This window comes from Psittacula echo, assembly GCF_963264785.1.
Source record: "Psittacula echo genome assembly, chromosome: 7".
Lineage (NCBI taxonomy): Eukaryota > Metazoa > Chordata > Aves > Psittaciformes > Psittacidae > Psittacula > Psittacula echo.
Genome location: NC_137740.1, coordinates 44,668,928 through 44,813,106, shown reverse-complemented (window position 1 = coordinate 44,813,106; position 144,179 = coordinate 44,668,928). Strand labels below are relative to the sequence as shown.

Here is a 144,179-nt window from a genome sequence, read left to right as displayed (position 1 = left end):
AAGAAGTTGCAGGGACCATCTATTAGTTGCATTTCATTCTGAACTGGGGTGAAATTCTGGCTGAAATAAACACTACAGGGACTCAAATAATGTACTGTCAAATAATGTATCACAAATTCAATATACACAATACAAATAAACAAACACCAGAATTTCTGACCTGTAGCCATAATATGGCTTTTGTAATATGATGATGCCATACCAAGCTGTTTTATTTCCTCCTGATTCAAAAGCCAAATGCTATTTGCTGAAAGCCGGTTTGGTTTGTCTGAACTTAATAAAATATCCTTCTGCAACAAAGCATAAAAATTTTCTTCTGAAAGAAAATAATAAACATTTGACAATTTAAACAAACTTAACCCTGCTGGAACCCTCTGAGGCTCAAATATATTGCTTTTTTTTTTCTTCCCCCCAATCACAGATTTTAATAAATGACAGAAATAGACTATGTTATGCAAAGAATTGTTATTTAAAAGATTGGGAAAAATACTAAATGGCCAGTGTTTGAATGTTCACTGAAAACTGTTCCATTGCCTTGATTGGTCTCACCTTTATGGTTTTTACTCCCATTTAAAGATACCTGAAACAAATGAGTTCCAAAGAAGACACAACCACTAATATAGTACATCTGTTCCTGTTCAGTGGAAAGCGATTCCATGGTATTCCAAACCATGTGCAAAGCAAGAGCAAGAGATTTTTCTCTAATGGATGCCTTTGGAGCTGGAGAAAACATCTGAGGTGGTGGCAGTCCCACTGCCCACAGCTGCAACAGTTCTCTGCTGGAGGGGTTTGGATCTTCAGCTGATCTTTATCTGAAACTTCTCAGTTCTTGACTTTGCTCCATCTTGTGCTCTCTACCTTCCCCAGAAGATTGAAGAGGAAGTTACTACAAAGACCAAGAGACTATGCCTCCTGTCCTAAGAAATTTGGCAATAAAATTAAGATTATTACATCCTGTTTTTAAAGGAGCCTTTGATAATCCTTGTCCAAGTGAAGACAGAACCACTAACCAAGCACAGGACAATCACTGTTACAAAGTGGTTCCCACCACTGCATCAAAGAAGACTATTAAAGATTTCTTTTTGCCCAGCTCCCTCTCTTTATTAATGTACAGTAAAAAAAAATAAAAAAATAATCACACAGCCTATTGCGTAATTAATTTCAGGAATAATTCTGGATTGTGGGTCTTTCAATAATGCATGCAATGACCAGTTTTTGGAGAACTACAGATCCAGTCACATACAGAATATTCAATTATTCTTTAATTTATTTAAAGGGCAGTAGCATTCTTTACCAGATAACACAACTGTAGATTATTTCCTTGGAGACTTGAGTTCTGTCAGCCTAGAGTTCATAACAAACTGGAAACCTTCAGGGCTGATCTGTAACAGCAAGCACAGCTTCCCCAAGGAGCAATGAAGCACTGCACACATCTGGACCTCCTCCTCCACCACCCCCAACCTCACCAAAAATATCTGGTTAGTGCCAGAGTTTGAAAGTCAGACTCTTTGCAACTTTTCTGCTCCATTTTGCTACTGATGGAGCTGCAATACTTGTCCTACCAAGTAGTGCTGGTTGCACTGACAGAAAGCAATGATATCAGGGTAATACAAAGGGTTTGCCTATATAGAGGCCCAGCGAAGGCAATCTGCCAGCACCTCTTTTCAGAGTCCATCACACCAGGATGCTGATGGGAGAGACTTCTTGGTATATTACAACAGTATTTAAAATGCGATGAGAATATCTGAGTCTATATTTTTCTATAAAGCCCCAAAACCCACAGAAGAGTATCATGCAAAGCAAGCAAACCGAACTATTTCACAACAGATGAGTTTTGACCAAGCTACACATAAGTGCTGAGCTGGTTTTTAATGACAGTGACGGGGCAGCCCTTGATAGAGGTGACACCTGAGTGCAGTCGGGCTACCCAGGACTTACTAAGCATCTGGAAAGACTGCACTTAGAAAAGTGCCTTAGAGAGTTCCTTTTCCCAAAAAGAATGGTACCTCTACAGACTATGAACATTGATTCTCTCCCCAACAAAGGGAAAAATGATTTGTTGTCCAGAACAATGGTGACAGAAATAAATGTTTTCATGTTACTGAGAGGGTTACAAGCAAGAAGAAAAGAAATCAATTTGAGGTTTTACTTAAGAGGCAAAACTCAGCAAGGTCTTTTCCCACTGATATCTACAGCTGTTTGCCAGTGCTTTCAATATCAGCAGGACTGTGCCTCTATTACTTGTAAAGAAAGTCACTCTGTGATGATTACAAGTGGAAAGACTGCATAATATGTGCTGCTGAGAAAGTCCCGTGCCTGGGGAAAATTCCTCACATCTCCTGCTGCTGCTTTCACCATCATCATTTCGGCTATTTGATCTTGCAGTAACACTTGCAGGGCTAGCTGGTGCTGCAGGAGCCAGCTCTCATATTCCCAGCTCCAGGTCCAGCACCTTAACTGGAAAGAGAAGAGCAGGTTAAGACAAACTCATCGGGACAGAGAGCTAAAGGCAGCAGGAGACGGACCCTTGTGGTGAAGGAGTTAATCACAACTTGGCTATTTCCAGATTGCAATTTCCTGCAGACATAAAAGGAAGAATGGGAAAGAACAACTTCTACATGTTTCAATTAAAAATGCTGTCTTGCTTTTATGCCTTTCAAGATGAATAAATAGATCTCAGAGTGTCTGTATCTGAATTCAGGAGTGCATTTCCCTACTAATTTCACAAGACCTCCACAGCTGCAATTAGCTGTTGAGACCGTCTGTCTTTATTTAATTCCACCTAAGCACTCAGTGGCATTTGGTATCAAAACACATTCAGCACCTCACCTTTTCCCCTTCAGGTTCGGGGACAGCATCCCCCTAGATACTGGTGAGAACTGGAGAACTGGAATAGGCTCTGGAAGGGGTCATGAATCTCTGTTAAGCTAATTTCCTTTTCTGCAGCGTTTTCAAATAATCACTGTCTTAGTCACATGATATTTTGCCAAGAGCTCTTTGTAGCACTCCAGAGCACTGAAAGATATCATATGATGAATATTATCAGAAAAATTCACTGAAGTGCCAGAGCCAGCCCCCTAAGTTCCTTTAACAACTGACGGGGAAGGAAAGTACTTGTGAAAATGTGGATGAGTGACTTGACTGGCTGTCAGGGACCAGGGATAAAACCTTAAGCAACCAGGTGCAGGGGAATAAAAGAGAGTACTGAAAATTAAACTTCCTCAACCCACGGGCAAGGATGACCAAAATGTCTTCTTAATTTCAATGCCATTTTCCTAGGCAACTGGTGTTTATATGTTTAGGAAGAGGAGAGACATAAAAGAATTAAAATACTGATTTTTTCTCAACAAGAAAGAGAAGTCTAACCCACAACAGAAACCTTTCTCTATGTTTTCACCAAAATGAAAAAGCGACTCCTCTCTTTTCATTGACAATATTGTATCTGTCAAGCAAGTCAAGTGAACAAATAATAGCTTCGTGAAACATAAGGTCTTAACATACAAGGGCTTGGCTTTCAGTTAATAGAAATAAATAGACCCTCACAGTAGTACTTGACTGTACGCTCCTGGACTAATCCACCTCAGAAACTGCGCAAAGATGGTAACTGGGGTGAGTGGGAATTGAGTATGGCTGTCTGGGGCCAGACCTGGTCCCTGTGGTTTTGCAAGACAGGAGATAGTGCATTCTTACAATTTTATTTGGAATATTTTGCCTGCTCCCCATAAACTTACTTTTGGCTCATTTACACCTGCCCACTAGTAGCATAGTTATCCCTCAACTACAAAATATACAAAGATTTATGTGAAGGTTTGTCACAGAAAGATAAAGGAAGAAAAAAAAAAAAAAAAGAAAAAAACACAAAAAGACCCCAAAACCAGAACAACCAGATAACATGGAAAAGGGAAAAAAAAAAAATTTTTCCATTGCTACATATATCCCATGCTAATGCTTTCTTCCAAAGGCCACTTTCAGGCTTATCAAAATGGGATGAAGATGGTTTTATCAGTCTGCTACTGTTTCCTCAGCGATGCTCTGACCTTGGGCAGGTAATTTATCTGGTCTGTGCATCAGTTTTGCCTTCTGCAGAAAGAGAGAATTGAATTTTACCTTATAGGGACATGCTGTGAAACTGCAGAGTTTTAAGGCTGACAGGAGCAGACCTAATAAAGAGAGAAGATACAAGTCCCTGTGGAAGATACAGCTCTTAGGTGCATTTCTCAGGATTTTGCCCTTACAGTGCATCCTACAAACAAGACCAGAAGGATTTAATTTAAAAAAGAAAAAGGTAAGTCTTGGTAAAAATTACACATGAGTTTTTAAGCTACCTCCCAAAGTCATAAAATTAGATTTAAAACTTCTAAATTATAAGAACTTTCCAATCCAAGCACTACACTGTAGCTCAAATGGAGCAGAACTATGAAAGCATTTATAACCAACTGCCCTCCTGCCAACTACTCCTTCACAGGCTGAGCTCACATTCCAGGTAACAGCTGCAGTGGATGTGATGATTTTTTAAGTTGCAACAAACTCTGCTCAGGAACGTCCCTGCACCTGAGAAGGTCCCTGTGGTATCAGCCCCATGCTGCAGCTGTGCCATCATCCCAGTAGAGCAGCAGTCCCTGCTCAGCGCATGGCATCCCAGACCACTCACATCCTGCAGCAATAGTAACTGACCCTATCAGCACAGAAATAACCAACTTGCCAGGCTGGTCAGCTCATTGGTGGACAAGGGAAAATCAATGCACTCTCAATAGGAGTGGAGAGGGACAGGAAATATGAACTAGGTTTGATTCAGAGAGAACCTTCCTCACTGGCAGATGCTGTTCTGGGCTCGTACCTCCACTGGAGCATGTGCATATGCCCACAGCCCCACTCCACATCCACAGACACAAAAATGTCTGGAATGTGTGTCAAACCTCTGCCCTCCTCAGTGGTTTTCTGGAGGAATTTTTTGATGGGTATTTTGGGGATTGGCTTTTTTTTTTTTTTTTTTAATGATAAAAGTATTTTTTTTATTGTAAAAGTCAGTGTTTTTTCTCTAAGCACTAATACTAGTTCTCAAAAACTACAGTTTAAAAGCATGAGAACCTCAAGATGGGTCCTGCAGGAATGAGGCACATTGCCTGACAAGGGTATAGGGCAGTGAAGGGTGGCTGCACGCCAAATTGCATGTAGCCAGGATACAAAGCAGTTAGTGAGACTATGCAGCTTTGTTGCTGCAGCTAATACAGCTAAGGCTCCCTGAAGGGCCCACTGATAACTGCTGTTATGATGTGCAGAATCATAAATCCATGCTAGTTTCTGCTCTCACCATCTCACTCCTCTTGGCTCTCTGGGTGACCAAGTAGTCCCTCTGAAACATTTTGTCCTAGAACATTCATTTATGGCAGTTCCTCGAACAGAGCTACTTGCCAGATATTAGTTTTGTTAATTAGGCCTTTTGGCTACTTGATATGCCAGAAAAAAAACCATATTTTTCTACTCTTTTTCTCCTGCATTTGAGTTGTTGTATTTACTCAAGATGAAAGCCAGATGTTGCATTAATAAGAGAACTGCCTTTCCTAAAGGGAAACATTCATCAGTGCAGAAGCAGACATTGTAGCTTTGCTGTGAATTATTTAAATTCCTCCCTCTTTTTTTTTTCTTCTGAACAGGAAATCCAAGAAGATGTATTTGAAAGCAATAGCATTGTGACTGCAGAATAAAAGTCATTTACCCTAATCCCTTTAAAAGCTGGTAATACGGATTTAAATGTACTGAAGTCTAAACATGTTTAAATTTGAAGGAGAGACAAACATAAACCAAAAATATTGGGGAAAAAAGAAGAATGTTTGGATAATTTACATAGCAAATACTTTTCAAATGCAACACAGATGATTACTATCTAGCTAGACTTTTTTTTTTAATGCCTGGTGTCAGTGATTTTCCTATTCCTCACTTCTTCTCCCAAAAGCCAGGGCCTTAGCACAAATGAACCTAAATGGCATTTTACTTTATAGTGAAATAAAAACATCCTACAAAATAGCTGCTCTGGTATTGTGCTGGACAGGTATACTATGATTATTTTGGCCTAGGAACAAGTATTCATGCAAAGATAAACTTCCCCATTGGTACAGCCCAGTCAGGTGCTTGGGGGCTCAGAGGGGTATTTATAACACCTGGGTTTGGTGCTTGTGGAGCTGTCCTGGGTCCAGCAGTGGGGGTGTAATATGTTCGGTGGCTGTTCGTTTTTCTTCTTCTCCTTCTCTTATTTCTTTTCACAGTGGCATTAATAAAACCTATAGGAAGAAAAGTTCAGGAAAAAAATGTGCAGTGTTATCTCAATATGAGAGTTTAATAGCAAATAAAAAACTTTTCATGGAAAAAAAGACTTTATAACTGACAGCAGCAATATTTCCCCCATGAGTGGGGGCAGAAGCAGCCTCACACATTGCCCCTCTGCTTGCCCCTGCTGTCATGGATACGCTGCTCACGCTCATTTGCCTGCATCCTTTCCAAGCATGGCTTAAGAATTTAACTTTAGGAGTACCACTTTTTAAGCCTCTCACACATCCAAATTAATACTTTGAAACTTTCCCTCCCATTTATAACATATAATCTTTAATATTTAAATAAATAATGTACATATGAGAGATTTCTAGTATCATATTTTCATTAAAAAATCATATTCCTGGTAACTCACCAGGTTTTGAAAAACTTGCTAAAGCTGTAATGAATTTACCTATTTGTATAGAATTTTACAATGTTATTGTTAAATATTTCCATTATGACATTGCTGAAATATTTTTAGAATCAATATAATCTGTTGTAATATAAAAGAGAATACTAGCATAGCTGTTTTACAAAATATGTTCCAGTTGAATGAGCTAATTAGCTTTTAATAATGAAACCCAGCCAATGGATTTCCAAAGCAAGCTACTGAAGTTTAATGATTTCAAAAGCTATCACATCTACAAGCTAATGTAGCATAAATTATTCATGAGCATCTTACAAATAAGTGTAATAAGTTATTTCCAGGGCTAGGTTTGCCCTAAAATTAGGTTCTTCTGAAAAGTGACTTTAGAAAACAGAGCCTTCTGTGATCCCATATTTACTGTGGTTTTTGCTATTTTCATGTGAAATTGTAGAACTTTGGAAGTAGAAGGTCATTTACCAGCTCACATTTCATAGAATCATAGAATAGTTAGGGTTGGAAAGGACCTTAAGATCATCTAGTTCCAACGCCCCTGCCATGGGCAGGGACACCCCACACTAAACCATGTCACCCAAGGCTCTGTCCAACCTGGCCTTGAACACCACCAGGGATTTTCCTTCAGTCCACATCCCTGCTAAGCCCTGACAATCCCCATGGTTTAGGAGCAAGCAGATGCATCAAAGACTCGTAGTGCACTGTTCAATACTTATGATTCCCTCTCTTAATGGCATATAGTTGGGGCTAGCAAAACGGGAAAAGTTTCCTCTCTACCAGCAGCGATGTTATCTTTGGCTTAGCAGCATTGAAACATGGCATGCATCATGGCATGCAGAATTGAAACGAGCCATCTACAACAGCATGTTGTTACCTTGCCCTTCAGCCTCCCCACGATTCCACCTATACAGAAACCAATTCCAGGGCAACCAACCATCGAACCTAGGAGAGCCTCACAGAGGCATCAGTAATGCCCTTACACTTTGCTACCCATCCCTTTCTTTCGTGGGCAGGTTCTGGCTCATGCAGCAAATTGAACTACTATCACCTGGGTGCAAAGCACTTGTGAAAAGTCAGTAAATGTTATGAACTGAACAAAATCTTCATAACCCAGGCTCTGTCAGTATCTCCCTGGGAGAATGGCTGAGTTTCAGTAGCAAAAGGCAAATCAAGCTTTTAAAATGTAAAACAATTGGGGTAGGAGCTGGTTCAGGAGAAATCCTACAGGTAATAGAGAGTTTTGAACCTAAAGAAGAAACACTGATTTAGAGGGACAGGTCTCCTAGGGTAAGAGGAGGGAAGGATTGGCTTGGGTTTAAGGTGTTTATGTTTCTATATAGCCTTCCTAACATTGCCACTCTTGACCACTCTTGCGTGGAGACCTCATGGCAGCCTTCCAGTATCTGAAGGGGGCCTACAAGGTTGCTGGGGATGGACTATTCATCAGGGACTGTAGTGATAGGACAGGGGGTAACAGGTTCAAACTTAAACAGGGGAAGTTTAGATTGGATATAAGGAAGAAATTCTTTACTGTTACGGTGGTGAGGCACTGGAATGGGTTGCCCAGGGAGGTTGTGAATGCTCCATCCTTGGCAGTGTTCAAGGCCAGGTTGGATGAGGCCTTGGGTGTCATGGTTTAGTGTGAGGTGTCCCTGCCCATGGCAGGGGGGTTGGAACTAGATGATCTTAAGGTCCTTTCCAACCCTAACTATTCTATGATTCTATGATTCTATGACCTGGCTCAAGGAATTCCAATTGTCAACACAAATCAGACTTTGGCCGTGTCGTGGTTTAAGCCTGCAGATGTTCAGATTAGGGCTTCAGTTTGTATCACCTGTGGATGCTTTTCTGCAGTGCTCAGAATAGCTAAACTGGTTCATCAAGAAATTGCTATAATTTGGATAATATTTGAAAGTCAAATCTTGCAGTGTAGAATCACTTCTGTCAAGCATTGCTTTTTATGCAAAGTGTTCTAGCAAAGATTTTTTGTTTCATTTTATATACAGTACATAAATCTACAAGACCTAATTCTAGCTTAAGACCAACAAATAAACACTCGACAAGATTAAGGCAGGAATGCTTTCCCTGTTTAATTGTCTGCCTGAGTTACATCTTGGCAAAGTTCCTGGTGATCAGTTCTGTTATGGGTGGTATTCTAGACATTTTATCCATTTTGTTATTTTGCTTACCAATATGGAATCTTAGATGATTAAGAAACATCAATACTTGTAAAACTGCAGACTTTCAGAAGAAGAAGAAAACCCCCATTCCATTCCTCTGTCAATATTTAAGATTGTTTGGATTTTGTTAAGTTTGCTGGGGTTTTGAAATCACAACAAGCTCTCTTCAGGCCTCATAAGTAACTATGTGGTCCTCCTTGTATTTCTGATTTGAATAATTAGATACAAATGGTATTTTTAAAGAACAGAGGAAACAGTTAATTTCACAACTGCTTAATGAGAGCCAGAGAGTATATAGTATTTTCTCTCAAAAAAGTAACTTGGCAAGATTTATTTATATTATCAGGAAATAGGATGGGGGAAAGACACTTGATGAACCATGTTCCTCTTACTCACTTGGAGTTACATGAAAAATCTGTTCAGTACAAATTTGAATGAACAGATGTTCATTAGATGCATTGATCTCAGTCTTAAAGATTACAAGTGCTTCATTATGAATGTTCATTTGCGCAACAGCAGAAGACAAGATTGAATCAGAGGATTTCTAGCAAAACGTGCCATCTACAGTAGAGATTTTCTTCTTGGGGGTCACCTCAGGAACATAGAGTCATTACTCAAGAGACACTGATTATTACCACCAGGCTTTCCAGCTTCCCATATCCCATCAAGCTGCATTTTAGCCCTGATTTCTTTCAACCATGAGTATGTAGCAATCATGGCAATCTGTGACAGAAAGGCAAATACATAGACATAAATATCTACATGTGCATGACTTGCATGAGCACAGACACACCACAAACATACACAATATTATAAAAGTCCGAAACCTCTTCTGATAGAGAAAGGAAATAAAACCAAACATCATCCCACTATTAATTAGGAAATTCATACTATATTTTTAACAGGGGAAAAAAAGACACATGAATTTGTGAGGTGAAGTCTTCCACTTGGGAATCTTCCCTATGCTCACGTCAAAGTTTCTCATGCAAGAAGTTAAAATCCAGCTTTGCAGACTCTGGTTTTCTGAGCTGTGGTTTTTTCCCCTCCTTTAATTAGAAATTTATTAAACATCTTTAAACCACCTAAGTTTGACAAGCAGTTCCATCAAGATACATCCATCAATGAGCCCATGAGTTTTCAGTCCGGTGAAGAACGAATGAACAATGGCAACAAGGCATTCAGCTAAAAGGAGCCAGGTGGTCCTTGATACAATATTTTCAAGTCATTATGTTGCATTCTTGAGCTAGGTGTGACTTCCTGGGAGCAATGCCAAGGTCAAGCAAATCATTATTTACAATTAATGGTGTTTTGAAGGTGTACACTCTTAAATGTTTTGTCCTTGTTTCTCCTGAACTAGTCTTTGTCTTTTGGTTGTGACTGCAAGCTCTTTAGAACTAGGATCATTGTTTTCAGAGCTTGGAAAACAGACAGAGCCTTGGCAGATCAGCCTTTGTGCCTCCACTCATCAGGAGACAAATGATGACTTCACAAAAATGTAAAATAGTGCTTTTTTTCTCCCCAAGAACAGTTTTGTTGTTCTCAAGCTGTCACCCACCATAAAGTCTCTCATTCAGTCCTACAGCACAACTCAACTCCTAATTGCCTTCTGCTGTTCCTCAGCTATTGCTTTTCAGATTAAACTCCCAGCTGCTTCAGTGATTCTTGGTGTCTCCTCCTCACTACAGGCACAACCTTGCCAAACAGACCCCAAGTCCACCTTCTAACACCTTTCCAAACCTCCCTTACCTGCCTCAGCCTCCATTGCAGCCTGCATGGTCACCTCTGGCAAACAGACCTGGCACCTGAGCACAGTCTCCATCTTTCCAATCCAGGTTCAGAGCATGTCTTCATTTTGCAAATTCCTGCTGCACAATATATGTACAATGTAATTTTCTTATATATTCAGCCATAAAATAAATAAAACAAACAAACATTAAAAAAAAAAAAAAAAAAAAAAAAGAACCAAAACTTCACTAAAAATGTATCTCCCATCTTATGCACTTTTGCCTCACAAACCCAATCTTGTTGCTCATCCCCTTTCAGAAACCTTTTGCGGACTGCCGCATGTCATCCACTTCCCCCCCTTCCCCCGTGGCAAAAACTAGTCACTCCCAACTGCCTCATCATTCACCTATTCTCAGCTCCAGGCAAACACATTGCAGCTTCACAGACAGAAACCTCTGTGATTCTTCCCTATTCAGCTCTTTTGGTTTGACTTAACGTCTTGCAACAGGTATTTTTAAACAGCCTTTTGGGCTGAAAGTCTTCCTGGGTGCCTGCACTATTACCCATTCACTGCATGCACTCCAAGCATCCCAAACCATCAACAGACAAATCAGATTCATTTCCTGCAACCAGGGAAATGAGCTTTGCTGTAAAACCAAAAAAGGTGACAATCTCTTTCTGGAACACAATTTAAAGAACATGTTGAACAAGTAAACACACCAAGTGGATATGCTTGGGTATAATTTCTCTAATGTATCTGTTCAAAGATGGGCTGTTGATAACATGTTTTTCTTATAACAAGCACTACTTGAAAAACATTTTTCTCCTTGTGTTTCTTCCTAAACATCCACAACAGTTGACCATTTTGCAATTATTTTGTTATCTCCTGCATCTGTAGTACATTAAATCTCTCATTAGTTGTTTATCCACTGGGAATTGGAGATGATTATCAGTTTATTACTTTGAATTTATATTTTGATATGATAATTTACCATCTAGATATTATCAATAAGAACAGGAGAAGGCAGCCTGAACACCGTGGCTGTAATCGGATGAAGAACTTGTGGCTTTTCTTGTATCCTTGTCCTTCAACCATCGATTTGGCCATGCAGAGGATTCGCCTAACCCCTCCACGTGGCGCATTGTGGCACATGAGGAGAAGTTGATCATTCCGAAACATTACTTCTAATGCCAGAATGTCTGAAGAGTCACTACAGCCTACATGGGAAGTGATGGTTGTAAAGGACTTGTTTACAGCCCTAAATGCCCACTTCCTTTGAAATTTATTAAGTAGTTAAATGGCACAAATGGTAGTCAGAGTTTGCATTTTATATCCTGTTGTAATTCGGTTGTAACTCCACTAAAAAGGTTGTCAGCAACCTTTGGTAGTTCATAGTGTTTATTTGTTTATTTATTCATTTGTTTATTTATTAAAAGGCTAACGATTGATAGGCCTCCCTGCTAGAAACATGTATCAGAACTGTAGCTGAGCAGATAAGTAGCGCCAGGGAATTCCATTTGCCCAGTCTTTAAGAAAACAGCCGTGCTTATTTCTGCAGGCAACATGAGCAATATTCAGACATTGATCTGAACAAAAAATCAGCCCATGCTGAAGGTCCCAGGACTGTATTAGGAAGAAATGAAGCGCGTGGCATCCCTCCTCACAGCCCAACCCTGAAAGCCCCTTCTTTGGGCTCAGCCTCACATTGAATCTGAACTGCTGCCAGAGGGAAGCCAGGCCCGAGCTAGCATTAGGGTTACAGGGTGAGCTTTCTGGATTCAGTGCAAGCCTAGACTAAAGTAATTAAAGTCTCTTGTCAGCGGCATGTTCACATGTCACTGTCACCAAAGCCAAATTCCTATAGTTTTAAAGTCCCCAAAATAGGCTACCAGACTGCACCTGAGGCAACATTTCAACAACCTTTCCCCAACGTTGGTTAAATAAATTCAGAAGCAAGATGATGACAAACATGAAAATTGGAAGCAACCATAAAATTCTGCCTGTTCGTAATTTTCAAGACAATTCCTGTTTGTAAAAGTTGCGAGTTTCAGGACTCTCAGATCAGCAGCTGCTTGCTCGGTTGCATAGCAACTTTCTCTTCTGCCTCTGCTTGCCAGAATCAAAAGGCCATGTGTTGCATAAAATGATTAAAGTATTTCTTGGTTCAGAAGGACCAAAGTTCAAGCAGGTTGTTTGGCATATTGTTCCTTGCATTGCTGTCTGTCTCCAAACTCTCACCTTGATGACAAGTGATATTTATAACATGGAAATCACAAACCTATTATCTGCCTTTTTTTTTTTCCCCTAAGGGCAAAGTATGATCCTTTCTGTCACTGGCCATCTCCTGCTCTGATGAGATGAAAGATGAAAGAGGCACCTGTACAAGAAGCTAATGATTCAGCATGAAGTGGGACCATCTTGTTAGAAAACCTGGTTTTAGAAGCATCTTGATTAGAAGACTCAAGGCTCTCTTGGTCTTCCCCAGTGCGATATGTGAGGGCTCTTTAATGTTCCGTGAAGTTGAAAGACCTGACGGCGACAACAACTTCCTTTCTGGATGCCAGTCACAAAAGTGAAGGCAATCAACTCTGAGGCCCATGAAGTATACAGTTAGGCACCAGCTTACAGCCCTGGCTTGGCCAGACTAGCATGCCATAGCCAGATGACAGCCCATCCAAATGTTACTGACACAGCTTTTGTAGATTTGGTTGGCCTTAGGACAAGGCCAGTTGTATTTCAGCATGTGGCTGAAGCATGGTGAGTTCTCAGGATGTCTCACCAGCTCCTTGCAGGGCTGTGGTCTGAGAGGTTGGTTGAACACCATTTTGACAGCCTTCCATGTATTTCTGCACACCTATACTTTTCGTCCCAGGGCTGTACCCCAGCAGTGACAGTCTTTCTGGATCAGAGAGATCCAAGCTGTGTCCCTAGTCACTGCTCTGGTTTATGTTTTGTCTGTAAAATTGGTAAAGATAGACCATTACCCCAAGTTCTCCGCAGATCTTGCAAGGTCAGCCATCTTTAGGAGCAGTCCAACTTTCAACAGGGAAAAAAGAAAAATAAATAAAAGATACTTTGTTTTACAGCATCTTTAGGGCAAAAACCTGAGCAAGCATAAAATGATAAAATGACTGCCTTTGATGGAAATATGCAGATGTATCCATGCAAGGACCCAGCCTGCTGTCCTGTATTCCTGTTGTTCCTGGCAAATGGGTCCGTGAATGTAACACAGTCATGGTCTGATTTAATTTGCTTTACAATTAAAACTTCCCCACATATTTTTTGCATCTCATAGTTTACAGAGCACAGTGACAGCAGAAATCACAGTGAACGGTAACTCTATCCCTGAGGAGCAACTTGATGAAATATAACAAGGGAAAGTGTAGAGTCCTGCATCTGGGCAGGAACAACCCCAGGTTCCAATATAGGTTGGGGAACGACCTGTTAGAGAGTAGTGTAGGGGAGAGGGACCTGGGGGTCCTAGTGGATGGCAGGATGACCATGAGCCAACACTGTGCCCTTGTGGCCAAGAAGGCCAATGGCATCCTGGGGTGTATTAGAAGGCGGGTGGTCAGTAGGTCAAGAGAGGTCCTCCTTCCCCTCTACTCTGCCCTGGTGAGACCGCATCTGGAATATTGTGTCCAGTTCTGGGCCCCTCAGTTCAAGAAGGACAGGGAACTGCTGGAGAGAGTCCAGCGCAGGGCGACGAAGATGATTAAGGGAGTGGAGCATCTCCCTTATGAGGAAAGGCTGAGGGAGCTGGGTCTCTATAGTTTGGAGAAGAGGAGACTGCGGGGGGACCTTATTAGTGTATATAAATATATAAAGGGGGAGTGTCATGAGGATGGAGCCAGGCTCTTCTCAATGGCAAACAATGATAGGACAAGGGGTAATGGGTATAAACTGGAACACAAGAGGTTCCACTTAAACTTGAGAAGAAACTTCTTCTCAGTGAGGGTGACAGAACATTGGAACAGGCTGCCCAGGGAGGTTGTGGAGTCTCCTTCTCTGGAGACATTCAAAACCCGCCTGGACACATTCCTGTGTAACCTTATCTAGGTGTTCCTGCTCTGGCAGGAGGATTGGACTAGATGATCTTTTGAGGTCCCTTCCAATCTCTAACATACTGTGATACTGTGAGCCAGTCTAAGTTGCCTGGGCAATCCTGTCTGGTCCTCGTTGTGCTTTTGGGCCAGGTCATCCATCAGCAGTGGCGGTGTTTGCTGCCAAGCAGCAAAGAAAAGCAATGGCCTAGCAAGCAACCATAAGAGCTCACATCAGCCACCATCAATCCTCACTGCTTCGTGCGAGATCAGCTGGCAAATACAGCTTCCTGTGCTGTGGACATGAGCAACACACAGAACCTCTGCTGTTTAGGGAAAGCTTCACAGAGGATCAGCCAAAGTGCCCAGCACGCAGCTTCTGAGCATCCCACTGCTCCATACCAGCCAAGCCAGAACTGCATCTTTTCTTCTCCTTTCCAAAACCCTGCACCTCCCAGTTCTCTCTGAGTCCAAACCCATTGCTCAGATGTTACCCACCAGAGGGCAATCAGCCTTATCCTAGAAGTATCCATATCCCCTGGTGCAGGTACTGTAGCAGCTTGAAAGAAGTTACACTTAATCTACGTCACCTTGAATGAAAGGAGAAAATCAGGCTATTTTCATCATCTATCTCTTTCCCTAGCACATAAAAAGCTTCTTACCTTGCTGGAAATATGCTGAAATCCCAGATTTGAAACACCTAGGAGCTTCTGAAGATGAGTCCAGTGCTGAACCTGATTTGAAATGCACAATGAAAAACAGCAAAAGCTCAGATCTTTCTTCTTAGTGTCTATGCATCACTAAAATACACATTTTTGAAGACTGTTTGCATCAGCTTCATCCTAATTTTGTTGCATTTTTACATGAAAAAGGTATAAAAAAATTATAAAAAAACAATCCTCAGGACCTGCTGCTTACAAACAGCCTCCTCACTATTTTCCTTTAAAGATGATGGAACAGAAAATGAGCAGAGAGCACTAGAAAATTGAATTGTCGATTGTAATTATGTCTGCTTACTTTGAACTTGCATTGTAAGGAACTGTTAGAATTTTACTGTAGACAGAATAAAAAACTAAAATCTATTATCTCACATCAAATTACAAGAAATTTCATGAGAACATTTGATCATAATGAATTCAGAAATCCACTGCACTGCAGGATTTTTCACATCCGTACATATGTAGGGAAAAGGACATCAGCATTGCTCACAGGCACAGGTTCTGCAGGTAGGAGCAGGTGCCTGGTTAGTGGCCAAATGCCCTATTGGCCCTTACTGCTAATATATAGTGAATTCATCATCTCCTTCATAAATGCCTTGAACTCATAGTGCAAAGTGTCTGCTAAAAAAAAGAGAAGGAGGTAATAGAAACAGCAAATGTTACCAATACAGTCCTGATTTTGTGTGCCTGCAGTTCGCACGACCACCCACAGATGTCCCAGGTTTCCTTTCCCGGCATCTCAGTTCAGTTCAGTGCAGGTTGAGGGCTCTAGAAAAAAGACCAGCCGCAGTATAGCAGCGTCAGTCTGTTAACCAAATGTAGTTGGTGCCTCTGAGGAGTATGCACAGATTTTTTTTCTCCCATCGGAAAAGAAGTAAAAAAAAGCCAAAAATCATATGCATGTTGTGTACTTGGTCAACAAATTTGCATTAAAATAGGTAACATTAAGAATATGAATATTTACTGCCCAGCTAAGGAGAAAGGAGAACTTTATGTCATTCCAGACCTTCCTGAACATCTGTTCTGCACTCATCATACTCCACATTGGAGTGCTCCAGTTGGAAAACAAAGCCCCAAGAAGAAGCACCCAGATTTAGCACTAGGCCTTCTGAGGAAGATGTACCAGCTGAAGCCGGGAAACAGGGCCAAGATCTGATTAACATTGAAGAGACAAACAGCTTTTCACTTAAATCAAAAAGAAGGGGTTGAAGCAGTTTCATGCTGGATTGGGTTTTCAGGCATCTCACCCTCTGACACCTAAGATGTGAACATTCAAAGCAGCAAAGCGAGCTATGACCTCCTGCTGCACCATCACAGGCACAGGCACCTTCCTGCTCCTGCCTCTGACCCCCACTCTGGGGTCTCTCAGGCTCACATCTTGAAGGGAATTACATCTTCCAGCATTTTGCTTATTTTGCATTCTTTCTTTTCCAGTCTGTATAACTACGAGCAATCACCAGCTGCTTTCAGGTTTTGTTTTTCCATTTAGCACATAATTCAGGGCTTTATACACTGATGTTTAACTGCACTCAGGTCACTTTCAGCTGGGAAGAGAAAGGGCTTCAGCCCCTACTCCTCTCTGCATAAGAAAAAAGTTGCAGAAATTAGAAATACACAGGGGTAGGTGGAAACTTGAAAGGACAATTGTTCTTTTTGGCTTTTCTGCTACCATTTCCCTTTACACACCAGAACAAATTCCATGGAAAAAAAGTACTCTTGAGCTCCCCAATCCCATAAACATGTCTTCAACCCTGTAAAGATTAAATCTGAAGAGGGAAAGGACACATATAGGTCACCTACCCGTCTTAGAGAAGGGGCAAGCCTCTAACTGAAAAAGCCCAGCTGTGCACAGACCTAGATCCAGCATCTAAGAGTAGCAATTTGGGATACTAATTAATCTGCGGATACTAATTAATCTGCAGATACTTTCTCAGACTCTTTAAATAATGTACGGAGACCAAGGCATATATTTGTGCAGGCATCAATAATATGCATTTTATATGTATGCCTGTGAAGTTAAATACATGTGCTAATTAGCAAGTATTGATTTTAGAGGGAATTAGGTAAACATTTTTTAAAGTCTGGCTTCAGCTGTAAGGTGTGGTAATGCTCTGCCCTGGATATTTAGCAGCGCATAAAGAGGCTGGTTTCTGATTACCCTCAGGACACAGAAACAATTACAGATTATTCCAGAAACAGTTTGTTTCATTAAAAGCCAATATGCTCCAAAATATTCTTTCCACACACATTTCTTCCCAGCTGTCTGACAGCCATAGAGTGTAAGTGCACACACAGAGTGGGCAGGAGGCTGGCTGCAGTTTCTTGAGAGATCAGCATTCAGATGAAACAGTTATAAAATTCTTCAACTCAAAAAAAAAAATAAAGTAAAACCTACAAATATCTTTCTTCTCCCTATAGATTTCCCCATCCAATGAAGGTATTGGTGCCCAAGTGCCAATATGCCTATACTCAGAGCTGCAGTGACCTGCCATCTTCGTATGCTCCCATGCTTTGTGTGCCCTTGAGCTTCCCCCGATTGCAAGATCTATTCAAAGGGATTCAGCCACATTCTGCTCTTGCTCATTGCACTGGGGGATGCAAGTTCCTCCATGCATCATATATTAGCTTGGAAATCACCTACCATCTGATGGGGATTTACACGCAGCCAGGACGTTTCACTTGTATTGCGAATTTGCCTTAAATTCTCCTGTTACTTCATATGAATACTAGCATGATCTAGTCTGAAAGATGTGCTAGAGCTCCTCCTGGTTAGGCCAGCTGTGCCTAAAGTGGCCCACAGCAGACAGAGGTGGGAAGACACTCAGGCTAAAGAAATGGTGAAAGAAGCCTAAACTTTGTCTCTTCAGCTGGGGTTAAAACCACCACTGAGCAATTTGCATGGACCCAATGTACTCAGGTGAGAAAATCCTCTGTGCAAGCAGCACATCTGAGGAATAAAATAAGTCATTATTCTGAGAAAAAGCACTGTATTTTCTTTCTCACCCTCCCCCCAGGCTCATCCTAGAGTAGAGCTCTTGGGTTATGGCTGCTCAGCATCCATAACCATTCGGGTTCTGGGAAGCTAATTGAGATCCATTCCTACTGCTGCCTCCCTGAGGAACCCCCTAAAAACCCTTCAGAGAGCAGCACAGAGCCACCACCCAGCTTTGGCATTCACACACATATAGCAGCTAAATGGGGAGTATCACATTCATGCCGTTCAGGCCACCTAATGCGATGGGGAGTTCAGAAGGCTTCTCTGGAGCTGGCTCCAAGCTCCCACCTTGCATGAAACCACTCTTTAGAAATAAAACGCAGGGTAAGCAATATAATTACCCTCCTTTTTTTTTTTTCTTCTTTAATGACTGCAACCATAACAGCACAGTTATAATAAAAAGTTCCCTCTGGCAAAAGAATCATAAAAGAAGAATATGATAAAAACCCTCTGCCTGCACAGAGCTGCGAATTGGTTCTGGCTTTTTTATTTTTCTGTAATTCCACTCCAAAGTACATAAACTTGGGCCAAAGCTTATGGAAGTTCTTTTACTGAACTGGAACAGAATTTGTTCCTATGAAATGTTCATTGCAGCTCCTCCTACTTCATACTTGTAGTAATAGATGCGAAAACAGCCATATAAAATCAAAGCTTCCTCATGTTTTTGCCCCTCTCATCTCCTTAGGGGCAAGAAATGGTCCTGCTCACCTTCTTTTGATCATCTCTCCACAACAAGTATTAGTTTTAGGCCTTTAGCAACCCAAGACGACCCAAGAACAGGAAAGTTTAGCAGGGGGTCCTTTAATAGTGATACTATGTCTATGGTTCCTGCATAATGTTCAGGGGAGTGCTGTATATCATATTATTCTTCTGAATATTTAAGGAAAAAAAAACAACCAAACAAAAATCACACACAAAAAAACCCCAAAACAAACCAATCAATCCCCACCAGTTTCAAAACTGTCCCCAAAGAGTTTGCAACCCTCTGACCAGCAGAACACAGGAATCAGTCCAGAAACAAAATGGTAACACCGAAGGCTGCTTGACAAGACTGTATTTGGAGAGTGAAATGAAAGCGTTCTGATTTTTGGAGCATTGAAGAATACAGAGGGAGAAAATTAGGGCCATTGAAAACTGTGGGAGATCAGCACTTCTGAGAAACAGCAGGTTTATTGCAGTCAGTTAGGGTTATTACGTTAATATTCAGCCTTAAGGCCTACATTTTGTCAGGCTGTAAATAAATCATGTATGTTAGAAATGCTTTCACCCAGCAGCACCAGAAGCAGGTCTGTGCGCTGAGCTGGTGGTACAGCACCCAGCAACACCGCTGAGGGGAAGTGGCCATAGGCTCAGACCATAAAACCACCACATTGTTTCCAAATAGCTTTTCATTATATAAATTAAAAAAGCCTACTATTTGATTAGCTTTCATAAATGTCAGGCAGGTAGAAGGTTGCAATCTCATTAAGACCAATTGAGAGAGGTACAAGCACACGTCAGTGTCTGACAGAGTTCTGTTTTACAGCTAAGACCACAGCTGGTAGCCTTGCTAGCATCACCTATGCCTACATTTCCACAAGTATGATTAAAAGTACAATTAAATGCTAACAGCCAAATGCTGCCACTCAGGAAAGTGACAGGCGGTAGCAAAAGAGCAACATGCTGTTTGCTTTAGGATAAATCAATATTAAGGCACTCCAGCTATTCTGAAAGCTTAAATGTTTGATAATTCTGTGTTCTGCTTTTGCTTCTCTCAGTTGCTTTAGGTTTCAGTGTATGACAGTTGTAAACTGTACAACTGAATTACAGGATTGTGATTGCTATTTGATAAAATATTCATCAAAGAAAAGCAGTAAAACATCATAGCTTCAGAGATATTCTCCTTGAACAGCCTTGAAAACAAAGGCAGGCAAACCAGAATTATTAATTAACAATAATAGAATTCCAAGCGAATAAAAGCCAGGCTTTTGTTCTGAAACCCTATTTGTTTGGTGACCTATAAACTTAGATTTTAAGAGAAATGTTTTCACAGCAAACTTAAAGTGAATTGTGGTTTACGTTTATGAGGCATAAAAATTAATAGACTTTTTTACAATTGCCTTTGCATGCTCAGTCACAAGTGTTTTTTATCATCTTATTGTAGAAATGGAAACAATTAAATAAAGTTGTGACACACCTAAATACTTACTACAGCTCAATGAGGACAGGGCTGTGGCAGGGGAACTCCCCATCAATCTGACCCTGCATTTGGAGACAGGCAGTGCGAGGTGTACAGAAGGTAAAGGTGGCTTTACCTGCCTATAGTGACAATAATGGAGCAGCTCTGTAAGCTGGTGCTAGAAACTAAGGAATCACCTCTGTTTTCCAAGGGTAGGATCTGAGTCTGCAGCAGTTGTGGTGTTGTTAAGAGAGTGCAGAGCTGGCGCAGGGAAAAAACAAATTATCAGGATGTGTTGCACCTTTTGGGTTAGGAAGTAACAACAAACAGGGCAGAATGCAACCTCTAATTATATAAACCCTAGTAATTGAGTCTTTAGATCCTCATGAAGCTGTAAACTATTCCTATTACCAATATCATGCCCAAGTAGCAAAGAATAAAATGTTAGATGTTAAACAACTCATATCAAGAGGAGTAGGCTGGGAAATACGCATTTTAAACAGCATATGGAACTAATCAAGCATAGTGCTGAGCATTTTCAGTTTTCAGTAAAGATTAAAACTTATAGAAAAGGCTTTTCTATAAGGAGAGAGAGAAAACTCATTTTCTTATCCTTCTTTCCTACAGCAGCAGCATTCCTGTAACAGGCAACTAACGTTGGATTATTTAGTTTGGGGATTTATTTTTTTTTGTTTGGTTGTGTTTGAAATGAAAAGTGTAGTCATTCTGAACTAGGATGGACAGGGATAAACAGGAGAAGTGGAAGTGCAAAGGAAAGATCTCCACATAAATAACTGTGCTAGTAGTGTTCAATTTAGTGTGAGTCCTAATGAAAATCTGATAAAAAGCAGCTTTGTAAAGGTGAAGTAAAATCAGCACACATATATGTAAAACAAAGTTACCAGGTTTAATGGTAATAGTCCACAGCCTCTCCTGACACTGTTTCCAGGAATATTTATAAATTGGCCCCATTCTCTGTCTGTAGGAAGGGGGGAGAAGGTCAGACGTGCTATGATGTGCCTCTTACCACTGCTGGTTTGGAGACAAGAGAACAGCAAGGGAACAGACACTGCAATAACTTTTCTTCCACTTTGAAACACAAAATAGCCATTTTTAGCTTTTTACCTCTCCTTTTCTGAGAAATAATTGCAAAAGCTCATAATTTTTCTGCTAATTTTAAAACATTGACTGTTCTCAACAGAAACAGTGGAAGTGCCCAGTCATCAGTCTCTATTCACAGAAGTATCCCTTGCTTCTTACAAAGTGTTTATTTTCTTCCCAAATAGAACACAATTTTGTTTTCATCATTAATTATCCAGCCTGAATTTTGTTTTCCTTTTTCTGCTCAGCATCAAGTATCTTTAATTTTCCATAATTTGTTGCCTTCCTAGTAGTCTTTCTAATAATACCAGGAGAGTTCCCTCATTAATTGCTTTCACTGTATGGATTTTGATGCCTTTCCAGCAAACTTGTTTGAATTAATCCTGCTCCTGCATCCTCCAGTTAAGCAACAGAAATAAAAAATGTATCAATTATCCCAAGCATGATTTGCCCAGTTTAAACTCTGATTATAGACATAAGCCATCTGAATTCCTTTTGACACCAACCCAGATGCAACCACAGTGAGGGGAGTCTTTGACAAAGGGCAGACTGAAAGACACACAAGATCAGTGTTTTTTCAAGGTTGGGGTCACTGGACAAAAAACCCTCCAAAACCACCACAAACAAACAATCCCAAACAAAACCAAGTCCAGACAAAGAAACAAAAACCCCACACTCTCAATGAGTCCAGACCTCTGCAAGATGGACAGAAACTGTCTTACCCCTCACTTCCAGTGGCCTTAAACCAGGCTCCCCAGAGCTCCCCATAGCACTCCAGCACGCTGTAGTGAGCTCATAGGCACAACTCCTGTTGAGTTCAACTCCACACAGAAAACTCCCAGCTGAACCCTGCTTATGTAACTTTGCAGTGCTTGTCATCACGGGTTTTCACATGGAAACAGTCCCTGCAACCATTTGGGAGATGGACCTTACAAAGCACCTCTAACATGTGCCCACTGTGGTCCTGGCTCTATCACAGGGGCATCATTCCAGAGGATCTTCCATCAGGAGAGATATTTCAGTACTAGAAAAGAGATATCTTATGTCATATTAATCTCTATATGTGACCCAAATACCAGTGCCTTTGTATTTCCCTACATATCACCTACTCACTTAAGTCTCTGCATTATATGGGATTTATCATTCAAAAGACAGGTTGCATCAACCACCCACTGTTATCCTGGTTTTCCCAATGTCAGAAAAAAACTAATGTTTTTTGCTTATCATGCATCTGTCATTTTGAAAAGCAAATCATTGTAATCTACATCTTAGTATTAGGCTAAAAGTTTAGTATAAGTGTTTCTTCAATCATATTTGCTCCACTCCATTAACCCAGTTTTAAGGCAGTGTCAGTAAGTACGCTGCTGTTGTCAGGCACTGCCATCTTAACATGCAGAGTGCAAAACTTAGACAAAATTAGGCTGAGGTCTAAGGCAGCAGGTGGAACAGTCCACTTTAAAATTTGCTGAAACGAGTCATGCTACCGTAAATTATTTCCCTCTGTATTACTTGAATTGCAGTTTTCCAATAATAAATAATAAAATCCTACAAATTTAATATAAGTCCATGCACAAAGTCCCCTTAGAAGTACCCCAACACTGGTTATCTGCTAAGTCAGAGAAGAAATGGTCCCTTCCCCGTTTTTGACATCTCTCAGTTCACTAAGTAAATGAAATACACTGCTACAATCTTCTACTCAGCCATGCTGCATATATATGACATGGCATTTGCTTTTCTTCTTTCCTAATTAAATGTTTAGCTTAATAGGTCATAAAAGAAAAGACATCAAAGATAAATTCATATTGATGGAAAATTCACTGGCATTTCTCAACTTTGGGTGCATTGAACACTGCTCATTGAACACTACATTGAACAACCTAAGGCAGGAAAGTACTGTAAGTGTCCCGAATTTCATATAGGGCACCACATGAAAAAGAAATGTCAGCTATCTTCTCACAATAACTTCTAACTTGTAACTCAGACTGAAGCCTGAGAAGTTACACAAATGCCATAAAGCAGAAGGTACAACATCCAGCATGAGAGCTCCACCCAGGGTGCTGCCCTGGCTGTGCTTGCCCTTTCCAGCTGCTCAGTTCCCATAAACTCTCAGAGCAGGATACTTGGCACTGCTGTATGTCATAGCATATTCAGGTAACTCACCTACCTGCATTTTAACTGCCGAGAGTTAGAGCAGCAGCTCCTTCATGACCCACTTCCAGTGACTGAGATGCTCTGGGAAGCTTGCCAGTGGTCATGACTTCTGGTCCTATTTGGCCATGCCCTGGCCAATTACCCACTAAATGGGCAGGGGGGAAACCTGTTGGGAGGATGGGTGGGAGGGAGGCACATGGCACTGTGTGACACAGCAGTGACACTGTTCAAATCCTTTTGTTCCTCTTCAGCTGCCCTGTTGGCAAAGAGAAGAAGGGATGAAAGTGGGACTCAGCCTCTGTTTTTATAGCTGAAATCAATATGTCACGTTTTTACATATATCCTGCTTGCACTCAGACCCTGCTCTGTAGGTAGAGCTTTTGTGTAATTGGCTGTTCAGGGAAATCCATGTGTGAGCAGCTGTGCTGGCGCTGGGGCTGGGAGTCACTGCCATTGCCTCTGCTCCCAACAGCTGGTGCCACCCTGGCACCTGCCCATGTGCCAAAGATCAAGCCGGGAGGCTCTGAGCACATGGGGAGTATCACAGGGGCTACCAAAGTGGACTGGGGAGCTGAACCCTTTATGAGTCTCCTGTCCCATCACAGAGGATGATTCCTTGCTCTGAGATCTGCGACTTGGGAAGCCAATGAACTCCACGGGAAAAATGATTCATGACAGAAATATTACTCGATGGCTCTTTACTACCTTTGTGAGCTCTGCAGCTGTGGGCAGGCATTCTCATGTGGAGCTGGCCTGGGCAGGCAGGGCAGAATACCAGGAGGAACTGAATCCCTGCTCTAGTCACAGCTCAATGCAAACCCCAGTGAGAGCAGACAACCACTGCCGCTGGCAGGGACGTACCCTACAACTTCGCTGCAGCTCCTCCAGACGCTCCTGGCTGAGGCTGACAGAGAGAGTACGTGTCCAGCCACTGCTGGTATCTATTCCAGGACTGCAAAAGGTACACATTTTTTCTGTAACAGTGATCTTGGCAAGCAGAAGAGGCAGCTCCAGCATGATTTTTTATACATACATATTTTGGACTCCCACTGAGAGTTATTAGTTATTAAAAAGCAATCGAATGAGGCTGGCTTTGGAATACATTTGTTAACCATATGATATCAATTAAGCTCCAGTCTCCTGACTGCAAGGAACTGACATTACCTCATACACAAGCAGAATTAAATTCCTTCTCTCCCTCTCCCCTTCTTTGAAGTTAGTAACACCAGATATCTTCCACATTCCTGGGGAAAGTGTTGCAGTTATCTTGAATATGTGGATGCCTTCAATTTGTAATTAAGAGAGCTACATAGCAAATGCTTTTCCTGGACTATGCCGCAGCAGTGAAGGATTTGCTCAGCCATGCACTGCTAAATGACATGGTTATTAGTCCACTGAACAAAGTGGGTCTGGTCATGTGAGCAGCTGTCCATAGGGTCCCAGGTGAGATGTTATGCCACTTGTTAACAGAGAAAACAAGGGGTTTCTTTACTCAGAAATAATGGGTTGCCACAAATAGCAAACCTTCCTTCTCTCAGTGCTTTGCAAAGCCCAACGCTGTGAGCTCTCCCTCTCATGTTGCGGGCTAAGGCAGCCACCCTACTGTCAGTAACATTATGTATGGAAGCTGACCACCAAGGTGGATCAGAGGCCATAAACAGGACACTGAGGAAGAAAAATGTAGCTGCAGCTTTCACAACAATGAATAAAATCGGTACCATCTGCTAGCTCCTACAGAGCTATGAAATCATTTGAAAGTGCCTACTTTCTCACACTTGGAGAGAAGTTTGTATCTGAAACACCACACTTGACATCAACTGGAAACCCTAACAGAAGGGTTAAGACTTCTATTGACAACATAATGTTATTTCACTACAGATCCATGTGTTTGCTGAACAGGCATGTTCTGGAAATGCTTCTGTGATGCTGAGCATCAAGACATTTCCCTGTGGTACCTCAGAAGTTGTCAAACTGTCTTGTACACACCCAGAAACTGAGTCCAGCAAAGCCATAGAAGAATCTACATATAATATTTGTAGACAAAAGAATTGCTTAAACCAACGCCATATTTCCTTTTCAAGGCAATTTTACCTCTTTGTGGCCTGTTTTTATGAAGTTTGCCCATTTTAATACCAAATGCTGCAATTTAAGACTCAACCAGGGAGAATAATTTTGTCAGCCAAGTTAGCAGAGGGTTTATATCTATAGAGCTATGCAAAATGCATATACACATCTGTTTTATCAGAGTGCAAAATCACATACAATTGCCAAATCAATTGAAACTAATATATTCCAGATTAACAGCTCTCTTACCAATTAGTGAAAAAATACCCATTATCAATTCCAATGGATTAAATTATTTTATCATAGTTATGCCAAACATAAAGAAATCTTTATGAGTGAGAAAACTACCATACAGAAACCTGCTATAAAATATTCCAGTTCAAAATGTGGATTTTCAAGGTTATGAACTGTGGTTTTAAGAACAGACTTGTTAAAAGCAACAAAACACTGTGGAACAGTTTTGTAATTATGTGAAGAAGCTGTACTCTACACATAAAGCTGTGTACCTGAAATGCCCTGTTATAAGGTTTTACACAAACATATATTTTATATGGCTGGGTTTTTTTAATGTGTACTATGCATGTACATATTTATATACAATGCATACTTGTTCAAAATTATTTAGCTTCTGCTCTTCAGTTTAGTTATGGCCTCTTCATTGTTTTGTCCTGTTTCTATGACTTCAGATGATTTATTGCCAAGATAGTGTACTGTAGGGGAACTCCTACAAAATTTTGGACAGATTTACTGCACCGCAGACAAGACCCACCAATAGGTGATGCATTCATTCTTTCCTACAGCTAGGACCAGGGCTCAAGTACTGCATTCGGGATTTGGATTTTAGGTATACTCAGGTTTGCTGTTTCACAGTCACAAAGAAAAGACCTATTTGCAAATCCTACCTTTCTGCCAACTATGAATGGAAGGATTTTCACTTCCCCTTCAGGTCCAGTTCAAGGGTTGCAGTGATATTTATGGCTTTCATAACGTTTCACTCAACTGGATGAAAGCCAAAGATGAGACATTGCTGGCTGAAAGGATGCAGCTGTCAAAGCACAGAGACCAGGCAAACAGTGGGTCTGGCTATTCTTACCTTCTCCTGTAAGACCTTTTGCTTTAAAAAGTCTTTTCCATCATAGCCCATGGGATAATGCTCACCTGCACCTTCTCCACAACGTATTCTCAGGACCAGATCACACCATCCTTAGAACTGGGCACAGCCACAGGCTTCATGATCTTGGCTGTAATTGCTGGTGCATCAAAAGCTGGCACCCCACCATGGAGGATAAAAGTCTCCCCAGTTCCCACTGTCATAGAGATTTTATGAAAGGGTTTTCTTTTGAAGAACAGAAGTGAAGTTCTTTACTGTAAGGGTGGTGAGGCACTGGAATGGGTTGCCCAGGGAAGCTGTGAATGCTCCATCCCTGGCGGTGTTCAAAGCCAGGCTGGACAGAGCCTTGGGTGACATGGTTTAGTGTGGGGTGTCCCTGCCCATGGCAGGGGGGTTGGAACTAGATGATCTTAAGGTCCTTTCCAACCCTAACTGTTCTATGGTTCTATGATTTTATGATGTTCAAACAACACTTAGGTGCTACTAATATCCAGTGGTGCCCAAGGAAGGAGTGAAAAGCACAGTCCTATTGCTGTGTGTCCCACAGCAAACATCAATAACCTCTTGGCCACTCTCCCATGATCCAAACAGAAAGCCCAGACCTCATGTAAGACAGGAAGCATGGTAAACGAGAAAAGCAAGAAGCACAGTGAAAGAAAATCTGTTTGGTTTATTTGATAAGAAAGGTCAGCTTAAGGGGGAGAAGAAAAGGAGGATGTGAGAGGACACAGCAATTGTAGAGGCTGCTGAAACCTGTGTTTGAGCAAGGAAACTGAACAAACTCCACAAGCCCCGCTGCAGAAAACTCGATTGAAGAAACCATGAAGGATACAATAGGCCAAGTAATGATATCAACAGAAAGTAGCTTTCTGCAAAGACATGGACATCTACCCCAGCTCAGCTCAGTAGTACAGTATCTGAATTTTAGGTTTTCCTGTCTCTGACAGAAACCTATTCAAGCCAGGACTACATTTACATTATATTTTTGGCTGGTATTTAAGTATTTCCACCATCAGTTTGGTCTCTTCCAGCCACAACTTGACTCCCTCATTTGTTACCTGCCTTTGGCTGTTACAAATAGGAGCAGGGATTACAGGGACAGCAGGAGTCTTCATGCAAAGCCCTCTAGCATTCCTTGAGTGCTGGATTTCTACACACTCAAGAAGTAGATGTACATAATCAATGTGCTCGCCACTCACTGACAGAAAAAAGCTGAGTTAAAGTAGTTCATATGTTTGACATTTCTGAATTTTGGAGTGTTTGGCTTTCTAAAGTTAATGTAAAAAAACTTGAAGAACAAGAATATTTGTCACCAAGGGGAGGTTTTTAGGAACAATCCACAGGCAGCCTCAGGAGCAAGCATTACCTCAAAACACGCTGCCCATCAGTCTCCAGGTGCTTGTGGCCATATTTCTTCTACTGATGCTTGTTGAACACGAGAAACTGCTACCAAACCACAAGGATTTTAAGTGCTCTGGATGATTTTTAAATGTTTCCACCAGTGCCAATCTGTAGCAGTCTCTCCAGGACCAAGGCAGAGATCTGCTAAGAATGAAAGCACTGCAACTCAGATTGAGTGGTTGGTCCCCATTGCAGACAGTATAGAGCAGAACTTGGAGGCCTATAGGAAGGAAATAAAGATCAGCCGTGATATGCTCAGTTTTCAGTATGAGGCAGACAGAAGCACAACGGCACATATTCAGTTGCATAAATAATGGTAGAACAGGAGGAATAGGGTGATTTTACCCATTATCACTATATCAAAGAGTTGTGCACAGGGGAGCAAACAGATTTTAAACAGCTTTAAAGATTTACTACTGATTTAAAAAAAAAGTTGCACAGCATGTGCATAACCTATTATCTCATTGCCACATGTTACCATTGCATTCAATAGCTTGATACGGTTCACATACAAATCAGGCATGTCCACAGAAAATGAGAACATCAGATGGTCTTGAAGGCAGTAAATAGGTTTAAAAAGATGTAAACACTTGGATTTCAGGGCAGACTCATGAGACTGGCGAAAAAAGTCCTCCAGTGGGCAGGTATAGCATTACAGGACCATCATCTGTAGCCTGGAGCACAAGCCATTTTCAAAGACCTGACTGCACAAAATAAACCACTGCTGTGCCTGGTATGGCAATTCCTGGTTACTGGAGGGACTCATATTACATTTTACTGTGTCTTCTTACATCTGAGAAAAAATAGTATTTGCTGTCCTTGAAGAGCACACAAGAATTTTTGGCTGCTTACCCACACAAATGTAAAGTTGCACAATTTGCCTTGGGTTTTCTACTGGCATTATCCTGCTCGTGCCAGGCGCCTCTGCGCTACTTCCAGACAAGAATTCCTGACAACAATTTCGCAAATTGGCACCACTATGTCAACATTTCTAAAGGCAGCCTTAAGTCTGCAGCCCAGCATTATTGTTCTTCCCTTATCTCTTAGAACACTCCCAATCTAGTGTGTTTTTATGCGCACGCTTTCAGTGAGGCCCACGGACTATCAACCCAAGCACTGAAAATCAGAAGTAGGACTAACCTGATTAAACCTTTCTTCCCACCTCCTTAGCAAAAGTCCTTTGATACTGGCATTCTCACCAGCCTATCCAAAGATGTTTTAGGAAGGAAGCAGTGACAGCTGCAAGGAGCCTTTAACCCTGTCCCTCTGCAGACCCACAGGTCCATCTGACCACAACCTCAGCCAGGGCTTATCTCTCCATCATCTCTTTGTCACTGATGGCATCCAACCTGCCTTAGGCAAGACACTGCAGCAGCAGAATTACTGACTGCTGACAGTCCCAAGGACAGCAGTATTGGTGGGACAAGGGCAGGAGCCAGCTCAGTACTTTTTTGCCTTTGGCTGTTGCAAACACTTCTGGAACGTGCTTGGGCAACCAGGTCTAGCAACCAGGGAAGCATCAAGCAAGATGAAGGTGAGAAGAGAAGAGCAAGGAGAGAAAACAGGGAAGGGAAGGGAAGGGAAGGGAAGGGAAGGGAAGGGAAGGGAAGAGAAGAGAAGAGAAGAGAAGAGAAGAGAAGAGAAGAGAAGAGAAGAGAAGAGAAGAGAAGAGAAGAGAAGAGAAGAGAAGGGAAGAGGGAAGAGGCAGGGGAAGGCGAGGGAAAGGAAAGGAAAGGAAAGGAAAGGAAAGGAAAGGAAAGGAAAGGAAAGGAAAGGAAAGGAAAGGAAAGGAAAGGAAAGGAAAGGAAAGGAAAGGAAAGGAAAGGAAAGGAAAGGAAAAAAGAGAAAAGAGAAAAGAAAAGAGAAAAAAAGAAAAGAAAAGAAAAGAAAAGAAAAGAAAAGAAAAGAAAAGAAAAGAAAAGAAAAGAAAAGAGAAAAGAAAGAAGAAGGAAGGAAGGGAGGGAGGGAGGAAGAGAGAAAGGAAGAGAGAAAGGAAGAGAGAAAGGAAGAGAGAAAGAGAAAGGAAGAGAGAAAGAGAAAGGAAGAGAGAAAGAGAAAGGAAGAGAGAAAGAGAAAGGAAGAGAGAAAGAGAAAGGAAGAGAGAAAGGAAAGGAAGGAAAAGGAAAAGGAAAAGGAAAAGGAAAAGGAAAAGGAAAAGGAAAGAAGAGAGAGAAAGAAAGAAAGAAAGAAAGAAAGAAAGAAAGAAAGAAAGAAAGAAAGAAAGAAAGAAAGAAAGAAAGAAAGAAAGAAAGAAAGAAAGAAAGAGAGAGAGAGGAAGGGTGAAAGAGTGAAAGAGTGAAAGAGTGAAAGAGTGAGAGAGTGAGAGAGTGAGAGAGAAAGAGAGAGAGAAAGAGAGAGAGAAAGAGAGAGAGAAAGAGAGAGAAAGAGAGAGAAAGAGAGAGAGAAAGAGAGAGAGAAAGAGAGAGAGAAAGAGAGAGAGAAAGAGAGAGAGAAAGAGAGAGAGAAAGAGAGAGAGAAAGAGAGAGAGAAAGAGAGAGAGAAAGAGAGAGAGAAAGAGAGAGAAAGAGAGAGAAAGAGAGAGAGAAAGAGAGAGAGAAGAGAGAGAGAAAGAGAGAGAGAGGGGAAGGAAGGAAGGGAGGAAGGGAGGAAGGGAGGAAGGGAGGAAGGGAGGAAGGGAGGAAGGGAGGAAGAGGAAGGAAGGAAGGAAGGAAGGAAGGAAGGAAGGAAGGAAGGAAGGAAGGAAGGAAGGAAGGAAGGAAGGAAGGAAGGAAGGAAGGAAGGAAGGAAGGAAGGAAGGAAGGAAGGAAGGAAGGAAGGAAGGAAGGAGAGAAAGAAAGATTCACCAACATTGGCAAGGAAAAATACTCGACGTGAGGTTTGCTAGAAAGCAATTATATTTTTTAAGCTGGCATGAAGCTTGCCCTTTGCCTCAGTGGATCTATTTGAAAACCAGTTGAAATCCCTTGCGCTTCAGCTTTCATGTAAGTCAATATTTTACATAAGAACTCACAGTACAAAATTACCCAATAGATCTGTTTGCAATAAGTACCTTTCCATAAAATGTTGAGCAAACAGGCCCTTATATTTTTAGGAGCATTTTAAATGTTTACTATAAAATTTTATTGTGTGTTTAACTTAATTACCCACATTAAATTCTCAATTATTGTACCTGTGCATGCTGGTTTAATTTTTGCTTCAGTAATGCCAGGTAGTATTTTTGAATTTTTTTAATTTTTCAGTTATTTCATGTTGGTGGTGAACTAATGATATAACCTGGTTAAGCTTTAGTATTACCGACACAGACTATGCAGGCTATACACTTCCTGTCACGGCTGGCACCGCACACTGTGACTTTTTCTAAAGAAAGGCTGCAGTGATCAGACAAATGGGACTGAGAAGCACTGTCTGAAAGGATCTAATGTTGAATCAAAAGCAGATTTCAATTTCAGAGCCAAATCTTTCTTGAAGCCAGGTTTTCAGAGATGAAAACATTACATCACCTTGGGGGAAAGGGAAAGGATATGATAACAAATTTTGAGGCAAGTAAGTCCTATGGTTTGCCAAGCATATGACTGCTGATGCTTAAATTTATTTATGCATTTATGGAACATCTTTTACATTTTTATATTAAGCATAATGACCTCCTCCCCTGGTGCCCTGAGCCCCCACTTTATTAAACTACTGAAATAGAAAGTTACATTCTTGTTCTTTTGATTGGAAAACCAAGTTCCCTGTTTCTCTAAATGTTGTAACAGGCATATATTTTTTGTAAGCTTAATGATGAGCTCTGCTAGCCATACAAATACTACAAACATAATTTACTGCAAAGATATGCCCCTTTCAGAGACCATTTCATTTATTCTTTGTAGTAGCTGAAAAATCCAGGCATGAAATCATATTTTCCAACTACATTTTTTGTTATATTTATGGTCTCTTTCGTAAAATCAAAGGAATGCACTTCTGTATAATCGGGCATAGTTTGAATGGCACAGTAACCATCACGCCATAAAATTTAGAGTTGGGCTGCTTGATTACAAAAGCATGTCCTCCTTCCACCCTTTGCACAATGCAGCTGTTTAAATCACTGGGAGTTTAAAATTGGAGTCACTTGAGAACTAAAATTGCATATGATGGCAAAATGGTAGAAGATATTAAGTCTGGGCTGCCAATTTCAGAGCGATTTCTAGAAGTCTGAGAGCTTACGGACAAAATTATGGGATACAGAACACACAGAACTCATTAAACTCATTTTCTTTTGCTTACCTCATGAGATTTTCTATCTTGGCACTTCACTGTGGAACTCCCTGAATTTAGAATTGGGCAGCAACAAATGAGAATGGGGCAACGAGATTTTGAGGAATGAAGCCTTTAATTTCTGCTGTTTTTCTCCTGAGATATGCTCTCTGTTACTGCATGTTCATTTATTACTGCATTGGACAAAATCTTGCAACCACATGTTCATTTATTACTGTGTTGGACAAAACCTTGCAATCCTAATTTGGTTTAAAATGTTCATGAGGTAACAATCCCATGTAAATTTCCAAGCAAGTAAAACATGTTAATGCAGTGACTGCCTTCCTTTTCCTTTTAGGTCATGTGCCACAGTATGCATCCCAGAAACCATCAGTCAGGCAAGGGACTGGGGTTTGCAATGTCCGGTACCTCATGTTGACACATGCTATTAACACAAAGAGGTACATACGAGTACCATGCTCTGTGCAGTAGGCACCAAGATAAGGTCTTTCCACAAGCCTCGAACCTATTTTTTTATGCTTACAATTATCTGTACCTTGGCTTAGTTTTGACGGTGGAGCCACCATAGCATTGTCTCTGACAGGTGAATGAGGAGCTGGCCTCCCCCCACCATGTCATTTCCCCCTGAGGGCACATGGCAGAAAGACTTGGCCAGGTGACACCTCATCACACACTACAAGTTGCGATAATTGCATTGCTGTAATAAACTGTGGGAGTTTTTTTTCTGGTATTTTTCATCCTCCTCCACAGAGGCACTCAAACCACGTGAGCTGTCAAGGATGCCCAGATGACATATTGTGGCTCAATAAAACTCAACAAAATCAGGTTTAATAGCACACTTTTGCTGCTTTTCCAAACTATGAATACTGAATAGCTCTACATCTTTTTCTCCTGGTAATTCCCAGATTTCCAAAAGACAGCTAAGACGAGACTCCTCCACACAAATATCAAACACTGAAAATATACTCAATACCTTGAGTTTCATCAGAAATACAAAAGGAAGATGCTGTGACTATCAGTACAGAACTAAAGGTCTAACCACTGTCTCCTCAGGGTGACATGTCAAGAGACCAGGTCTCCTTGTCAAAGCATTGCTTCCCTTCACGCAGGGAGGTTTCTACAGAACAAAAGTCAATTCAATAACTGACCTCCATCATTCCTCAAAGCAGCTCACAGGGTTTCCACAGGAGAGGTGTTTTAAGGATTACCAGACACCATTACAAATCTATTTCTGGTTTTCCTAAACTGGGTAACTATCATCCCTGTTGCCAAAAAAATGTCAGTAAATTTAATGGCTTCCAAAAAAACCTGTGATAACCATGTGACACTTGCAACAGCACAAGGAATAGGGCTTGCAGAGTGGCCCTCCTTCCTTACAACCTCAAAACAGTTTAATTAGGAAATGAGTGGAAAGCCATTGCAGAACCAAAGCATCACAGGGAAATAAGGGTAAAACACTTTCTCCTTTTCAGCTGTTAAATGGTTGTATGAATTTTTTTTTCCACATTTGCAGCTATTGTTTCATCTTTATTAAATCTTGGTCTACACCAGTTCAGATCATTTTGCTTTTCACCTGTGCAAAAGTTACATACATCTTGCATGATCTGACATCACTTACTCCACAAGATTAGAGTTAATTCTCTGTTTTACCTAATTAACTCCACTGGATTGATCACGTTTACTTCTCTCTCATGCTAAGATGCATGCAGCTGCTCATCTAAAGCATACAAATTATCTCATAGCCTAGTTATGCTGCTGACACGAGGTCATGAAAAACGTGCCAACAAAACAATCTCCAGTGCTCCAGCAGACAACAGCGAACCTCATATTTCACTATAACTTGGCAATTAAGTCAGAAGAAATACCTCAGGAGAGGAGCCATTCTCCAGGATTTCAAGCAGAACAAACCACTGCTCATGAATTAGCTGAGACCCACTGCAGTGCACAGACAAAATGTGAACCATGCTGAAACTCTTTGTTCTTAATGCTTCTAATGGCATGAATTGGGATTTCTGTAAGGCACAGGGAATGCAGCGACCTGCTGCAGGAGACCCCATGCTGCCTTATGAAAGCTCAGTACAAACACCTGAAACATGGTCAGCCTGCCGGCACCCTGGCCTGTGGTTCAGCCAACCTGCGAGAGCACCCCACAGCCAGCGATGCCAGGGCTGCCCTGACCCCATCTTCACTCCTTCATGCCTACGGCTGCTGTTCCAGAGACACATGCAACAACAGAATGACCAGTCCTGTTCCATGCCATCATCCTGACATCAAGACTTTAATGACCTAAAGTGGTACAGACGTGGTTCCCCTACTTCACGCACACCAGTGGAGGAGACCTGTAACAAGTCAAATAGTAAATGTCGGGCAATTATTGTTGGTCATCTTTCTGCAAACTGCAGGAAAGAGACTGTGGCCTTTCCCTGTTTGCTCAGCACAGACTAACACATTACCATATAAGCACTTCCACAACACTAGTAGAAAAAGATGTATTTTTCTGACAGGTCACACAGATTTTATCAGAGCATGCTACCTGCAGAAGACACTGTGATGCCCCGGGGAGCAGAGCAGGATTCATTGGAAGTGACAGTGACCTCCTCCTGGGGACACCAAGGACAGGCAAAGCAGGACAGATAAGCCACAGCAGAGGAATGAGTGCAAGGATCACAGAGCTCCTTTCACAGTAGGCCTGGTTCCAGCTCGTCCTGTGCCATTCCTTCTCTACTGAATAGCAAAGACTATCAGAAACAGAGAAGGGAAACATAAATGCCTTTTATTTGTGTGGCCAGAGTTGACTTGAAAATAAAAACACAAAGGAATCCAGCTGGAAACCCCAGAAAGCATCAGGTCTCAAACCTTTCAGGAGAGTGTGGTAGATGTGAGGCATGACCTATTAGTCAAATGCAGTTTCAGATTTCACCTGTTTCAGCACTGGGATAGGTCTGACATCTTTTATGGATATAAAAATATCCCACAGTTGACTATATCATCATTTAAGTTCATTTTTCCTTTCTAGATGAGTTTCCTTTGAAGTTGCACTGTGTATTTCATTATTGCCTTGGGATCTGTAAAAGCTGTTGTTACTTGAAACCACCAGATCTGGAATCCATTAAAGATGAGACTGAGCCAGGGAGCACCGGTGTGGCATAAGCACTCCATCACAATAACTTAACCCAACTGTGCAAGAAAACTTTGATTAATTGTATAATTAATTAATTATATAATTATTATGTCTAAAACTATTTCTACTATCTCTAAATGAGAGGTAGCTAATTTGAAATAGCAATAACTTACTTTTCACATGCACATGACCCATATTAACTTTGAAAAATTAACTCATTTTCCAAGAATGAAATCCACTCCTGCCTGTTATTCTCAGAAAATCTATACTGCCCACAGGAAAACATACCATCCGCATTATGCATTATTCATAGGATTATAATGTTTCCTCTCTTTCTAAGAGCAATACAATTTACAGGAAAATAACAGAGAATGTAACTCAAAACGCAAATCAAAGCATAATAGATATAAGTTATCTAGTACTATCTTCCTACTCTGATGATGGAAATTGGGAAACAAGATGCTCCATTCTGCACAGCCCCTTCATGGCAGGGGGGTTGGAACTAGATGATCTTTTTTAGATGGTCCTTTCCAACCCTAACTATTCCATGTTTCTATGTACTACACCTCATGTTCAGTAATTAAAAGGTACTCCTTTGCCATCAGAGCCGAGCTACTGCTAATCACATATTTCAGTAGGTGTCTTTACCTTGTCCATGTAAGCACACAAAGAAGTCACTGCATTAATGTGAGCAGTTTTCTGCCATTGAGAGAACATTAACAGCCTTTTCACATACACCTTCCATCACAGACATTAAGAAAACCAAAGACCCCCCCAGATACTCCCTCACATTTTTCTAGCAATAACTGGAAATCATGCCTACTGCCTACGTGACCTATTGCTAAAATGTTCCTGTGTCAGGCTCAGGCTTTGTCTCCTTAGGCTGCTAGTAGAGCATTAGGAATATCATACCTGCTCAGTAGATAGGCAGTTACTCCAAATACCTTTAATGGTTCCTCAGTTTGTACATTAGAAACTCACTTTTTCACTTTCAGTTTTTCTGAGTAGTGTTTGCAGCAACCTATACCTCTTGCTGTGATACAGGATTTGAAGCTCCTCTCTCTTGCAGTAGGGTAAATCAGGTGTGTAACTATTTGAAATCAACCAACTGATGGAAAAGGAGAACAGACACAGTGCCACACGAGAAGCCCACCAATCACTGTGCCATCGGCACGCCCCATTAGAATGCAGCAACTTGCTGCTGCTCCATATATCCCATGAAGTCCTGGCACTGGGCAGGAGCCCAACCCACACAAACCCAACTACCTCCAGGCACTGGCCATACCAGAGAATCCCTAACACCATCACCACCATGGAAGCTGAGAACATCATATTTATTCATTCCTTTGAAGACTTTCCTATCATGCAACCATCCTGACAGAAAGCTCTCCAACGCCCTATCCTTACTCCTCAGTCTTCACTGAACTGTTTTTCACTGAACAGTTTGCGGAAGCCCTTTGGAGAACAATTAACTACCCAGGTTTTCACATATCCAGTTCATTCTCAAACATAAAAAAATCTCAGCCTAGCCATCTCCATCATCCCTTAGACACAATACTTGCCTTGCTGTGCCCTTTCACCCCTCCACACAGCTTTAACAGTCTGCAGCTTTCACCCCATTTGCAACACATGATTAGCACGTGCATCATGTCTGTGCTTCCAATATATTTCACAATCCTTTCCAGGGAAGGCAATGCTGAAGACAGGATAACATCTCTCCAACACACAACTATTTTCAGTAAATCACTGCATCTGCTTTAATAGCCCTGATCAAAATTCATTTCAATCCTAACTGAAGAAATTGTCATGGCACAAGAAATTAACATAGCTTAACCTGTGCAACTTAGCTATAAAAATTCAACCCAACAGTCTGACCCAACTTTCTCAAAGCCTCCTGCACCTACCCAGCAACTCCTCTGTCCCAGCCCAGCCTCCTGCAACCACCATGCACCTGGCGCAGCACACAGACTCCCAGTGGCTGCAGTGACAGGGAGACAAACATCTGGCCCACCTGCCCCGCTGGGGTGGGATGGGAGGGACAATCCCCAGCTTTCCTCCAGCCTGGCCCCAGAGCCAGGGTAGTTCTATCATGGAGCAAAAGCCTTGGGGCAAAAGGCAAAAGCAGCCAATGATGATCAGTTGTACAATGAAAGGAATGAAATGTTTTAATGGACTTTAACAAAACAGGAACTTTAAAGAAACACCCTGTATCTGTTCAAAATTATGTTTGAAAAACAGGTAGAATGAATGTCTCTATTTTTATACAAGGATATATTCTCTTATTGTAAACTCTTGGCAGACTGTACACTCCATTCTACAGGAAAACAACCATACAATTAAGTTATCACTTCCCAATTATACACAAATTAATGATTCACTGTCACAGGGAAAAATAAGCCAATTCATACATCATTCTTAGAGCAGCTAATCGGGCATGGAGTGGGCCAGCTCTGGTGGTAAATGGTAAATAATGCATATAGTATATCAAATTTTGCGTGTAGATAGTCAAGTTAATTTGCTTCCAATGAAAGAAAAAAACCTTTTGAGAAGTACCTCATTTATCTCAACAGTAACACGCAAGATTGCCTTCATACATACACCTACCATTACAGATGTTCATCATACAGAAAATACTTATTACCAAGCATCACATTTCAAGATGTGTGTGTACATGTGTATGTATATATATGCATACATATGTGTATACAGACATGCACAGAACCTTACAACTCAAATAAAATCCACTATGAATATAAGGATATTGAAGCCTCAAGGCTTCCACAAATAACATATGTATGTCAAGTCTTAGACTGATACGGGGTTGCCTCTCTATCTTCTCAATCACATGCCATTTATTTGCAGGTTTTAGGAAAATTAGATGCAATTCACTGCCAACATCCAACAGCTTTTTTGTGTAAAAATGAAGCCACTCACTACTGGAAAGTTAGGAAGTGGAACCAGCTGCAGAGACATTTTTGTTTGGTTATGTTTTGGGTGTTCTTTTCTTAAACAAGCAACAACAACAAAAATTAAGCTGTTCTTAGGGGCCTTTTTATTTAAAACATGAAAGACATTACTCTCTGCTTTTCTCTTTCCCCACAGGCAAAATAACACCATAAACATCTAAGCAATCTGCTAAGCTATGTGCTAAACCTGTGTTTGCCCATGTGGTGTGTTGTTCCTGCCATAATACAACTGCTTCTGAGCTACAATCATTCGCTCACAGCTCCATGGAAGACTTGGAGCTTGAAAACTGAACACACTTCCTCTATACAGAATAACACTTGCTTCCTGTTTTCTTAAAGTAGCTAGAAAAATGATGATAATTGCCTTTTCAAAACACCAGTGGTGTTGCACATTGATGTTGAGGTGCAATGACCTAAATGCTTTCTATGGGTTTTTTTCTGCAGTTCTAACAGCACACTTAGATGTTTTACCCTTTTTTCACTCTCCCCTATAAACAGAAGAGGGAAAGAAATCCCTTACGTATTTTCCTGGCTGATGCCAAAGGAACTCATCAAGCCACAGCGGGATTCAGTGAGATCCAAAACTGGTCTCTTTGTAGTTGAAAAGCAAAGTCTTCAGCCAACTGGAAGTGACTTCTGATGGAAACTTTATGATTTTTCTTTTCCAAGAGATTAACTGAAAGAAAAGTTTAACTTGATATTTCATTCTGGTATTTTTTGGCAACTGATAACCAGCGATAACTGATATGGCTCTCAATTTAGGAGTAAAAGCTTTTCTTCCTCGTGCAAATGGCGTCACACATTTGGTATTGATACTGCAGAAGGATTTGGCCTGAACTCCAAATTATCTAAGGATTCAAACTCATGATACTGATTATTTTTCAAATCTCATGTTTTATAAGACAAACTGAAGTTCACATTCCCTTGCATGTTGGAACCCTTAGAAAATAACCAGTTCATGTTTCAAAGGGTCTGATTTTCTAATCTCAAAGACTAGAATTTTTTCCTCTGTATTTTATCATTCAAAATTCTCATGTAATCCACATCCTCCAAATGATGAGGAATTATTGCAGATGCCACAATATTAAAATATCTTGCAAGAACTCCCCAACCCACTGTAAATCAGTGCAAGGTCAGCCCGGGCTGCACACATGGCAGCAACCTTGCATAACAGTCTCTTCAGAGCCCTAATCAGCACCTAGGAACAGATTTCCAAAGGCACATAGGCAACTAGCAAACAGGTAAGCCCTGTGTTCCCAAAAGCATTGATTTCTTTGACACCAAGCCATGAAATACACCAGTCCAAAAACACAGCCGTGTAACCTGCATCCCCATCACTGAGCAAGGGCACCATGGTGCTGCTTACATCAATACATCATGCCCCAAGATGGAACATCACCATAGACAACAACCTGCAGAAAAAGCAGCTTAAAAATCACACTCCCAGATTATTCCTGTTCTGGGTAATGCTATGTGCCTGTGGGCTACAGCAGGGAGAATTGCCATAGCACAGGGCTCTTGCTGTCAGATGTTGCCAGTCATAGACATGACAAGGGGAGCAGCAAGTCACCATTTCGGAATGCAGAGTAAAAGCACACTGTAGCAAAACTTTGCATTTCTGTTTATGTTTTCTCTGTGTTGCTTCCAAGTAAAGCCAGCACCATTCACAGATTTTTCCACTGTCCTTAAAATAAATAAACAAACAAACAAACAAATAAATAACGACAAAACCCCCAACAAAGGTGTTCTATGCATCACCCACACCTTCAGGAGATTTAGGGGGATAGGATCTTTTCAGTAGATCCCAGCCTGCTAGTAGATCCCAGCATGCTAAAGGAAAGAACATGATTAAAAATACAATGATGCCAACATTTCTGTCCAGTTTTGCTCTGGCTGGAACTTGGTGCTTGGTGAGAGGGCAGGCTGTGTCAGTCAGAAGGATCACACCCACCCCCATGGCAGGAACACACCCCACACCTCTATGTATTTGCTGCAGAAGTAGAAATCCCAAACCCAAATCGTCCACCGTAGTCCTCTGTAGGGCAGGCAGGAGGCAACTCCACTCCTGGTATCTTCCTTCTCCCACTCCCACATTTGAGCAGCCCTCAGTTAAGAGCTGGGACATGGTCAAACTCTCTGTTGTCGGCAGGAACCTCTGGCTGAGTGGATGATACAGGAATTTCACATGCTGTTTCACAGCAGCTTTGGTGGCAAAGCATTTGAGCAAGTGAAGCAACACATGATTACAGGTCTGAGCAAAAGTTGAAGGTTTTGCCTGATTTTGCCTTAGGTCAAAAAGACAGATACATACATAGCAGGACTCTGGGTTGTTTTTTTTTTTGTGACCTGCATATAAGCCCATATGTGACCCTCCACTTTCAAATGAGCATTGTGGGAAGAAAAACTGAATCATTTTTAGAGCCATATTTGCAAACACTGGGTCATCCAAAGATTCAGAGAGAAGCAGTTCTGAAAGATGCCGGCCTGGTGTTTCATTCCCCATCCCACCATCTAATGCTGCACCTGAGCCACTCTGCCATTCCTGTAAGCAGGGCAAGATACTGCTCCTACTCAGCAGAGCTCATTCCAACTGGCCAGGTGTGTGCATGGGGTGGCATCTCTGCCACCTCTTGTAAAATAGCAATTATAAATCATGCCCACACACAGCCAAGTTTAAAAAAAATAATCTCACAGTAATAATTTACCTAAATATTTAAAAGAAAATAATTTAAAAAATATTAAAGGTAATTCTCATGGAGACTGATGTCAGACTAAATGGAATAAAGTAACATTTTCATTCCACTAAATGAAATGAACACAGAACCCACACATAAAAACCAAAACCACAGAGTTTGCATTGGAAAGACAGTTTAAAAATCTCAAACTTTAACTCAGGACATTTTCTTTTTTATTAAAGTATGAATGTATTTATGCTGGAGAACCGTTTACATACATTGTAAAGCAACAAGCATATTTTCCAAGATGTGTGGGCCTTCAATATGTTTTCATGCTCAATCTACATGCTTTAACACGGACTCACACATACACTCTCACATACAAACCTACAGACCCACAAAAACACAAACACAGAGCTATCTGCTTTAATTAGCTTTCTCTTAAGGCTTCTGTAAGGTGTCCTAGTGCCCCTAACATTACCATAATTACAAACAAAATCATACAAAGGAGCAGCATTACCTGCAAACTATTGATCTGCTCTTGGCCTTACAAAATATCAAGTGAAACAAGTTTTTCCTTTTATCTGAGTTTTATTAAACATCTGCATTTAAGAAAGGCATGACTGTATATCTGCAAAAAGGAAAGATACGGGAGTCTTAATGTGAGCTTCTCAACCAGAACAAATGTTCAAACCTGACTCCTAAGGGACCATTTCCTTTGATCTCTACAGTAACGCAGCCCTGTATGTGCAGCAAAGCATTACCAGCTCCATTCCACCAGGGCCACTCAACCAGCAATGCAGAGATCGGTAACATGGAGTTGAGTCTACTGTGCTCCTATCACTTCAGACCTGAGGTTGATGAGAAGTCAAAGTTCAAACACTGACAGACCCAAGAGTCCCTCAACTCTTACTAGTGGTCCCACCTCCTGCAGAACACAGCAGGACTGGAAAATCAACAGACAGTGGTGCTGGCTTGCTGCACCCCTACACGTCGTGGAGTATTTTTGCCCACCCCTTTTTGGTATCCTGCAGTATATAGTCTGAAACTGCAACTACTGGTGCTGGGTGAAAGATGTGGCTGCAGGTATATTAAGAAAATAGGTACAATGAATAAAATAAAGGATAGCATATGATATAATGAGTACATAAAAGCATCGACTTTTATCTGTGAAATGTGAATTAACTGTAGAGTGCCAGATCATTAGTCTAAAAGGCTATGTATGGCTGTCTTAGCCTACGTACGGTCAAAGAATTTTTGTGATGCCTCATGGAGAAAGATTCTTCAGGAGCCATTAGGGCTTTCCAGGTCTACTTGCTCTTGTGCACCAGCATCAGACCCCAGCTTATAATGCCAGGGGAGTAACTAATAAAATTGCCTGACCAGCCTCATAAGACAAACAGGAATGACTCCACTTCATGGTATGCACCTGAACTACAGAGATGAGAAAGGGACAGTGATGGGTGGGTGAGAGAAATGGGGGAGGGAGCTTTTTTTCTCACTTTTACAACAGCAGCAGATTTCAATGTAATTACTTTAATGATGCATATCTGTAGGTACTGAATTGCTCTTTTGATTTAAAAAGCTGGTCAGAGAAGTGTTTGGCAGTTCTTTCCTTCCCCAGTTTCAATTGTTACTTATTCATCTCTCAGCTCTCATTCCCTAGGCCATTTCTGCCTTTGCTGAACCATGATTGAGTTCAGTCAGCCATCATCAGACTCAAATTCATGAGACACTTCCTCTGATGAGCTGTTCCTGTGGATCCGGCCATCGCTTTTCATGCTGTTAAAAGTTTTCTTAAAGGCCTCCATCATGGCATGGGCCAGCTTCTTAGCCTCCAGCTTGCTCTCACACTCTACAGCATGGCAGTCCATCTGGTAGGACAAGTCATCGTTGATCTCCCGATAGACCCAAGCAAAGATGTTTGGGCTGATGTTGTGGTCAGCAGTGCAGTAGGCTATACGTGCTACCTGAAAGGTATCCATGTGGACTGTCGCCTCACCTTTGAGGTCCAGATGATGCAGCCAGACTTGAAAAGGGCGAATTTCCAGAAGGGCATTAGCTGGGTAAATATCCTCCCTGGCGAGTGTGTGCTTCTTCCATAATTCAATGACCGGTTTCTCTGTGCAGCCTGACAAAAATTGCATCCCTGTTGTGGAAACCTTACCCAAATATGTAACCTGCAAAGAAGAGCAAAGGCAAGTGAAACACAGAGAGCAGACTCCAGCATTACTTCCTGCCAGCCTGGGGAACTGAACTTTATCTGGAAAAAAGCACCACCTTATCCCACCACCCCAGCAAACTCCCCAGTTTCCTCTATCACCTTCCAGAAAAGTTTTCAAACTGCTTTGCAGGTATTTTCTTTTCCAGATGCTGACTTCATCATTCAAGCCTAGAATTCCAAGGGATTTCACTCTCTCTCATGTAAAGCTCAGCTTTAGAGCCCATAACTGTACCTCTAAGCTCATATTGGGAGTCTAAGGACCAGTGGAACAGGCCCCAGGCAGCTGCAATACTAAGCAGGTTTTTTTCTTTCTACTTTATTCAGATGATTTATTTGTATCTTACTTCAAACATTAATACTAGGGAGACTGAGACATTCTCGGTTTGATAATGCAAGGCTTCAGGGGGTCAGAAAAGCATGACCATGGCAGAGGATTTTAAACTGCTTGAATGTTTTTTTCCAAAATGATCTTGTTTATCCAGCACTTCTGCTGTTTCTACTTAAATATTAAGCCAGGGATAGCTCAAAGCTGCTCAAAACTCTATATTTGAGCAGGACTGAGACATTATTACATCAAATTAAGAAAATATGCTGTTAGAAAAATCTGTTAATAAATCTACCTTAATCATATCATCTCTGCGGTTTTCTGTCTGTTTTGAGCAAATACCCTGTCATCTAACCTGCACAGTAAAGCAATGTGGTTTTAGTGCCCTTACTTTATTTTGTTCACCAAAAATCAAATTCACTAAGAAGTCCATATCAAAATTCTGTATCAAGCCTGTGCGGAAACATTCCCATGAATCTGTGCAGCTGCTAAAGAGGCTTTCTCCCACTTACAGCTGAATGGAAGAATATTTTATCTGGAAAAACAGATTTTCTGTAGAAAAGAGAGATCAATGCCACATAAATACAATTATGCAGATATTGCTTTTATCAGAATGATGCATTTAAGAACAACTATGTGTAAGCAAAATTGCTCCTTATTTGTCTCCTGCAGCAGTAACTGCTTGAGACAGAATCTCATGCTTCTGGCTTGATGTCTTATAACTTCATGTGCATCTTACTGAAGGCACTTGGATTAAAAAAAAAAAAATAGTCACATGCACTTTCCAAACTAATTTCTTCAAAATTCTGTATTGAACATATGGTATCAGCTATTTTTATTTTGCATATGCTTTAATAAATGCAACAAAAAAGGGAATTTCCATATTTAAACACATTTTAAAAAATCATATCCACTAGGAATACAGGATTTGGATTCCATGAAACAAAATTTTTTATAATGAAAATATTTTGCTGCAAGCTTCATAGGTTTTGTTAAACTCAAAGACCAAAATTAAGCATAATTAAGGAAAAAGCTTACAAAACATTATTGAAAGTCTGTGTGGCTTAATTGCGCCTGCCAAAAAACCAGTTTCATAGCACTGACATTTCAATGCGGGCAGTGTTATTCTTTGCCTATAAATATTCACTCTTTGCGCTGGGAATACGCTATACCTTATAAATCTTTATATTTTTTGAACAGTGGGAAGCACAACAGCTAGAACAGTTGTTAACAAGGCAAGACCTACCAGTGTTTCACTTTATTTTATTAGTGATGAGAGTTGAGTTCCCTAAAGTACTGTAGAATAACTTAAAACCTCAGAGCTCATAGGGCCAACTAAATACATACAAACAGCATATACAAGACCAAAGAGGAATGTGTTTTCAGCAGACTGTGCGGTATTTCGACATACACCCACAGTCATATTGATTTGAAAAGATCAAGATCAGTGTGCAAATTTGCACATTCAATATATTCTCCAAAGCTTAGCTCAGCCCCATTTCATATTCACAAGCCAGCTAACAAAAGACTAACATACACTGTAAACTAAATGAGCATTTGGGGTTAGATTTATAGCCTGTTGCAGTAACAGAAGTCCTTCATTGACTTCAAAGAGATCTGCGCAAAGCCTTGAAACCCTGAGGAACAGGGAATTAGCCTTTTGCTCACGCACTTTGTCACTGCCCAGATACAGTTTTCAATACCCAGCCACTGGAAAGATGCTGCCACCCCTGCAACATTTTGTCCCCTCAGCCACTGTTCGGAGAAGACCAGTATTAACTGCAGCATGCAGAAATAAGCACCTCTTGTTAGTACACAACAGTAAATATAAGGAATTGTTTCATTACAGGCTTGTATGCAAGAGGAAGTTGTTGACAGAACGTGAGCTGCCCTGCCATAACAGTGGGAGGAGTGGCAGAAGAGAGGAAAGCAAAGGCAGCTACATCCTACTGAGGAAGCAGTACCATGGGTCTTCCCAGGCAGTTAGCGCTGGTGACTCCGAGTGATGCTCGGGACACCTCTGTCAGCTGAGGGGCAAGCAACACCAGAGCTAGTTGTTCACACAGGAGTGCAAATTGAGTTTAATGTTTCCTCTGTTCCTTCTCTGCCATTAACTGCAACCCCCTGTTGGCCACCAATCTGTGCGTGGCCTGCTAAGTGTGAAGTTTAAAAAAAAGAAAAAAAGTATTTCCTTAAAAATAAAGTATTTGTATTTTATGAAGAAAAGCAGCGAATTGCTCTGAAAGCAGCAAAGGCAAAAGTAACTAATAAGAAAGATGGGACTATGGCTTGTTTACCAAAATGGGATATAATGGTCCAATTCACTGTCCCAGTTCTGTCAAAATATAACTATGTTGGAACCATTGGAAAGTTGCTTCCTTTAACACCACTTTGCAACTCCATTATATAAATTTCATTTTCCTTTGATGATAAGTTCATAAATATTTATAAAATGCTTAGACATTATAAGAAGGAGTTCACAGGAAACAGAAAATACAAAAAACCTTTGGTTTAGAGTCTGTCTTGTACTGTGTCTTATATAGAAACATTAACACCTAGTAATGTTATTTTTGGTTTGTTTTTTTTTTTTAAACAAATGACCTTTTTTTTCCTAGTTGAGATACAAGCATTTCACAAGAGTACCATTACTGAAGCTCTTAGTGATGACAGATGTCTAACAGTTCACTGCTTTATGGTCCCCTGCTAAATACAGAACACAGAAATAGGGGCTGATGAGACACCTCTAATATTTGACACAAAAAAAGGCAGCATCCTGTTAAGAACAAAGTTTTCTTCATGATTAACTATAATCTACATTTTATCCATTACTCAGTAACCCATTGATGCTGGCCAATTTAGTAACTTAGTAACATTTGTGTAATTGCAGAGACAGCACCGGTAAAAGATGGATTTATAGGGCACTTTTCTCTGAGCTCTCAGTTACAAGGTTATTCTTGTAACTGATGCTCCCTGCATTTTGGCTCCTACCTCAACACACTCCACAGCACACCCACCTTTACTTAAATGCCCAGAAACCACTGACCACACACATCATTAGAGTAAAGCTATTATAGTACAACCATCTTCTTTTCCAATTTCCAAGTTTGCCAACCAAAAATCAAAGAACATATTATTCCTTACATTATCAAACAGAGAAGAAAACTATTTTGAGGCAAAAATTCCCACTGGTTGTCTTTTCCATTAAAACTGATGGTATCTCATCAGTGTGAAGCCAGCAGGAAGTATATAGAAAAAAAGTAATTTCATCTTTCATACTCATAAGAACCAGACATGAAGGGCACAGAAAGACATTGTTGATGTTGTTATTATGTGTGTATGTGCAGACACACACTGAAGAACTGCCAGAACAGAATCAGCTGTATATAGCCTTTCTAACTAGAGAGTCATTGACAAGGACTAGTAATAGCTACAGCTCAGCCTATAAGCCTCATCTGTGATAATACAGCCAGATCACCAGCCAAAGTTCATCAGGGCTGAATAATGCTCCCTCTTCATCCAACACTAGACAGATGTCACTTGGCAGCAAATATCAGTCCAAGAAGATAACTTCTTTGTGACCGCATGCATGTCCTATAGCAAGTACCATCCTATACATGCTGAGGACAGCAGCCATGTTCCCTTCCCTCTACCCTCAGTGCAAAACAGGGTGGTTGTAATGTGTAAATTATGATCGAGCTGTCACAGCCTTTACTTGTTTTGGACACAGTATTTGAAATGAGAAAAGGAATGGAAAAGCCAGATTAATGCCACTTTGTTAGCATTAAGCAATAAAGGCATTTCATTTCATATTTTCTTCTAGAGGCAGGAATATATTTCTTTATGGCACTTTCAGTACTTTGTTTTGTATGTTCCATCTTTCCCATGGATTTCTGAAAGACACAACTCACAGCAACTTCTCATGCATGTTAAAAATCATCCACATTCTCTCTGGCCATTCTATGGCAAACCGGCATTTTCCATCTGATCCTTCACTCCCTGGTGAGCCACTGTCATCCAGCATGACATAAAATACACTTGTGGTTTCAGCACTTCTATGCTTGCAAACATTCAAACCATCAGCAAAGGCCAAGATGCTCTGAAGAGCTTCTTATTTCACCCTACAGGCTTGCCAACACCAGTGTCATTTTCTGATAAAATTGTCCTTCACAGAAACATGCTGTGCCTTTGCCCTTTTGTAATGGTTACAGCCATCTGACATGTAGAGATGTCTCATGTCAAAGGACATGAAGATTAATCAATGCCATCTTTCACGCACTGTCCTGAAAACACAAAAACATCTGAGTAGTTTGACTTTGTTTTCAACCCCTTCAGTCCATAATGTAGAGTGAATATATCTATTAATAACTAGGCTCAAGAGCTTACCAACTTTGAAGGGACCAATACAGCTGCTGCCAAAGACATTTTAACTTCTAGCACAGCACAATTTTTCAGAAGTAATAAGGAGTTCTTATTTTTCATATTCAATTATTTTCTTTATCATTGACCTCATACTGTTTACTTGAAATAAAGAACAGCTCAGCTCCTGCATGTGTCAATCTGACTTCAGATCTGACTCCCCTATGGATAAGTCCATAATGCTTATGGGCATTCACGAGTCTCAGTTTGGCATCTGAAGTTAGGCAGCCCAATTTCTTTTTCTCCCTCTGTTCTTTATCCCTTGTCCATAGAATCATAGAATCAACTAGGTTGGAAAAGACCTTTAAGATCAAGTCCAACTGTTATCCTAGGACTGCCAAGATCACTACTAAACTATGTCACTGAGGGCCTCATCTACATGGTTTTAAAACACTTCCAGGGACGGTGATTCCACCACTGCCCTGGGCAGCTGTTCCAATGCCTGAACACCCTCTCCGCGAAGAAATTTTTCCTAATATCCAATCTAAACCTCCCCTGGTGCAGCTTGAGGCCGTTTCCTCTTGTCCTATCACTTGCTACTTGGGAGAAGAGACTGACCCCCACTTCACTACAACCTTCTTTCAGGTATTTGTAGAGAGTGACAAGGTCCCCCCTGAACCTTCTCTTCTCCAGACTAAACAACCTCAGTTCCCTCAGCCATTCCTCATAAGACATTCTCCAGACCCTTCACCAGCTTTGTTGCCCTTTGCTGACTATCATTGCTCCAAGAAAGCTGATCCAAGTTGTAAAGATCCATAATTATTACATTACACAACGACAGATGCTCTCTTGGCACAGGACTCTGGCACAGAAACATGCACACACACAGGTCTCTGAGAGCTCTCATTTTTCTAGACCACGATCAAAGGACCACATGGAAAAATAACTTTAATACAAGTATTTCTTCCACATGAGATAATAAGAGTCTTTGTTAATACAATTTTGTGGATTTTTGTTAATTTACAAAGAAAATGAAAAAATTAAAACAGAGTACTTAACTTGAGCCAGTAGGTATTTACTCTGCATATTTGCAATCACCAGAGGATGCACCAGAGGATCTTAATCTTATGCAAATCTTGGTAACAGCTGACTGTCTCTTTTTTCAATCTGTCTTTTAAAATAAATATTCTTTTAGCCTCAAATCTGGTCTAGTTGCAACTGATTATGTTTGATCCAAGGTGGGAAGATATTTCTCACTTAAAGGCAAGGCAAGCAGAGATAATGAGACATTTTGTTCCGGATATCAGAGGATTTCTCCCATGGAAATTTTATGAAATGTGGTAATGAAAATGCAACTGGAAAGGCCTGTCAGGAAATACAGGCATAGACCTTCCAGTCAGCGAGTACTGGACAGCCTGGCAAGACCACTTGCATGTCTGCTGGTCCTTTGGGGACAGGGGATGCACTGCAGCATTTGGAAAGTCAGTCAGGGTCAAGGTGGCCTGCAAGAAGCTTCACCACAATGGCAGCACGCACAAAGCCCACAATGCCTCCCACGCAGAATGGCCAGGGAGGGTCAGGGCTCACTGAAGCATCGCACAGCTTTAATTTTATTATGCACAGTGGAGGTGGGATATGAGCAGGACAGGCCTGCAGCAGGCTGCCCAGCAGCTCAGTCAGTCATCTTCATTTCAGCAAAGGCAAATTTAGCTGTAGAGACATATGTAATGCCTTTAATTAACACACCCAACTCCTGGCACAGCAGGAGTGCTCCATGCCAACCAGGGTGTCTGTCTCACCGCACCACCACAGCAATCTCGGCTGTCCTCACCCTCAGGCACAGTGACTCTGCCTTAGGCTGGAGGCTTTCAGATTTAGAGACAAAAACTGCTTTTTGGCTCTGGAGGAAAAACAAAAATATCCCAGACATTCCACTGGATCACTGAGCAAATACCATGAACTGCACTCAAGCAACGTTTGCTTAACTGAGACCCAACAAACTGACTCAGTTAAGGAAAAAGGCTGCACAGTTTCCCTTTGCCTGTCACTGCTTCCTCGCCCACGCTGCCCACCATCCAGCCAAAGTCTTTGCAGAACAAACACGAGGGTCTTTGCAGGAATCACGGGGCTCCTCAGCACACAAAAATGCTCAGTAAATGCAGTAATGTGGCTTACACAAATATGTGCAGACCTGTTTTACTTTGAAGACGAAATTCAGAGCAAGAACAGACTGAGCTGGGCAACCGTTTAATGGAAAATAGCCATTGACTCTGACAGTTGCCCTCCCGTTTAGGAAGGATAAAAAAAAAAATAATAAAAAAAACAGTAGTTAATGTCTGATTTATTCTGAGGAATTAAAGAATGGCTCCAGAAAAAGCTGAAACTGTCAGCACCTCTTCAGCAGTTAAGTCAACAGCCAGCATCTGACTCCTTTAGTGGGAACAAAGCTGAACCTAAGTCATAAAACAATGCTAAAATTCCTCCTCAAAAACAAAAATAATAAACAAGCTCAGCAAGAAATGCATTAAAGTCTTTACATCTACAGAACTCCTTTGGAAAAACAACTGCAGGACAGCAGCTGCGCCTTCCCTCCCTTCCTTTGTCCATCCATCTGTTCCTACAGCCATGCTCACAGCAGTCCTTCACAGGTGCCTTTATTTTCCCATGTGTTTCTCAGCTGTGACCAGGCAACAGATCCTGCCTTAACTCCGTCCCAGGAAGGGTTCACCACACAGATAAGGTGTAAAGTGATAGCTTGGGGCAGTAAGTTCAGACATAACTAAATTCTCCAACTAAATTCCTCTAAAGGACACACCACACCTCTGGGGTTTTTAACCCATCATTACTCTTCCAGGTTTTACAGACTCTGTGCTTCCAGGTAGCTGTAGCAGGTGAAGGAGAAGGAAGAGTGGGGTACTGTAAAAAGTCCTTTTCTTGAAAAACTCTCATACCCAGTAAAAAGAAAAACATATTTCCAATTTCACTGCTGCTTCTGAGTTAGCCTGGGAATGCCTGCTAACATGGCAGCAGGCAGAGCAGATGAGTTACTGTGGTTCAGAGTGGGTGTCTCAACATCCAGTCCCACATCTGCCTCAGACATAGGGCTTTTCTGAAGGAGGGCAGAGCTCACCCACAAAGGATCTCTAGTTCCTCAGGCAGTGATCAGAGCAAACACTCCAGAGACTGCACACAACAGACATCAAGCATAGGGCACATCTCTGGGATCCTGTCCCAGCTCGGAGTGAAACACCCAAGAGCACACAGACATCCCAGAGCCCCTCTTCCCGGGCAAATAAACCCCCAGTCCTCCCAGAGCTGAGCTCTGCCGAGCCTTCCACTGACAGCACTTGGGGACGAGAGCAGAAGACAAAAACTGGGGACTGCTGACAAGAGCAGAACCGTCCTTACACCTTGCGACCAGCCCCATCACTGACACCAACCCACACAGCCATGGGGAGTCGGGCAAAAACATTGGCATTTGGTAAGTTTAAGATATAACAAAAAAAAAAAAAAAATCCCCTTGAGAGGTTAATATATAAGCTCTGAGAGAAACAAAAGCAAACAAGAAATAGCCCAATGGCTTCACAGGCCAAATAGCCAGGGCAGGGTAAAGAAGACAGCAAGCAGAGCTAACCTTCAGAAACACAACCCAGAGAAATGCAACAATCCAAGCTTTTCACCTTTCATTACATCAAGCTGCTGCTCAACAAGCCTCTTTATAAACTACCCTGGGTATTAAACTACTGCCTTCACCTAGACCTAAGAGCATCTAACTTATATCCAGCAACCAGGAGTTTCTGCCTAATTGGCAAAACGGTTAACCAAGCCCAAACACAACTGCAGCAAGAGCCAGCTCTGTTCCATGCAACCTCCCATTAGCAACAAAAGAATTGCCTCTTGCATTTCATTATCCACTGGACAGGAAGCTCGTTTTGTGGTTTGGCTTGAGGGGATGAGTCAAATGAAATCAAGTGGAACTGGCAAACTGCAGCTGGCTTGTAGTCAGTGAAACTTTGGTCCTGGTGTGAGTGGAAGATTTATGCTGCACTATTTAAAACTCAAGAAATCAATTTAATTCTAGCAGTGATTTTAAAATGTTGTAGTGCAAGACATAACTGAATGAGCAAATACATTTATCATACACAATCTCCGTGGGGCTGCTGGACACCCTACTATACAAGCTGATGATTACTTCTATTCCCAAGTATTTTCTTTATGTTGCTGTTTAGATCACTTTTCTCCTTTGTCTGCTTTTATTACCTCACATAATGTCCTTTCTTTGTGCCCTGTTACCACTGGGTTAAAATTAATTCTTGGACAAGCCAGACATTTACCATTGTCTTTCAGGAGTCTTCCAGTGTGAGGAGAGATGTGGGGATAGCCAGGTAAATAAGAAAACCAACACACACTGCAGTCACTACTTGCAATTACTTGGAGTTTCCTTCACATAAAGTCCTTCCAAAACCTCTCTTCTGCCACCTCAGAACCCTCATTTTGAGAATCCCTTCTGCCAGAACATGCAATGCTGAAACTGGTTTATGTTTGCATGATGATGGTCTCCCCCCACACAGACATCTACCATGTTTGTGTTCAAATTACACCCAAGCCCTTTTCCCCTATACATTCTTTATTCACATGAGGTTGAAACTGAGCATGGAAATCTGATTAAGCAACTCATCATGTTTGAGAAAGTTTTTTGGTCCTGGACTCCTTACAGCTGTTGTCTTGTAGCAGAGAGAAGGAGCCCATGGGCAGAGGAAGGGAGCAGGCTTTTTACTTGTACTTTGTTCCCCTTTCTTTCCAACCCACAAAAGGCTCACTTTGGCACCAGTCCTACAAAAACTTCAATTGTGGTTAATGGAGCATGCAAAGAGCAAGCACGGGAATGACTGTATAACTTGGGCCACTGTTTCCACAAGAGGCATGTGCATTTTACATACTTTTTAAGAATTTGGACACCAAAGTATGCCCAGAAAGCCATACAGTGCATGTTTTTCAGGATCTTTCATGGCTAAGAGATCTGTTCTCAAGGTTCCCTTCTTTGAGCATTCCCCATGAGATCCTTCTATTTCCCCTTTAGTTCTTCCTTTCAAAAGAAGATGCCAAGTAATAAAACTGAACAAAGCCAGTGTTTCTAAGACATTCAGTTTTGGAGACCAAACATCTCAACTGCAATTGTTTCCTGGCACAAGTTGACAACACCTGAAATTAAGAGCATAAGGGAAGGAAGCCAGCTTCAGGGACCACTAAAGATCACTACAAATTGAGTTTGTATTTCAAGAGAAGTGTCAGGCCTACATCACCGGAAGAACAGATGAAAAATAATGACAACTAAACCATTTAAGTTCTTCCTACCCCTGAGTACTGTAAAACTAGTAACAGCCAAAAAAAGAAAAAAATATGAAACAAACCACAGACACAAGAGACTCCCAGAAATGGCAGAACTTACTCCTGCTATCCACACATGGCAAATGAAACTCATGCCCTGAAGTGAACAGGGGAACAGAAACATCACCCTCCTTATAACATACTCCTATTAACATACTCAGTCATTAGTTTTACATCTCCTTCATGCATCACTATGTGAAATGAGTTCCATGACTTAGCAAAACCCTTAGAGATTTTTCTAGCTCTCCTAGGTTTTAGCATCTCCAGGAAAAGTCTTATTTGAAGACTGGAGAAGAAATACAGTGCCTACACTGGGATGGAGCTCTTACACTGCAGCAATAAAAAACAGACCTTGTATATTTCAACTTAATAAAAAGCACTAAATACATTATTAAAAAGAAAATAAGCATCTCTTTTTATTGCTAAATGAGCCCTTAGATAAATACGCCTGAATTATCATTTCAGTTTGTTTGTGTTACCAAATTCTGCATCAGGGCCATAGCAACACAGGCTTTGCACAGCCAGAAAGAATACAAAGTCACTGCCTCTAAGGTTTATGACACTATATTACAATTTAACCAGAATTTTCCCTCTCAACAATGTGACAGTATGTCAGCAGACTAAACAAAATATTTTAAAAGAATAAATATATCCCATAGAGTATAATGATGGAAGACAATGGTGCCATACGGTTTTTAATTCATTTCCAAAGCCATGATTCTCAGTGCTTCTAAGGCCCTGTTTTCACAGTGGATTTAGTGCTTGCCTGTGACTTCAATACAGTCACTTTCCATTTGGATAATGTCTTTCCAACCAGTAGAGAAAGATCTGAAAGTGATTCTTAGCCTGCATAAGCATCCAGTGAATTGAGTATTCAGGCAGGCTACCTGAGCACAGAGAAGTTGGTCTCCAGGCAATTTCTCCAGAAACTGCAGAGAGATCTTTTTCCAGTGACACAGAGGAAGCCTCCCTCCTTTTCTTGCTAATTTAATCACAACATCACCTTTCTCTTGGCACGTATTTCAGCTCTAAGGTGACAAGCCTACACAGGAGCCAGAAAACAGTCCTTAACCACCTGGAGCAAAACCTGAGACATGGAGACTTCTACAGCGCTAAATTCAGCCAAGATGAAAGGAAGGATCCAAGCCTTGGTTTGGACAGCCTGGAAGACGGCACTCCAGAGTGGAGGACTGTCTGGAGGAAAGAAGGGGAGGGGGGCAAAGATCTTCTTCACTGGGGACAGCTCTGCTTATCACTGCTGCAATTTAGATCATCTACTACAGCAGCTTTTCCCCAGTACAATTCAGATAGCTGCAGGTCAGACACAATCATTATTCATACCAGTTGTACAGCAAACTCCTAGGAGCTCCCTTCATATTCACAGTTCATCTCTCCAGTATTATAGAGGCCATGGCTTTTACAAAGGGCAGAAAATAAATTTTCATAGTTTCTACTGGCCCTGAAGTTAATTTTGCAAAGACAAAATCTATAGTTATAACCCTACTGTTGATCTGCTTAACAAAGGACAAGTTGGTGCAAATTTTAGAGATCAAAGAAAATAAAGAAACTATTTACAATGGAAATATATAAACCCTTCATTGGTTTTTTGCTATACTTATTGTCTTCATGCAACAGTAAATGCCTGCACTTAAAAATATAATATCCAATAACATTATAAAAAGGATGCAGTCTTGCAGTTCTAGACTAGCCAAAACTCCTTTCTGGATTTAAAAAATTGCTCCAATTTATATTTGCAGAGGACTTCTGTATTTTTGTGGATAGTAAGAAAGCAAGAATACGAAGATATAGTAGCAAAACACAATGGTGGGATCAACACTGATTCAGAGCAACTGTTGAACCTCCAGACCACCACATTAATCTACTCTCTACAGCCTATGTTGCTTTAGGAGAAGTTAGAATAAAAGTAATACAACAGCAGCTCCACTCATGCCTATTTTCTGTCTTCCTCTTTGTAGTCTGGCAGTTGCCAAGACTACATGGCCAAGCTGGGAGCAGAAAGCCTACCAGGTGCTTTGCCACTGAAGCTCACACGCCTTTACTCCAGTTACTGCTTGGCCTACCCAGGAACAGAGGGTCAGCTCTGGATAAAGTAACGCTAACTCAGAATTTGCCCTTCAACATAACAGAATACAGCTTCCTAACGCAAAGAACATTACAGGCTGCCTGCGACATTATCTCTAAGCAAAACACCCATCCTATGAAACACAGACCGTAATAATAAGCTCAATGAAGTCTCACGACCCGCAAGTTAACATATTGCAAACTGCAATATATATCTAGTAAAAACCTCAGAAATCTGATGATGGTTTTCTATATTTTCTCAAACATTTTCCATTAACAAGGTGTTTCAGAGCTCTGTAACAAGTCAATACTTTGTCTTAGCCATTTATCATCATCCTACACTTAGAATTTTCCATATAGTTATTAAAATTATTTATTAGAGCAGATCTTTTTAAGAGCTTAATAGTTCTTGATCATACCAAACTAAGAATTCCAACCAACACATAATAAGTTATCCAGCATTTTGTGGTATCAGACTGAAAGGGAAGAATAAAGAAGCAGGGTATGAACTGACAAAGCAATGGCCAAGACTGGAATAAACTGCCCGCGGGGCAAATTTTCTCTTCCCCAAGTAGCAGGAACAAAATATTTCCAGGCATTTCAAGAAAGCCCATGGGTTTAGTTTTTCTCCCTTTGCTTTGAGATATTGACAGAGAGATTTTCAAAAGAGCACAGACAGCAACACGTGTCAAGCATTTTAAGAAAAGCTGACCACTCTTTCAGTATCTAGAAACACAGACAAATTTGGCAAGAGACATCATTGTGTGCATTAACAAATTACTTGTCTTTTAAAATTCTGTAGCTTTCCCCATCTAGGCTGAAGCAAGTTAAAACTTTCTAAGTCTTTCCTAACAGTTTCATTTCCTATCAAAATTGTTATTTTAATTAAATATTTTTAAATAGAAAACAACATATATTTTAGGTTTGATTATGCATGAGCTTAAATTTGACAACACAGTAGAGAGAAAACAGCATTTTGGGTAACAGAATTTACTTTAGAATTATTTCATGCTTAAAATGTAGATATTTCCAGTAAAAACACACACTATCTTATTTGTCCCCTACCATCTCTCTCTAGCCTTCCATTCTTTTCCTCTGCTGCCTCTTCATCAAAAAAAGTTGGTAGCTCTTTCACCAAGTAGAAGATTCTTTAATTGTAGTGCAGACCCACAAACAGCATTAAAGTTCAAGCCATGTTTGCAAAACTCAAATCTGAATAGGCTATTCCTGTGAGGGAATCTCATTTACAGAAAAATATCTTGCTTCTACAAGAAATTTACTTTAAAAAAAAATTTAAAAAAACCCCAAAAACAGGCAAGAAAGAAAGAAAAAAAAGTGTATCTTCAGGCAAGGGCAGCAAGCACATTATATTTCTTTGGAGGATCTTGTTTACCTTTTCTTTCGCAAGGAGAAAAAGAGGTTAGTCCCCATCTGAAAACCGAGTACTATAGCAGGCAATATGGATTATAATTTGTCTTCATGCTTTGTCATTAGCAAGGAAAGATTTTTATTTTCATTTAGAAAACATAAATACAAAACAACTACATTTCCCTTCTCACAAAAGCACCAAAGAGACATTATAAAAATCTCCACATTAAAACAGCCACAGCAAGAACACAGCAGTCCCTCCCATGGCAGCAAAATCACACAATATGCACTAGTGAACTGGAGCACAGCCCTTCTGGGGATGAACTTGCTAACGCCCAGAAATGGCATTAATGCATCATATCGTAATGCCTGTCACAGCCTTAGGGGTCCTAAGATCCCAAATCGTTCATCTGTGTATATAGACAGCTTCCTATCTTCATGCATAAAGTGACACTATGCTAACAGGATATAATATACATATATATGTACTAGAAAATAATTCCATTGAATTATTTATAACACCTTTCTTCTCAAAGAAGCATTTAGCAAGCTGTATCATTAAAACACAAACAGCAGCTGCCTACACATCCCTGAATACCCCAAATCCAGAGTTTGGTAGAAGAGGTGATAAATAGCCACTACCGAGGAAAACTGCAATGGCAATTTATAAGGGAGCAGTGTAACTAATGGAAACAGAAATTGGGCTCTAGCAGCCATTCTTAGAGTGCTACCCTTGTAAAAAGAGACACAGATTTTTAATCATTGCAGTGCTTGAGACGCTGTTCTCAGTCACAGCACAGTGTCATCAGGAGTGGTGTCCCCCAACAGCATGAGGGAGCACTGCCTGTACACCATGACATCTGCTACACTCCCACTCACTTTGCAGAGCAGATCCTGCTCCATAAACACCCAAGGATCAGCAAATGCAAAGGAGAGGTATTCATGAAGCAAGGTAACTTCACTACTTCTTTGCATCTACCTTTTCTCCTGCCTGCAATTTGCTCTGCTTCCTTTCTTCGCTCCCAGGAAAGTGTAACCCTGGCAATGGGCAAGTGCCCCACCAGCACTGTCCACATCAGCTGGGTGATGGAAATAGGTGTGAGTTTCATCTGCTCCAGACAGAGCCCGGAAAGAGTGTGGAAGCTATGAAAACCACAGGAAGTGGGAACATTTTACAGGGAAGACTGGAAATGTGTGAAACAGGGAAAGAGCCATGACACAAGCCTGAGAAAGCTACTGCGGGGTATGCAGCTGTTTCCAGAGCGGATCACCAAATAAAGTATACCCATCACAGGGAAGTGTATGGATGTCCCTGGATGATCCATAAGGATACTCCCCCACTCCCAGAGGGATGGGGAGGAGAATCCAAAGAATGTAACTCCCACGGGTTGAGATAAGAACAGTCCAGTAACTAAGGTATAACACAAATCACTACTGCTACCACAAATAATAATAATGGTAAAGGAAATAACAAGGGAAGAGCATACAACACCTCACGACCTGTCAACCGATACTTTGCCCCCCCCAGCAGCGAACCAGCCCTTCTGGGTAACTCCCAGTTACATCCTGGGCATGACGTGCTGTGGTGTGGAATACCTCTTTGGCTAGTTTGGGTCAGGTGTCCTGTCTCTGCTTCCTCCCAGCTTCCCCTCCTCCTTGGCAGAGCATGAGACTCACAAAGTCCTTGGTCAGGGTAAACATTACTGAGCAGTAACTAAAAACATCGGTGTTATCAGCGCTGTTCCCAAGCTGAAAGTCAAAACCACAGCATTGCACCAGCTACTAAGGAGAAAAAATGACTGCTACTGCTGAACCCAGGACAGCTCCTTATAGCCACTCAAATGGAGTTAATCTGATCATAAACCAATGATCAGAATGAACATTGAAAGGTTTACCCAGACATTTTTAATTTAAGATATTGGATAGAAATTTTAGAAGGTGAACAGAAGAAATTCCATGGAGTGGTCCAAAGAAAGTGGATCTCAGGGGCGGGTCTACACTGTAGAGGATACCATCCAAAAAGGCTAATAAAAACAGAGAAGCTGTGAGATCCCAGCAGAACTGCCACCTGTTTTCTCCTGGAGGTGGTCCAAGAGGATGACGGCACGGTACCACAAGCCAAAGCAAAATCTACTCTCCATTATATAAGGCTGCTGAACTTTGGAAAAATACATAACCAGCACGATTAGGTTTAGCAAGCAAGAACTTGAAAGCAGGCAAAAAACACTTTGGTTACTACTTTTAGATTGGGTTTGGACTTGCATTACAAACTGTCTGGGTGAGATCAAGGAACCAAATATTTATCTTTGATGTAGAGCACAAACTGCTCTGGAGCTTCTTTTTAAAAGGAAAATGGCCTTTTCCTTTTATGCTTTAGGCAAAGGAGGCATAAAGTCCTTCACGCTTTCCAACAAACACTTAAAACTCTCACACAACACACTGTCAGGTATAACCAAGATCTTGATTTGAACTAATTAAATCATGGATGTAATAGCAAGAACAGGTTTCATCTTGCTTGTGTTCTCCAATTCCAGCAAATAAGCTGCCATATTCAGGCATCTACTTTTTTTTGAAAGAAAAATAAACACACACAAACACACCATAAAAGAACAGAAATCTGTATCCAAGGGTGCCCTGCAAGTGTGGGAAATGAGATAAAGCTCTGGGCTTTGCAAGGTGGCAAAATCATCATCTTAGGCCTGGAAAAATTCTGCAAAAATCAACAAAAGACTGACACAAATTCTTTCCCATAGATGGTAAAAGCCACACACAGAAGCTTTCTTAACAATTGAAGACCTTGACATAGGTGTGTGAACAGTCGGCCTCCTTGTTCACTATGTAACCTGTTAGGTAACACAAACTCTTGTAACCCCAGTTTCTTCTACTCCATATTCACTTCTCAGCAGATGACTCTCAGATGAGCAAAGCTCTAATCACACCTGAAGGAAATTATCACATGCATAGCACTGCCAGAAAAATCAAACACCACCTGCTCTGAAGAGCCACTAATTCTTGGTTAAAAAGTTATCATTCTTTTCCAACAGATGGATCAGCTTAAAGTTACTAAAAAGAATTATTTTTTTTTTTTTTTTTTTTTTTTTTTTTTTTAGATTAGAAAAGATAGACTAGTGGTCAGCTCCTTGACAACAAAGCAACAGATTGCAGGAACTCACCAAGGTCACAGAACAAAAATGACCTTGGGCTTTCCAGCGCTGTGTGTCAGCCTAGGCGTATTTACTGGGCGTTTTGGCAGCAGAACATATGAGTTCTCTTCCCCACTCCCCTCAGAGTGACTTCATGCAAAAAAGCAACAGGTGAAAAGAAAATACGATTTTGTCACCCTTGAACAAGAAAAGGTGTAAAAGCTGCTTAGAATACCTGAGCCAGGGAGAAAACCAAGGGCAGAGCTGAGGGCCCTGATAACACACGAGGTAACTCCTGCTAGCAAAACCACAGAGGAAAAACAAACAGTCCTCCGCTCAGCAACAACAGTAGTAATACTTTTCAAAAAACCTTATGATACGGTCTTGTTTGAATTATCATATGCAAGAAATGTTAGCCAGTACAGCAACCTGAAACACTGCAAAGCCCTGGCTCTGGTTCATGGCTTGAATACCAAGTTGTCATAAGGGTGTCTATCTGAAGTATTTCATACTTCCCAAAGTTACTTCTAGTCTTTGCCTAAAAAGAAGGTTGTTTGGACTTTGACCTGCTCTGTGCTCAATCACCAGCGTTTGTGAAATGGAAGAAACAACTATGATTTTAACCTCCAGCACAGAACACAGAAAGCAGAAACGTGGTGTCCAGCAGAGTCTCTTGTGCACTGTCTGTCATTTGAAGCAATCACTATTTTTTAATGATGAAGCCTTTCTGAGGTCTACTCCTTCACCTCTTTCAGCTGCACAGTCCACAGCCACTCATATTTAAGGACTTAGACTGAAATGCAAATCTGAAAAGCTCACAGAGACCTCACAAAAAGACTAAAAAAGGCTTCAGAAACTATGCTTTCAGTGCAGAAATCTGTGTTTAGCGCATATAGTTAGATGCCTGCTACACCAGGTTTATTCACAATATGGTAGTACATCAATGTCACATAGGAAAATGTGGGACTATTACAGCATCTCCCATAACAGATGAGAGCTAAGTCGTGGTGCCATATGGTGAAGAAGAACCGGGAGCCAAGATAAATACACTGTGCTTGTCCCTAATGTAGCGGAGGCACCATTGTAACAGCTGTGTTGCACTAAAACCAAAACAGAAGGGGATCAAAATCCACTCTGCTGGCTTATAAAGTCTTCCGGCATGATCAAGCCTATTAGGAATGAAAGCTCATGATCATATGATGACGACATATTTGCTTGGACAAGCTAGATTAGTGAGTTAAGTGCAGAGAAGTTATTGTGCAAGGCATGTGTGATCTCTCTAGGCTGAAAAAAGAGAAGGAAGGGAAAAGGACATTGTACACTAAGACAGAACAACTAACAGCATCTGGAAGTCCCAAGAGGTCAGATAGAGTGCTTACCTTCACCGTAGCACTGGTACAGCTGTAGCATGAGTAGCCAATCCTTCCCAGCTCCCAGTCATGCCCCACAAAACATTTCTAACCACCATGGGCTGGCCTGCTGGGGAGGATGGTGCAGGTGCGGAGCACTACCCCAGGCAGATATGGCAGCAGAGAGCCTAAACCTGACCATCCTCCCTAGCACTCCACGCTGCTCTCGTCTTCACCCAAACTAAACTGAAGTAAGAGTGGCCCTGTACCTGGAAACCCTGGGTGATGAACAAGGTGCTCACCCAGACACCAAGAGATGGGGTTCAGGCATTGCTGTTCTGTCTTCTACCACCAGCTGGCAGAGCTCCTCAGTCACTGGGACACAGGCTACAGCAGCATCTGCTCCTTCAGAGATGCTACTGGGGTCTGAGCATCTCTACCAGACTGAGACAGGGAATCAGATCTTTTGTTTGCTTGCTTGTTTGTAAATAAATAAATCCAGAGTGATCAAACTATGTAACTGCTCAGCATTTTATAATCCACTTATGTAAATGCTAAAATGTAAATGCATATTCCTGTTGCATAACTATCAGACAACACTGAACAAAACTCATCATAAAGTGAGTGAGTCCACCAGGTTGCATGGATGGAGTACTAACAGTTCCCAAATGTTTGGCTTAAATTCCTGAATGCTTGTTTCAATCCCTAAATCATCACTGGAAATCAAGTTCAAGAACAGAAACTCAACACAAATTAGCCATACATTTCCCCATGACAGTCCATTGCTACTTAGAAAGAAAATATAAAGTGTTTTCTTCATTTGTTAAGATAAAAATGAAGAATGGCTTCCCATCTTAAGCCCTTAAAAGATAAACTAATTCTGCTGCACTGCTGTTAAACCTGTTTTATAGTTCTATTACCCTTCAAAAAGGAACATCACACTTCTAAAATGATTGCAATTATCAGTCATTAAGGATGCAGCTCACAATGCAATACAAATCCCTTACAAAATATTATAACTTCAGCTGATAATGTTTAATTTTAACTCAAGTAATAGTGTCCAGGGCAAAAAGCCTAAAAATTATTCACCTTCTTATCAACTTGAATACAAACCAGAAAGCACAGGAAGTTTTTGTTCTTGAAGTGTTTTCATACCAATCTCTAGAGTATACAATGTCACAAGAAACAGCCCCCATGGGTACATACACAGTACACAGACACTTGTGCGATGAACTCATACAACTTGAAAGGATATTCCTGAAAATATCAAGTAAACAGAAGATACAATTGGTATTTGCAGTCCAAAAAAAAAAAATACTGTAAGAAAAAAAATCTGAAACTCTGAAAGGTTTTGCCAATGAGGTCAATGAAATTGATGTTTTATTTGAATTGTGCTTGATTAAAAAAACGAACCTTGGGCAAACTACCAGGAGGTTCTAGTCCTATAGGCACAATACAATCTCAAAGTTTAAAAATGAATCTTGGAAACCACACTAAAGCTGGATACAAAAAAATAGTACTGCCCAAACTGCAATTGGTTATATCCAGCAATGGATGCAGCATCTTGAACATCTGCCACCAACACTAACATTCTTTGTAACAGCACCTTCTGGGAAACAAACGTTTTAGCAACCCAACTAAATGTAATTTTCAATGGACAGGTTTAAACTTCAATCCATCTTTGGCAACCAGCCATTTTTCACGATTCCTCCTACTATTTTTCTGGAGCAAAAATGATGGAAAGATGTTGGTTTATTTTTGTTGCTCCTTGACAGCTAATCAAATTTGTTATTTATATTGTATTGGGATAATGAAATGTCAAAATGGATATCATAAAAACATTTCTGAAGATAGTAATTTAACCTTCAGCAATTCAATTTGATTCAATAGTGTCTACATACTCGCAAATAATTAGATCCTTGCGACTTGATGGCAGAAATAGACCCTTCCCCTTTTAGATTGCTGGGTCTGGACTGCCACTTGGTGGTCAAATACAAACACTCTTGTAGTAGACACCTATCTAATGGCAGTGAAGCAGTCTCATAGAGTCCACAGTTTTGGATACACTGCATTTGGAAACAATCACTCTGCAGTTGCTTATATGACAGCGTAATACAATAAGAAACATTCTTATTCCTCACCAGGTCATGGGACTCTGGTGACAGACAACTCATCCTCAGTGAATTGTAGAACCTCCAACTCTAAAAGCTGAGTCTCTCACCTCTTGTGCAAAAAAAGAAGCTCCACAGCCAGGCTGTAACAAACGTGTCCTCTGTGCATCGAGCACAGAGAGGGACCTATAACCCATTCTCACCAGTGAGTAACTTTGGATCTTGTAGCACTGGGATTCTTAATTTATTTATTTACTTTAACCTAAATGATCAGTTTCTTCACATAAGCCTACATGCCTATCTTAAACAGAGAAGAAATCAGAAACTAAGATGGGGCAGACAACAGCAGCTTGTAAAGCCGTGAGGATCTCATTATGGTTATCACTTGTATGCTACATCACAAGAGAATAAATTACTACTTATTTATTTGCAGTACCTCATAACTCCAAGCCAGAACTGAACTTGCATCACTCTGATCCAGTCAGTCTCAAGGGCAAAGCACACCATCAGAAAACCTCCGCTTTCCCTCACTCAGCTGCCTCCCAGACACTGAGACACAACAGAGGGTTTTGTGTTCTTGGTTCTTTACAGAAGCAGCAGACACCAGCAGCAGTGCTCACATTCAGCATAGGTATCATACAGCAGGCAGGTGGTAAAGGTAGGGAAAATTAGTTTATGCATGACCCACATATTTGATCCCTCAGAGAATAAGGAAAAATTTCAAGTAACACTATGAAAAATTGATAACTTCCTTACAATCACCAGAGCTAGTTCCACTGTTCCCTTTCCTCTTGAATAGTACAATATATGGGAATGGAGAGTAGAAGTGAGTACCTTGGATGAAGAATTTTAACTATAGAAGTAAGATTTAATTATATCAGTCTCAAACATGTATTATTATCAATATTTTCACTGTGAACTTTCCAAAATGCTGGCCAGCCTCCTGGAGTGTTTATACCTCTTGTTTTCTCTTAAGGGTAAATGGCTCATGGTAACATTTAACAAATCTAATCAGAATGCACTTTTATGATAAGCATTACTATCTGAACAAATCCCAATCAGATCAAATTAGCTGAATATTCAGCCTTCTTCAGTAATCCATTCACATGTTTAAAAGGATTAAAATATACCATCTTATAACAACTTTATATCAGACCATAAACAACTGTCAAATACAACACAAGGCAGGAAAAGACAACGAATTCTTAATTCAACAGGACATTAGCTCATTCTGCATCAATCCCCACCACTGGGTAAGGTTACTGCCCTGACATGACTATTACATGTGCATCAATCTAAAGGAACAAGAAGCTGCATGCAAAGCCAGAAATTGCTGCATGGAAGACTTGTACCCATATGAGAAAACCTCAGAGGCTCAGGACTTACTGGAAGGCATGTTTTACACCACTCACTCCAGTTGAGCCTGGGATGCGGAAATATATACAATGACACAAAGATCACTACAACTGTGCCTAAACTGTGGCAGCACAAATGTCTCTATTTTAAAAAAGAAAGGGGGTGAGGAAGAAGGGGGAAATGGAAGTGGAAAAAGGTAAAGGCATCAGAAAAAAACCACATGACTTTCATAAGAAATCTGGGAGCTTATTCCCTATGATTTCATTGAATGAGGGGCCATGAGAAGCAGCTCTGAAATACAGAAGGCTTTGAAGCATCATTTTCTTCTAACCAGAAAGTTAGAAGCAAACAGTGACGGTATACTGAAACTACATCGTCCTTCCACAGGGGAGGTGGTAGCACAGCCCTGAAAGATGCCAGCATTTCCACCAAATCAGCTACAAAGCCATCATCTGGTTTTGCCCTTGAAGATATCAAAAGCAGTATATTCCAAATACCACCTATGTCCTAATAAAAAATGTGGTCCAACTAGTGAACATCTGCAGGAAGCTGCATCCTTTGTTATTCAGCACTTGAAAATGAAGAAGGAAAAGAACATGATCTGCTGAGAGCAGGTGAGCTACACACCCGAGATGCCACATGTGCCACAACCACATTTCAGGAAGGCTCAGGTTCAACCAGTTTCATTCTTGAGGAGGGCAGTGGTGGGCTAGGACAAGCCCACGAAGCCCACTGCCACGGAGACACAAAGCTGGTCAAGCGCCCAATGAGCAGCAGGAAGCTGAGCTCACCAGCTCCTTACACTTTTCATACAACATCAGTGAGGCGCTTAAGTACAGGAAAGCACAGGAACCTACCACATGCTCGTTGTATAACAGGAAACATTTACTCTTGTGAATCATTACAAACAGAAGGCTCTTGAAAGAGCTTATTCTCCAACAGGACCACTTAAATATTTACATTTTGCAGGGCTTATGAGCAGCAAGGAGTGTTTACTGCCAAGGCTGCTCTGACCATGCTAGATGGAGAGCTTGCATGCAGCACACGGCTGTACTGCATCTCTCACAGCAGAGGCTCAGCTTTGGAAAACAGGATGCCACAGTCCAGGCTTTGCCTAAACTGCCCCTCACGTTCACTTGCAAATAAGCCACCTGTATTTTTATCCTTCAGGACACAGCTCAGCCACCATCTCAAATGCCTTTGAGCAGCCGTGACTTGGGACTAGATGCAACTCTGCCCTCCACATCACAGCCTTCCCAAATCAGCAGAAATAATTCACTGCAACAGATAGATCTTAAGGGTAGGGGGGGTTCCCCCCCATTTTGTTGAGGTTTTTTTTCCCCTATAGGAACTGAAGCTGGCTGTCAAAAGGAGCTGCTAATACAGCCCTTCTTTCCCTCCCAAATGCAATTAGTATATTGGTAAGCAAGAAAATAGGGAAGGAATGAAATAGGGTCTTTTGAATCTTTTTGAGTTACTTCTGTAACACGACTGAAGCTTTTACTAATTGTGAAAATGCACAGTGCCCATTCACCAGTCCATTTTTCAGCTTTCCATTCAGAGAGAGAAGCAGACACTTACCAAAAACAAACAAAAACCCTGAAAATTCACAACAGGTGGTTCCTGTTCTGAGACAGCTCTAGTTTATCTTCTTTTTTCTATATTCATATTTAATGACTCATATCATGCAACTCTTTCCCCACTCCTAATGTCTGCTGCTGCAGTCTACTCTAGAGAGATAGCACTTGTATGCCTGAGGGAAAGTCAGAGAGTAAGATAACTACCAAAAAAAATCATGGGAGTCATCATTTCCCTAGTCTGCATTGAAACAAACTCCATTGTCAAGATTAGCTCCTATAGTACAATATATGGGGAGATGGACAGATCTCTTTACATGAGATGATAGGATGGAATCTTTCCATCAGATATATATGCAGACACATATGAAATAAATTCTCTGAAATCACCTGAATTACTTTGGATTCACAGCCAGAAATCTAAGGTCTTAAACAAGCTTGCTCTGTGACTTGGCAGCTGGAAAATCCAACTGATTCTCAGAGAGAAGGTGCAATTTCTTTTGAGATAAAGCCAAGAACTGTAGGCAGAAAAACAAAACCAGATGTTATCATGGCATAAAAACCCACTAGTTACTAACTAATTTCATTCACGATAACCTGTTAAACTAAAGTTGTAGCTGTCACAAATGGTCCTATACCTATTTCATCATTGCAGGTTATTTGATTCACCATGGCTAAATACGAGCCATACTGTAATTACTGAACAAAGAAGGCCAGTTCTTCACTTCCATACATTTTCTAAAATATGCAGAGTAGTACTAAACATTTTGTTATCGGCTGTTTTATATCATAGCAACTCATATAGCTGCCTCCTGCTCTCAAACTTTAAAGTGATAAATCTGTTTCCACAAATGTGTATTATCTCACTGCTAGCCAACACCCCTGGCAGCATAGGTAAGTGAAGATGTTTTATATGGTACATAAAATGGGAAATCAGGGAGTCATCTTGTGGAAATCAATAAAAACCACATGATTTCACAACTAGGCCTGCAGAGATACCTCAGGGATTTCCCTGGAGAGCTATGGCTAAGAATTTAAAAACTGAGGATATTGTAAAACCAATACTAGGGCGTTTCCAAGTAGGCAGATGACTTAATTTAGACTACAACATTGCTATGACTCAGCAAAACATGCGTTATAGCTAAATAACAATTGAAACTCCTTTTGAAATAAGCATGGCTCATGCTCTGATCAGTTCTGCACAGCTTTTGACACCCAGCCGAGAAAACTGTTATTACCAGGTAGCATCCTCCCCTCCTGCCCACAGGCACCCACCTTGCGGCCCTGAACCTGTGTACCTCACTGTTCTGCCCTTCCACAGACCTCTTTGTCCTGCCTGTGCTGCCTGGATACCTGCAAATCTAGCTACAAGGTACTCACTGGTGGATAGCAGTATGTTCACATCCCCTATGCTCCCCCTGCCATGTGCAAAGGACCACAAGGGTATTTCCCAGGTGGCACCCTGTAGGAAAACTGAAAAGAGAGCTGCATACCAGCACCTGCATGCCAAAAGAAACACTGCACAAAGTGGTAGAAAATATTTTCCATGTGTTCTATCTTTCTCATGAGACTGCAGAAGTTGCACCAAAAACCTCTGGCTCCCGCTGACAGAAACTGTGTTCAATAGATAATGTCTTTATGAGAAATTACATGGGAATGTATTCTGTCATGGACTGTGGCAGAAGCAACAGACTGCCAGCCTGTTCACAAACTTGATGAACTGCTAAAGGAAATGCATCATAGAGGTGTGCCCCAGGCTTCCCCCCCTCTTCTCCAAGGTGGTATGAAGCAGTGGGATGCTGGGACAATTTAGTATGCGATGACCAGAACCAGACCACATGCACTGAATTCCTGAATCTCCATTCACATTTACTCCCTAAGCAATACTGGTGGGTCTGCCACAGAAATCTCCTGGGATTAAGATTCTTCCTACATTCTACTACCCAACATTTTAAAATCTAGCTTGGTTTGACTGAAGTTACCTACTTCCCCACTGCCTGCTTTGACTCCCTACACACAACATTGACTACACAGATGTAGATCTGGATAAAGAAAAAAGTGTACCCCTTCCTCCTCCAAGCACCAGTCAATGCTGCCTGTCCCAAGCAGCCAGCTGAAGCTCTATCCGCCTTCTCAGAGCTCTTGCTATGCAAAGCCTCCAACAGCCTAATTAAAGAATTCCCCAACTAAGCAGGAAAGCAATTTATCCTTGCAATTATCAGAATGCCTCACAAACCTTCCAAGCACCCTTCAAACAGCACTGGATTTGCACTGACAGAAGGATTAATTGATTCCACTCTAGCAAAGGTAAAAAATTCAGGGACACATTAGAATTAGACTGTGATTAACAGAGCTGAGATAAGATGCCCTCAGGAACACCCTTGGTCCTCTCTAGGTTCAGGCACAAAACTGTCAATGCTTTAATGCTAAGCTGCTGGAGATGAGCTCCTTGAAGTGTAGGTCTTTCATCATGGATGCTTATTTGATAATCATCAGTCCCTAATGTAAATAACATTACCATTTCAACTGATAAGCATCATTTAGTGTGCATCAAAAGAACCTCTATTGGTAGAAGGGATTAGAGAACCAGCAGTTGACTCCAGAATGCTTTAAAGCTGCTCTCTGATTAATTTCATCTCCCAAAACTCCATCATTTGCTTATTTCTATTGCCATAAACAACATTATTTCATCCATTAAGTGTTGTAAATTCACATAATTTTGGTAGCAATTCTCCTTAGGTGAGGAACCCAAGCCCACGGTTAAACAATGCTTTGCCAATTGTGTAATGTCATTAAAAACCAAAGAAAACATTGTGCTTGACATGCCTCTGATGTGAAATACATTTAAACGAAGAAGTTTAGGCTCAGCTTGGGGCAAAATTAAAAACCCCACATGGGACACAACCACGTAGGAAAGCAAACTCAATGAGCTTTGCAGAAATCATTATAGCAATCCAAGTAAAAAAAAAAAAAAAAAAAAAATTGTTAACTTGCTGTAAGAATGGCTAAATTACAAAGACAACAGTGAAACATTATAGTCAAAACACATAATCATGAAAGAATTTAGGATTCTTTTCTTTGAGACCGCTACAGCCCAGGCCCCTTAGTGGGTCTGTGCACAGAATTTCTATTGTCTTTGCAGAAGACTTTAGTATGGAAGAATCACTAACTAGAGGACAACCCTAACAAACACAATCCTTTAATGAAAACCAGTTCGTTATTTTATGTACTGGTTATAAAGTACAAGGATATTTTCATAACAAATTTTACACCGAATTAGTTTTGGTGAAAGGAGGAGATAGACCAAACAAACCCAGAGTAAACTTGGTAATAGAAAATGGAAAGCATTCATGCCATTGGAACAGGTTTAAAATGTTTATATATAAATACATACATATACACAAATACACATACGCATGTATATTTTTCTGAAAAGTCTCAAAAGAAAGTATTACAAAAATTTTCTCAACCATGAGAACAGGAAAGGGCACCTAAAATTGTTAGCAAAAGAAAAACAGATTTTCTAGAAATACAAAATAATAAACAATTAAAAAAAAAACCAACCAAAAACACAGCAACAACAACAACAAAAAAAAAAACCCAACACTTCAAAACTTCTTCCAGAATTCAGCTCATCTGCTAAATACCGCCATTTCTACTACTTTTCTTTCTCCTAAATATGTTAGAAAGAAAGGTAGCCAACCTCTTTTGTAACCCAGTGAGCAAGAAAGCCATCCGGCCATACGATATCAGAAACTGTATATTGCTCTTCATTTTGAAATGCAACATTAAAACAATAAGTTGCCACGCCCTTACTGTGCACTGCAGTACACTTCCTCAGACCAACAGCCCCTCCGCAGCACTGCTGGGTGCAGCAGCCAGTGAGGCTGAGCATAGCTGTCTCTACTTGTCACTTCAGCAAAAGTGTGACCCAAAGAAGAGGCCTGTCTGCCCCACCACTGCAAAGATCCCAGGAAGAAGTGTTCATCTCGGCCCATGATGAGAGTCAAGAGATTTGTGGCATGCTAGTTATTGTAGTTTTGACTCTCTGGATGGGTTCTGATATTTTCTGAGATTAAGAGAGTGTCAAAATCAAGTATTAATTACACTCAGTGCTTTGTTTAGGAACTGCTCCTTAAATAAGAAAAAATTGCAGTCAAACCAACCAAGGTTTATTAATTTGGATAGCTCAATAGCATTATTCCAGTGCTTAGGGATGAAGCAATTCCACCATTGTGACACATGGCCATGCTTAAGTCTTGAAAAAAAAAGAACAACTTCTAAATATGGTTTCAATTGGTCACCATAATCCACAACTGCATGCCAGACACCTTAAGATGTTCTGCATTTTTGCACTACTATGCATTCATGCAAACTACAAACACCATCTCTTCTGCATATATGATGGCCATTTATCTTGCAAAGCAAAAACCCTCAGCAATACAAAATGGAAGAAAAGGCCCAAGAATAGGCACAGACGCTCTCTCCATGGCAGCTCTCACCATGTCCGTGGTGCCATGGACATACTGGTATCCTTGAATATACACAGGAGTAACACGGCGAAAGCAAGCATCTGCACAACACAGACCCAGATGTAAAAACAGTCGAAGTCCTATTTTTTCTAAAAATACTCACTATAAAAAAGAAATCTATTTTATTCTGAGCATTGTTAAACCATAATGCAGTGCAAGATAAAGCAAGTTAGAACAAAATCATAGAAAGTTCAAGATCTAGAAATAGCAATCGAATTCTGTGCTAGATTTTGATTCAATTTCTGCCCTGGAACAACTCCAGGTTTACACCAGCCCGACTGACTACAATTTGCCACCATATATGTGAAATCCTCCTCTGAGTCAGTGCAAAGAAACTCTACAAAAAGCTTGAAGAACTCCAAGAATCTTTGTACAAGAAAGACACAAAGGGGAGTCCAAGAATCCTAAGCAAAAATATTTTGCTTTGTCCAAGTATGCACATGTGGAAAAAGTGCCTCTGAAACAACTGCAGTTTCCAAAACATCAGCACCGCAGAAGTGCTGAAATTACCTCTCCACCAAAAAGCGAAGCATTTGCAGCTGCTGCTGTACCCTGTTCTGGTTGGTTGGAAACCTGCATGCTGCACTCCCTCTTCCTCTCCTAAACCTGGAGACGAGAAGACAGAGCCATGACCTTCCTGTTTGCTTTTGGCTTTTCAGAGCCAACTACAGTCTTTCTAAAAAACAAGCATGTCAAGAACCAAAAATTCCTATTCTTGACAGATGGCTTCTTCCAGTCTGTGGCAAGGAAGACCACCTCCTACTTATTAAAGGAGCTCCGTAAAGCAAGCTATATTTTAATCAGCATTTTCTGCCCAGATGGTATTTTTCACTGAGAGTTTTGTCTCAGGAGACTGTCCTGCAAGAGCTATCAGAATTTAAGTGGTTTAGAACCAGAGGTTTTCAGGACCATGAGATATGATCTTCAAAACCATCCACCTCTGGCTTCACCATCTGTTTGGGTGCCAGCCTTAGCAACAGCAGAGTTCAGCAGAGGGCAGGGACGGACATGGAGACAAGCAGCTCAGCCTTCCTAGTTGGCGTGTGCCAGGAAGAAATACCTCAAAGTTCTTGGCAAAGCCCATAGCAGCAGCAGCCCTCAGCCATGGACTGAGGACAAGCAGCCTGAGCCTCTCCAAGCTGTGCCACATCAGTATTCTCTCACCCTCCAATATTGCAGGGCTGTGAATCTGCAGTAAATGAGCGATCTTTCATACAAATTTGGAAGGCTGTGATGCTTCTCATTTTCTCATGTTTGCTGGCTGGCATGTTCAGAAGTAGCAAAGGGCACTTTCACACCTCTGCTCTCAATCTGAAAGCAACACGATGGAGAAGGGACAAGCTCCAAAGAGGAGGGGCAAGGAAAACCTTGGATGGCCTAGCAGCTTTTTTTAATCAAAGCAGGAGTACAGGGGCCATGACTCAGTAAGCATGTCAGATATAAAGGGCATATTTTGCTCAGCTCCAGCCTGCTCATACCTTACCTCAAACCATGCCCGTGAAAGCTGACTCAGGAAAAACATGAAGCAACATGACAGTGTGGGTGCCCTTGCTGACCATACCTAGTAATTCTGTTCATGAAAGCTATCTGTAATTCAGCACATCCGGATGACAGCAAATCAAGAAACACAGCACAAGAGAAAAGCAAATGATATTTTCTCAAATAAGACAGATGTGTGTAATAACAGCAGTAACAAGAGAAAACTGTGTGTAAGTACTCCAGGTTTACAGACTTCTTTGTGAACTTCTTCCTTCCCCGATTCATATTTGTGTAAGACAAGAATATAAAACTATCCTGAAGGAAACAGTCATCCAAAAATTATGATGTCCTATCAGTTGTCATGTAGCTGCATAGCTCTTTCACTCCACGTGGGCACTCGAAAACTTTTCTCTTCCTGTTTCATATTGTGTTTAAAGCACATGCACAACAGGTCCATGCTTAAGTGGAAAAAATTGCTTTCTTTGGTAAAGTCTCTTGACTTGCTTCTGTAACATCCTACATGTTTTACAGTTTCCCTTGTTCTTTCAGCCTTCAGATCATTGTCAGCTTGGCTCTTTTGCTGTGCTACTTCAGCTAGGGGAGGGGAAGACGGTGGAAGAGGAGGGTCTGGTTTTGACTCCAATTCACCCTCCCCAGAGAAAAGAGCCTGAAAACCGATTGGGTCCTGCTGTGGAGCTGACACTGCAAAAGTCCTAGGAAAACAAGCTCTTTCCAGATCAGCTTGGCAATTCAGCAGTAACATGCGTCATTAAAATCTTTCCACTTAATCAGTAGAGATCTACCTTTATGACCACCATCTGGGGTCTCATGTTAGGAAGTGTAGTATTGTCTGAATGACTAGGAGCAAAAAGGTGTCTTCATCTGGATTACTTTAAAACTCGTAATTATTCTTTGCTGCAAGCTACTAAAAAAGCCATGCAGCATTTTCTGCAAAAGAGAATGAACACCAGAGTAATGTCCTTGGTTCACAAGCCTTATAGAGAAGCCAGTCACTGGAGTCTGCAGCCCACATCCATAAAGGATCTTCTTCCCATGCCTAATTCCCACAGACTTCTTGAAACTATTACTGAACTCACACACTGGATAAAAAGCTATGCCCACATGCACAAAGTAAAACCTTATTAAATCATTAGTCACACAGAGTCTTAGGACAGTGCAGAACAACATAGAACGGTTTGGGTTGGAAGGGACCCCCAAAAGTCATCTAGTCCAATTCCCCTGCACCAAGCAGGGACATCATCTAGATCAAGTTGCCCAAAACCACATCCAGCCTGGTCTTAAGTATCTCCAGGGATGGTGCATCCACCACCTCTCTGGGCAACCTGTGCCAGGATTTTACCACCCTCGTAAAGAATTTTTTCCTTGCATCCAGCCTGAATCCCCCCTCTTTTACTTTAAAACCATCACCCCTTGTCCTATAACCAAGTTATTCATAGCTGTTTCAAAATTGGACACTGACTGTGATGCAATGATTACACTCTGGATCAGCGCTGGATAGCCAATTCTTCTGTACACAACACAGGGTCTGCACCATGCTGAACACAGCCCCGCGGCTGCACAAGAGAACAGTCCCACTATGTCCCCTTGCTCAAGGGCCTGAGACAGTCTCCCCCAACCTGCCCATGCTCGGCAGGACCAGGTAGGGCAGTTGTTGACAGTGACTGGAGCCAAAGCCACAAGGACTGTTTTTAAACGAACTTATTATTTATGGTCAGTGTATCTTTACTTATCTGTATGGAATTACTGACCCTTTTAAATTTGAAATGAATATATTTTATTTCAAGATGACTTTACGAGTCCTTCTATGTGATATTCATTTCAGCAGTGCTCTAACATTGCACAACAGTCATATGATCCAGTTGTGTGTTTTATGAGACAGACATGACACATGAAAATTAAAACCAGGTTCCTTGTCTGGAATACAGAGAGGAACTGCAGGGGAAAAAGGAAAAAAAAACAATGACAGCGTGCGCCCAGAGATCAGGGTGGAGGGAAAAGGGGAAGAAAAAACAGGATGAGACATCAGAGTAATTTCATCCTGTCCAGAGTGAAAACAGCTTTCATCAGTATGAAAAACAATTAATTTGTAGAAATCTACTGCAGAATGCAATTGAACTGTGCTGCTGCACTTCAGGACTGACAGTGGAAATAATGGCCCAGTCATCTATCAATAATTTACAATACACCCTTCTGTGAGCAAATCTTTTTACTTGCCCTTGCACATCAAATGACATTTTCTGTATATATGACATACAAGGAGAAATACGGAGAAGTGGTTTTTAAATGCACAAATGCAACCCATGATCTAAGCACTCAGAGCCCGTAGGTATTTCCTACTATCTATGGTATCCTTACAAGCATTCTGCTTAAAATGGAGCATTCAGAGGTGTTTCAAATGCCTCAGACCTGGTCTGAATGCACCTCTCATTCAAAACACACCCTTCAGATTGCATAACTGAACCATTTATAAGATCACCAGCAGATGCAGTAATTTTTGTCTGTTTAACTTTGAATATATTTGTATTGCCATGTATGCATCATATATCATACTGGGAACAGCACAGGCAGAGCAAGACACCTCCACCTCCAGAACAGTGCATAACAGAGGTAGTCTGTGAGATTTTGCATAGGTCACAGATAGAAAAATCACTTTTACTTTGTATGGCCTGATGTTACTGGCTGAGACAGAGGCTCCCTCTCTTAACCAGGCGTACTTCCTTGGTTAAAGGGTTATAAAATCAGGTAATTTTATGAAGTTAGGTAACATAGCAGGTGTTATATTCACAGCTATGCAAGCAAAAACAGAAAGACCTGAGGTAATCAAATCTCATGCCTGAAGGATAAGAGGATTCATGTGATGATTATCAGCCGAGATCAGACACAAGTTACTTCATCCCTTTTTTTTCATACTTTCAGACACTGAACAATTGGCCAGGTGCAGGCACTGTCATCTTGTTTACTTTTCAGCCTCTTCTTCAAGGTATCCACTGCTGAAGGTCAAATATGAAACTAGATGACAATCCAGGTCTATCAGTTTTACCCCATATAAACAAGTCGCAGATGAGACACAAGTATCTCAGCACACACAGACAGTGGGGAGGCAAGCCTGGGCTAGCCAAAATACTTGTACTTCTCCATATATCTCAAACACATACCACAGGATTAAATGAAATTCAAAGCATTCCTCCAAACATGTGAATGACCCTTCACTTTCGCTGTTTCTCTCATCGGTAATATCCCTAGAGATACTTAGCAACATTCCTAGAGATACTTAGAAACATTGTTTTAGGTAAACATATGTTACACTGTATGGAGATAGACTGTTCCTCAAATGAGTTCACCTCTGTGGGTTTTTTTGGACCATATAATTTTAAATTAATACCATCACATCCAGATGCATTTTCTGATAGTCTGCTTTCAAAAAATATTTTTAAACATAGATGTTGATTTTATGGGAACTGAATGCCAAGAAGCAAATAAGCATAAAAATATATAACGAAAGAACAAACACAAACATTTCCTTATAGTCTGAAAAGCCATTGGAAATAAACTGCTAAGAAGTAATTTTTTATAACTTCTGTTCTACAAACTACTTCAGACATGCAATACACAGAACATCAGTGGGCTGTGCCTGCATATGCAGTTACCTCAGCTGTGGTTGCAAGGGGGGCATTTCCTCCAGTAAATAACCACTGCTGTGCCTGCTGGGCCTCTTTGCGTATACAAATATAAAGAAATAGGCAAGTAGCTCAAGTATCTGATCAGTGTGAATTTTCAAATTGTCTTTCTCTGCTTCGCAGGCTTCCTTTGTTAATATCTTTAATGAGTGATTTATCTTTGTTTTTTCTAGTACCTGTATATCTACAAAATGCCTAGGTCAGCATCTGCTTGTCACAGATATGTTATTTAATGGATAGAAAATTTAAAAAGACAAACAGAATTCATAAAATGCAGTACTACCCCTTCAGCACAATCCACATAGTACCAATATCAAACGAAGATTCATCATGAACTTCGAACAGGACTAAAAATTGTATGTAAAACTACAATTAAAAGAGCAGCTTCCAGACAATGAGAGAGCAGGAGAACTGACTGTATAAACAGGAAATAATAGAAGTACATTGACTTAATGGAATCTACATTCATTGAGAATCAAGATCACCACTAAACTGCTTGCTTCATACTCTCCACTGCTGCTAGCACAGAATATCACAGGAAAACTCAGCCTGTTTTTTCTCATCCCAGAGGAGCAATCAATCTCTATTCAATCTAAAGAAAATGACAGAGGGGAAAAAAAAAGCAATAACCAATTTTCTTCATGGCACTCTGGAAAGAGAAACAAAAGGGCACTGAGATAGTTTGATTTTTATGGGCTTCAAAAGAAAAAAGGAAAAATATCTTTATGACGTTTGCGATTTATTTTCTTAAAAAAAAAAAAAAAAAAAAAAAAAAGGAAAACCAACAAAATAAATTGGAAAATTGTTTGTTTGAACCAATCTAGTGGAGAATTTGTTATAGGATAGTTGATAAATGTGAACGTACATCTCCAGCCAATGCTACTTGCCTAAGACAAATCTATATTGCTCACAGTCCCTTGATCTGCTTAGAGAGAGGTGCTCATTTTAGTTGTCTTGAAGGATGCCACACAGTAAACTGGAATTGTTCTAGTGTGAATATAAGCTTTTGCATGTGCATCTTACCCCCAGGAAAAAACATGAAACCTGATTAAATTTTGTGTTTAAACGTAGGCAAAGGTAAATACGACAATGTCTGTCTTACAAAAACAAAAAAACAAACAAACAAAAAAGGGAGCGAGGCAGGGAGCACAATGTCCTCTTCTGTCTTCCTTTCATGCTGAAATAAACCAGTAAATCAACTTTGATTCACCGAAACTTTGGTAAAATGAAGTAACTTCACTTCTCACCACAAGGAAACCATGAGAGTATAATCATGGTACCGATACCAGAGCGTAATGCTATATATCCGGCATAACCACTCTCTCAGTTTTTCTATATGGCCTTTACAAAATAATTCCAAGATGGACAATACTATACAGCCAGGGTCTGTATCCGTAATGCAAAATCTGAGATCTAAGCAGAAGCTGCCTGCCCTTGCCAAGAAGTTCTCAGAACAGATTTGTAGGGACACGCTTCTAATGATGTGAAACCTGAAACCACCCTCATACCCATCTCCTTCCTGAACCCATTCACTGGGCGTGCAAGGTAACTGGACACAGGCACAAGTCAGGGTTATAGGCATTATTCACTCTTCATAAGGTGATCAGAACAACAGTGGCCAATATTACCTTACCCTTCTTTTGAGTTTAGAAGGGGAAAATGAAACACTGGATTAAGTTAATATATATTATCTGTCAGGAATGCATGGTTTTTTAGTGGAGATTTAATTTTCTACCAAAGATCCCTGAATTTTACAATTGGGAATAGCAGCCTGGACCATAGCTTTTTTTAGATGCTGAATAAGCATCTTAAATATCTCAGATACATGTTGATCACGTCAAACTGTTCCAGACATGAAAAGACCATGGCTTGCTTTGTGCTATACAGCAAAGGCCACTATCATTTATACGACCTGGACACTCAGCAAAAGAAATAAGAAACAGATTTCACTCAGTAGAATATGAACAATATGTCTTCTATATTACACAATATGTAGGGTTAGGGGTGTTTTTTATGTAGCACTCATCTTGGAGGAACTTAAAACGGTGCTCTGCATTACAGTGGTGGAATATCAGAGCAATTCTACAAGTTTAGTGCAGTTGCTGTGGAGTTATACTGCTATAAAATGAACAGGGAATTTGCTTATGATTATACAGCACTCTATTAAAAACATCTTTTCATATCCATATAACCAAGCAGCACTTTCACCATCACCTGACACATGCATCCTAATATATTTCATGTTACTCATCTCATCAACTTTGGGAGAATTAATTGGAAAGATATCCCTGAGACATGAGTGAACACACCAGCTTAACCAAACCCGAGGGTTAAACCACAGGTCATCTCCAGCTCATTCACAATGAGGATTCTCATTTATACCATCAGTCGTACCTCCTGTCAGCTGGAAATAAAGAAACACTGTTCATATCTTGAGGCTACAGTCAGGCATGACTACAGGATAATTTGTCTATATACTGTCTAATTTCAACAGCAGCATGAGATACTAGGAAACTGGGCATTTTTTTCTATGAATTCTCTGAACCCTTTATAACAACTTTCCACGGAAAAGAGGAAAAAAAAAAATCAAATAAAATGAAAAGGAAAAAATAAAACTTCTCCTTATCACTCTGGAATCTTATAGAGAAAGACCATGCACTTTAGGGATGACATTGCTGACACCTCCCTCTCAGCTACAGCCTACAGTTCTCTCCCACTTCCTCCCCACCCTACATGTGATGGTGGCAGGCTATCCAAGCATCATAAAGTCACAAAGGTACCAAGTTGCCATCCAACAGTCAGATCACGCCACTGAGGAACTACTGAGTTAGCCACATATTTGTGTGTTTTAATTGCACTTTCTTGGTCCTTGAAGACAACTATGAAAAACAGACTGCAGATCATTTTAAGGGGATGTAGACTTCAGAGAAAAGTAGTGAAGGCCATTTGCTCATTTCACACACAGGGTCAAATTTGGCATGCCTGCATTTTTGCATTGTCATGCTCTTAGAAGAAGAAAGTATTTATTCAAAAAAATAAATAAATTCCAGTATCTTTTTTTTTCTTGAGAAGAAAGGAACGCTTCCTTTCATGTACTGGGAAATGTCATTCTTTGTCTATGCAATTATCCAAGTACATTAATAATGTACGTGAAGTAGCGAAGTCAATTAATGTACAAATTACTTAGTCCTTCATAGTTGTCCTTCATGTAACAAACAAATCTTATTTCTATCTCATACACTGTTTAAAGGCATTGCTTCATGAAGGATGTTCTAAAACATACCACATAATCACTACCGTTACTTTTATGTTGTATTTTGGTTTCCTTTCTGAGTGAAGGTTGTGCTGCCTTGCAAAGACAGATAGGACAGGATGGAACTGATTCACTGTACAGCTACAGATTAGTCAAACCTCCCCGATATGCAGTCTGCCCGTGTGTACAATGGTGCAGCTCTGCACAGGATTGTTATGAGGATTAACTAAGTGACACTAAAAGGCTTTGAGACCTGTTCAGTAAAAATTATTTCTATAGAAGTGCATATGCATAAAAAGCTAAATGATGCCAGCTGGCCTTTCATTCTGGGCAGCAAAAACAACTTCTTACCACACACACTTCCTTTAGTGGGCACCAGCAGCATATTTTTTACTTTTGAATTCCGGGGGTTTGCCTTAAAACATACAAACCATTTGATTTTCAGGAATACTACAATTAGGAGATTGGTGCAGAAATGTATTTCAGTGATTATCTTGATTAACCCTACACAGGCAAGAACTGTAATCATTGTAACACCCTTCAAAATGACAAATGAGCCCTGTTTGCAGCATGCAGCTCTGGATTCAGCAATTTGTATCTTAGAGGGTCTGCAGTGAACTCTGCATTTCAATACAAAACTGACAATTGAGTTACAATAGCCCTTGAAATGAAACAGAAAGCTGCTGTTGTGGGACTGGCCTTATATGACATGGCACTATCAAATGAAGATATATAAGTAATGATTTTTCTTCCAATTTTCCCTCTGTGCTGCAGATGACCATGTTTTCTGGAGCCCTCCCTCAGCTGCAGAAATTTGGATGTGCTCCACCTGCTTATGTTTGCTGACAGACACCAGAGGAATTTTCACTTCATCTGTTTCACAGATGCTCAGACTCTTTTCTCAAGACACGTCATACAAAAACTTCTCCAAAATAATTCGCAGGATTTCAGTCGGTATGACTGTGATGGCTGCATGTAAGGTAAAGCTCAGACAGCACTAAAGAAATTGCAGCTCTGGAATGAGTGTCTGGGACCTTAATAGCACTCATTTAAATCTTTCTGCATGACACATTTATAGTTTTCCATGCAGTCAAAAGGGCAAAGGGTTGGTATGCAGAAAGCTGCTACAATGTGAGAAACATCATGCACTTCTATAACCTCTTGCACTCATATTGACAGGAAGGTAATTGCTAACGGAAAGCAAACATGCAATCTAATCCTAAATGGAGAGGGAAAGGGAGGGAGAAGAATTATAGAAGGATCTCTGTGTTCATAATCTCTATATCTCACTCCAAAATAAAATTCACCACTTTACTAAGGAGTTAAAACCGGAATAAAACTAATCCTATGAAATGTGTTGCATAGTATTATTTTAAATATTAAATTGAAAGGTTCACCTCCCTTGGTCATCTGCCTTGCAGCACAAATGTCAAGCAGGACTCTTGACCGTTACAAGCCTGCCCTGCAATTCACCCATCGCCAGCAAGGCACCCATCAGGCGTGCCATACTGAGTCACACAGCAGAAGATGACAACTCCATTGCAAAATGAAGGCATGCTGACAAATTTAAAGAGACAGCAAGAGTGCCACATGATTGCTCACAAGGCTCACGCTACAAAGTCCAGGGGCAAAATTACCTACACTTCTCTCCTCCGGTTTCAAAATGGACTTCCACTTCTCTGTCACAGTGGAGACTCAAACTGAAACTCTTTTGTCTGAAATGATGGGAATTTAATTCCCACTGCATAAACTCCTTTTGAGAGTATTTCAAATGGCCACATCCCAGAGGGCTTTCTTTTGTTTATGTTATCAAGATGACAGGGATTGCAGAAAAGCTGCAGGTGCTCACATACAGCCCTTGGGCACAAGCAGCTGCCTATTTCAAAGATGGTGATACATTTCTGAGCATACACAGGACACTCAGGACCTGTCTCATACCAGCCCTGGCCCCTTGCTGTGGGGCACCACTGAGGACTGGGGCAACCTGGGTCAGCACAGGTCTCTGAGGCCTGGGACAAGGCCTCACCCTCCTCCATACCCAGATGGCAGGAGAGACTGCCTGTCTCTGAAAGATGGGGCCACCTGGACCTGGAGAACGTGCAAAGAACCCCAAACCTGCTCACTTGACATGACCAGCAGTACCAAGAAGCACACAGCCCCACCATAGCCCAGCTGCAGCCCTGAGGCACAGACTTAGGTGCATGATGGCAAAAAGTTGTGCTGGGCTTTGGCAGCCCCATCCCTGACAGGCGGGGTGAGCATCCCACAGATGCACACAGAAATCCCAAATCAGGGGTTTGTTCAACTCCCATTTATTTATTTACTTATTTAAACCAGGCTTACTTGCCTGTGACATGACCACACACAGAACGTGAAAAGTTGACACAACTACAGCTGGAGAGCAGGACCAGGCCACAGAAATCCCATCACGTTTTTCATGCCAGATTTTACTTAGTTGCCCACCACACCCCCACATCCAAAAAACCCCAACAACAAGAAAACCCCGACATTTGCACCTTATGTAAATATGCATGAGAGCATTCAGTCGTGCAACACATAAGTGTCAGACAGCAGCAGACAGCTGGGACTTCAGGGGTGGCCAGTGCCCATGCATTCACATCCCACCTCAGATGAGTGGAATGGAGCTATCAATGTACCTCCGAGTCCAGACAACACTCATCCACCTGCCCCACATTAAACCCCCTTCAGAGCACAGCCACAGCAATAGCTGTACACTAGTCCCTTGCCCCAGGACAAGTTTCACCCTGGAGACACACACTGTCTACATAAAAGTGGCAACATTAAACAAAAAACTATACACAGAGATAAGGAAAGTCTTGCAGAACAAAAGCCTCAGAGCAGTTCATCAGTAAGTCACTGGTAATTAAAGTCACTCAGTTTATCCTCAGTATTTCTAAGGAAGCGCTGTAAACTATTACAAACTTAAATTATATATACAAATATATACAATTATTAGGTAATGCAGAGTCACTCAATTTGTTTGGCCTTGTACGAAGACCTCCAAACACAACCCAAGGCAAAGCTCTGGGGTGAAAACACACCTTTCTTTAAATCACTATCAAGCTGTTTCATAAAAATAATTTCAGGAATTACTTACTATTTTTAACACTTCAGCCTAATAACAAATGTCAAACAGCACTAATTCACATATATGCTGTTCTCAAGTACTTTGACTTCATTATCAGACTGCAATCCTCATGTCAAACTGAAAGGCCAAATTCTCAGACACTCTAACTTCGCACGGCAATAAAGTCACATGAAGTATGCCAATTTATACTATAGCAAAGCCAACCCCAAAACTGCATCTCATTAACAATAATTCCCACGGGGATTCTGACCACTGTAGTTACAAATAGGTGACAAAGCTGAATTGTATTATTGTGCTATTTAAAAGACTAAGTCAGATGTTAGCACAATGGAATTACTTCCCGCCTATAGGAAATTCCATCATGAACTAGAACCAGCTTATTTTCTGCCCTTTCTGTCCCAGAGGATACTCAGAAGCAACTTCAATGACATTCTCAAAATAATCACGACACACGTATCTTACCTTATTCAATTTTGTCTTTTCCTTATCACCTTTCTCAACTTAGTACTCAGCTATAACAGTCTTTACACAGATCCTTCTTTGATCTTGGAGATATTAATTTAAATCGCTTTCTGACGTGAAGCTTGCTTTTTTTTCCCCTCCTGTTTTCTCCCTGCTACTGAAAAATAAATTTGGGGATGGGGAAAACCACAACAAACACTGATACAAAACAAGTACCTGAGGATGAAAAAAAATCCCACCAAATAACTGCCCATTGACAAATATTTCTCAGCAAACAGTTCAATGAATCTTCATTGCATCTTATAAAGTACAGTTATAAAGACAGTTTCAACTTGCTCTTCTTCCAAAATTTGCTCCTTTTAATTAGAGTGGTTTACTTCTACTTGAAATGTTTGTGTATGGGCACCTATTAAATGTAAGGTTATCCTTAATTAAGGAATTAAGACCATCTTTCAGCTGATTAAGTTCCCACACACACACACTTCCCAGTGTCCTATGTTCTAGCAATCAGAAAGCAATCCAGATATCTAACAGGCAAATGGACATCAGCTCCCAAGAAGGGATAGACCATACTCTCACTGGATATAAAACAGGATTTTGTGCTATCAAAGTTGGCAGGACACTACAAATTTAACATTAGTTTTTCATTCACTGATAAAGCATGATAAACTTCATTCCAGATTTATATTACTGTGAAATTCAGTACCTTATTTCCGTCACCATATGTATTGTTCAATAGGGTCTTGCTGTGAAATTAGTAAAGATGAATAACAGAGACTTTTGGGTTAGTAATACAAAAGAACGTCTTAACCTAGGAGTACTTACTGATTTTCCAAACCAGACTGTAAACTTTGAGAAAGGAGACAGATCAATTTTAAAGAATTAAAAAACAACAGCAAAAAAGAAGTACCATACTTCTGTTGCACTTCTCATTCCTATACAACCTAGAATCTCGGAGAAGAAAGCTTACTGACTTGCCACAAGCCTGAAGCCAAATATTCACAATAGATTACAATAAAGGTGTTTGATTAGCAATAGATAATATACACCAAGCCTTAAAACTGCTCGGAAGTACTGCCTATGGTTATTGTTATGAACTTTTAATTAACTATGCAAAAAAAAATATTTTAATGAAACAAACAAAAAAAAAAAAAGAAGTTATTAGTCTCGGACACTGACACCCAACTCCGGGAATGGAAAAATTTCTTTCCTCTTCCAAACTAATGTATTTATACATCACACTTCATTGCAGACTACATTGCGATACTCCAAGAACAGGATTACTCCTGGGACCAACAGAAATGGAGGTGGCACACCCAGGACGTTCTTTTCTCTGATGAGTATTATATTGATTGCAAAAAATCTACATTCCAGCATCTTGTGCATCTACGAACACGGGCAGCAGTACTTCCTGTACAGAAGAATGGATCTGTAATCCAATTTCTGCCTCCATTTTTGCTAATATCATCCGCTTCAGTGAGAAGCTTTCAAGACACAGGATCAGCCCCAAAATAAGAACTGATGGCTTGGGGCATAGTACAGCTATAACAGAGATTATGAATTCCTGAGAAGGTTCACATTGGCTCAGACTAGTGTAAGCAGTGGATACCCAGTGCCAAATGCAAATTTTGCAGTATTCTAATGGAAATCAAAGAAACAATATCCATGGCTTCAGGGGAAGAGCCACACAGAATACCTTCAGAATAAGCATACGTCTTTCTTGTGAAAAAGCATGCCTAGAAAGATCTGCCAACAGCTCTCCTAGAATGTTTCATGCTGCTTAGTGGGAAGGTGCCCACTGCAATAATATAAGGGAGCAACAGCCATAGAACCAGGAGTTCTTTTGATTTTGTTAAAGAATAACCTCACATTCTATGAAGGAAGGGTGCCTCCTCTTCCTAAGAGCCAGCTAACAGCAGGGCCCATACGCCTAAGGGCCACAAAGAAGCACCAGCTTCCCTCTGCTCTCCACCACCACAAACCACAGCTCCATCCTTAAGCTGAAACAGCCACATCAAGATGGAAATGTTTCTCAAGGACACACTAGAACAAAACAATTCACAGTGTCTGCAACATCTCCTCAGCGTAACAACCACAATAAATTTCAATCTCATTTTAATTTTTATACGTCAAAAGCTATTAGGTTTTAGATATTTGCACCTTAATTATTATGGAAGCAATTAGCTCCCACGACCACAAGGCTTTGCCTGAACAAATGTGATGAGCACAGTATTTTCTACAGTATAAAAAAAAAATATCCTAACACATGTGTAGCTATCTAAGACCCTACAGTCGCCACTGTTAGTACCTTGGCTTTGCGCCAGAGTGCAAAAGGTGGAACTTACTGACATGAACTTATTATACAGCATTATGTATTTGTATAATTGAAGATTACCTTCTAAAGAATTCTGGAACTTAGACAGTCAAAATTTAAATATTTCCTGCTGTAGAGAGATTAATTAAAAAAAAATATTTAAATATTCTTTCAGAGAAAATTATTTTGGTATGCTATCTCCTACAAAGACAGCTATAATTAGACAACATCTCCAAGTACTCTGAAATGTGGGATTTCTCGAACTGACAAAAAAAACCCACCACATTTGTGTTTCAAGATACAAAATTATTCCATGGAGTTTTATGTATCAAAGGATTTTTATTAATATATATTGCTTTTTAGTACATTTTTTGAATTAATTATTACTTAACAGAAGTATGCATTTTAATTCTCAGCATCTTTTTTAGTTTTCCCCTACCATAATTTATCTGCAGTACAGTGTGGCCACCACACAGCCTTCCCCAGAGCTCTGGTGTGCTCATCTGACCTCTACAAAAAGGGCTGCTGGCCGAGAAAGGCAGCTGAACAGCAGGAGACAACAAAGCTGGTTTAGAAGGTATTTTAGAATCGTTCTGGGTGAGAAATACTATAGAAGTACAAACGACACACAGCAAAGAGCTGAGCATTCACTAGTACACAGTGCCTGGCCTCCTTGGTACCTCACAAGTTTCCCAATTGCTTTTACAAGCAAGGGTGAAATTCAGGAATGGCCAGGGCTCATTCTTAACCATGTCTCAGGGAGCATTTTTAATTCCAATATATTTGCATTTTACACTGTGTTCTTTGAATGTCTATCACTATCTCTTCCATAACTAATTGAAATATAAACTGTTAGTGCCTTGTTTTACATTAAGAGTTTTGATTTAGATTGCTTCTGCTGATAAATACCATTTGCTAACAAAACTGAGGGCTCATGACTTCCAATTCAAGCTTTTGTTGAATCAAAGGCAACTAATAACATCAAAGCTCTGAAGCCAAAGGAAATGCTTTATTCCAGTCAAAGGAATAAAGGGATTTCAAAGTCAAAGGGATTTCTGTTTATGCTAAGAAGCCTTTTTCCCAGGCTCCATATCATGTATCATCACCCATTTTGTTCACTGGGAATCACTGCATCCAGTACAGAGGCAGAACTACAGGGATAAGAAGAAATGTACACAGTGGTTTTGCAAGCGATACAACACATGTACTGAAGGGAAGAGTAAAGCAATAATAAGCTAACGGATGCTCTGATTTTTTATTTCCTTGAGCTTTTGAACAGGTTTTTGTTGTTTAGGGGATTATTTTCTGCACCCTAATTACAAGGAAAATGGGCTTGAACATATATCTGAGCAAAGTCTGGCTCACATCGTGCAACATTTCTGGTCCTATTTCTTCATGCAAGGCAGCAGTGAACAAAGGAAGCCAGGGACCCTGGGCCTTGCTCCCAGGAACAGCTGAGAAGAACCCCGACACACTAACTGGCAGAACCTGGGGAGGGACCTCTCTTCCCTGGGTACTGGTCTGGACATCGTCTGCATGGTCCACAACAATTAGAAGCCTTCCTACCCAGCCCAAGGAGTAGGGATCACAATCCTGCAGTCCTCCTGGGAGTGTGTGCACATACACATGGAGGAATATTTTCGTTGTACATCCCTCTTGAAGCAAATCCAAGGGGAACCACATGGAGAAGACCCTGTACCCAGGGTAGTTCAAGCCCTGTGCTGGACACCAACATGTAGGGCAGCTCCCAGAAATTCTCCTGTCCTCTCTGTCACCAGCACTCTCCTCCCAAGGTGACAGTCTTATTCTTTCTATGGAACTCTTTAAAATGGTTTGAGACACACATTTTTAATAAAGATCCAAAAGTAAACAGAAATAGGTAAAACTGCTTTCCTTTAATTAATATACATATATTCAGAGCAAAATTATTCCACCATATGTAGAAAACGGTCACGTACTTTCTCCTATAAAGGTAGTTAAAGCAGAAGCATGAAGCTGACTGAAATACATGACCATTTTTAGTTGGGATGTAAGAACCTCCTGAATAACAAGATGCCCTTTACTTGAACCATGGCTTGAAAAATGTCACTGGTGCAAATGCTAAGAGAAAAAAATACCACCAACATATCTGACAGGACATAACTTCCACCATTCTCAGAACACTTTAGTTTTCGAATGCCACTTAATCAGTAAGCAAATAAAATTGTGCCAAAATACATCGAACACAGCACAACTGAATACTGCAAAAAATCTTATTTGAAGCAGGCTCAGTTTAAGATTAATTCAATTGCTTTAGCCAATTCATATTCTCCATTAAAGACTCCTGGACTTCAGGAAATGAAGCATTATGATGCTTTACATTCTCCACTTGCATCTACCCTTCATTTTTCTATTAGTTCCACTGCACGCATTTAAAGTATAAATCCTCACTGACATAAATGGGTTTTCCATGCATGTAATAAAAAAAAAAATCATATGCAAGAGAGATCCTCTCTGAAGCTGAAAGCTGAGAGCAGCCACTGCCAAACACCATGAAGTGTGTGCTGCCTGAGGGGGGGGTGTCTGCTGTCCTGCATGGCTACATCCCACCGTGCTCACAATGGAGCCCACAGCAAAGCTCTCATTAACTTCACAGGTGCAGAACAGGACCTTACCGTACAGTCACATGAAATCAGCACATGCAACTCTCCATTTTCAACATCAGAACAAGACTCAGCCAAATCGTCTAAAACAGCCTGGGATACAGTCGTGTGTAAGGCTTCTGCAAGCAGCTTACACTTCTCTAGCTTCAGCATTATGCTGCTATGTTTTTATTATGGGTTTTTTCCATAATACTACATCAAGAAAAAGTAAATGATTCTCCATCTTCACATGGCATACTTCTTGGGGCATGAGTTTATTTAATGCACTTCACTTTTAGAAAACACATACATAAAACCTCTGTATCTCTCACCAATGAGCACTATATCTAAATATACTGAAGATACTAAGATTTGTCCCAAGGAAGAGTTCACATGTGTCCTTTTGGTTCATTTGATGAGGGGAGAAAGAAGCAGAAAAACAAGCTCTCAATTCACAGTACTAAATATGTAATGCTTAAGGATAATAGCAGAAGGCCCTTAATGAGGCAAGAAGAAAACAAGCTCTGTGCTTCACACTCACATTAAACATGGTGGAAAACAGTAGACTGGAGAGTGATGGTACAGTTTATCTTGTCTCACTTGTTTAATTTGTCTCCCTTGTTTCCTTATTAAAGTTAATGGCTATCTTAATATTACACGCTTACAAAATGGTAATAAAGACCAGCCATCTAGATGGACTTGTATTTACAGCTGGATAAACTACACTCAAAACAATCGTTCCTGATGAGCCTATAGCTGCAATGAGAACATTTTTAATAAGGTTCATAAGGATAAAGTGAGGCAGGTTTAAGAATATGTGCAGTGTCCAACCAGCTATGGTTTCAGTAGCCAACATAGCAATAAATGCTCAAGAGCAGTAGGTTTTTTAAATTACTTACGGAAATTTCAGTAAAACGCTAGATTGCTAACTACCAAATGACTACTGTCATTTGGAGTTCCCCATCTCAGAAAGTCTTAGAGCACATTTTCAGCCCTTTTGAGCCAACAGGACAGTACAAACAGGAAAGAGCACCTTGGTCTCTGAGTATTTCAATTGGAAACAACATTATCTTTGCATTAATTTTGACTTAATCAGTATCAAGACACAAAAAAGCAAACTGCACCCAGTAACAGTGCAGCAGTGGGGAGCCATTTGCATAATCTTCAGATGGCCAGAGCAAAAATCTGGGGTTCGAGGACCAGTGAAGGGGAAGAGGCATGAGGCTGCAGTTGGCACCACCAAAACCACACTGTGTCAGCTTCTGGCTGCATGAAACTGAGAGGATGGTGCACCAATTTGGGCATTTTCTGAAAGTTGAGGGGCCTCCATGCCCTAGAGATGGGGAGCACACTGTCACCTGAAAGCTAAAACAATAATGTATTTGGCCACTGCCATGGCTGAGCTGATTAGGATGGGACACAAGTGGCACAGGTTGCATAGGACAGAAATGCTGGGCAAAACAACTTGGAGAAGTCTCCTCTGGAGGAAAATAAAAATCAAACAAAACCATCAAGCCAAAACACAAAGAAAAACAGTCTAAGTTTTAAAAGTGCAATGACAAGTAAGAGCAGCAACACAGCATTAATAAGTGCTGCAGAGGCATCTGGGGTAGAGTAGAAATGGGGTATTTTGCAAGCATATGGTAAGAGACAGTCCCACTGCAAGGCCTTTGCAATCAAAATTAACAAGGCAGAAAACCAAAAATAAGCAGCAAGATCTGAGCAGACGTTATTCCTAAATGAACCTCTTACACAAGGAATTAGAAACAGGCCTAGCAGGGCAATTTTAAGACAATATTTTATTTATTTAATAAGTATCCCAATAAAAAACATTTTATTTCTACGGATCATAACCAGCCCATGATCAGTATTACTCACTATTCATCCTATAAATTCATTAATTGCTTTTCCTGTGCAGACTAGCTTTCAGTCTCTGCTACCCCGGTGTAAATTCTGTTGCTCAAAGCATCTTGAGACAGTTTCACGTGCACAGTTTTACCAGTAGGGCCCACAGTTGATACATACATTGGGTCTAACGGTGAAAGTTACTTTTGAGAAAAGAAGAAAAATAGAAGAAAGACAGAGACACAAAAAGGAAAATGAAAACTCCTGCCAGAGGCCAGCAAGGCCAGAAGAGCAGCAACAAGGATAGGCTCACCCAGCGGCTTTGGTGAAAGGGCACAGACATACAACTGGAGGGCAGGCTGCAGGAAGGCAGGTGCAGCCCCTTGGCATTGCACAGGTTAAGGCCCCTCAGGCACTGCCCAGCTCTCCCAGAAAACACCCCAAATCCAGTTAATAGGTTGACACAGGTACAACATCAGGTGTGTCCCAGAGTTGCAATAGTCAAGCTCTGTGCTTAACTGCTGACACTGCACTGTGCCAAGGAAGCCCAGTTGTGGCCGTGGCCCCTTCCTGCTGTACAGACCTCGAATGAACCCTACCATAAATACCACGCTGCAGCAAGGTTAGTAGAGGAACAATTTTAATTTTGAGTGAAGCAACTGAGCTATTCTGAAAGACCAAGCTCCATTTATATTATTTCTTGGCTATTTTTTAAGTCTCTATCAATGTGGGCAAGGCTTGATTTTAAAATGCCAGTAGCACTCTAATGTCACTTACACAAATTGCTAAAAAAGATTTCCATCAATCTTCAACTAAGATACACTATCACAGAAATTTCAACATCATACCTTCCACAAAGCCTGAGTTAACAATCTCACCATCTCAATCCAGTAAGACAGGCAAGCAATGAGTACCATGCCTGCAAACACTGTATCATTAATATATGTTTTCCCATTTAACAAAAGCTTAGTCTTAAGAATGCAATTACTTGGCAGTGTTTACTCTCCTTTCATCTCAGCCTTCCAGCTGCTGAGAAAAGCTTGTCCACTGGTGGGAACTGGAGGAATAAGATCGCCTAACCCAGGTGGATAAGAACAAGGTAGTGATTATTCAGCACTGACTTCACTTTGAACAGCCTTCCAATAGAAAGATTAAAAAAAAATTCTATGAGAAGTTAAACCTATGACACCACTTCAAAAATCACAGGCAGCATTTTTAACCTCTGTCCTTTCATATTACTGCAGCAGTGCTGGAAAAGCTACAGCAGAAGAGGGAGAGTCATTTAGGCAGTTCTCTTCATGCCACCACCATAGCCCAAAGGGACAGAAATCAAGAAACATTAGAATCAGTATAAACCGATTAGGACATTAAGGAAGAATAAACCACACAGAACTTAAACCAAATCTGTTAAAAGGCACAGAGAAAGCACACATTTCTGAGCAGAGAGCAACTTATTTTTTGGAGATACTCCAGGTTTTCAGTTTCCATATGGTTGTTCTTAGTGTTGTGATAAGGGAAGAGGGTTTCCAGCTGAAACACAAGAGTGCACAACATCTGACATGAAAGACCTACAAGCGGGACAGCCACAGTCTAATCAAAATCCTCAAGATCTAAACAAGAATAAACACATTTCTACATACACGTATATAAATCACAGTCATGCCTTTATACAGAAACATGCTCTATTTAAATAAAAACAAATTAGGAACCAGCTAGTAAGAACAAAATACTTATTCTCACTCCTTTTTGTCCTTCCCCAGCAATGGGTGGTTTAGCTTAAGCTGATACTTGCCATTCACAAGTATACAATTAGCCAGTTGGGTTTTATCATTCTTCAGAGCAGCTACTGACCTTAACACTTGATGCTCTAGCATTCACAAATGCCACATCCATTGCAGGGAAGAGGCAGGATGCAAGTGGGTGCTCAACTGCGGCTGCCAGAGATGACAACCCTGTGGGTACTGCATCCCACTGCCCTGCTCCAGTGGTCTCAGCTGGAGGAGGATGAGAAGCTGTGGTTTCTCTGGGGCCAGACCTAGGTCTCACCTAACATACACCATGGCTCAGACAAAAGCAAATTACTCCTCAGGAAAAACTCAGAGTCCAAATGCTTTATTGTACCCAGAAATCCTGCTCTGTTTTAAGCTGTCTGCTGTGCACTCACACCAGAGTGCAGAGCTGTTGCTCCCTGTTCACAAACAGGACTGGTGGGGAAAGGAAAGGAAGGAAGGCAAGAAGGTGCCCTTTGGGAACTACAGCCTTTGAGTCAACTCCTGTCTCACTGCAGAACCAGCACCACAAACCCCAACACATGTGCACCTAAGGCTCTGTGCTGCAATTCAGTGCCAATATTGCCTATTTGTCCTTTTACTGAAATCATGCCCACAAGTCTAGAAGGGTGGGAACAGTGACAGCAGAGCCAGTCCAAGCAGGCAGTTGTAGATGAGCAGTAACAGAAGAAACAAGTCTTTAGCCTCCTACTGTAAGGAAAAAGATATTTTTAGGAAACATGATGGTAACAAAGTTGCATTGGATCTGGAATTGGACAGGAAAGAAAAGCTCTCCAAATTTCTCAATTATTTAACTTTCCAAATTTTGTGGGGCTTCCCCCTAGACTACTTCAAACAAGACATTAAAACAACCCCATTCAATTGAAGAATGAGATTGGATCTCAGCAGCAAAGTTTTGTTTCTTTGGATTCAGCAGCTAACACCAAATGAAAGAGCAAAGAGAAGCCGGTCTCACAGTGGAAGGAAAACGAAAAGAGCAATTGCATAAGAAAACCAATGCCCAGACCTCTGAGCAGCAAAGCAATTGCATGTGTCAAATTCCCATAACAAGATGGTGCCAGCTGAGGCTTATGTTAAAACTGTGCAATAAAATTAGATGTCTGGAGCCTCTGTCAGAAGAATGATGCTATCTCATTAATGGGATTACATTGAAAAATTGGAGGGATTTCAGTCAAGAGGAATAAAACGATTAAGGATCAAAAGAGTGTGACTCATGAAAGAAAGCGAAAACTGAACACTGTGCTCTTGCCTGAAAAGCCCATGTCTCAGAACCGAAGAGGCTCAGTGGTAGCAGCCTTGGTGACACCACAGCATCTCCCCCTCCCTTACACCTGGAATAACAGTGTAGATCAGACCCCACCGAGTGAAAACTCATATTATGAAATACTGGCTTTGTTATGGTAACATTATTATTGTATCAGTCGGCAAGAAACTAATAAGCAGAGGGAAAAGAGGAGAAGGCAGCTAATTACTTATAAACAGCTGGAGGATTCAGGCCCCATAAGAGAATATATTTTGACAAAGAAAAAATAAAGCCGGGGGGAGGGAGAAAGAGATTGCAACTAGAGACGCTGGGTAAAATCAGAGCCTTTCAGTTAATGACTGGAGAGGATTTCTTAGCCAAAGGAGCAATATACATGCAGAATCATCCTCCCAAGGCATTTCCCACTGCATATCACAACTGCTGAATCATCTGAAGAGGGTTGGCCACCACCCCAAAAACACCACTGTGAGACTCCAGCACTGGCAGGGGTGAACTAGCTACCGGGGAAGGGAAAGTGAAACAGTGCAAGCAGGAAAAGGGGAGTGTGGTGGTGGCAGATGTTCCTAGTCACCACTATGCTACATCACAGGAAAAATAAATGAATAAGTAAAAGAGATCTCTAAATATAGAATGAGATTCTCTTCACTGAGGGGTTCAACATCTCTCTGCAATCCATCTTTTCCAGTTGAAGAACTGTAGGTTAAGTAAAAAGATTCATTTAACTTCTACACACATTCACAGAGATAAACTGATTTCAGAAAGTATTATTATGTCTGAACTCTCACTAGGGGTGAAAACCAGCTACTTTGTGATCCATTTTTTTATGATAGCTAATATTCTCTACAAATTCATTAAGTGCCAACATAAAGGACAAAAGACATCACCATGGAAGAGCAGATGATATGAACTACCATACAAAGCGTATTAGGGTCACTTGCCCCGCATTCCTCTGCGTCAGCACAGGGCAGAACTGCTTCAACACCCAGCAGCGGTCTGTTTCTTGGCTACTGTGACAGGCAAAAATTCAAACAAAAATGACACTTCCCAAGAAGAAGCTTTGCTGAGGAAGTGCCCAAGCAAAGCCCTTCCTTCACAGCATGCACACAGCCCCTGCTATCCGCACAGTATGCCAAGAGAAGCAGGGAAACACACCAAACACACCAGGAATCAATTTCTTCAACCCCATCTCACCCACATCATATCCTCCAACAAGGAAAAGTGCACATGCAGGCATGTGTGTATACACACTGGCAGGCGAGGGAGTTAGGACATTTAGTTGAACTTCGGACCTTTTCCAGTGCACATACCATCAGGCAACTGCTCTTCTACAGCTGACACTTTACAGAGCAGTGGAGGCTGAAGCCCAGTCCCCTCCATTTTCACTAAGACAAGGGCCATTTTCACCTGTCAAGGGCAGGTGGATATTCCCTACAACTGACAGCTGGGCTGGGTGAAGACGACTCGGCTGTCAAGCCCCAGCTCAGTCTGCAAGGCTGCCCATGGCTCTGCAAGGCTAAGTGAGCTCTGCCACCAAGGAAAATGGCTCCAAGAAAAGATGCAAACAAAGCAGATTTGTTCGGTATTTCCATATGGTTTCTTACCACAGAAGAACATACTCAAGGCTCTTAATCCATTAAACTTTAAAGAGCAGCTTTTTCAGAAGCTGTGCTGTAACGTAACTGGACAAATTCAAATTGTTGCTTAACCAAATCAGGGTCCAAGTTTCCTTCCCATGCCTTTTTCTATTTCTTAAAAAAAAAAAAAAGCAAACAAAACCCCACAAAAACCAAAAAACATTAAACTAAGCTCAAGTTTTAAGCTGCAACCCTATTTCAGTAGGTATATACCTCTGTTAGTACAGATTGCTAAATGCAAATACACAGCATTTGGCCTTCATCTCCCATCTCAGCACTAGCATTTATAAAAACAATGGCAGTGTTTATAACAAGCAATGTTCATTGCACGCTGTTAGAAATCCTCTATAATTTGCATTGTGCCACATAACTCAAAACTTTTTATCCTGAAGCCCAAAATTTCTGGTCAGAAATACCAAATAACTTTTCTGATTTGAAACTTTATAGTACTAGTAGCAGTTAATGGGGTTTTCAGAACAACACGAGGGACCATGTTGGTTACTTCGGGTTCTTTAGAGCCCTCACACGCACACAGGACATCTCCAAGTGGTCTTATTCCTTAACATTATACTCCCAAGTACCTTGCATCCAGTGTGACTCCGGGTCTTCGTGAGCGGAGTTGTGGTGCACAGCTCAATGGCTTCTGGCTCATGGAAGATCACTGTCGGAAGAGGTTCTTTCCGAAGAGTTAGGACATTCAACTTAGTCTTTAACATGGTCTGAAAGTGCTAAACAGAAAGAAAAGCAATTATCTCCAGTTCTAGTGCGGAAAAGTGAGAGTTAACAGTTGGACATGTCTGCATGTTTCATTTGCTGTTCAGTGTCTTGGAGGTTTCCACGGGGAGAGTTAAAGTTTTATAATGTAAGACAGTGAACATACAGTATTACTATTAGCGACGTGAAGACTGTTCTTAATAATATATATATACACACACATACACACAAAAAAAATAAGATGATTCTTAGAATCCATGTATGTCCCAAAAAGGGTCTAAATTCAACCTCTGATCACTCCCAGGCATATTATAAAACTGTTCATAGACCTAGTTCCTCTACTAATGACCATATCGAGGAAAGAACAGGGGATCAAAGACCATTCAAAGAACTATGGATTCATCTATTCTTATTTTCTTTCCTCTGTACTTAAATCTCATTCCACTGACCTTTGCAGATGTTATTGTTCCCACTGAGTTGAATGCCTCATCGGTTTGCCTTTAGCATGTGAATTTTAAATTCTCTTCCTTTGTAAGCAATAGTTCCTCTAGTCTCCAATGTAAATGCCACTACTGGTATTAATAAATAAATATAATTCAAAACTTGTCACTGCCTATAATACACAAGAAATAACTCCCCAGGCTTGGGTGAAGAACTATCCAAGTGGACAGGAATGGCACTGAAAGAAAAGTTTTTCAGCAAATGCTTAGAGTGATGAAAGCCAGCCCTTGAAATATTTCCAAATCAATTTTGTGGAACCAGAGTCACAGAGATTTTTCAACATTTAGATGTTTCTTTGAACTGATCTTCATTTGAGAAACTGAACATTTGCACTTGCTACTATGTATCTTAGGAGGAAAATACGCAGATATGAAGGAAATCAATGTAGTATTCACAGCTAGTAACATACTACAGCACTGTCTAAAGAAATGTGCATTTATTAAAGCTTCATAATTTAACTTTTAGAAATCAGGAGTTATTAGACATATGTGCAATGACTCCAGATCACTTTCATCAAAACCAAAACATTTGTTCAGTCTTCTGATGGGAGATTCTTAACTTGTTTTGCAGTCACCCCTTTCCTCAACAAGGCAGACAAACACTACAGTGTCTGGCTTGCAGACAGAGATGCTAAGTGATTTCCCAGAACTGTACAAGAAGTCTCTATCAGAGCTAGAAAATCAACTCAGGTCCTTGCTTTTCAGTTCTATGCCTTAAGTGAGTAAAGTATGTATTAAATATTTTATTTATACACAGAGGATGAATCAACTATTTAGATACTATGCTGGTTTCATCTGGATTTTTGTAGATTCAAGTATTCCACTGAAAATGTGTGAGATTTTCTTGGAAAAAGCTTCCAACTTAAGTCATAAATACTTTACCATTAGCTAACTGAAAGCCTATTAATACACTTCTAAACAATTTAATCCTTAGCTCATCAGTATTTACGTGTAATAATTATTATGATACTGGATCCACAGCACCTTAAAGACTCTCATAAGCATATTCAAAGCATAAACACTAACAGCCTGTGAAAATAGTACGTTTTCCTACCTCACGCATGAAGTTACAGCCTGTTAGAGAATACTTTATGTTCTCTGTCGTGTTTGTGAAAGCATTCAAGTTTCGATCCCAGTGAAAAGATCTACTTATATTATTTTTCATCTGGCTCATATTACATTTTATCCCATTCACTCTCTCCTGAACACAGCTCCAACAAAAGACTACTCCATTTAAGATAATTATACATTAAAGAATATTTGTTGACACATGTTTCTGAAGATAACAGCACTTTGCCAGCCAGGATTACTAAATTTACTGACAAAACCTATTTAATTTAAACCTTTCAGTTGCAATTAACAGCCTTTTGTTCTGAATTTTTGGTGAAGTTGTTAGCAAAGGCTAAACAACAGAAAACCAGATGTGATGAGTGTAAAGCAAGCTTAAAGTCTGAGATACTGAGTTTGAAGTAGCATTGCTGATTACCAACCACAGCACTGGGCTTGCTGGTCCCATGAACTAATCATTGTCTACTACAACTGTAGCCCTCTCTATTAGCGTGACTTGCTTTTATACATAGGCTGTAAGTCTGTGCTAACTTCCTGAAGAAGTGGTATTTCTTGAGGAGAAAAGGCAGAAGGAGAGGGTGCTGGAGACCTGCCGTGCCCAGGTCATGGCAATTCTCCATCTGTAATTGGTCTCTTTTCAAGCATGGGGAAATGCTATGTCCAAGGTCATCTGCTGCCTTGGGCATGCAGGTGTTGGGAGAGGAAGGCAGAAGTGGAAAATTTAATAGATGTATTTTTAACCTGAAGTTGTCTTATTTTGCTGGTGGATAATTTTGGATCAAAGCAGAGATAATGGTCACAAATATCAGGTTGAAGAAGATCCTGTCTCAGCATTTTTCTCCCTCCCTCCATACTGAAAGAGCTCCATTTCCCTAGATGATCTGTTTACAGAGGTTCTCAAATAAAGAACTCTGCTTCCATTAGATACTCAATAGATGGAAAAAACTCCGTTTAGCTCCTCTGATCACTAAGCTTGGATCTCCAAAGTGGTGGTTCTCTTCTGCTAGCATCAATATCAACTTCAGTGTGATTACTGAGAGAGAGAACACAATTTGACCAAAACCAAGGAAAACTATAACAACGAGCTACTTTTTTTCATGTTGTAACAACCACATATACAGGCTTAAACAAGGAAAAGACTTCTCTCTGCCTTACAAAGGCAATTCAATACTTGTATGAGCAGCAAGTTGGAGTGGTTGGGTGCCAAAAACACTAGAGCACAATTGGCAGCAAACAGATAATTAGTTGCCAGAGAAGTGCAGGATGGATTGGGGTTGGACACAGAAATAGCCTTTTGCTTTGGACTGCATGGCTAGCGCAGACAGCAGTGTGCTCCCTGCACACAGGTCATATGATAGCTGCCATAAGAAACTCAAGCCAGAAGACATCACGCAGTGAGCCCCCAAATAAGCAAGTTATTTAAACACATGCCTAACTTTCACTATGTGAGCAGCCCCAGTAAAGCACACGTGGGTAGTCAATGGGATTATTCATGTGCTTTACGCCAAGAACAGGATAAAGTGCTTCGCTCAACCCATTTCTTAGTTTCCACTCCAAACTGGCACCTCCCGCGGAAACTGTTGGCAAATGCTGACCTATAACAGTAGCCAATGTATTTTTTGAGAAGATGCATTAGCTCTCTGCTGCTGTGAACCCAGAATATTTCTTGAAAGTGCTTTAAGTTCACTAAGCTCTTGAAAAGCATGACTTCGGCAATTCACTGAAAAAAGGTTCAGGGAACATTATACTGTTCACATGTTATGTGCCAGAACTACTGGGTTCATTTGGTAGAGCTTATACTGAAAATCATCAAAAGCAGGTATTCTTAACTGACATGACTATAACAACAATTCAAAACTGCACATCATTCATCCTTTTATCTATTTAGATGGTGCTACTGATACACACTTCACATTTGAAAGATGCAAGGAGCAACGTAACAGTAAGAAACTGGCAGCAAGTTTCAAAATTCCTTGAGCAAACAAAAATACTTTAATTACCAATGAAAGGACGAGAGCTGTAATTAGTATTGTATTTTCCTATTTGCTGAACATGAAATAATTCAAAGTAATATTTGCTGAACATGGAATAATTCAGAGTACAATTTAAGCAAAGCCCCTAATAACATTGGAAAATTATCCTAATAAAAAAAACCCCATTGTTTTGCTTTTTCAAGGATTCACGTTCCATCATTATCTTTTGCTTAGTTTATCAGTTTTAATGGCATTCTCTCCCTCTATATTTTCTTTTATAGAAGAAAACTGAAGGGTGTATAACTGGTAGCCCAAACCCACAGCAGGCCAAGACTCTCACTACAGAGGTTATACTTGTCTTCTTTGCGACCTTCAAAGTCAAAATGAAATCAATTTTCAATGAAAATGCTGTCATCACTAACCCTCTTAGCCACAGGTTAATTGAACACAAGAATCAAGATTTCTAAATTGCTTTCAATTTATACTTTGTTTTCAGCTCAACAGTCACACACTAACTCTAGATTACCTATTTCACAACATTCAGTTTTCAAATTTCAGGTGCTATATATTTAGTTCAGGCAAATTTCTATCGCTAAAACTAAAAATTAACAACATCTGGGTTTTGGTTAAGTTTGTCAGCAAAAATGCAGTCACTGTCATAGTTCAGGCCAAATGTCTTGGAGAAAACAACTGTGATTCCATACAATTAAACATGCTTTGGAAAAGTATGCACTGACAATTTGTAATAATAATGCTTAATACTTCTGCCAAATTCTTCATCTTCAGGTCTTAACTAAACAGTCACTGCTGTTCACAATATTGACTACTCAGCAGCCAAGACTGGACCCAGTGGATCTTTTAATCTTCATGATGGAAATAAAAACTCAAATTCAATAAATTTAAGAAAGGCTTATATATTGAACGTGAATATAAAAATAAATGTCAAGAAAGAGGGGAAACGTAATCTGTAATCCAGCAATAGCGGATGACCAAAATGAACACAGTTTGCAGGCTAATCGGGCTGTGATATTGTGAACCTAACAGTCTTCAGCACCTTTCAGGACAAGACCTCAGCCCCCATTATCTCTTAACATCAGCATTACAACCAAGAGAAAACTCCATAAACTGGCATAATTGTTCCCAGATATGACCTGTATGTGGCCAAATTTTGCCAAAGACACACACTGAGTGCAAACCCCAAAAGGATACTATGTTGACTTGTGAAAATCAGTTATTCTAATACTTCAAAGCCTCTGAAAGAGCAGTTTGCCAGAATGAGAAGCAATTGTCTGGGCAACTCACCCTTCTACAGCACCTACAAAGGACTTCCCAGGTGAAATCCACATTGAAGCATCAGCAAGAGATCAGTCCCCAGCAAATAACCTCTATAATTTACTACTTCAGTGCAAGTACTTCCTCTGCCTTTGAAATCCATTTAGCTCTGGACTGAAACCAAAATTTTTCACCAGCATCCCACAGCAGCCTAGGAGAAAGTGAAAGACACAATCAAGTGCAATGAACTGCTAGAGAATTCTAGAAAGTCCAAATGTCCCTTTTCTCCTGTTCCCAGTGGAATTTGACTACCAGTGTATCCAGTCTGTAGTTACAAGACCACTCTCTTACTCATGATCAGAGATGACAACATAGCAGTGCTTTAGTAATATGGTTACATCATCAGTGACATGAGCACAGCTGTGATCCAAGGACCACGCTATCCCAAGCCCAAGAATTCTGACACATACGAAAACCGATCCATTTCAAGGCTTTGTTTTGTTTAAAGCAAATGTTATCCAGTATAGATGTCACATCTGATCCATTTCTTGTTAATAAACTATGGCAAATACAGTTTAAATACTTTCCCTCCCTCATATTTTTTTACTGTATTTATTCCTAACTGGCAGTTCATAAAACACGGTACTGAACACTACAATAAAACCCTCTATAGAGGGGATGGAAGCACCTATCAGAGTCAGAAATCATCCCATCAGCCACCTGCTCTATAACACAAAACTGACTGGCATGCACGAATCCAAGATCACGTCAAGACTCTTTATACTCAAGCAGATCTGAACCCAAGTAATCTTGAAACCAATCCAGCTCCAGAAATCTGGTTATAAAAAGTTTATCTCATCTAGCATGTCGAGAGCTGTATTTTGCCAGCCTATCAAACCCAATCTCTTCAATCTCTTTCAGGTAACAGATGCTATTTAAGTGAAAAAGCAGATAATTATGTCTGAAATTATGTCTCTCAATCACAACAAAATGGCAACAGGCACAACGGTAAGACAGACTTGTCTGCAAACAACCTGTGACACATTCTGGAAGTAGAGGAACTTGGGCAGGCCCATGGCACAACTCGGCACAACTCGGTACGTCTGCACAGTTGTACATCAGAACTGAACCAGTGCTTGCCACCATTTCTCCCCTCATGTCCCCCTGCTCCTACTAACCCTCACCAGATAGCATAGAAGAGAGATCAGAGGGGTCAGAGGGAGAGTTTTGGCACAGAAAAAAAGTAATCACATTTGCAAGGGTAAACTCAAATCCGTATGACCAAGCAGAAAACAGTATCAGAGCAAGCAAGGTCCAAGACTGGGGAAAGCGCCAGGAGAGGCAGCACCCAACTGGCTGCAAGCAACGCTGACTACTACCAGGCACAGAGACCCTCCTGGACTTCTTTTGCCATTATTGAACATAACAAGGCATTGAGGACAAAGCTTTGATGGAAAAAACAATAATATACAGAAAAAAACAGATAGATGAAAGGAAGGGGGACTCTGAAGACAGAAAAGCATAACAAGGACACAGGGAACCTTATTAGAATTGCAAGCCCAAATGCAGTGTATGGTACAGATGAAATCGAAAGCAGCTGGGTGTCAAAAAGCCTTTCAGCAAAGATGCTACTGGATCTTTGCATGCAAGTATGAGAGTTATTCCATCTCACTAAAATACCATTTTCTTGAGGAATATTCTTCTTCCTGCACTGATAAGATGTATCTCTTAAAAACACACCACTGTGAAGATTTCACAAATAAAACTTGCACTCGCTATCAACAGGCCTGATCACACAGCTGCCTTTATGATGATGCTCGCATTGCCTTGTTTTCTTACAAGTTTAAAGAATTTCTGTTTCCTCACAATTTAATTCATGTGAAACGTTTTGTTCTCAGACCCTGTGTACTTTGAGTTTGCACTGGCTGGATGCCTCCGTTCTGTTGCCAAGCTTATGCGATTCCAATCAGCAGGATCACTGCCCAAACAAAACACAATCCCAGATACAAACACCCTCCAAACTGCAGGGAACTTCAGAGCCAGATGAGATTTTCATGACTGATCCTCTAACATCTCTCTACACTCAGCCACACTAAACCCTCTGACCTAAGCAAATCTGAATATACAGGATATTCAGAGACTAGTTCCCCATTTAGCCATAATAGCTCAAAACCTGAAGTCCCATTACAGAGATTCACATTCAAGTAAGGAGAAGTCAGTATTTCAGGACACTCATAATTGCGAATATAAAATAGTATCTCCCTAAAATGTCTTTGGAGGAGGTAAAAGAAGTCACAGCACTACAATAAAAAGTTCTCTGATCAATCTCTATGTTACAGTACCTAAATTCCCAGTCCATTATTTCCGTAGTAATTAGGCATATGGATGGAACATGAACATCTAAATACGTTGCTCGGATTTGGACTTTTACAGTTTATTATCTTCTGATGACTGTTAAATACATTTTTAAATGAGTTGTAGTTTCCCAAGTCTGATGTTCATGGCATATATTTTATACCAGAATATTATTTTTTTTTAGCATCAATAGAAATAAAGCATAATGATTTTCACCAATGTATCAACTGAACTGCTCTCATAAATAATTGCTTCCCAAGCTTTTGGCCCCAGAAATCAGTGTTAACTCTCAAATTCTAGTAACTTTGTCACAACTGAACCAGCTCCCATGCCACCCAAACCCAATTAAGATAGCTTTGTTGTGTATTTTATTAAATGCAATCATTGTAAATATCATTTATACTTGCAGTAACAACTGCCTTTTTCTTCCATCCCATCCCTGATGATGTTGGTTTTCAAACTACATTGAGAAGTTCAGCAACCAAAATCTGCCTGGGAAGCACAGCTTCATTACACAGCACTAAAGGAAGCTAAAGTCATCCCCATTATCTGCTGTTCATCTTCTCATCACCAGAGCAGCAATACCTCCCCAAAAGCTTGTGTCTGTATGCAAGCTTGGAATTTTAAAGTAGGTTACAATTTCAAAAGTACCAGTATGCCAGAATTTCTCTGTGCAAGCAGAGGTATTTATTAGCCCCAGCATTTTTCAGGACAAATGGGCAGTCAAGACACAAGCCCAAGATAAGACAAATGGTTAACACAAAAAACAAACAAACAAAAAAAAAGAGTGGAAATAAATTAGAAATGGGAACCAACAAGAAGAAAAAGAACAAAATAGGACACGCAGCAGCACAGATATGTCAAGTTCATTCACTTTCATTTTGAGCTGACCCCTCAGCTGCTTTCCAGCATATTCTTCCCCTAGCATGAGTTTCCAGTAGATGTATTATTTGGTGTAGTTGGCCCAATATTAAAACAATGGAATCCTGCAGCATGAAGGCGGCTGTTGCGTTTTCAATTTGCTCTTGGAGGCTTTCCAATAATTTCTGTGTCAGAGGATGCTTTAAAAAGTTCTTTCTCCTCACTCTGTGCCTGGCAGAGCAAGCCCATCTCATACAATACCTGCCAGACAGCAGCAGCATTCCCCAATACAGCCCTTTCAAAACCAGCATTTCACTCTCTCACTCTTCTTCAGTTTTTGCCATGAATCAGTAACTTGTTTAGTTATGTAGTTCAGTGACCTCTCTCTTCCCTTTCTAAGATGTGTTCTCTGAGACTGGATGACACAGGTGCCTGTTACAAACAGGGAATTTATATCGATTATTTGCTAGAGGTATCATTGTGCCAAATACTACGCAGAAACAAAAGGTAAAAATTCTGGAAAAAAGAAAAATTAAAAAGAAAAGAAAGAAAAAAGCTGCGTATTGCTTAAATATAAACCAAATTAACTTCTGGTCTAATGAATTACTCTATTTACAACTATAAGGTAATAAGAATCCACTCCTTCCTCGAAAGCCATCCATTTTATCACTGACCTCTTTGATGCTGATTTATAGCACTGCCTTTTCCAGGTCTGAAACACCTCCAGGATTTAAGCCCAGCATTCCTGAGGGTCTCAGAGAAGGGGTCCTCCTACTTCCCACAGACACAAGCCATCTCTAAGTGAACAGATCTACTTCGTCAGCAAGTCAGCCATTTTGGAAAGCTTCCATCAGCGTGCATCCCTCCAAAACCTTGCAGAAAGCAAAGAAGCCTGATGGTTTCAGTCTTCCCTCTCTCCACACATCGCCATGAGCACCATCAGCACATGCTCCAGAGCATCTCCAGAGGAACTATGATTGGTCAGCACTGCTATTGCATCACATGTACCTTCCCAAGGACACTTTCCCAGCCCTAACTACACTCACAGGCATTTAATATCCTGCAGTATTACTCCTTTCGTGCCTCCACCAGCAAATTATTCAGCATGAGAAAACTCTGCCAGGATTTATGTTTATGCAAACCTTTGAGCAGGTGATGCAAACTACAGAAAAAAATTAGGTCCCACTGTAATGCAACTGCATAACCCCTATTCCCAGGGGGACTTCACACAGCAGGTCTTTCCACTACTCAAAGCTGTGAATAAGAGTAGCTCATGAGAGAGCCTACATCAGGAATGAGGAAGCCTATAGAAAGTGATCAAAAATACTCTTCTACAAAGCATCTCATTAATTCAGCAAAGCTCAAGAGTTGGATAATTGACAGGATTTGTACCAAGAAACCTTTACAAAAGAAAATCAAACCAACTCATTTACATTCCTGATTCTCCTGCAACTACCTTACTGGTTAAACTGAGCCAAAGCAGCCAGATGCAAAAATCACTCTCTTTTTTCCAGTGCAGAATGAGTCAAGTAAAGTGGCTGAGGACAGCATTGCCCTTTGCTGGGGCTAAGCTAAGGCACCCATGGACAGGACAGCCCTCTCATATCCACATCCTCCAGTTATAGAGGTTAAACCTGCATGGTGTTTTCAAGGTTTTTCAAAGTAATTAAGCTTTTCTGATGTTTCCATTTTTCTGATTTTCAAAGGAGAAGTTCCTTAGTGCTTGGCAAGAAGGAAGAATAAGCTTCCAAGTTCCCGCAATTTAAGTGCCCAAACCCAGACGTACTCAGAAACTCCCGCTTTTTCGGAGGTAAAACCTCAGTTTCTTCTTCTTTACTTGTCAGCAAAGTCCATACAATTTTGCAGAAGCTTAACTAATCCCTCAGCTGAGTATAAAGTTTCAAAATGGTAGTGCTTATATGCATGTATTCATATCTAGAGTTCTTAGAATGAAGAAAAAAACCAAACCAAAACAAAAGCAAATCCCTCCAGAAAATAAATAAAATATGCACCATGAGATTCAACCAGATGCCCTTACTCCCCCGAGGCATGGTTAATATACTATCTGCCACTACATATGGGACTAATTAAAAAGAGCTAGCTCCTCACACAGGCGCTGCAGCGTCACTCTGGAGGAATCCACAATTGGTTAAACAAACTGAAATAATTCCACTTTGGAAACATGTGCTCATTCATAACTAAATCTCAGTTTTTAGGAATCCCGTATGCCATGAAAAAGCCCATCCCTGCTTCCACAGAAATCTGTGGCAAAACAAATCTGAAGATCAACAGGAACAGAACTACCCTCATCTTTACTGCTGCTTTACATGTGCTACCTACATGAAGAATTACTTTTCAGCGTACTAACTTAATTGCTATTTCAGTCTTATAATTGAGTCAGCAATGAAATGAGGAGCATCAAATGATGGAGATGTTAAACTGTTTAACTGCAGAAAACAGAAGAGCTCAACACTAAGTGTTGTCTTGCAGCAAGACCAGCAAAATTGGAAGGCTTCAGGCCTATACAAGCATTATCATTCAATCTCCTTACGTTATGAAAGTTACTTCCTTTTTTTCTAGTAATTATACTCTCACTTTTGTCCAATCTGCTCGAAACTTTGTTCAACACAGCAATGACTTGCAAATTTTCCACACAGAAAACAGCCGCAGAATAAACAATCCCCCAGAGCAACAGAGGAACATCCTTTTACTCAGTACAGCCTCAACTTTTTTTCCCCTCCATTGATTGCTGACCACCTTAAATACCATCCATTCTCAGCCACTTTACAATTTAAATAACTTTGTATTGAAAAAAAGCAAGTTTGGCTCAACTTCGAGAAATGAAGTTGCAGGAGAAACAGAAATGTAAATGGGAGGTGGTTTTACTATTATTGTTATTATTATTATTATTATTATTATTTATTATTAAATGTTTCCTGGTGCAAACCTTGTCAATTACTGTAAACAATATTTTAACATTGTTTCAGGCTTAGGAGAAATTAAATAATACAGAATATCAACATCCAGGAAAAAGGGCCTGGGCTCTTAAGGCCCTGAACTTCTCTAGATGCAGATCTAACGTATGTTCCTGTATACATGATCGAAGTATTCTGAATAGCCATGACATCTACGGTCTCCACTATATCTGCGTTGTGCAGCTAGTTAAACAGATGTGAAAGAACCAACAAAATCAATAAAAATGAACTGCCTGCCCAGCATTTCCCCACTGTCTTCTTCCCTTGTCCCATTCTATTTAACTTAGAAGCTTTACTGATGTGGTTATTCCAACATCTCTCAAAGCACACAGGGCTGTAATTCTACAGGAGATGTCAACAAGGTGGCTTTTATCAAACTTGATGCATCTGAAATATAAATTATTTACCCTGAAAGAGGAGAGAGCGAAAGAATTTAGGGGGCTCTAATAAAATATTGAAGTATTTAATTTTGTGAATGCCAATTAGTCATTCCTCTGGGGAAAAAAAAAGTTTCAAGACTAATGTTTCTTTTAATTATCAAAAACCATGTATTTGGCTGAAAAAAACCACACAACTGTGATGCAAAAATGTTTGAGCAGCTTTACAAATTCAGTCCTCTATAATTACACCAAGACTGTTAAAAATTTTACTTTGACAATCACCACCACAAGTAATTGTCAAAATAAATCCAGTCGATTACCAGGCAAAAATGTGTCTTCTACAGCTTAATCTTGTGACAATGTTTTTTACAGCATGCCTCTGCCCAGATTTGTAGCTTTTGTTATTTACATTCTGACCACTAAGCATAAGGGTTATCAACATTATAATTGAATTTTTTATACTTTCTTATAGCTATTTGCATATATAATGGCCATACAGGTCTGAAAATCTGCAAGCTGAACTAAGTTATGTCAATGACAGTAATATGGCCAAAAAGCAGGGTGAGGGGAAGCCCAAGAGCAAATACGAGGCAGATGGATTCAGTATGAAATTCCCATGCCACTTATTAGCCAGACACAATTCTGTAACGGAAGAAGAATACGTAGAAGACTTTTTAAGAGAATGGGTCATGTTTCCTTCCACAAATACTTCTAGGAGAACTAACTGTCTAGCTCATAGGATTTATTCCTGTTCCCTACCTTTGCAAAGCAAGGATCATTTAGGAAGCAATTAAAGTAAATACCAACCCCTGAGCTAGGATCATCCAGGCCAATTACTCAGATGGAGCACCACCATCATAAAGGAACTGCACTAGAGGGCTTCTCTCAGTAAAGCTATGTGGTATACAGGGAACAACGCAACAGCTACACAAGACTTCTGCCTCATCACCACTCACTTCCATCAGATTTCATTTTCACTTCCATCAGCTGCTGAGATCTTCAAGACTGCCCACTGCAAAGCATCTCTACCTACACGTTAGTCAAGAACACTCAGCACAAAACGCTCCATGTCGGCACAAAATCAGGCTTTGCTTTTAGGTCTCCACTTGGGAAGTCAGAGGGCAGTCAGAGCTCAATGCCCAAAATGAACATTTCTCTTCCTGAGGGCTGATTCTGAGCTAGATGACAGAGGGCTGTTTTCTTGCTTTCCAAGCATTACCATTATTTACAAAAAAGTAAAAGTGTGACATTTCAATCCAGCAACAAAGCTTGAAACAGATAACCTCAGAAGTAGAAAGTCTGGGCAAACTGTTAACTGAAGTCACAGAATCTGAGAGGGGACTTTAACTCCATGTTAATTTATTACCGCTAATTCTGCTCTGACCTTTAATCCAACTACATTATTTTCAGTCTTAGATGGCTTTAAGGAGAAGAAGGTTTCCTTGTTTGATTTTTATTCAATTTTGGATCCCAGGTTCTCTGCCTTGAACAGATTTTCAAATGACGTTAGAAAATCCTCTGAAATAACATCCGCCAAGTTTTGCATGCACAGCTATTTGCACAAGCCAATTCTACAGTTTTACAAGACAATCAGCTAGATAAACATGTCTGCTCCATTCTGAGCAGCCGACGAGTGCAGGAGACCTTTGATCATTCAACAAAGCCTGTTCCCTCCTGGGTACAATCCAGCAACCACCATAACTGAAGTGTTCCAAGTTTTGCTTTTTCCCATCTTTTAATGCTTGTTGGATATCACATGCACTTCAGTGTCATACACACTACAATGAGCATAACAGAGAAAAATCACAGGTTGAAGAGCTACAGTATCTCCCTGCAGCAACAGGAACACAAGCTACCAACATTTTCTGTTGTTCAAGCCTGGCAAGTTTATGCAGTAGTTATCCATCAAGGATGAAGTTTTGACTGTGGCACAACACAAAATCTGTAAGTGCATCTGCCTAAACACTGATTTTTAACAAGAATTAATTTGTTGAAATAAAGGTTAGAAATTATTTGAAAACCATAATAATCCATGCAGTGCTCCAGCACTAATATAAAGACTAAAAGGAAACCAGCTTCAACCTGCAAATGAAACAGGGCTGTGGTTATAATCTATTTTCTCTGAGGCATCTGTAGAAAAGTGATTAGTTCCAACTCCTGCCCTACGACACAAGCACTTCCACTTTCATGTTTTATCACCATTATAGACAGAAATTAACAGATTCTGGTCGCTATCACTGATATTCCCAACCCAGCAGAGTAAAGCTGCTTTTGAAGCAGATTTGGGATTGCCTTTTCTGCTTACATGGTAGACAAATCACAAATGCACTCTACTGTGAAGCTGACAATATTTAATAGTGTTTAATGGTGCAGTATGTATCTGAGTGGGAAAAGGGTGCAAGCATCTATCTAGAAAACAAACTAGTTCATCAGCTCTAGTACAGTTTCCCTCTTGCCTTCCTCCCTGAATGCATGCTGCCATATTGGACAATGGGAGTAACATGCAAATAAATAGCAGTATTTATTTGCTAAAACCATCTCAGACAAGACAATTTTGGTGAAGAAACAGGAGAAAATTTTGAAAACGGCATAAGCAATACATGCACAATTAAAGAAATAACACACAGGATGCAGGGCTAAATCTCAGGCTAACTTTGCAGGGCTACCTACGGCAACCCATGCCACCTGCCCTAGGCTGCATAAAAAACTCCCAGGGTGTTGCTGCCCCATAGTAGGTTAGATTGTAAATAGCTCAAATGCCCCCTACAGCTGCTTCATCATCACGATCAATTGTCATAGGAGGTGGCTATCTTCAGCTTTATGTGTGCATACACAGCAGAAGGAACAAGAAATACAAGGCTCATTTTTCCCTAGCCCATTCAGTTTGGAAGAGATTCTTCTCCAGTTCGGCACACAAAGTGCTCTGGCTTCAGCCTCTTTTCTGTTTGGCACACAATCAGACTGTACTTAGAGGAAATCCAATGTTTCTATAAAAGTTGCATCTCAATATATTGTGTCTTACCTATCTTCCCTATCCATGTTCAAAGGGAGAGAACGCTGCATGGCTTCCAAATCCATTCCCATTTGAACACTACTTTCCATTTGTATATATTTCAACTTTCAAAACCACACTCAGTATGAAAAACAGCACAGCAAAGAAGCGAGGTTGTCTTACTGTATTATATTCACTTAATTTCTTAGAGAAGTCCTCCAGGCAAAGTTTTAATGTTAAAGCAATTCTTGCTTCATTTTAACCATCCACTGATGCAGAGCTGATAGCCCAGCTCATTAGAAAGTACAAGACACTATTTCAAAAAATGCCATAATTTATCAGGCAGAGGTTAGTCATGCCTCGCACAGCAGCCTGGATGCACACTACTAACTGTCTCTTACACTTTCCAAACCCACCTCTGAAGTCCCTCAATTTTGGTCTCAGCTGCCTATGGTGCATGAGGTCACATGACAAAGCTTCCTGCTACAGTGATAAAGACATCGTCTTCTACCTGCTGTTTTTCCAAGAGGCTTAGCTACATTTAAAAATGCATTAATTCCACTTGAGTGACAACCCTTTCTTCAGGTTAAGCATTTGCACCCATATATGCAGCTATAAAACTCATTACAGGAAGAACAGTTGAAGATAAATATTCCAATCTTTTTTTCTTTTTTTCTTTGAACCTTTATGATGTTTACATAGCATGAAAAGTCATACATTGGTTTGATTAAGGACTTGAGCCCAAAACAGTGACAGAGCTCTCACTTTGTGCTGCTGGACATTGGTTCTTGGTTAGTTGATTTGATATCCCACTGATTAGATCCCACATCCTAGCCATGCAAATTATAATAGACAAAGCAAGGAACAGTTAGTAACCTGGGAAGAGGTATAATCTAGTCCCCAAAGCACTCTTTTTCACTTCCCACAAGTACTCCCCAACATACAGGAGATACCAGACTTTGGACTCACATAATGTGGGAACGAAGCACCTCTCCTACCCATCAGTAAGTTTCTTTCCAAGAAAACAAGGATCAGAATGAAGTGGTAAACTCTTCCCAAGCCCTCATTAGAAAGGTGCATGCATGGGACCATATAACATACTGACAGCCAAATGATAATTCCTTCAGGAAACTCAAGTGGTGGCTCTGGTAAACTAGGCGCTACTCCCAAGCAAGACACTGCAAAATCAGAGTGCCTTCCTGATCCACATCGAGACTGCAAACATCATACTGTTTTGCTTACAGTTTTGTGATGCTTTCTGGAAGAAAACCTTATTTTTAACCTAAGCCCACTAGAAGGAGATTAACTGCCCTTAAAAAATAGTTAACAACCTCTTTGCTTGTTATCAAGTCACCCATACATATGCCAGATGAGCACTGTAGACAATACTAATGCATTAAATAAACACTACTGTTAAAATCCATAAGCCTACTTATTACTAGTTTGAGACATACAAATATCTACAGCTTATTTAGTTCAAGAATCCTTTGCTTTCAAAATGTCCATTCAGCAGCCTTGCCAGATACTGTTTCACAATACTACAGGCTCACTTATTCATAAACAAATCATTAACATTCTTGACATAAATCCATAGCGTACAACAAATCCCAGCTATGATAGTGTTTTACTACATTTGCCGTGCCCATCATGAATGGGAGTTCTGTTTTCACCAGAAAAAACACCCTCAACAAATAAAAGGCAAATTATTCCTGTGAGAAAACTGCCAGGATGAAATGCCTATGCACAGATTACAAACTAATTATCAAGTTTATAGAGTAATAGACCTGGTATTCAATCAGTGAAATGGGCTGCCACAATTTATTCAAGAAATTTTCTTGGTAGGACTCTAATAATTAAGAAAATCTGATAGCAAAATATGTCATTACAGACTTTAAAAATTTCCTCAGCTACAACGGGAACCTTTTATACATCCCTGGTTTTCCACACACCGGCACAAGAACCATCTGAAAAGATCCTTCTAAAGCCCTTCAGCATTCACTCACTGACAGGGGTTTATTTACAGCCCTGGATCGCAGGGCTTCACCCAAGCCCAGAAATGATCAAGGCCCACTTTTACACACATACATCACAGCTTAAATTAGACTAATTAAAATGAAGAGAATAGCTTAACCATGTATCAGGACCAGGCCGCTTATTCTCTCTGAAGATACTCTGCATAGATGGCAGCACTGAGCAATAGTTTAAATCACGGTTTCCCCCAAAATCATGGTCCACAGGTAAAACCTCTGCAGGTGCCACAAAAAAACCTCCATCACGCAGGCAGCATCCCCCTCACCAAGAGGCAAGGGGGGGGACAGAAGGACAGGATTCTCCGCCCAGGGCTGGTCTGCAGCAGGGGGGATGCTCCCACAGCACCTCCCAGGACAGACCAGGCATCCTCACACACCATGAGCCATTAGCAGCGGCTGTCTGCCAGCAAAGCTTCGGGAATCACGGGGTTAAACCCTCTACCCTTAATTCACTAACGCCTTCCTTACCATATTTAAAGAATTAAATGTCTCTCTGAATGGCCATATTTAAGTAATAAAAAATAGAGAGTGGGAGATAATTAGCTTTCTATAGATTCTTCACAAATGAGAAATGCTCACAAGAGCTGGACTTCTCCCTGGATTGACAAATATAAAGCAGACTGCCTTCTGTGCTGGCTGCCAGCTCAGCCCAGGAAATAAAAGATGTTTTCAATTCCAGAAAAGATACGTGTGCATTGAAACACTGAATACTTAGCAAGACCTCAGTCCTGCAAGAAATCAGACCCTCACTTACCATGCAGGGCACAGGCCTGTGGGCACTGGTGGCTGCTCACAGTAGGTAAAAATACACATATGACTGAAGTTTTGCAGCAATGAGACCTTTGTTACTGTAAATACATGCATACTTTTACAACAATTACACTACAGCATTTATTAGGGGCATGCCCCCCTCTTTTTATTTCCATTGGCATGGCTTTTCCATTCACAGCTTGTTTTAGATTGTGATAATTTCACTGCAGTGCCCTCAAATATCAATATATACAGCATGAATAACTCAGAGTCTTTAGGTCTGACCCACTGAGAGATGTTCTGCATGTCAGGAGAGCAAGTTTACAGGATCTATTTATGGGTCTCGCTCTGTACCCAGCCTTCAAAAACATTTCAAACCTATTTTTGCCAAAAAAAAACCCAAAAAAACGCAGCTACTGAAGAACCACTAGGGTTGTCTAGCCTGGCTTGTGGCACCACAGAGGTCATCAGCCCTAACAGTTCTTCCTTTTACCTCTGATGAACCAAAGTAGTAACATATCTGTTAGTAAGGAAACTGTCACAGCGGAAAGAGTGCAAGGGGTGAATAAATTTTGGAATGATCTCATTTGCCAACAGGTTTTCTGAGCATCTCAGAATCACAGTTTCAGCTGTTGTCTGCAGCAGTAGCAGATAAAAGCCAACTTTGAAAAAAAAAGTGACAACAATTTAAGTCAGAAAATCACAAGTGATCACACGTCTGTAGAAAATGAGGCACTACAGAAATCCCAGACTATGAGGGTAAGGCTAAAGGGATACATGACTTGAAAGAAGGCAAACAGCTCTGCTGGGAATCAACAAAGAAATCAGACAAGCAGTCTGATCAGTTAAGCAGTCAGCTGCAGTAGGATACAACAGCAAAATTACACTGAAACCTTAGTGCCAAGGGACCCAAGAAAATGGCAATGCTGCAGAGTCACCCAGCAAGCACCCAGTTAGGAAATACACACCACACAGCTTTGTTGAGCAGTGGCCGGCAGAGGGCAGGAGTGAAAACAGCTATAATACTGGAAAACTCGGAGGGAAAAGGGCACTCACGATTTAGGATAATTTCATGCTCCTGAGTTAAGGGTAGCTCAGGGGACTTGCAGGGCAGCTTGCTAAGAGGGAGTACTGCCAGCAAAATACTGCCCGGAAAGCATTTTAAAGCCCCTACACTGGCCCATAAAGAACTGCAACTGGCAAAGCAGGCAACAGCAAAACCCTTGCATTAACGGGGAAGCTGATCAGAAATCCGCAGGACAAATTTGCAACCTCAGATTTCTCACTTTCTGGAAATAACAGTACCACTAACCCCAACTTTCCTTTGCTGACTGGTAACAACATAAAGAAACCCCATCTTTTAACCCCTTACAAACCAACAGCTGCATGTCACCTGGCGCTGCAAACAGCTCTTCATCAACCTGGTTTAGAAGCAGAAATAAACACTACACATTCTTTTTATAAAGGAAAAGCTGGTCATCAAAACCCATCTGTCACTGGCTGTGCTCCGAAAACACGTCCCATGGCAAAATCCAGCTTATCCTTGCAAACCCGTGTGTGGTGCACATATCACGCACAGTGCTCCAGCAGGCATACGCACCTACACACCTATCTCCTTCAATACACTAATGCTATATTTTGGCCACAGATCTAGTTCTTAAAAAAAAAAAAAAAAATGAGAAAACCCAAGGCACAATCCTCAGGCCCCTGATCCAGCAGCAAAGTTGTCAGTATTTTAACAGCGATTTCAAACAGGAGCAAAGCCAAGCCTGAATCCTCAGATTATCTTTTACAAAATCCCAGCATTGGTGCTAGCAAACAAAAAGATCAAAGCAGCAGGCTCAGACGGACTGTTATTTCTGTACCTATGTTTATTAACACGAGGTACATAAAACTGAGAAAAACTGAGGAAGCGCTACAAAAACACATCGTGATTTAGTCAACCACAATGGCAGACTAAAAGTATGTACTGATCCTTTCCTTCAGCCAGGAAATATTTTCAAGCTGTTTCTTTTACAGCTAGTCACTGGGTAGGAAATGCTTTTTAGATAGACAAATATTTTCTTTTCCAGAAGACTCCATAAAAACCATGCACAGAGAACAGTGTACACTTTGATGAGAATTAATTACATGTTTACTGTGGTAGTCCAATACATGGATAATCCCCAAATATTGTCTAAACAACTTATTTCCTCCAGTAAATGAACTATGGTCAACAGAAACAAAACAGTTTGATTTTATTAAAACACACAAAAAAAAAAAGAAGAGGCAGAGCACGGGCAATACATCTGCAGACTGTAAAAACCCAAAAAGCAACATCATAAAATACAGGAAGGTGTCCCTTGTGCACCTTCCAGTTTTTATTAGGTGAAGGTATTCCAGAATAAAATGTTACAAATAGAGTTTGAGATGTCCTAATAACGTCCTACAAATAGAATTGAGATGTCCTAATACACAAGAATAATGTCCTACGCTCAGAGCTATTAATTCTTAAGAGCTGTGTGCTATAGTTTGTTATTAGCATCTAGAACTGAAGGATGGTTGTGTCAGTTCTGTTTCTCCCCAGTGACTAAATCATGTACTCACTAAATAATTTATTAATGTCAAAGGGTGACATTTTTCGATTAAGATAATAAGATTCTGGCGGCTCTGGCCATCTGATCTCTGCTTGTGCATACTCTTGCCAATTAAGAAAAAAGAGAAAAAGAAAACAGGAAGCAAACTGACAAACTGACTTTACTTAAACCGAGTACCAAGTGCTAACAATTTAGCATTAGTCCTACCACATATCTGTAGCTACATACCAAGAATACAAGAGTAAATATACTAGTAAACACACAGTGTTAGGGGTAAACACAGGGTTAACAAGATATTAATCCCACATCCACTGTTTAAAATAATTCTTTATATTGACTCACTGGCCTAGAGAAAAAGAAACAACAACAAACAAACAAGCACAACCCAAACACAAAGAACAATAACCACGTAGTGAAAGTTAAGATAAGCTACGCAGGGTAAAACTTAAAAATCCCATGAAAGTTCAGTAAAATGAAGTCTGAGGAATAATCCTGCATTGGAGACGAGTTGGTTCAGACATTACTAAGCACTGGCCAGACTCCACACGCTTTCTCTTTGCTTTATTTTACTTACAATTAGTTTGTAAGAGACAATGATTAGCTAGAAAAACCACATTCCCTTTTGACCTTAAGGTGTACAAAGCAGAACAGCATTAAATATTTCCTAGAGCAAACTTTGGATCTCTACACAGGGTGCAGTAAGGCACCACATGGGATAACCAGCCCCAGCAGTGAGACACTGCACAGCATTTACTGTACAGTCTCCCAGTACAGAGCCCATTAGCTCCTAGTCAGGTCTATCAAGGCAGGCAGGCAACTGAAGGCACTGGGTGATACAGCAGTCTCAGGCAGACGCCTGCCTCCAAATTCTTCCAAAGCCTGGTTCAAAGGCTGGACTCATACAAACCACTACATACATGAGAATTTTACAGAGCACAAGATTAGAGCCCAATTCTCTATAGCAGTGTATGCTGCCAGCCATACTCCCAGCCCTGCTGGAGAATTGGACTTCAGCATCTCTGTACCCTGTTCATGTCCATACATACAGGAAGGATTAGAAGGGCCAAAGAATGCGACAACAATGCCAAGCATTGTGAATCACTCAGGCAAAGCAAGTGATGTTATTTTGGTGCAGACAGCATCACACCCTCTGTTCACCAGGATAACGTCACCGCAGAGAGTAGAGGATCCAGTGCACGCACGTCACCTTGGCACTGGGGGCGCTGCAATCACCTCTTTCACAGTGGAAAAACTGATTATATTAAGGAGGTGATGATATGCTCCTAAATCATTCCTCCACACCTCCAATAGATGGACAAGTTGTTCTGTGTCAGTTTGTTCCCATTGCAAAACAGTGGCCAAGTCTCCTGGAACAGTCCCAACAGCCCTGCTCCCTCCCTGGCCAGCTGATCCCACTAGCACTGTGAAAGGAGTCTTTACCTGCTCCTTTAGCTGGAGAGCCCTAATAAAGGGGCTTTATTAAAACTCCGACTTAAATAAAACTGCACTACTGTCTGTTGACACCTAGTAACCGAGATGCTACAAAGACTAATTTTTCTGGAAACTGTATTACACAGCAGAACAGCTCTGCACTGATGGCTCTGCAGCACAGTTGCAGTGAGTAACAGTGACTAACTTCATTATCTGACTCCTCAAACTCAGATCTTTTTACTACCAATATGGGAAGTCAGGTATGCATCAGTATGGCACTGTAAAGACTAGGTCATTTTAAAGCAAATGTTTCAGTCTGATTTCATGCAGGTTTATACCTCAGTATAGAGACCAGAAAGCTGTTTAAAAATTTATATATACATATATATATATACACATTCATATAAACTCACTAGATAGATTCTGGGCTAATAGGGAAGAATACGACTGCACTTTCCTGTTGTCCCATGTATGGATTTGAGACTAAGAAAACATGTGAACAATGCGGTTTTTTTCCCAGGATGAGGCAGACTGCTCTCTAACTTCAGTAACGATGGCTGCTGGGTAAGAAACACTTTTCTGTTCCTGAGAAATGTTGAAAAAAAATAAATAGCAGAGTGGGCATTTTAAACCCTTTGAATAAAGTTTTCACACGAAAATATGAAAATAAGAAAAGGCCTCAGAAACAGATTGAATTCACAAATACAAAATATGGTTTTCAGCTGAAAACCGAACATACTCTGAAGCCGGGCAGCGGGCTGCACACTGTGCTGGGAAGCGTCTGCAGGCACCATGGGGCACTGAGGCTGACAGCCAGTGATGCTCAGAGACCACTACCAGGGCAGCCAGCACAGCCCTGCACTGACTCTCCTGCAAGTGACCCACACTCTCTTTCCCTTTGCAGAGGGGAGAAACCATGTGACTGTGAGGCTTACTAACACTTCCATGAGTATTTTGTCTTCCATGAGTATTTTGTAAAGCAGTTTTCTCCCCTCCCCTATGCAAGCAGATGGCAAGCTCACACGTGTCAGACTCTCCTCTGTCAGATATACAGCAGCCCCTTATCCAAACAGCATTAGGGCCCGGTCCAGAATAACTTCAGTAACATGCTCTTTCCAAAAAGAATCATACAGAAATGTTCAGTTCAGCTCTTTTAGACATTAAGCCTTGTCGCATATAGCTACTCTTAAAAAAAAACAACAAACAAACAAAGAAAAAAAAAACCAATCAGATAAGATTTGTCTCTTAAAGACATATTAAGTTTCTTCTCAATCAGAGTTAAAGAAACATAGAGTAACTCCACTGGCATTAGCAATGGCATTTAAATTTGTACCAGCATCCTCGAGAGCTGAATTTGGACCAAAAAAAAGGCCCACATATAGACAGGGGCAAAGTTCATGCCCAAGTCAACAAAATGACATCTTTTTAGACATTAATAGCTTCTGAAATCTCCAGCTTGACACAACATTAGTGATTTAAATGCCAAACCACATTCACTTCGTTTATCTTGGAAAGCTCCACAACCACGTAAGAACACCCTCAGACCATAACAGAGGAACGAAAGGTCAGGCTGTTACTTCCAGAACCAGCACAGTAAACTTCAGAACAAACAAGGTACAGGCATTTCCCTGGCCAACGCTGCCCACTGCATGTGACTGTTTTTCCGGGATCATGTAAGCAGCATGAATAACTTCTGATGTTGAGAAATAAAAATCATAACCTGGAAAAACAATATAAATTCCCTCTGAAAAATAATGTAAACCAACCAGAAGTGACCTGCTTCAGTGCAAGGTTTCTAGAGAGCTCCTGGACTGTGCCTGACCCCAGATCGCTCACAGCTCACCACTCTCTGGTCCCCAGCTGCTTCTTCTACTCCCAGAAGCTCTACATCTCTATAAAGCTTTTAACATTAGTCCAAAGCTTTCCTTTATTCTGCCTTTCTGACAAATGTCCCCAGATACCTTCATCTATACCAACCTCAGTGCCCCAGAGCACCCCTGCTCTGACCCACTGGAGCCTAGTCCCAGGCTCAAAAAAAAAACAGTGGGAGCTTATCCAACCATGGGGGAGAAATCCCTAAGCTGCAACTCTGGGATGCCTCTTTTCAGATTAAGATCTTGCCATAAGTCATTTCACCTGGCACTTGCAGCTCATGATCTCTTCAAATCTGACTCTTCTTAGGGGAGAGGAACTCCATCATTTCTTCAGCCTGAAACTTGTCAGCATTTTAAACATGGGAAGGATGTGGGAGAGTGGCTTCAGGAAAGGAACAATTAAGTAGTAACTAATCAGAACTTCAGTGAATATTTTCCACTGTCATGAAGTGCCCAGTCTTTTCATCACCTTTGCTTATGAGAGGCAGTCATGTTGTTCATTTACAGACCGGTCCCAAGCTCGCTGTGATGCCCAGAAAGGCTGCCCATTGCCTCTGCAAAATCTGTAGCAAGACTGGTATTTCTGAGATGCTATTTCCTACACCAGGCAGCCCCAGTCCCCACTGGACATTCCCAAGGAAGCGATCTGAACTCCATCCATGACAGCTGTTGAGGAAAACAAAATCCCAAGTCTTTGCAGGAGGGTAACTCCTTGGAACCATGCATCCTGCTACAAAGCCAAGAGCTGCAGGATTGTGAAGGGGAAGCCCAAAGAGTCACACGTTACCTCAAAGCTACAAGAAAGAGAAAGAAGTGAATATTACAACACTAGGCTTGTGGGCAAAGGCAACAACAGAACATACGTGGTTTCCTGTAACCTTTTAAACTGTGCGACTCTTCCTTCTATGGCAACTCTGCATTTTAGAGGTACAAGATTAAAATGTTGTCCTTTGAAAACATTACACGTCCCAGCAGAGGCTTCAGGCTCTTTAATGAGAAAAAGAGCCTCTAAACACCAGATCAAAATAAAACAGTCACTCACAAACAAATGCTTCCCAACATTCCTTATAAACCACTGGAAAGTTACATTGCCATCTCATATGGCAAGGTGAAAGTTAACAGATTCAAAGGCACATCCCTCTGCACAGAGATAAGGCTACATTCCAAAATCTGAGTGATTTAACACACATTTATCAAAGTGAACTGTTAATCTCTTAGAAAGCAGCTTTCCTTCTGCAGACCTCAGCACTGATGCTCTATCAAGAATGTGAGAGCTCTGCTTCTCCCATCATCCCAACCACATATGCCAACAGGCAGCTTTCTTAGTGGCATTGCTGCAGAGCCTGGGGGAGCCGGGGTCACAAATTCACAGTTCCCAGGGGCAGCCCAGCTTCCAAAGGAGTCAGGCTCAGTGCCTGGGCTGCCCCCTGTGCCTTGTCCACCAGGCCTCAGGTGTCTTAGGAATCACTGCTGAGTTCACTCTTCATTGCTTACCAGAAAAATTATCCACCCAGCACTCTTTAACAGCACTACTCATCTCTCCAGCAGTTCCTTTTAGCAGGAGGCACCAAAGCTGTCTATGCTATCAGAATTTTCTCAGACACGTGGTACCACGCTCAATAGGCCCTTTCAACCAAACTATCAAGAGGACCGACATAAAATTTTCAAAATATCCTTCCTTCTGATTCTAATCCAAACAACAGAGCACAGCTGTGAAAACTGAAGCTTGTGCAGATCCACACTGTACAGGCTCCTTCTTAAAAGCACTGGGACAAGATTCAAGCTTCTATATTTTCTGATTCAAATTTACAGTTGGGCACAGAAAATTCCCATGGACTACGGAAAAAAGAAAGATGCTTAAGATGACATTTTCCTGAAAGATGAAAGAAATTCACTGAGATCTTTTGCTGATGCACTGTACAGTGACCAGCAGCAGAGGTACATGCTATGTCCCAACACCCAGGCAGCTCAGGGAGCTGCAGTCTGGTGTTCGCCTAAGTTAAAAAGTACTTTTCTGCTTAAAAAAGTTATTAAAATAAAAATAAATTCCAGATGGAAAAGCTAAAAGAGGCAAAAGGTTCTGTTAAATAAATAGTCTCAAATGAGGGGAAAAAATATTAACCCCTTATTTTGTAATCAGACGTATCTTTTTCTAACAATTTTGCTGTTTGCTGTTAACACTCTCCACCTCCAAGCTGGAGCCAGAAGAACCAGCACATCATAACACAACTCTTCTCACAATGTTCCTCGCCCCAACAGAAGAAAATACTAGAAAACTGAGGAGAAAAAATTTCTTAACAAAACACTAGAAAATAAGTTCAGCATATTAATTTGGACTGGACAGTTTTGATGGATAATAATAGAAGTTTTGTTTGCCTGGTTTTTTAACCAGAATGACTGGAAGGACGGGTACTTCCCCTCCCCAAGAAACTAAACCATTTTCAGGTCTCAGAAAGCACAGATTAATCCTGACAGCGGGAAAGCTAGTCTGCAGCTACAGGAAAGCCACAGAGCAGCTGCGAGTTGCTCAGAGAGGAAATGCTGTGTCCGACTGTCCCTTCTGTCTCTCAACACCCAGGCCCAGGGAGGGAGTGGAGAGCTAGAAACTTGCAGGCTCAGATGATGTATTTGATGTTGCCACCATCATCACGGGGGTCCCACACACACCCCAAAGTCCTCTGTCACTGTCCTCCAGCCAGCCAACACTCTTGGGAAGAAGCTCCATAGCATGCAGAGATGCTAGTTTTAAATGAGACTATACAAACTTTCTGGATCTCCTGTAATAGCCCAATAGGCAGGATCCCTGCCCTGCTCTACAGTCTGGTCAGGCTCAAGGTTGGTACTGACCCCAGCAGAGCTTGGAACGGATCCCACTTGCAAGATCTTCAGGGCAGCTACTCCACTTGTGGGACCAGACTCTTCCATCTTCCATCAGGAAGTGATGTTCCGCATCACTTCCCTTCTCCAGGCACTGAATGACTGGGCAAGTTTTCAGAAGAGCTCATTCCACCAGGTCAAGAACACCCTGGAAAAGCCTGGCCCTAAATGGAGGCTCTGAATACTTGGAAACTAACTCCAGGATAATTCTGAAAGCTTCACACAAAATGTATGGAATAACCATCTCTCAAATGCTGAAGGAGCCTGGCACAGGAAGAAAGGAGGTGGCCACAAATCTGAGCTTCAGGACACTTAATTAACTTTCTAACTGCTCTCAGTGTTCTTGGCAGCTCCCATCAAATATCTGTGGAGAAAATGTTTTCACATGAGGAGACACTGGAAAATTGTTTGGCATGACAGAGACCCAATACCATGAAGTGTCATGGTATGAGAGTGCTGACTGTGCCAGTGCTATAGCACGAAGATCCCAAACTGAACAGCACTGCACTTGCAGCATAGCTCACTCAGTAAAACTCATTATTAGTAACTCAGGTCAGAAATGTAGCTGTTAACATTTTTGGAAGAACAACCAGACATTAAGTTGTGAGAGGAGAGTGAAACAGCCCAAAAAAGGCCCTCAACATGCTCCAGACCTTCCACCCCCTCCACTGAAGCACACGGCACAACAGAGTAGGGGAAGCCTGTGAGGGAACAGAGGCAAACAGCTGGAAAAGCAAAATTTTTATGTTTCCAAATTGACACTGGAATTATTACCACCAATAATAATTTTGTCAGAAAAGCAGTTACTGTTTAAATCCTCTTGATGAAAACATGTTACGGAGCTTTTCAGAAAGACCAACACTTCAGAAGCCATCACTGAACTGCTAAGGTGAGGATCAGAGCAATGAGATCAACTTAACCATTCCAAGACTGCGTATAATTTTATTGGAATGTCATCATTAAAAGAATATCAAATACCAGCAATACATAACTTTTTTTCTTCTTCATTTTCTATGCATCGAAGATCTGTATTTGCCATTCCACATTTTCAGTGTTTCAGGAGGAAAAATTAACCATGGAAAGCCATATTAGATCTTCTCAGGACACATTTACAATCACCCACATTTCAAATTTTTGGTCAAAGAGTTCTGATGCACTTATTCAGAAACAGCTCAAAAGACTAACACTTCTATCACCCGCAACTTTCCCAGCTATTATCTGAAGTGCATTACTGTAGGTGAAAGCACTGTAGGGAAGAAAAAATAAAAAAAAAGGCAAGTACTAAATATTGCTTAAAGAGACTTTTCCACTACACATTTACATGTCTCTGGGCCAGACTCTCATCTTGCTTATGCAGAGAGCCAAATCACAAATGAAGTCACCAGCATACTGCGCTATGTGCAGGGATGCTAGCACAAAGCCTCAGCAGCATAGCAAACCTCCCATCGCCTGGCCGAAGGTCTGTCTGCTGCAAACACAATCATTCTTGGAAGGAAATGGTGACACTCTGGACACACCACTGCTGACTGTCCTGCTGGCTGCCACCAGGGACAAAGAGAAAATAAGAAATAGGCAGTTAAAATTCTGAATTACTTTGACTGAATTCTTTGGTTTGTCTTCCTTCAAGGAAATCACTGCTTTATTATTATTATTTTTTATTATTTTCTTGGTCATCAAACAGTCTGTCAACTTCATGAACAGAAACTAGTAGTACACTATAAACAAACTCTTAAGATCATTTCCTAGGGAGCTTTCCACAAGACAGTCAATGATTTTGATTTTCTTTTGGTCATAGAATGCTCCCCAAAATTAGCATTTTTCCAGAGCCATTCATTTTCTACAAAGAATAAATAATGTAGAAAAAAGGAACTGCCCAAGCTAAGCGGTGCCAGATGAGGTTTCTGGAATCATAGAGCTTTGTTTTAAAGATCCCCGACTGCTCTAAAGTCATAGTAGCAAACTAATGCAAAAAATCCGATGCCTTGAAAGATATCCTGAAGCTATACAGTGCCAAAACATTGGGCTGTAAGACTTCCTGGACATTTGCATCCATATGACTCAAGCTTAAATTTCAAATACTTTTCACTTTTTCCTTCTGACATAATATTTAATGAAACCAGAGTTCAGTAATAGTATCAGTCCTGCTATATGTCTCGCAGCAGTTTCTTCCTAGACAGCTGTTTGTGTGCTTTACACTTACAACCTGTTTGTGTTTGGTTTAAAAAGGAGGTTTCCCATATGCTTTTAAAAAATGGAAAACTATTGCTTCAACTGATTGTACACTGCATTTTTTAACATCCATATGCATCCAAACACTGGGCTTAAAATAGACAACAAACTGCTTTTGAAAGCACCAACAGCATCTAAACCCACATTATGTCTGAATACATGAAAATATTTGTCATAAAGCAATTGCACCTGTGATTACATTAAAGCCACTACACATGTGTAAGTCTGCCCAGAGCTGACTTTTCTTTAGAGAAGAGTTTCAATGCTCCTGACATGGGAAAGACATTTGATGCGTATACAAGGTGGTAGTTAGTGTATGTAATGTGCATGTATTTAGCAACAGAGTCTTCCATCCCAAAACCTAAAAGTATCAGTATATTCAAGATGCAGTTACAGAGTACAGTAACAAATCCCAACAAAACTAGCAATGTGTTTATGAAGCCTCAGAGAGCAGCACTCACAGGCGGGCCAGAAGGTGAGCAGCAACACCCCCAATACCGCTGCTTTCATTTCTTTCTCTTCCATTAATAGCTACAATGTGTTTTTACTGCTGTATCTTAACAGTTTGGAGGTAAATTACACCAATAAATCAAAGACTATGGTAAAGCAACCTTACACAAACTAATTTCCCATGGACTTCAGAAAGGCTGCACAAGTTAGAGGGTGGCAAAATTAAGTCACTGTATTCAGGGAATTAAACTTGCCCCAGTAAAGAAGGACCTGAAGCTTCCTACCCTCCATCACTCACTTTGCTTCCTCTCATCTTGCCCACCCACAGCTCTCCCCCACAGTATTGCACAGCACATTTGAAGAGATGCAGAACTCTAGTTTATGAAAGAATTAAATTCTAGCAATATGAGAATACACTGCAAGCATCTGCTATTAAATCCTTGCCCAGAAATGGCCTCAAACATTGGGTTTTGGTAAGAATATTGAATTTCCAAATGAGCAGGCAGAGAATCACTGATGCCCCTACCATGAACACTTGCCCATTTGCACATCCTTATGAAGCCACTTCACCAAAAAATGTTCAGCCCTGAAGCAGGGCAGTGGTGGGCTGCAAGGGGTCCAGATGATGGTACAAACCAAGAGACAGCTTGGTCAGAGCCAACTGTCTGCCAGAGAAAAGCATCGGGAACAGCAGCATTTTCCCACCCAGACCCATAGGCGGGGACAGGATGCAGTTATGGAAGCCAGCTCTGCAACACGGCACCCCTATCTGCTCCCCACTACCTGATCCCACACTTGTGTGAGCCCACCAACTGTATCACCTGCAGAAGAAAAGCGAGAGCAACTCCAAAAGGAGGGCTGGTGGGCACAGCTCAGCTCAGGGATGCCTAGCATTACAGCATGAGGCTAGGCAGCAACAGCACCACTGTGTCTCCCACTCCACGGTAAAATGTATTTGGATGTAGCGATCCCTATTACCCACACGTGTTAAGAGAAGCAGGAAAACTTATAAACAGGCTTATAAACTGCATGACCTCGGAAACTATGCACCCACTGGGATTTATTATCTAGAAACAATGTCTGGCATCAAGCTTCCAGGAAAATTTAGGTTTCAAAGCAAATAGCAGCCATCTCTCAGACAGGCACACAAAACTGCTCGACGATCTTGCTTGTTTTCAAAACCTACTTCAGAGTCCTCACGGGAGCATCGCCAAGGCCAGCGGCTTCAAAATCCCAGCTGCGCTGGTGAAGGCTCCTGACCCTCAAGTCCCGAACCCAGCACAGAGGGTACATTTGGAAATAATTTTAAAGAAAGATTTCAGAAGATTTCTGGCATTGTTTCAACCAGTGCTACTGCCACAGACTGCAAGCCGAAAATCAGAGCATACTGCTTAGAACCATCAATAAGGTCTACTGCGAACATTGCAATGAAAACCATGCCCAGAAAGTACAGCAAGCCCTGGACTGGAGCCCCAGCATTCCAAGCAGGGAGAACAAGTCTTAAAAACCTGAAGCACCCCCTGGTCGCTGCACCAGCAAGGAGGTGGGGGGGCACACACGTGTTCAGTACGTTCACCCACATTTTACTGAACACAAACCAGGAATGCTGCCACAAAAATTATAAGGGGAAAAGTCCTCAGAAAAGACAACATCCCAGATCATCTCTTTTACATTAAGCATGAATAGTGCTAATGCCTGTATTACCTGCAAAATCACAATCTTCTCAGGTACCACACCAGAGACTCGCTGATCTCTATGGCATATTCCTGCAAAGTCCCAGCTGTGTAGTTTCCCATTTAAATGACTGTCCCACTAACTCCGGAGAAAATACAAATAACTGCAATGTTGCTATAGGTGAAAGAACCACAGAAGAGGAAAGGAATAGCAGAAGAAAAAGCAGGCTTCATGGTATTACATTTTCAAGGAAATCCCAGAAAACTGGATATTTACATTTTTTTAGCTTATTCTTCTAACTCATTTAATTCAATTCAACATATCTTCCAGAAACAGCGAGGCTTCTTCATTAAGCAGCAGGATAACAGGAAAAGCTTCCATTAGAGAGAAGTGGAATGGAGAACAAAGTGACCAAAAAAAATAAAAGTGATCACTGCTTATTCCAGCAAAACCAGAAACCAAAGCCCCAGGAAGGGGGGCACATTTCAGTAGCAGATGAAGCTTTCAGCAGCAAGTGTCCATGACAGCAGCGGTGATAAGTCCAGTTCATGCCGCAGCTCATTGCATTTTCGTAACAGAGCTGCTGCTGACACTTCATTCCTATTGTGTATGCATGAGCTTTGCTGCTGACCTCACTACTGGAATTGTACCCATCTAGTCAACGCCAAAAATTTCAGCACAAACTGTGAAACTTGACAGGACTCAGCACATTTGGAACAAAAGTAGATTTTACACAAACAGTCACAGACCAGGAACCGTGCAGCCTTACCACACACCACATGGGAATGGAAGAGAAGACCTGAGAGCATTACTACTACCTGAGAGCAGTAGATGACCACTGCACACTTTGTCAGAACATGAATGGAGCCTTCACACCACGATGCTCGCCACTATTTAAGTTAAAACACACATGGCTTGCTTTAGCAACCAGTGCAGGACTCACCCATACCAACAGGCATCTACTTCCAAAGTCACTTCATACTTTCCCTTACTGAACCAGGCCAAAAGAAATATTCTGAAAGACGAAAATATTTTCTCTACCGTTTTACTGATTACAGAGCTACAGCATGGACTAAAAACAGACCTGCACTTCGCCACAGCTACATATAAACACAAGACACATCTGGGTCTAAATTATGCCACATGTAACTCACACATTAAAACATCAAGAAAACCATGCCAGTTCCACACTTTTCGCACCCACACATCAGCTCAGAGGAAACCCTACAGAAGATGGGGCTGGACCTGCCATCACTGATTCCCCAAATATCCTACAGTAGCGACCTGGCATAACCTATATTGACAGAATACAAGAATAGAGATCGTAAGGCACCATCTACTCTACTCAGTGATCAAACACCCACCACCACCACCACAACAACCAAAATCCCATGACCAGCACCCTCTCAACACATGCTTGCCAGCCATGATGAGGACTTGTGATGCCAGGCGCAAGCAGAGGGCCCCCTTCAACACTCTAGTGGCACCAGGATTTGTTTCGCAGCAGCTGGGTGCCAAGACAGAGGGATAAAGGGACAAAGAAAGCAACATGGGACACCTGAAACTGAATTACGATGTTGTGGGGGAGAAAGAAGGATAAAAATATGTATTTATTGCCTTGCACAAGCTCTCCTCAGGGGGCCAGACAGTGCTGCCAGGAGCTCTGGCTGGCTGGTGGTGCACAACATGTGATTCTCAGAGACAGAAGGGGAGAACTGGCTACTTGAAATGCCCAGATTTCAAAGGTTTTTTTGGAGGGGAAAACAAATATAAATCAAAGGCATTGGGGATATTAATAGTCTATTACCCACGGAACTCTGGCTCATGTGTATATGGATTAGGATTCAGCTTTCAATTACATAATCACATCCTAGTTACTCCAAACATCCTTCCAGTCACTGCATTCATTTTGTCCACCAGTTACTACGTTGTTATTTAACCTCGTGTGTGAACACGGAATTACTATGGGCTGTTCCAAGGCTGCTTTCTTCTCCCCATTTTAGGACAAGTCCAAAGCATCATTTAATTCAGCAATTTTGGATCCCTCTGGCTTGTTTTATTGGAGCCCCTACAGCTCTTCATGTACTTCTCCAGCAACTCTTGTCAGTAAGAACTGCTTTTACAGGCACTCGGCATTTTGGGAGGCTCAGCATGCCTGGAGCTTCCAGCCAGAGGCAACCAGCAGTAGGCTGTGCAAAATTAGTGGCCACTGCTGAGAACTTTGGTGTTCATGGCTCCCCTTCAGCAACACGGAGGACCACAGACTCCCCTCTCTGCAGACCTGTGTTGTGCTGCAACAGGTAAGCGAGAGGCCCAGCGAACATCCTCCCACCAGAGGCAGCCCTGGTTCCCACAGCACATGGCTTTCCCACTGACTCCCTAAGGCGAGACCCCTTACTCGTGTGCAGGATATACAAAGAGGCTAAATAAGGTTATACTCACAGTCTTATTCTGCAAAACATAAGCACTTGGTTCTCTTTAGCCTTGCATGCTCTTGCAAGACAGTATCAGATGCTTATGATATTAGCGTCTTGTTATTATAACACCTCCTAATTCCACAAAGGGGGCAGGTAGCCTGTCCGTATGATCCAGACCAGCACAACACTGCTGAACACAGTTTTCCCCTCATCTTTTCTTTCCCTCACCTCCCCTTTGTCCGCAATTGTTGGGTGCAGCCACATCTCAGGTCCTTGCCTGCAGCAGCAGCCCCGCAGGAACGTTCCCACCTCCAGAACCAGCCCAAGATCATTAACTCCTTAACACAGGTGATCTTTGCTGCTTGTGTTCAGTGCAGAGAGGTTTCTGGCTAACACGGGGAAATCAATAATAATGCGCTCACATAGTCTTTACCCTGGAATCCGTCAACTATGGATATGGCATATCATTCCTATTCAGTGATAATCAAGTTTCTCATTGTAGAGAAAAAGTATGTCTTCTTAGGAACTGGAATTACTCCCATTACTGCTCATGCAGATTAAAGCTCATGGATCTGCTAAACTTGGCTTTGCTATCAACTCAAAATCAAACTGATGACTTTTCTGCCTGATGATATCAAACTACATTCTCAATTTGAATTGCAGTGGCAATAATCACCTTTTCTTGTCATCTGCTAAAGACCATTGATTCTTATTTAAAATCTCCAGTTCTCTCTCAGTAGATACTTGCCCTGGAAACTATACGAACTTGATACAGAGGAACTACAAAGTGAGTTTTATTTCATCTTACTCTCTGCCTGTCTCAGATTTCACCCGGAATATGAAATACGCATAAAAGCATACATTAAAAAAGACAGAGACAGGACTAGCAGAGCCCGACCCGCTGCAAGAAGGTACGGGCCACACGGCGGGGCGCGGTGGAGCGGCGGGAGGGACCCAAGTTCCCATGAGCCATCCGGACCCGTAGATCTGGGGGCAGCAAACGGCTCCTGCAGGATTTTGTGTCCCACTCACAACGCTTTGCGGGTCCCGTGCACCAGCGGCTAGGACCACCCCCCTCTCCGCTCCCCACACCGCAGATTCAGCAGGCGGCCGGGCCGGCAGAGCTCCCCCTCACCTGAGGAGAGCGCGGGGAGAAACTCCGAAACGGCGCTTTCCTCAAGGGAACCCGCCCGGGGCCGGGGTGTCCGCGGCCGCCGTCGCCGGGAGCGCCGGAGCTGCCGGGCAGCGGCAGCCGGGACTCGGGATGCCGCGGGGGCAGTGCCTCCCGCACACTGTGTGCGTGCGTGTCTGTGTGCGTGTGTCCTGTCCCCGCTCCCCCCCCCCCCCGCCACACACACACGCACACCCTGCAGCGGAGGCAGGGGGAGAAGTTGCAACAAACTCCCGAGTACCGGCGGGTGATGCTCGGCCGGCCCCGCTCTCGCCGCCCTCCCTGGGCAGCCCCTCGGGCTCTGCCCCCCCTCCGCCCGCACCTACCTGCAGCCGCTCCGTGGCCGGCTGCCACATGGTGCCGCGGCGGCGGGAGGCGCTGCCGGGCGGGCGCCGAGCGCGGCTCTCTGCGGGCGCGCTCCCCCCCGCGCCGCTCCCCGCCCCGCCCGCCGCTCCGCCCACGCGTGTCGGGCGCGGGTCGGCGGGGGCCACGCGCGGAGCCGCTCGGCGGCGCCTGTGGTGCTGCATCTACCCTTTGGGGGGCGGAGGGGGCGACAGGGCGACACCTGCGGGGTGCCCCCGGGGGACGCGCAAGGGCTCCGGTGGCCCCCGTCCTACAACCGGGCTGAGGTGACCACTCCCCGCTGGCGCTCGCTGTGCTCTGCCCGGGGGCGTGGAGGGGGCCCTGAGGGAAGCCCGCCTTGGGGCCTCCCGCTCACGGGAGCTGAAACTTTTTCCTCCTGTTCTGCAAGAGGTTTAAACCCTGCTCCGCAAGACCCTGCACGCGCACAGGTTGCTACGGGCACTGAAGGGGCACGGAGGGCAGGGAGTTATGCTTTGGGTCCAGGATTCCCTCTGCCCTGTCAGCCCCGGTGTGGCTGTGGGGCCTATACCACACTGGCGTAAAGGCCACGCTCACCTGTTTCACACGACAGGACAAGGACAGGCTTTGGGATCCACCTTGTCCTGTTACAGGGCAGTAAAATACCCTGTGGAGCATCTCAACCACCTTTCCCCACAAACAGCCTGAACCTCTGGTGCAATGTTTGGGGTGTAGATGGAGCAGTGGGGTCACAGCACGGTGAGGAGCTGCCCCAGCCCTGCTGAACCTACACCAAGCAGCATGGCACTTGCCCTCACATCAGTGGCAGCCCAGCCCAGGCCCCAGCTGCACTTTAGGTTCCTCCTGCCTGAGCCACAAAGCAGCAGAAAACCATGCCCACCACCTAAATCTGGCAGAGAAGGAAGCAGCAGATTAAGGCATAGCATTTGCAGTCAACGCTGTTTCCAAACGCTAAGCTGTAAAAGCTCATTTCCTTCTGGCCTACAGCACATACCCACCCATATCCCCCCCAAACCTGCTGCGATACATGCACACTGCAGCTTACCTGAGCCACACCGTGGCAGAGCTGGTCTCAGCTCCAGCCACCACACCGATATATAAGAAAAATTGTTGTCAGTGTTATTAAAATATTGAATGAATCTCAACGTTCACATCACCTCACAATAATCTCCCCTTATGTTTTCATCTATTTAGATGGATCCACTCTGCAATGCTTGACAGGCAGGAGAGGGCAATGCCATTATCAACGCCAAACAAGCCTTCTGCTAACAGCACCCTCCACCAGCATACAACATCCCTTTCAGCAGTAAAAGGCAAAACCCCAGACCTGAGTCCTCTTTTGCTATCCAAGAGGTTAAAGGCAAAACCTCCAGAAGTACCTAAATTACTTCAGTGCCTGGGCCACATTTTAAGACACGGCAGAGCTGCATCCCGGTTGCCACACACAATGGAGGGAGCAATGCCAGAAGCACAGTGCAGCCACTGACCCTGAGGGGAAGCAGTGGGGTGAGGGCTCTCCCATGGCTCTGCACCAGCGCTCACAAGGACACGCACATGTTCTGCCCCTCGCTTATGCAGGGACATGCAGGCATTTCTCTCCCCTGTGGAGATAAAAAATGCCACAGAAAAGGGACAGTCTCTGCAGGCTCCTGGCCTGCACCAAAGAACATTTTTCCAGGCACAAAAGCCACCCCAGCCTTCCCTGCTGACCTGGGGCTGCCTGAGCCGAGCCTCACGTCCGGCTGCCAGGAATATTTGTTAAAAAAAACCAGAGGAGCATGTGTCATGCTTGTCCTGAGGATTAACCACCACACCCCACAGTCTGCAAGGCCAGGCTCCCAAACCCGCTGTGGGTGCATAAGGGCAAGTGTGATATCATTTCAGTGTTTTAAATAGCAAAGCAAAGCAATATTTAAGGACATCTTCTAGAAAAGCCAGGCATCACCTGCAAAGAAGCCATGACCACTGCAGGGCAGCTCTGCCACGTGGCCAGTCTCAAGGACCAACACCCTGAGAGGCATTGCATGATCTGTGCAAAGCTGCATCTGGTCAGTGAACATCAATTTTAAAACTGTTTTGAAAGAAATTCACCTGTACATCCCTTAGTGGTGGCCTAATTAGAGCAATTCAAGTCTTGCAACTTCATTACTGATGCAACAGCCTCCTGTCTCCTGGAAGGGAAGCACTAACCCTGCACCAACTCCCGACCAAGACCCACCAGAGCTCTCCCCTTCCCATTCACCAAGCAAACACCATGTGCTTGTCACCCTCTTTGTTTCTTTGACTGATGCTTGTACTCCTGCACAAGGGCATTTTCTGAAAACCTTGCTCTTCCTCAAGTGAACTCAGAGTATTGGTCTTTCCTGTGCAGATAAATCCACCACGCATCACTGCTTGAACTAGCTGGGAACAGGCACAACCTGGGCTGTCATCTGCAGCTGCACACAAAGAAAGTTCTGGAGCTGCAATTAGCAAAAGGAGACCAACCCTACGACTGGAGGCTGCTTCTCTCTTAGTTTACATGACTTTTATACAAACCAAAACAATTGGTGGGGAAATCTGTGTTTATGGCGAAATGGGTGGTATGCTATTAGAACAAACAAGCAGAAACAGTCACTTAGTCAATTTCCAAACGGATATGAAAATGAAGAAAAGGAATGCTATAAGGCTTCATGCTGAGGCTGCATGACAGGAAGGTAGGAATATGCTTATAAGTGGAGAGGACCAGCTTGATCGCAAATTTCTGAAATCAAACTGGTTGATTAAAAAGCTCTATGAGCCCCCCAGTGCAATAAGACATCTTCCCCAAGCTTTACCCCTTCCCAAGACAGCAAGCAGCACTGTAGGCACAAGATAGCTATAGAACCACTCTGCTCAGGTTTGTTTAGTCTCCAGGCATACTTGAGCATCACAGGGGTTATGCCCATGCCAGGAAATTCAGCCCTGGTTTTGCTCTTTCAAACGTGCCCCACAACACCTCTGAGGGAATATCTCTTTTCAGCTGGATCAGGCACTGTTGAGGTGGCCAGAGCACCAGTCAGAGCCCTTATCAGGAAATGATCAATTAAACTTTGGTGACTTCATGTAAAAATCTCACTAAGATGAGGTAATTTTTGCCTAGACTTTCTAATATTTTAATCCAAGCATAATTTTTTATTTGGTATCTAAGATGTTCTGCATTAGGTAAATCCTGCTTCCAGCCAGAGATCTTTTGCTTTTGCTTAAATAAATAGTGTGAACTTGTATTTCCAGGATGTACTGCGTTCCAGAATGTGCCTGTAAGAAGATATGGATTTTTTTTTTTATTAATTTTCCTTTTACTGTGCCAAATTGTGGAGTTTCTCTTCTTGTAATGAGTTCATATTAAGACAATTCTTTCCGAAGACTGCAATACATTATGCAGGTTGGTCCCACTTCTCTCAGTCTCCTTCATTTTTGTGCTCGCAGCATGGAAATACTGGACCCAAGGGAGTTCTTGCATTTCAAAAGGGAGTATTTGATGCAATAGGACCAATTTCGCTTTTATTCACATAGTAAATTTGAAGTGTTTCCAATGACTTCAGGATATTTTCTCTCTTTAATAGCTCTTACTTATTGAGTTTGTCTTCCTTTTGCACTATCTCATACCCTAATGTAAGGTGTTTATAGCAACACGGCTCCTCTGCATTTGAAAAATAAACTACTTTTTTTGGCTGTAGATATTGCCTTTTTAATTAACCAAGATTGTCTAATTGCTGGTTCCAATAAATTATTTGGCTTCAGAAGCTCCATTTAGCTGTGGGAGCACTGTTACTTTTCACTGAAACATGACTAGAAGAGTCATTCAGTTATTTAAGTGCTGCTTCCTCAAATATTGTGCAGACTTTGCAAGTCGTGTTTCCAAGATCCTCTTTCTGATTACGCAAGTTTACAAAGCATACACAAGTCATTAAACACATCTTTTTTATTCTATAAGAACTCAGTTTACCTTGGATTTGCTTTTGCAGAGCAAATTTGCTTAATTAATAAATTAAATGTTCTGTAAAGTGCTATAATTAATAACATAATTTCAAAATTTGAATATGTTTGTTACTTTAAATATGTCGTTAACTCACTCCAAGCAAATGCACCATCCTTGCTTAGATGAAAGACACCAGGTACACTGTATGAGTTTTCTGATATCTTTCTGATTTGTGCCTAAGCAACACAAAGTACTCCATCCAAGTAATTCAAACTGTTTTATTTGACAACTATTGTAACATTCAAGTTAGCAATAAATATATTTTTATGTAGAACTTCATCTCTTGTGGTTGGCAAAGCTAGATAGGAGGATGGCATGATCTCAACTTTATGTCCTATAAACATGGCAGAGTCAATACCCAAGTTAAAGATTTCCAGCTCCCATGGCAGGGTGTGTGCTTTGGAGACTTGTGGGGAAGCTGTGGTGTAGGCGTTGCTTGGGGAAGACACGGCCAGGCTGGGCCTCCAGCACCACATCTGGCTATGGGATGCAGGCAAGGGGTAGCTAGGGACAGCGTCAGAGCATTGGCAGTTTGCAAATGCTGACAAGAGAGACCTAGATTTTGAGCGGGGCCTCAGTGATCTGTTCAGGGGTACTGAGAAGCAGCTTAAATTATAGTTGCACTTAAATGGCAGATAAACGCCCTTGGATAGGTACAGCAGCAACTAAAGTACTGGGTCTATATTCCTTACCTGAGAGCTGCCTAAAGCATGGTTGTTAAAGTAGCAGCAATGGAACAGCAAAGTTGTTTCATTCAAATACTGGCAAAATGCAGGCCACATATCTCCAAAGGTCCTTGATTTCCTTTCAGTGTTGTGTTTTGGTAAATTGAAGGGGAAATTTATTTACATACTTGCTCACTGTATAATCCCAGCACTGCAGTACTGATATTTAGGTAGTCATTTTTATTCTGGTTATGTAGGTGCACTGAGATGAATGTGCAGACACAGGCGTGCAGCTCCACCAAAGATGGTTCAGCTGAGGCTACTTCTGCTCTCAGTGCATCTGGCTCATTATGCCCTTCACAAGTGTTTTTAAATGGCATCATGAAATGCAATAAACCTGAACTAATGCAGTGGTTTGTGAAATTGAAACAGCAGTAAATATCCAAGGGAAGAGAGATGAGGTAGGTTTGGATATGCCATATTCTCCCACCCATCCAGGCTGAGCTTGCCAAGTATAAAGTAGTACTGATTTCCCATTTGTTTGAGAAGCTTTTGCTGGGGTTTCCATAGTAACCAGGTGTCTTTTATGAGCTGTGTTGGTGCCTAAAAAGGTTGTGTTTATTCAGCCGTAACTACCCCACTGCCTTCCCGAGTACCAGGATAGCTACTTCTCTTCCTCTACCAAAGATAACATGGAGGATGATTTTGAAGGTTCTTGGATTAAATAAATGCATGCAATGCACGGGTAGTGACCTATTTGGCCATACTTGCATGATATCTCTTTTGTCTTCTTACCTTTTTGCCTCATCTTTAGAAAGGCTGATATTTGGTCTCACTTCTCCTTCACATTGTCACTGTACCAGTCCTACTCACAGCAGCAGTGAAAATAAACTACCAAAGCCGTGGTAGGTCAGTAAGTGCAGAAGAGAAGTTGCTTCAAAAGTCTGACATGGATTTAGAAGTCTGTATCAGTTCTGTGCAGAACAAAATGTATGATAATGAAGGGGCAAGCAAGTTTTATTCTTAGTATTCCCATCACCTCTGCTGGGCAGCACCTCCATTGCAGCTGGCAGGAGCCCCCTCTCAGTAAGCGAAGCAGGGGTGTCAGCCTCCCAGCAAACACAGTCGCTCTTTTGGAGCTGCCAGCCCCTCAGATCAGTACCGACCATGCTCCTTTTTTCTTAACCAGCATCAGGAAAGAAAGGATAAATCTGTGGATTTTGGCAGCAGCCGTGCTGCGGGGGAAGGCTTGGGGGCTGTGGCTGCACCAGCTACCCTGGCGAAGGCGGCCTTCTGGCTCCGTGCCTCAGCGGCCTCACACCGGCAGGCAGGAAGCACTGGGCTGCAGGGAATTCAGGCCATCTGAATCTGGGCCACGGAGGCGGCGAGAAAAGTGCCTGGAGAAAGCAGGAGGCGGTGGATGGGGCTTGGAGGCTGCAGGCTGGGCACCAGCCTCCAGGCAGGAGACAAGGGGCACACGAGTGTGGCGACGGAAAAAAGGCAGGGCAGGCACTGAGAGTAATTTTGGCAGTCACCGGTCTCCGTCTGCACTGCTAGGTAAGGCTGAGATATCCAGGGCACAGGGAGTCCAAGTGAGAGCATGATATGTTCCGAGGGATCCCCACAAAGTGAGACTGGGAGGAGAGACAGCAAGGATGTGCAAGGGGGAAAACCCGAGACTCAGAGCCTGAAGAAGCTAAAGGACAGAAGGTTTTGGGGGTGGTGATGACACACAGAGGCAGAATAAATGCCAGGAAGACAAGACAGGAAGAGAAGTCCTTGCCTCCCCAGGGAGTGCTCACAAGCAAAACCAGTGACACAGCTAGTGACCAAACACCTCTTCACAGAGACAATAACATTTCTCAGATAGCCTCTAGCAGCAAATTGTGTATTAGCATACCCAAAGAAACTCAAGTCCAGCTGTTAATGCACGAGTTATTTCTGTAAGCAGCAAAAACTGAACAGCATAAAATCTTCATATTAGGACATTCCAGATATTTACGTCTTCATTCTCTTCTGGACCCAGAAGAACTTGAAATGAGACCTGTTAAGACTACTGTCAGCTCTGTGCACCTTAGTCTGTATTGTCTTTATTTGTGAATTACCCTGATGATTATTAAACTCTTACTTGTCTGTTATAAACAGAAGTGTGTACATCCACAGTTGTGTACAGAGATCACAATCATCCTACACCAGTTTTACAACAAGCTAAATCCATGGCACCTTCATAGCTGTTGTCCTGAGTTGCACAGATAAGACTGTGGTTACTTCTGATTTTTAACAAAATAAGTGAGGGGAAAATCATGTATATATAGATAAGCTGGTTTTAGAGAAAGCACTGAAATCAATGTAATTATAAAAAAGAATGAGGAATCATAACTGATAAATAAATATTTGGGCAATTTTATATGCACTGGATATTCCCTCAGAATAAGAAAATTTACCAAGAGCAGAGACTTTTGACATTCTCCAGTCAAGTTTTGTTTGCAGAGCATCCCTATAACAAGAAAAAGGTTTGGCAATCTGTCATCTAGATTTCACAATTTCCAACTACTCAAGTTTGTCTGTTAAAATAGGAAGTTTGCTAGAAGCCACACTTCCTATTTCAGTGACATGTACCCACTAGTTATTCATAGGCATAAGGAGACTGGTCAGCTATGTGGCAATCTGGGAGATATTTCTCCTTTCCCCACTTAAGTATGGGGGTGTAAAGAGACACTGTTATAATAATCCAAATTCTCCTGGAAATGCTTGTGCATATAAAGGCTCTTTCTCAGCTAAACCTAGATCATTTTCACATTACACCACTGAGATGTCCATGGCAGAGAGTGTAACAGGATGAGTAATTGTAGAAGTTTATGCAGAAGTTAATGCACCCACTGCAATCAACAGCTGGTACCGATAAAACACTACTATCTGAGTATGTTAAAGCACATAAAGAGGCAGAAAATCAAAAGCACTGTAGGGCACAGGGCACATGTTCCCTCCTTTGCAGTGGTTTTAGGCTACAAAATGCAAGAGACAGGAAATAGAGCAGAGCTTGGGGATGCAACCATGCTCCAAATCACCCAAGTCCTAATCAAGAAAAGGCTGATGGGTAAGTGATCTGTGGAGGGCCTCTTCTTGGTCCATAACCTGGGCACTGCACTGATTATTGGGAAAAATTTTAACACATGCTGCTGGGTGGATGTGGGACTGATTTGCTGGCAAATACCTATTCAGATTGTAAATACAGATTTACAAATACTACAGAGAAGCCAAAGAATCAGCCTCTTGTGTACCAGAATTTAATGGGTCTCAAATCCCTTCTAAGCTTTCAGAAACCAGAGTGAATGCAGAGCCTTCACTGAAGGTATAAGGCTGATGCCATCACCATTTCACATAAGATTTTATAAAGTTTTGCAGCTTAAAGAAGGATTCTATTAACATATAAAATGTCTTCAACCCTAGAAGAGGCAAAAATACATAACAGAAAACTAACAAACCTCAGAAGTCCTTCGTTAAACTCATGCTTAAATTTTGGCATAAGCAGTCCTCAGTACATCAATGCAGCTGTACTCACATGCTTTGCTCAGCACCATGTAAGAACTTGTTTCAAGCTAAAAGCAAGAGATCTGTTAAACAGATTTGATCTGTGGCAGTCAGAGGAGCTCTTGATGGATCCATCACATAATGGATGTATGTATGCCATGTAGCCAGAGCAGTTTTTTACAAGTAACATAACCATATATAATTATGAGATGGATTATTATTAGACGGGATTTGGATTTTTCCTTTCAAAAATCTTTTTAAACATTGTCTTTTAAAAGAAATTTAAAGGTTGTGTGCCTCTTCGATGTGTAACAAAGAAGAACACATCCCCATGCTGAGGGAAGGGATTTGCCAACTATAGCTGCAGAATATTACACAGAAAATTGAACTCATAAATCACCCCTGACACTGAAGTTTGAAGAAGAGGGATGTAAATCAAAGTCGACACATAAACAGAAAAGAGAGAGACAATGAATTCTGAGAAATCTCAAGGCTGAGCTGCTTTTGAATGAAAGGCACATTTAACTGTTAATCTCAAGTCTGATATTATTTCTCTGCCTCCAATTTCTGCCCTTCTTGTACTGCCAGATGGAGGAAGAGAAGACAACTATATTGCTTATGCAAAATCAGGGCTTCTTGAAAAGCAATTGAAAAAAAGATGGGTAATGCCAACGGTGCTGCCTGGGTAGGGTAGTGGCTTTGTTGGGAGATTTCAGTTTTCTCTGCAGACAGGCGTCCCCTAAAGTGGAGCAAAATTAGATAATATTAACTGATTTGTACAGAGATTTTGTAATGTATTGCATGAAACCTAAAAATGTCATCAAAGCATCACCATATTTACCATACAGTAATCCATTCCAAATGAAATCTTTCAAAACTCAGCAACATATATCATTAAATAAATCACAGCTGTGAGACATTTTGATTTAAACTGAACATGTCTGTCAATACTGCTAGCTTACTACCTTATTTTAAATCTTGCATGTATAAAAATATAATAACTCTTCAAGGCTATCAGGAATTAATTCTCCATGGAATTGTAAAATATTCTGCCTGTGGAAATAAAATGTGTGAAAGACAGAGGAAAACTGATAAACTCTGCACCTCATTCAGCACTCTGAAAATCTCCTCCAATCTTTGTCCTTATCGCATGCAGGACAACACAGGGCACAGGAAAAGAGGGGAAGCTGTGTGCTGAGTACTGGAGATAAAAATAACTGCTCATCATATTTTATACATAGAACAATCTCAATTTCAAATTTATGGCAAGATGAAAGTGGAATGGCATAATAGGCACATGCGAAAGCAGATCCTTTCTTATTTACATGGTGTTTTCCCAGTTTTGTTTTGACAGACGACTCTAGCAAATGACACATAAAAGGAAAACAACATTCAAATTAATAGGAGGTACTGGTGTAATGTACAGATCACAAATAAGATGTTATGGACAGCACATCTTAGGTACAAAATCCTTGAAAGAAATTATTCTGTATCATGACAGTTATTGCTTAGTTGCCTTCTTCACACTACAGACACAACATACTGAGTCAAAGAGCCACAGGCTGCTGTGTAGAATAAATATCAATGCCATAAAATGGGGTCTAGAAACACAGAGATTTCAGCAAGTTAATACCAATTTCGGCTCTCTGTAACCTATCCACGTGTTGCACTGTGTTCTTGGAGAAAGAATCAGAACATGAACCTGTTGTATGTGCTCTGTCTGTCTCAATGCAGCACAGGAAATAAGCTGACTTCTAAGAGACCAAAGAAAATGTACACTTGAGTGATTATTTTTCAAAAAAAAGAAGATAAAGCCAACCTTCTGGGAGGTAGCTGGGGTAAATGAAGCTTCGTCATACATGAAATTGCCTTCATGGCCCTCATACTCATTACAAAAGAGTTTTATTGAAGCCTATAGTGGTCAGATGTGCCGATGAAAAGGAGGAGGAACTGAGGCTCTATGTCTTTGTTCCATAAGTCAAACCCCTGTGGTCTGATTGTGACCGGAAGCACCTTGTGCTGGTATTTTGACATAACCATGTCCTATCTTTATTATTATTAAAAGTTGTAGATACTTTCCTGCTAGGAAGAGTTCCAAGCAATCTTGACTTTATGTTTGCATGCCAAGCACTCCAAAAGGGGAAAAAATGCAACTATGCCAAAACTGACACTCTGAAATAAGGAAACAATAGGAAGCCATTTGGCTTACATGGCTTGAGGACAAGCAAGGGCAGTTGCATAGAGTACAGACTAGTCTTTAATAATGCATCATTTAGGTGCTAAACACTACATTCCTGATTGAGCAATGTCGTGCTGAAATATTGCTGTCCTGATGCAAGACCAATGCAGTCTTTCATCTACCAGTGCATTTATGGGAAGGGAGGAAGAAGAGATTTAATGATCAAGGACTTACAGAGAATGGTGAGTCAAGAGTGTTGTAAGTTCATCCTCGTCTGGCTTGCCAAAGAGATTCACAACTGAGAACTCTTCACTGACCGATTTTCATTTTTTTTATTTGCATGTCTACATCTATGATGCCAAAGGCTAAATTCCTCCATAAGATGCTAATGCCCTGGAGTGGCAAGGCAAAAGATACAGCAAAAGCAAAGAAAAAAAGTAAAGGTTAGTAGCATACATTACAGCAGTGATCATGCCTCAAGCCACTACAAATGGAGGCAAGAACTAAGTCTGCTGATAAACTAATTGTAATTGCTGTTGCTACATGCCAAAAATTATCTAAATTGCATTAAGCTATTTTCTCTTTCCACAGCAGCTACACACATTTTTGTTAACTTGTACAACTTGTACAACTTGTACCTGGTTTATAGGCTCATATTCCAGGCAGATTAATGTCAGATTACTTAAAATCCACGTATGTCAATAAAAACCTATGGTGAAGATCAGGACAGTCACATTCTGATTTCTTTGAGCAAAGGTGGACTGATATCCATGTATGATCACATGGATACACACGTGAACTTGATCATATTGAAACATGGAGTCCAAAGTTTAAGACACTGCAAATTCAGGTTGTTGTCCATGTGTATACTACTTCCAGGAGGTAGAAAAGAAGTCACAGATAGCTTTGTAAGAGATCTCTGTTATGTTGCAAGGAGCTACCTCTGAAGAGAAGTAGACAAGTCCACAGGAAAAGAAACAGATCAAAAATCTAGACTGAAGGACATTTCCTTGAGAAGATTACATTGCTTCCAGAGTAATAAACATGATCCCTCCTGGTTTGTGGGACAGCAAAAAGTTCAGGGTCAGCAAACTAGAGCAGATTGTTTCTCTTAGACTCTTCCTGGCCTGTTTTATTGAAGAAAGCACAGCAGACCAGCTTATTTTCCTAAATGATTAACTTTGCTGCCTTTTCTGCTCAGCACATCAGATAAAGAAGTTTATTCAGTTAGCTTATTTATTTACATTCCTTTGCCAAAGATCTCACCAAACAAAGCCTATTTGACGATTTATTCTTTGCTAAAGGGGAAGCTTATTTACCATAATCATCTTATCATAAAAGGAAGATTTGAAATTGGAATTCATAATAACAGAGAAATCTGACTTTTTCAGAGAGGTCATTTTTGTTATCCATTTTGTACTGTAGAAGGAATGAAGCCAGCCGAGCCCAGATAAGTATGGATGTGGCATAACCACTCTGAAGTTCTGTTTGTTTTCACTGGTTGACCCACCTTCCCTCAGAAGGAATCACCTTCACCTAATTGGAGCTATTCCAAAATATGAGGGGGGAAAAGATGATGGGTCCCACAGAGAGTGCTCTGCAGCACAGAAGTTGCACAAGAGGGATTATCTCTAGTGCAAGCAGAAAGGAAAGAGTCAAGAAGTACAAAAAAATTTCTGAGAAAGGCCTGTCTAGTGACCAGCATGTTAGACAGAGAAAGAGCTGGTGGGGGCTAGGAGCACATTGCACTCTGCCCATATTTGTAACTATCCCCAGCTGTTTCAGGTGGTAGCAGTATTCCAGTTGTTCTGATGTCAGACTTGGGCTGGTCCCATCTCCCTGATGAGATGTTTAAGATGGACATAAAGGCGGCACAGAGTTAAATTTGCCTTATGCCATCCCTGCTGACCCCACACAACTACAGTATTTTGGCAGATGCTTAGCCAAAGTCTCAGGGAAAGGAGGACAACCTTACAAAGAAGAGATAAAGCAGACCAGCTCCATCTCTCTCATTCGGCACCGATTAAGTCGTTTGCCGTTCTCTCACTGCTCAACTGCTTGTACAGAGCATTTCACAGGGGTAATAGGGTCCAACAGATAAATTATATTTTAAACAAACAAACAATTGCCCAAACAAAGCACTTTTTTTTTATAAAGCAAAAGGTGATTGAAGACCATAATCCAGTAAATCTCTCTTTTAGTAGCCAACAGGTTTGAAGAAAGGGTTTGGGCACACATTGGACTGCCCTGACATTCCCATTTCTTATGTTAGGAAAATAATACTCAACACTCATTGTTTTAGCAGGAAATGGCTTGAGAGATTAAAGCCTCCTCTGAGTTAAACTGGTTTTCATCTGCCTTCCATGTCCAAACAGAAAGGAGTCCAAGGAGGGCCTATATTTTCACACCCCTTCTGAGGTCAGGAATAGGAGAACAGAGTAACATAGCAATCTCAGCCCAGCCAGTACTGAGCAACACATGAACCTTAGAAACATGGCACTAGGAAAAGAAGAAGAGGTTCCCAAAGCTGGTCAAGCAGCAAACAGCTCACACAGAAACTGGGCTGGAGGCACACAAAGGGAGGATGGGTTTTGTTTGCTCAGCTGTAAGGATAGGGCATGGCTCTGACTGATAGTTTGCTGGTATGCTCTGCAAAATCTGAGCAGTTGTGGGCAAAATGAGAAGGAAATCTCGGAAAATTTTGGACACAGAGGGATTTAGCCACATAAGGGTAAAAGGTGTTCCCTGAAGGCATAACTCTGGCAACACAAGTGAGGAGGGGCTGATTAATTCCTTTTAGCCATCCACACAGAGAATAATATTCAGAGCTGTTGAATTTATTCCTCATCAGGTGTCTATTGCTATCAAAAGAGAAACTATACATCTTCAGAAATGTCATAACTGCTCAGGCATTTCTCAACAAAGCCTTGCTGGAGAAAAGCCAAACCAGAAATGAAGCTGAGATAGGATGAAAATATCAATGCTGTGATTAAAGTTTCACCACATGAGACTTCACTGAAGTAAGCAATGTTTACTGTAGCGCTATACACCTATGGTCAGATGTTTTACATTTTTAGATGCAGACAGACACCAAACCAGTTTCCCCCCAAATACCTCAATTATCACCTTCAAACTCCCATTGTTTTCAAAGGGATTAACCTCATAAAGAATTCTGCCACTTGAAGATGCACTTTACTGAGCTTAAATCACTTTTCTGTTCTCATTTCCCTCACACCAGTGAGCAGTTAACTACTTTGGCAGTGGAGGGAGCAACAACAAAATCAGACCAATGTTTCTGGTGAAGGGTGTTGCCCAGCCTTGATTGACAGCACGCAGGGTTATTCATAGCGGAGGCTGCCTCAGGTTTCGTTGCAACTACTCATAGAATGAACCCCCATAACGGGACACAAGCCTTCATCTCTGGCAGGAAAACTTGTCTCCTTCACAAGCTACCTGCACCCCTCAACGACATAATTTTTCGTCATGTATTTGCAAAAAGATCAAGTGTGTTGGAGTTAGGGAGGATCAAGAGCCAGCTTCTTCCAAAGTGCAAGGTCTGTTAGTGAAACCTGGTCCTGGTGGGGGACCAAGGCTTCTCACCCAAAGGTTCAGATATGTGTCCCTTCTGGAGCCCACACAGGGAGCATGCTAATTCCAAAAGCACCTCCATAGAGACAAGATGCAAAGAGAGGCCAAAGCTGGGGCAATAGCGTAATTTTTCTCAGCTAAACATAGCATTATATCTGTGAGTTTTAGTGGGAATAATTTGTATGGTTTTACTCAGCATGTGTTTCCTAGTTGTTGTGCTCAACTCTTACTTTGGGCCTTGTGTTTATCATACTGCAATTAGCGCAAACACAGGGACAGGATCACTGTCTTCATAATTTTGAGCTCAGTACATCAGAATCCATGTAAATCATAACATTTTCCTGTTAGCACATGTATCACAACTCTGAGCTGTAACCACAAGTTTCACACCACCCTAAGAAGCATGCAAGAATAGACGTCCATGCTGCTGGGGGAAAACCACTCAGGGATGTTCTCTCTTCCAGAGAGAAGAGGAAGAAAAAAGAACCAAACCTGGAGCGTGCCCAAGTACTGGAGGTTAATGACAAGCCCAGAGACTTGCCCTCATCTGCAGGAGGAGCTGGAGACTGTTAACCCATTTCAGGGGCGAAAAGCACATACAGTCACCTCTTTCTGAACCTGGATGATTTACAGAACAAAAAAATGAATGTGGAATAGATTAACAGCAGGTGATATTTGCTATACATCTATATTTGCACCCTATACAGAAAA

General features: G+C 41.3%; 1 protein-coding gene across 1 annotated transcript; it reads right to left on the bottom strand.

Moving 5' to 3' along the window:
* Positions 1-42,393: 42,393 nt before the first annotated feature.
* On the bottom strand, positions 42,394-129,519 carry PID1 (phosphotyrosine interaction domain containing 1; the record flags this gene model as incomplete). Its single annotated transcript, XM_080624296.1, has 3 exons — positions 42,394-43,494; positions 95,176-95,322; positions 129,490-129,519. 3 exons carry the CDS (start codon positions 129,517-129,519, stop codon positions 43,018-43,020), a joined length of 654 nt encoding a protein of 217 aa, XP_080480422.1. The 3' UTR covers positions 42,394-43,017.
* Positions 129,520-144,179: the final 14,660 nt, after the last annotated feature.